This window comes from Pungitius pungitius, chromosome 1 (assembly GCF_949316345.1).
Source record: "Pungitius pungitius chromosome 1, fPunPun2.1, whole genome shotgun sequence".
Taxonomy (NCBI): Eukaryota; Metazoa; Chordata; class Actinopteri; order Perciformes; family Gasterosteidae; genus Pungitius; species Pungitius pungitius.
This window is the reverse complement of record NC_084900.1, coordinates 29,431,406-29,553,301: the sequence shown is the minus strand read 5'-3', so window position 1 is coordinate 29,553,301 and position 121,896 is coordinate 29,431,406. Positions and strand designations below refer to the sequence as shown.

Here is a 121,896-nt window from a genome sequence, read left to right as displayed (position 1 = left end):
CACCCTCGGCCCTTTTTCCTACATTTCCCTTCCCCAATTATCATGTCAGAAGGTTTCCACTACATAACCACAGAGATTCCTCCTCACGGGCAAAAGAAAACAACTGATTTTCTACAGTGATCTGCATATTCTGTTTGGTTCTTTCCATTCTCTTTTCCATCCTTCCATTAAGAGACAATACCCAATTTCTCCCCGTCGTTGCTTGATGAATAATAACAAACAGCTTGATTTATCCAGCCCCTTGTCCGTTTAAAAATTCGGGAAACACATCTGTGCACACAGCAATTGTTCCCATATTATTTGAACCGTGCTTCAAAGCAGAGCAGAGCGTGATGGTTCGTTTCCTGAAAACACCCTTTTATCCAAACATTTGTCCTATTAACTAGATTGATTATACTGGACAATTGCATGGAAGCGGTAAGTGCCGTTCAGGAAGTAAGCAAACAAACAAACTTTCTTTTTCTTAACTCTTGGATGTGATTACAGGTTTGTAAGTGTTGAGTTGTTACTTGAGGTTTTCCATTAAGTACATTGGATTTGATTCATTCTTCTAAATGAATTGGGTATTTCTCTGTCCAAAGTGATGTCTAGCCAAGGTAAATTAATTAAATTAAATTCCATACACCAGCATATCATTTAGGGTCCCACTTAAATTATAGCAACAAGAAGAAGCCTGGTACTCAAATGTAGGAACCAACTCGCTGACACACACACACTGACACGATCAATCAGATCAGGAACTAGATTGACATGTAAACAAACCACAAGAGGCTCTAACTAGGCATGATGAGTAGCTATATGGAGACATGCATGCTGTAGGGAGTGCACACCTTGGGCTTAGAAGCTTATCCGCAGGGAAGACTGGTTTCATGATACACAAATGGCCATTTTGACCCAAAGCACGACACCTTTTAGGTGTTATGAGAGGCTTTTTTTAATGTGTGTGTGTGTGTGTGTGTGTGTGTGTGTGTCAACATCTGGATTGTAATCCATCTTCCGACTCCAGCCCTTGTTAGTTGAAACCTTTGAAGATGAACTCCAACCCAGATTTACTTTGCCTTGATGTTGCTCTTCCCTTTGTCAGAGGATACACCCATAATGTCAATGCTCTTTCCCACATATCTTCAAGTTGGTGTAACACTGTGTCACTCAGTCCATCTTTTGGTGTTTACACAGAAAAGTTCCATGATTCAATGAGATCTTTCTAAACAAATAGCTGCAGCTCAAATGTTCATTTAGACTCCATTGCCAGTCCTCTCATCACACAACCCTGTCCCTGAATGTTAAAAGTAGGTCCTGCGTCAAGACATGCACATAGACATGGCCAGACTGAACTTCTGCAGGAAACCTTGAGCAAAATGTATCTACTGGGCACCGATTGACCTCCTACTTCTTATTCTCTCTGTGCATTGTGTATTTACCGTCCCTTTCGCCTGCATCAATCGAATTCAGAGCACCCTGCTGACTACACACGGCAGCTTGTTTATTTTTGGCTCCGAGCACTAAAAAGCAACAATTATCCCTCTGTTGGAATACTACTTGTTTGTGTTAGTGTGATAAACGTATATTTTAGAATATGCACAATCTGGATCCAGGCACAATATCGAGGATGATGCAAGAAAGTGCCTCAACTGGTGTATGAAAAACAGATTCAACATTGAATATTCCAGACCATCATTCTGATTAGTACGCAATCATACGTAGGATGTCTTTGGCAATTTGGTTAAATATTAGCATGTAAACACGGGACACAACCCCTGCATAAATAGTGCTCTTTTACATCCACAACACGTCAATCTAAGTCTAAGTATGCTATTCCACTTTACCAAACGTAATATATTATTTAAATTAGTTTAGGCTTTGTGATTCTCATAAACTATTTTTTCACCCGCTATGCTAAGCTAAGCTAAGTCTTTACATTCATTTTTAATACAGGATAGTGAAGAGGAAGTATTTTTCCCCAAAATGCACAAAACTATACACAAGGAAGCCCCCCCCCCCACACACAAACACAGCAGGATGTTAATCAAGATTTAGTGGGTGTGTTGTCGGACCCTGTGAAAGGAAATTTTGGGGCGGGGGGCAAAACAGTCTGGACCCTGCCCATTTATCTCAGAGACCCCCAAGGCTATTCACCACATCCGCATCTCCATCTGCATATGGATCACTTCTTATACTCACGCTAATTCAAACATCCATGTACATAGAAACATGCTCCGCACACTGCGTACAGAGCGTTTACATGACACCTCGACGGGCACGATGCTCCTGAACCGTGCACTTGCTTCCACTGTGACGTCACTGGCGTCCTATTTTCTTCACAGTCCAACTGCTTTGAAGTTACGCCGCCCTCTTGCTCTAATTATTTCTCCTCATGGTGTCTGTTTTTCTTTTTGAGGAATGCAGATTATCGTTCCACTGCCTTCCATCCAACCCTTTTACATTTGGATTACAAACAATCCTGTTTTTCCTGTTCCTAACAACATTGTTCACCACAGAGAATGGATGGACAAACAAATGTGTAGCATTGGGAGGGAAATACTAGAAGCCACAAAGAGGAGAGGAAACAGATGAAAATAATGACAGGTTTGAATTCTTGACTGTTACAAATGTGTAAATACGTGTATCCCAGACCCTCGTGCAGGAAAGAACTGTTGGGTTCACGCAAATATTGATACAGGAATATCTTTGTTTGCCGATTGGCTGTGTATGAAGAATATATTCTGCTGCAGGAGGCAGGAAAATGTAGACAGAATTTTCCGGTCTCTGTTCCTAAACTGAAGATATCAAAAGGACATTTTCAACCATTTGCAGGGTTTGTGATTTCCAAAAAATGTTGATAGCTGGTTTGACAGCTGGACTCTTTGAGCAAATAAACAAGGGATCAGAAATAAGCTGAGGAGAAAAAATGTATTCATCTATTCAAATAGTATCAGGGTCGCTGAAGATCCTCCTGATGGCTCATATAATCTGACTGTCCACATGCACACATGTAGCCTCCATACCGTTAGTTCTTAAATAGAAATCTTAAATATGAAATTTACTGGGGTTAGGGTTAGGGTTACGGAGTTGGCCAGAGATTTGGATCATGTTCATCCAGCACTGTTGGTAGTATTCCTTTGTATCAATTCACCATCAATGCTTCCAGCCAGAAGATCAGCTTCCATTAACATTCATCTTGACAGTGAGAGTCGCAGGTCTGCAATTCAGCTTATTTGTATCGTCCAGCTATTAGAATGACGAAGCACACAGAGATAATAGCGGCACTCATCTTTGAAAAATGGCTATCACACTGTGACCACATGGAGATCTTGATATGATATGATGAATTTATTCACCACTACACTTAATGCTTTGAAATTTCATAACGAGATGATGTCATGGACAATCTTTCTTTTGAGTGAACATCAAGTAAACAAGATGATCATTTATAATGTCTGCACTAACAGCGGGCTGTTTGGTACTCATAGCCTTAGGTCTAGTATCTCCTGTGCTCGTTTAGGCCATAAACTTGATCCCAACAACAGTATTGTGTCATCCCACACTAATAAACATGTGTTCCCATTATCAATCTCACCACTCTAGCGAGTTTATAAAATGGAGTTCAGCATAATGCAAAACATTTAATTGGCTAGTAAAACGGCCTTCATTTTTCTCTTGGATGCAGCAGAAGGCCAAACACCTATAAACAGACTTTGTTGTGTAAAATCTGATGATTTCCTCTATAAGGACTTTCCACTGCAACTGCTGATGCTACTCATCTACAATATCATACATGCCTGGTTCATGCAATGGCCGGTTCACCTATCTACATTTTCACTTTGGCTAGCTAGCCCTGCAGATAGTTTGACATGACAGGCTGTTTGAATTATCCATCTTTTCAGATTTCTGCTGCGCCATCAACATAATGGAGCAGCATTGCAAATGTGATTATTTTTACAACGCAATCAACAGCATTGTGTTCACAGTTTTCAGTAGAAATAGGAACTTCTCAAACACCACAATCAAATTAAGTGTCACTTTCATTGCACGATGCTGGAGGCAGAGAAGAGGTACGGGCATTTCAATCTGGAGAGACTGTCACAACGCGGGGTGCGAGGGCAAGGAGGGAGGACTCAGATGCAGAGATGATGAAAAAATAAAAGGACTTTAATAGTCAAAGAACTCAAACTCAAAATGACTCCAACCAAATAGGGGAGGAAGGAGGCAAAAACAAAACAGACAAAAACACAGGGACCTGGACTTGAAAACACAGACTTGACTTACTTGACATGACACGTGAACATTCGACATGTAATGACGCCACACAAGACAAGAGACTCACAGGGCTTAAATACACAAGGGAGGTGCAGGTGATTGGACACAGGTGGAAACGATCAAGCACGGCAGACAATCACAGGGGAAGACAGGACAAGGCAGGAAGTGAAGTCACCCAGGAACACAAGAGACATGAAAACTACAAACTAAAACAGGAAGACAGACCAAACCGTGACAGAGACTTGTTGAAGTTTGAACACTGCTTCATTATACCATGCATGAATATTGATATTTCAATGTGTTTGGGGCTTGGACTCCATCCTGCCGTAGGATAGAACAGGGGCCGGGATGCTGAGCCGAGCTATATCCCCCCCCTTCGGGAGTCCAGACACTGGTGATGGTGGTAGAGAATAAGTTGCTCCAATATCCTGATGTGCCAGGTACTGCTGTAGATTGGAGGTGTCAGGGGTGGTGGCGGGTCGCCTTTGGTGCGCGCTGAAATGACAACTGACAGCAGAGAGAGAGAACAGTCTTTTAACGTTTGCCAGCCCTGATGCAATTGGTTTACGGTAACATCACCCACGTCTGGTTGGCTGGTACTACCTGACCCCGCCCCTAATCAGCTGGCCGTGTGCCCCCATGGAGAGAGGAAGCCTCCCGGGAATGGCAACGCCTGTCCAGTCTTCCTGACTGAATTTTCGCCTAAGCTTCATTTAGTGAAAACTCCCAATAAGGTGCAACCCTATACCTTCAGTAAGATGTCATCTTTTTATCTCAGTAGTCAAATAAAAATACTTTACCCATTTTCATGTGGTATAATTTTACTTGAATGATTCACATAAAGGTGAATTACATATTCCTAATAGTTAGTGAAAAGCAACGGTGACTTATGATTGTAGCAGCTTAAGGGTTTCAATAATAATGTTGGTAATAGGGCCTTTGAAAGGAATACAACTACACTTTATTGCCCAAGTAATGTAGTATATTTTCCAAGTGATGGATACACAGAAGATGAATCCCAAATCCTTTCTCAGCCTCTGTTATTTATGGGTATGCCGACGGTTAATGATTCCCTCAGATGTTTCTCAACATTTCGGTTCAAACATTGTAAGACCAGGTCCTCTTCTGTGCACTTCTTGACCTAAACATGGCCGTCTTACAGGAAGACAAATGGCTGTCGGAGGTTGATGCTAGCAGTGTTTATGACCCCTGACCTGAGTCGAACTTGGACTGAACAGTGTACTAGACTGAATGTCTGTTTTGGGATTTTATTCAGAGTATTCAAGGACTGTATATATATTTTTTTATCTAGCCAATAAGACGAAAAGCTCCTGATTGACCACATATCTGATTCAAACAACTTAACTGAAAAAGACGTAGTTATATGATTGTGCTCACCTCTCATGGTCTTTGCAGAGGACACCCCCTCTCAGGAGAAAACAACGTTCATCTATTTATTTCTCGCACAATACTTTGAGCTGGAAATAAGCCTCCACATGTAGGAGAATGTCAAACCAGAAGCCTCTGAGGAAAAGCTCGTCATGGATTAAGTTATTTTGAGGTCTCAAAAGTCTAGTGCTGCACGGCAGCTGAAGGGACGCCCTACTTGGTGATAGATGATAGTAATGGTGGGTGTTCCTGGATAAAGTTTGAATTTCCATAAACTCTGAGCCAACTATTCATTATCTCTCTGTCACACATTCAACGTGATTTTATCATCCACATAATGAATGCCTTCTCTCTTGGTGACCCCTCTCTCTTCTCTTGCTTGTCAATGGTCATTGCCACTATGTGGATTGTCGGGGTAATTTTGCTGCTTTACCCCTTTGTGACAAAACGTCCTCTAAGACCAGAGGAGCCGGGATAATCACATTAGTGTGACTCTCAGGGAGCTTACGGCCGCGCCTCCTCAGCGGTAGGACAGGACGGTTCAACTGAGGTAGACATCAGATGTGAACCTGGCTGCGCTTCGGAAGACCGCCAGGTTTTCTGACCTCATGGGACACGCCGGTCTCTGCTGGCCCGAGAATCATTGGCTTTGGTATAAACAGGCCCGAGAGTGACTGATGAGTACAGCATGCTGTCTGTGGGTGTGACGCTGCCAGGTGCTACTGAATGGGAATGATATAATACTTGTAAGATGTCAATAAAATGCAGTTTGGCATTTTTGTAGGAAAAAAGTCAGGAGGAAGGTATAATTTACTTGTTGAAATAAATGTGCTTCGATTGGCAAACATTCCCCTGCTTGCTTGGATTCTTGTGTGTGTTCAAAGTGTGTGCAGTTGAGAGTGTGCTTGCGTATGCATGAATTGACAGATTCTCACACACTGTGCACCTATGCATGCCAATTGTTGAGGTTGAGAGTCAGGGTGCTTAGACATTCAAACTAAAAGGCAGCATTTTTGTTGGTCTAACCTTCCCTGCTCTGTTTGCACACTGAGGGCGTGACCGTCCTCTGGCCAGCTGACTCAGCCAATCGGCATTCCTGGAAAGGTGGAAGTGCGCTGGCCTTTGTACTCCAACAACAAAGGAGATGGAAGGCAAGAGATAGCAAGACAAGGCAGAATTCTGAATAAACACGCTTGCACACATATATGTTAAGATACACAGATACACCATGTGCACACAGCGATGTAGCCAGTACTCAGTCACACTGTCCACCTCCCTCTCCCTGGTACCCTTCATAGGTATCTTTAACAGCCTCTCTCCACCCATGGTCCACACTCCACCCTCAGTCCTCTAGTGGACAGGCTGGTTATCCGAGTAGGAGGGGATAGTGTGAGGGAGGGGCAAGTAGGAGCCGACGGAGCTCAGATTCATATCTGCCGGTGGTGCTGCTGGAGGCACAGCACATTGCGAGAGCGCAACGTGCCGCGCAAGGACCTGGGACACGCAGGGCTATCCAACGGATTACTCTGACACACACTTCTGAACCCAGACGGAGGGAGGAGGATACACTCAGGAGCCACACGAAGGACTTAAGCAGTCCTTGCAGCACTTGTTTGTCCCAGGAAGAGCGAACACAAACTACCTGCCTTTGATGAAGACGCATTCATTCAGGAGCCAGCTGACATCACGGCGCGCGGAGGCACGTGGACTGACAGCGATGTGAATGTTTGGGAGGAATTCTGAATGCTTTGTGTGACAGAGCTGCACCACTCAACAGGATCATAAGTGAGTGCTTTCAATTTACTTTGTCGTGATGGTTGGATTTGAATACCAATACTATTGTACCTTAAGTAATATAAATGCAAATCATACAAAAATTCTAATTCTAATTGAAAACACTTTAAAACCCAGAACTGTGCAGGCAATGAAACCTGCTCACATTGTGAGGAAATTCGAAGTTTACTTATCAATCTAGGTCATCTGCATGAGTTTCTTGACAGCCCTGTATTCAGAATTTTATAAATAGTTTTAAAATATTTTCACTCATTTGTCATGCTGTCATCATCAGTATCCTTATTCTGATTAGTCTGAATGGTGCAACATTTGTACTCCTATAATAGCAGTGTTCTGCATTATTCTTGCTCTTAAAAAAAAGAAAGAAATGTTCATCATTCATAAAATTGAATGGTGTGCAGATATGGCATGACATGGCTTGCCGTTTTGGCAAGTGAATAAATTGATTGACAATTCATTAGGGAACATTTACATAAACAATTTGCAAGAAAATAAGCTCGTTCAGCTTATAGATTGATTATATTTATATTTTCTGAGTATAGTCATCTATTTATTTAAAACGATCGAATATCTCATTACGTTGATTTGACAATATAAATGAATCGCTTCAAAGCTTTTAACAAAGCTGTGGAACTCACAATAGCCTGTGTATTTGTCAGTGTGGTAACATACAGTCTGTTTTGGGTGTACTTTATAGTTATATAATATAATATATAATATTTTATGGCCACGCCTAATTGAAAATGCATGTGGCCCCCTAAGTTCTGTCCGTGGATTCCAGAAGGCACGAGGGAATCGCAGGGTTGTTCATGTGATCTGATAGCTCATGTTAAGTTAATGGGCAATAAAGGTGACGGCTCTGAATGCTTTGTTCCCTGAGTCATCGAGACAAGCACAGAACACACCAGGAGAAAAGGACACGTGTGCAAAGGCTTGACGTGCACTGACAACAAGGTGAGCGGCAACAATCTGCTCACCTTGGGGTGCTCTTTGTTTTTCTTATGTGGGTTTGTGGCATTTTTCTGCTTGCATTTGTGTGTTGTGCCCGCATTTTAGGATCCAAGACAATTAAAAGGAGATTTGTGGCCTCGGGCCATCCGTGTGTTTATGGTGCACACAAAGGTGTTTGTAAGGTGCACATTAAAATGATGTGGTAGCCCGTATCTCAGGCGGACACGGATGTGTCTTGGCAGTCCCACTAATGGCAACGAAACAATTTAAAGAAATGGCTCTTTCACGGTTTCTCTCTGAGAGTCCCTGTTGGGAGGAATGTTTTCTTCCCTTGATTGTAACCCCCATCAGAGAAAAATCATCATCGTTATCATCACTGTCAATTTAGTTTGGTCTCCAACTGGGAATCAGTTCATCGGGTAGCCGAATGTAACCCATATCAGCAGGAAACCTTCAAGCCTGTTTTCATTTCTTCTTGGAGCAATACTTTGTTTTTATTTTCTTTGGGTCACTCACAGTGTTCTGGTTAATGATACATAACAAGAACAGTCTTTATTAGTGCTGATAACAGGACTCGTGCCTCCTGCCACACAAGACCGAGATGATGTCAGTCCACCGGCTGGAGAATTTTGGAAATAAACTCATGTCCGATGTTAGTCAATACAAAAGCTCACAGTTGAAATGCGGGCAAGTAATGAGTGCATCAGCATGTGCAATGAGGTGCGCCTCCACATGATTAACATTTAATGAGTTGTTTCTGCAAGACCGCAAAGAAACAAGTGTTTACTGTTATGACTCACATGGGCTGCAGCCAGGAGGGTAGAACCTGAGTGATGCACTCAAAAAAAGAGGAATACATCATAGATACAGAGCTGTGAATTAACAAGTGCAGCAGCAACCAATTGAAATGCATGAGTATTTAGGGGGTATTTGAATCGACTCATCCAGTATATTTGCATGTGAGAGCACCAATGGGGATCTAATCTAATGATATGCAGGTCATAGCTGCCTTATGATGAAGTGCAGCATAGCCCTCCGTGTGGCACCACATGACTCACCTTTGTTGCGTGAGAATCTATTGATTGGTATGTAAATTAACTCTCCTGCCACCCCAATAAAAGCAGAAATGAATGGAGAATATCACACGTTCAGCATTATGTTTCATTTAATTTCCATCCGATAATTAGCAGATTGGACCAGGCTATTTAAATCTGGATTGCTGGTGCTAATGTCAATTCATGACAATTGGAATTGAAATCCAAAGGGAAAACATTTTTTATCCTTATTGACATGAGATGGTGCTTTGGTTTGGACAGGAGAGAAAATTGAGTCGATGGCTTATTGAGAAATGATCTTTATGGAGAAGAAATAGGAAGCAGCGCAGGTTGAAAGGGGAAATTAGCGACATGCTTGTATAAGTTTACACTGGGCTGCTAATGAGGACCGAAAGGTCCTCATTTGTCAGATTGAGTTAAACCTGGTCTAAGGCAACTACTCAGGAGACTGACATGCATGCACAAGACAGGCAAGGAAGGGAAGGATCTGTCTTTGAGTTTGGACTTTTGCACCCAGGGTACATTTATCTACCACTGATGCCACAATCATTTCATGTTAGCAACTGATTAGCTGTAAAACCTGCTTGAGTGCATACAAAAATACGAGGTATGATTTCCCTGCCAAGCAAGAGGTGTGAAGACAAAACTAAAGACATGCAATTGGTGATCGTAGTTTACATCATCACTGCAGTGGATTTTCTTCCCTTATGCTTTACTTGTGAAGCGCTTTGCTTTTGTGTTACTTGTATTTGTGTACCATTTCCGATATCCACTGCCCTCAATCTGTGCTCAACGGCACCATCACGCATCAATAATGCAACAATGACAGATGTAACATCTGGTTTGATTTTAACTGTGGCAGAATATATGTTTCAGGCCTGTCTTTTTTTAATTCCATGTCATGAAGATATTAATGTAAAACAAATAGTAATGATGCTCTTCATTTGCATAACCTTCATTTGTAAAACAAATGTTGCTAAATGCAAACATGCAGTTATTGTCTGTTAGCTTAGGACTTAAACCAGTTAAATCATCACATAAAATTATCTTATATCAAATGAGGTGTATGCTCAGCAACCTCCACACTAGGGTAGTTCTATTATTAGTCCCATGGAAAAAATAGCCAAATGCGTCATTCATTATAACAGACTATTGATTTTCGCAGCCTAAAAATGTGTCTCATGAAAAGATTTGTTACCCAGTTACTTCAGGATGGTTTCTATATCTCGGCATAGCTGGAACATGACGTAGTTCTTCAAAGGGAATGACCAAAACACGTGTTAACAGGGAGAAAAGAGGATCGAGATGCTGAAGGATGCGAACGCTGGGCAGCTATAACGTTTAGTGGCGCTCTTTAATGACCTTTTTGGGTCCTCCCTGAGGCAGTCGTCCTGTGTAGGGTAACGCGGTTGCAGGATGGAGAGGACATTAAAGAGGAAGGTTGAACACTGGCTTCTCTTTGCAGAGGAACGCAAGAGAGGAAACAACACAGTCATTAATCAAAGTAAATGCCTTAAAATAACAAGAGGAAGCTACTGCACAGTACCAACAAGTAAAAGCAATGTCTGCGGCCCAGCAAGGAGAGATGGAATCATTTGGGCTCTACAGCAACTCAATCAGACCGATAGGAAAGCTTCGCCGGGCTTTTGGTTATTAATGAGAGAACAAAGTGGAACCTACTTTCAGAGACAAGGAAAGGAATACATAAACTGCATCCAGCACAGTCCCACATTTAACCTCTCTCTGTACGCTCAGTTAAAGGACACGTAACATCAGAGCCAGAATCATTAGCTTTGCCCGAGCCTCCGGAAGTGGAGCCATTGAGCATCTCGAAGACAATCCGTCTTGACTTCTCGGATGCACGAGCAATGCAAATGAGGCTCGAGCATATAGGAAGAAAATATTTGGTGTCCTTCAGGAGTTCAGAAGCTCATTCATAATCATAACAATACTTGAATAGAGGAGTAGAAGTAAAGATGCTTTGTCTATCTGCCCCACACACGTCCTCATTAAAGGTCACACATTTGCAGGGAGTTTCTCCTACCAGTTATTAATCATTTTATTTTATTTTGAATAATTTCGTTGGGGGTATTACATTAACATTACTATAATAGTGTGGCTGCATATCTATCTCCTCCCTAAGTCATTACACCTTATGCTAAAAGGCTCTTGAAAATGTAATGTATTAAATCGGCAAATATTGGCAACATAATGAGACTTTATAGTTTGTATAAAAGGATTGCAGCAGCACAAAGACTCCTCTCATAAATTGTGCTGTAATTACAGAGAGGGGCACAAGGCTCCTGAGGCCAACACAAAGGAGATTCCTTGATGAAAAAAGGCCTCGTTGTCTGAAGCCATAATCAGAAAGGAAAAAAATAACAAACAGACATTAAGAAAGAAGATTACTTGACCCAAGGACCTTTGGACAGGACCAATATTTCATCAGACTGCTAAAAAGACACTGATCCAACGCAGATTGAAACGCGGATGCACTTTTCCTCTAAATTAGGAGAAATGGCTCGTCTCCGATTCCCTTCCTTCAAACTGTCGCTCTACTTCCATTGTGGATGCTGAGGTCCGGCTGTCCTGGCTTGGCGTCCGTTTCACCTGAACACATTCCTATTTGCAGTGCTTGACAATGTGTTCAGCCGTGTTATCTCTCACACCCAGCAGGGAGTTTGCTATTACTCACAAATTGTCCGTTGGTCCTCAGAGCAGCAGCGAGTGCAACCTTGTAATGCATTGTTAGTCATACTCAATTGCTCAATACCATGAATATAGTTTCCCTGCTATTTGCAAACTTCTCCGAGCCCCTCTTAAAGTGTAACAGTTGTATACTTAACCGCTCCTTGCACATCAGTCAAAAGATGCGTTGTCATACGACACACTCTTTGTCAAGGGACAGGACACAGCTCTCCTTAAAGTACAGTTGTCCACCGTCTCTTTCCACAACTCTATTCTTTTACCTTTTCTGTGCTGCTTTTGTTTTCCCCGCTGCCCACAGCAACTCATTGTTAAATTTTTCCTGCCGGACTTTCTTCTCTTGCCATTTATCTGAGCGAGGCGTCCCACTAGGGCCCAGGACTCTGTTTCTTAAATCGTCCTCTTATTCCGACGCACTTTCTGTTCTTTTGAGACATTTATTTATAAGCAAAGAAAAATAAACGTTAAGCTTATTGAGATCAAGAGAGAGTGTGAGAATTGGAGGAGAAAATAATGACTGGATGTATGAGAGAAAGTAAGAGGGGGGGGGGGGGTGTTGAACAAAAACAGGGGAAAGCTGGAATGTAAGGGGGTAAGCATGGGATGGGAGCGATTATGAGAGCGGAGGTGAAGGAATAAGAGTGGGGGGATGGAGGGGAAAGCTGTCAATCAACCTTGAGAAAATATTAAAAAGAAAATAAACAATTCTGGAGTTGCTTCGAATAGAACTGAAAGCTTTGAGAGATGCAAACACTGAAGACTTATTAAAACACAACAATATTTACATGGCAGCAAGATTGGGACAGCCTCTGGCTACTTTCAGTCAGATTTGATAGAATTGCCTAACAAGCTATTTATAGTCTGAAAATGGAACAGATGGACCAAAATGTGATTAAGAATGCATCTCATGTCATTAGTCAAGTATTTCAAATAAAAGGTCTTTTGGTTTAGGTTCTGAGGGATATGATCAGGAAGGCTTTCTCAGCTGACTAATCCGAGGACAACCGGAGGAAATGTAATAAAAAGCTCAGGCATGTCATTGATATGGTGATTGTTCGGTACTAAGTCACCTTTTTGTGTTTTAATAAAATCTGCGCCTGGTAAAATGTGTGCGTAGACAGTCTTGTGACCGAGCACCAGTTGGGCTCCTGGAGCCCATTTTGAGCAAGATGTTGAAAAAACGAATGCGACAACCGTTTTATTCCTTTTCACACATTTAACACGTCGCCGTCTGTCTTTCAGCGATGGGAAGCATCAGCGTGGACACGGACTGGGATGGGCTAGCCCTCTCCTCCGTGGGCGCCACGGGAACCAACAACTTCTCCTCCTCTTCTCTGTTTGTCTCGGAGCTGAGCTCCCTCAACAGTTCTCACGGCGGCGAATCGATTTTTGGGATCTTCTCTGAGAACGGTTCCACCACCACGCCTTACACCTCGCCCCAACCCAGGGTGAGGGACCTGGGCCTGGCTCGGGCAGAGATCGCAGTTCTCGGGGTGGTGCTGGCTCTCACCACCCTGGGGAATTGCCTTGTGCTGTGGGTGCTGCTCAGGAGGAGGAAGCACAATGCACCGATGCACGTGTTCATGGTCAACCTGTGTGTGGCCGACCTGGTCGTGGCCGTCTTTCAGGTCAGTTCATGGGTTACTTTTAGAACATGACGTGTAAAGTGTGAGATGTGGACCAAAGCGGTAGGCCAAACTGGAGGCAATCGGAAAAGAGGAGATGAATCCTTTGTTCTGGTGGTCCAGACAATGTCAAAGGATCTTCCAAAAATAATCTTTAAAAATACAAAATAAACTAAAGGTCTTCTTTGATGCTACATTACATGGATTGTTTTATGACTCATGCAACTCTAGCGGATTCTAATATCTGTTTTAATTGGTTGATTCCAAACTTCTCTGGATTTACTTCTCTTGGCTAGTTGCTTCTTTAACTAGGATTCATGCTGTAATGTAAAAAAAATAGGATTTATGTACTATTCAAAAAGTAGAAAGCATTAAATGTACATGAAATACAAGCATTTAGCCAAACCAGGGTGCCCCTCATGCACAGTTCACAAACATCACTCAAGTGTCACTAAGCGTGGTTGCAGAGGGTGATGCATTTAATCATTCATGATCTAAGGTGGATGCAACATTTATACAATCGCAAGCAATATGTGATGCGTGGTTTCATTTTACTTGAAGTGCTGGCCCTTAACAACCAGACATCTTGACCACCCGAGAGCGCAAATATTTATTACAACCATTTCCGGAGTACGACCTCTCGATAGATGCTCAGACGTTTCTTCTCTTGATCTGATGCTATCTGCGGGTCCGTTCTTTCATGTGACTTTTGCTTTTACACAGGCAAAAGGAAGGAAGTGGGCCTACTATAAATCAAGTAATTAAGTAAAAGGGAAAGGAAATAATACTAAAAAACTGTGCTCTGGTATATCAAAACAACTTTTCTACAGCACCGAGAGTAAATTACATTTCTTACATACACCCTTCTTTTTGTTAAAAATTCCAATCATGAACACATCTCTTGTTACTATTTTTTAAATTATTTCACTTCATGAAAACAGCTAGATTTTTTTTTTTTTTTTTATGCATAAGGCAGCAAAAAAAGGAAATGTTTTGTCTGTGTAAACATTGATATCAGCTTTAGAGTACACAAGCAATACTTTTGCTACTTGGTTGTTGGCATAAATGTATTACTTGTTATGGTCTTTTCCTGGGATTTGAATAGATAAAACAGTATCATCAGACTGGCCTTCAGACTTTCTTAAGACAACACTAGGAAAAAGCGCCGGTATTCTAAGAGCTGCTATTATAATGGTCCCTTTATCCATCTGTCTTCCCAGGTTCTTCCACAGCTGATTTGGGACATCACAGGGAGGTTTCAGGGGCCCGACATTCTGTGCCGGACCATCAAGTACTTGCAGATTGTGGGCATGTTTGCATCCCCCTACATGATCGTCGCCATGACGGTAGACCGCCACCAGGCCATCTGCTGCCCGTTGCAGGCCTACCGCGGGGGGTCGATGTCCCGCTGGAACACCCCTGTCATGGTGGCCTGGGGCTTGGCGCTTGTCCTCAGCATACCACAGGTAGGGAGCGGGTGGACGCCCGTCCCAACCAAACCTTACACAAACACGACGACACATGGGGAAATAGCGGGGTGTTCACACACTGATCTCCGTAGTAGAACTCAAGATGTCGCTCTATTTTTAGCTTGGCGAGTTCAATGCAGTTCAGGTAAATGGCAGATGAATCTGACGGTGATATCTGCGGGTGTGCTGACCACCGTCCTTCTGTGTGGCCTACCAGGTGTTCATATTCTCTCGCTCAGAAGTGAGCACTGGCGAGTTTGAGTGCTGGGGTCACTTTGCGGAGCCGTGGGGGCTGAAGGCCTACATCACCTGGATGACCGTGGCTGTCTTCGTCATCCCTGCCCTTATCATTACCATCTGTCAGGTAATACATGCCTCTCAATCTCCAGCAAGTCCACCACTAGGGGAACACGTTTGAGAGGAACATTATCCAGTAACAAATACCCGTGTGGCATTAATTACATTTTGTCCTGTCTTCATGCATTTGACAGGCGTTGTTTGGGTGGCCTGTCAGGAACTGTGGGTGGTTGTTATGTAGCATACCAAGGGTGGGTAGGCATTCTGGGCTGCCTCTCATCAGCCCTGCTGCTCTATTTAGGGAAAGATATATCCAGGGTCCTGCTATTTACCCTAATTAACACAGCGCTCGCAGAACCTCTGCTGAGGCGGCTGCTCAGAAAATCTGCCTACTCAGAACCTCCCGCCTAGAAGTGGAATATACCAGGGATCAGTCCAAAAAAGAATCCATGACCTTTTTTTTCGAATTGAGAGGCCTATTAGGACACCGTTACTGAAGTACGATGTAGTTTGTGCAGAAGGAGGTCATTCTGAAAGTTTTGCAGTGTCTAAATCAAGCCTTCATAGAGATAATGCCAAAAGTAAAAAGTGTCAGAGGAGAAACAGTTCGCAGCAACAAACCTCAAACTTAGACTAGCTACAAATATGTACACATACAGTAATACTTGATACTTAAGTTTCTCACAAAATTGTTCCTCTTTGAATTTTCTGCCTGTTAAAGACAAAAATACAAACAAGATAACATCTGAATCTGGCACATGGCAGTCAACACAGTTCTCAGGCCCTTGGGTTTTTAGGTTTATTGTTTGTCTTGTTTCACACTTTTGTCACTCTGCGAATTCTTAAAAATATTTCTTGACTTTTTAGATAAGAATCTTCAGAGAGATTCACAACAACATCTACCTTAAGTCCGAGAGGGCGGTGACGGCTGAGTTAAAGAAGAATGAGTTCTTCTTCCGCTTCCACATCTTCAAGAAGCAGGACGAGCGGACCCGGGAGAGGGAGAAGGAGAGGGGAAGGCGAGCATCCGGAGGGCGAGGTAGGAACGGCAGACGAGCACCGTTCCTAAAGGGTTTGAATAACAACCCTCACAACAACGCTCACAGCAGCCAAGTCGGAGAGTGCTACGACCGTGGATCATCTGCCATCCCGTGTGACAGCTGCCGCGGAGAACATGCGACGACGACAGCGTTGCCTGCACAACAGCAGGCACTGAGCGGCCCAGAGGGCTTGTACGCGCCCTACGAGGCAGACTCCGACTCACCCCGCTGCTCGATAGACTACACCCGCTCCCCCCCTCCAGCCTCTCCGCCCCCGAGCATCACCAAAGCCATGTCCAAGACGGTGAGAATGACCCTGGTCATTGTACTGGTCTACACTATCTGCTGGTCGCCTTTCTTCATCGTCCAGCTTTGGGCGGCGTGGGACCCCAACCCTGCAGGCCAAGGTAAGGCACACGTGTTGTTGGGCAGCGCTTATTAGACGATACCCGCCTGACTTCAAAGAGCAAAGGATCAAAATTGCTACTTTGACCTGTGAATTCTATTCAACCTCAGAAAACATTCACCAACAGAACTAGATTATAACCATTGCCACCTATTAATTAGACTTATCCTCTTTATACTATCTTTTATTATCTTGCATGTCCAAACTTTAGCGCAGCCACAAACCAAAGCCAAACAATTGGCTCCAGTTGAAAGCAACTAACTCTGATGCTGGTGTCCATCTCAGTGAGTCTTCATACCGACTGTATTCAGGACATTTAGCTCCAGCTCAGAGGTCGTTGCAGTGAATCAATACAAGGTCCCTGGATGTCAACCAGAACCCCCTGGTTGACATCCCTGGCTTCTGTACAGTGTGGCGCACCAACATCATCTGTTTTGCTTACTGGACACTTATGATGAAGCCGAGTGGAGACTTAAGGTGTGGTTTGGACGTGTGAGTTGGGATTTTAAGCAAACATATGATGCTGATCATGCAACCTGGTGTATTGTTTTGTTTAGTTTTTTCAATCAAACCGTATGGTTATTTTAACATATTTACGTTTGTTTCATACAAGAGAAAAATGTACTCTTGTTCCTGCACGCGTACCTGCGTGTTTGTGTCCTCAGCCGGAGTGGCCTTCACTATCCTGATGCTGCTGGCCAGTCTGAACTCGTGCACCAATCCGTGGATCTACACCGCTTTCTCCAGCAGCGTGTCCAGAGAGCTGCAGAATCTGCTGCAGTGTCGGTCAAAGTCGGGCCGCCGAGGCTCCCTGCCTGACGACTCCACTGCCACACACACCTCCACCACCAAGGACAGCCTGTACTGACAGAGACTGATGAGGATCGAACACGCAAAGCCACATGTTATGTACTGGTACACATGGGCCGGCTAGAAGGACGGGCCCCAGCACCACCCACAGCGTCGCAGCCTGACAATGCGGCGCGCTGACCTCTACCAGATGTTATCAACAACAAGCGACAGCTGCACCGTCAACAAGCCCTTGATCTGTAATCAACGGTCCTCTCCGCCCAAGCAGAGAGGAATGGTATCATTGAGGATGTCAACACCCTTTTATGAGAGCACGGTAGAGTATACAGTGGATGTCAGGGACAGCATCTGCAAAGCAAAATGGCCTTGAAAGTAAAGCTTTTTTTTTATAACCTCACCTGCAGTTGAGCGGAAACCTCTGCATAAATTCATATGTCCTACTCCGACAGAGCAGAAGGAATGCACAGGGTGGTTGGCTGCATTAACAGCCTTATGGCACGCCTAATGTACAAAGCAGCAGACAGGTCTGTGGGTGTAGAGACAGCAAAGCAGCAGAGGGAGAGAGCTGCATACAGACAGCAAGAGAGAGCGAGACGGAGGACAGACAGGTTACGACATGGACGTTACAGCTGGGGCAGTCCAAAGGCTGAAGTAGGAAATCAAATAATGTGAACAAACTTTGTTATCGATTGAAAGGCGGATACTTGAGGCCGAATTCACATTTGCTCAGGGAGAATCCAGTTGCAAGGAAATGGAGTGATTTGTTGGGTGGAGATTCACCCATTAGGGCGGTGCAGTTGGGTCAAAACGCTACACGAGGAGCAGAAATACTAATGCAGACAAAAACGCACTCGCACGCAAACGATCAAAGTGACAAAGGAAACAATAGAATCTAAAAAGAATGAAAATGAACAATCCATGTTTGTGCAACCAACCTGGAGCCAATTGTGTGAGTGTGCTTGTTACAAAATGTCATGCTGTTCTAAATATATAAAACAAGAACATGATAAGACGCAGGAAGGAAACAAAGACCATACCATGTACATTGATGAACTATGTAAAATATATTTATTGAATATGTAGGGCACATTAGATATCACATTTTGTGTAAGATAAATGTTGAATGTAAATCATCGGTCGTAGTAGAAAACAGTGTGATCTTACACCAAAGACTTTTTTTTAAAGCTTGACTGTAGAATAAATTGAAGTCTTAAAATGAAGCAGACATAAAGTGTAAAGAGAAACCACTGCATGTCAGTTTAACAAAAACGTTACATCAACAGTGAGAATTCTTCCAGTCAAACAAAGTGCCTGTAATGTCAGTAGCCGTTTCTAGAGGGGCCTCCCTCGCTCCGAATGGTGATGTCAGCCATGTTATTCTGAGATGGGCTCATTGGTTACACCAAGAGCCACGTGTTCTTTTATCTTATTTATTGTTGTATATTTGAAAAATACATACAAACAGACATACATGTACAATATATGTTTAAATATACTGTATATATATATATATATATATATTATTAGCTACTTGTATTGCCTTATTTTCATGTACAATTTTATATTACATTTTTGTGTGCAAAGTAATGTATTATGCCCCTCAACTGCATGAAACACTTATAATAGTAATGTTCGTTTTTTTTTAAATAAATTATGGTTGTATAAGCTACTACATGTTTTAATTTGTGTGTGTAAAATAAGATTAGAATTGTCTTTGTCAAACTATTGGTTTGCGATTAGATGTTCCAGGAAATAGGTATTTTAAAATGCTGTTTAATCCTTTTGAGCTGGTTAAGCGCATCTCTTTTTTTTTTTCTTACAACAAGGCGGTGTTTCTATCCTGCTGGACAGTACGAAGCTTTTAAGACCCAGGAGTACTCCCCTGGGTCAACAGAGGGGCTCTTTCTAATTGAACCCTTTTCCTCCTTGCGGCGGAGGCTTTGGTGCTCTGCTCACGCTCTGTGCATTTGTTCCCCAGAAGCAAGCGTTTTGATTCTGCGCCAAAACAACAGGCAGCGGAAACAATCTGCTCTGTGTATAACTTTGTACTGTCAGGACATCAATTAACTTCTCCAAAACACTTGGGCAGTTCATGTATTTTGACCTTTGACCTTTGAAAGTCAGAGGATGATTCTTTCATGAAGAATTGGGCTTATTTCAGATCAATCCATCCTTCCAGATTGAAGATATAGAGGCTATACACACACACACACACACACACACTTAAGTTCTGCATTATTCTGTCAGCACAGCCATTAGTTTAAAAGCCGCTAAATACTAATGCATCATTGCAGAAAATTTTCCATTAACTCAATCTTGTTTCCTGAAGGTAGAAGAACTATGATACCAGCCCCCTCCCTCCTGTCAGAGCATATGATAGAAGGTCCATAGGCTAGGTCAGTGCGTTTTTAATCCTGCAGAGTGTGTGTGTGTGTGTGTGTGTTTATGCTGAATGTCCTGATGCTTATGGTTTCCAAGCTGATGCAAGGATGACGTCTAAACTCAAGGTCACTTCTTCATCACAGTGGGGCCGAGCCCCGCGGCTGTGAGGGTGGGGGGGGTATAAAGGAAATAAATTACTCGTCTGTGTGACTGTCACAAGGGCAGGAAAAAAGCTAAATGTCTCCCTTCAAATCAATTTAGGGTCAGGCAAAGGAGTGCGTCCAGTCGCCCAGAAGAGTGACGGACCAAAGTGGGATTAATCAGACCTGGAGCCAGAAGCCCTGGTACACTGAGCAATGTGTCTGCATTGCTTAACTCACGAGCCAACAGACCTGATGACTGCCGATGCTGCTGAGGAGCTCATTCCAAGACACAGAGAGGCACCGACTAACAAACCAGCTAGTCTGTGCTAACGGAGCAAAAGGAAAAGGACGCAGGCAATTTGTCACTCATTTCAGCAGCAGGGAATTCACTTACATTTAGCCTTTTTCTTTTTCAACCAAATATAGCCACACTTGTTTTTATTAGGAGCAGTTAGAAACCTAATTTTATTTATTTTGAAACGGTTATTCCCCTGAGCTAAGGGAATCAAGGCTTTCATCACTTTCGCCCACCTTGTTTTCATTACTTAAAGGGGGTTGTGTTTACACCTCAAAGACCCTCTATAAACCGGCATGTGGACAGTGCCCGATCAAACCCTCTTCATGCGAGCTTAGTGAACACGCTTTTCTCTGGATTTACGACAATTTGTTGTAACGTGTCGGGTCCTGTTTAAGTCCCTACATTTTAAGGCAAACCGCCAGTTTTGAGCAGAGCATGTCAATTCATTTAAGGAGCTCAATTGCAGTGGTTGACCTGCAGCGTGAAGAGTCAAGATCATGTCTAATATAATAGAGGAGAAGAAAGAGGAAAAGGGCATTTCCCCATATATGGCGGGTTCCTGACTTTCAACTGCATCAACAGGCACAGATTTGATGATTCTCTTAAAGGACTGGAAGAGGGAAATAACTCAAAAGCTTGGAGCCGAGTGAGTGAGTTAATCCACTCTAAGCACAGTCCAAGAAGAAGAAGCCAGTCGTTTCACAAGGCTCACTGTACGATAACAATAACTGTTGTTGTAGGGTAAGAAAGCGGAAACCAGCATAAACAGTCTTTTTTTCAGATTATTGAGCTTGCCATCAGTTTGTTGAATTAGTTCCGAGTGAAGTACAAGCAGTAACAACGCTCGCTGTCGGGGGAGAAAGCGTCGCTGCCAGTGAGGATCGTTGGGGTGACGTCAGGTTCCACGTTGCTGAATCTCACCAAGTCCATCAACATCTGCCTCCAGCTGCTGGTGGTTTAAACACCTCGGTCCAAGCAGCTTTTCTCTGCTTCACAGCACACACAAAACAAACCCAGATCGTGGCTCATGACCAATATTTGTCTTAAAGTAACGTAATAATGAAGATTTTAAGAATAATAAGCACCTGTGCTAGGTTTCACTGGTATATCGAGATAAAAAAAACCTGTGTAATAATACAGAAAAACACTGCCATTGAAAGAATAAATTGCGACTCTATTAGTGCAACATCAACAGGAAGTGAACATCTGCCTTCTTTCACTGTTTGTTTGTCCCCCTCGTCCCACAGCCTAATAGGGGACTCCGTGAGGGAGGGTCCGGAATGGCTCCAGCAAATTTCTCACACAATTACCAAGTCTGTGACGGCTCTATTGTATCCACGCCGGGGCGACGGGAGACAAAAGCGTGCTTGCACCACGGGAAGTGTGCGTTTGTGATGACGAAGCTACAGCGCAGACATGAGAAGGTACTTGTGCACTCTGCACATCAGGTTACCTGTACACAAAGAGTCTCATGGGAGTCAGTGAGTCATTTCAGATGTGCAGCTCTAGTAGTCAAAAAGCAGCACTACATGATCTGAACAGTGTGTCCAAACACTGATTCAGGCCAACTACAGAAATAGACGTACTAAGTTTAAATGTAACAGACCACATCGCGAGCACGATACAACCTAGAAATGTGACCAACGGCTCAAAGTGCATGTTGCATGTACTATTGCATTACATTAGCAACAGCTGATAATGAACCAGTAAAAATGACATGTAATCTGTCCATGAGGTAATAGCTGCCCACTCGCTGGATGACGCCCTGGCTTCATAAAGGCAGCATTTGGCTGCCACGGTGTGTTCAACTAGCAGCACTGCACCCCAGCCAGTCAGAAGGGGAACATCCACCCCTGTGCCTCCTTACCTGATCTAGATCAAACAATAACTGGATCCAGTCAGATTTAGCCTCACATCTACTGCATTGATGTAACATTGCAACTAATGCACACAATTAGAATCATTTTGAGGATGAATTTTGTTCCTATTATAAAATATAATAGGATCTACAGCAGTAAATGAATCCATAAAGGATCCAATTGTTGTGAAACTTTCGGCCTGTAATCTCAGAGGATAGGGAGGCGTTTTCTTCTGTTTAACTTTGCTATTGGCATTACGTAGTGCGTCATGGCGATGTATGTGTTTGAGAGCGGAAGCAGCAGCAGATTCTGTTTTCTCCTAATGTGCCCCAACAGTTAACGTGTTTTATTTGTGTTAACCCCGGTAAGGCATCGCTGAAACATCCAGATATGATCAAATTACCACTGGCAACCAAAAACAAACATTAGAGATGACATATTGCTATGGAACCCAAGAGGATGAATCTGCCAGTCTGACCAAGAGAAAAAAGAACTTATGGAGGTGCGTCAATGGATTATCAATTGAATAAAGAAAAACCAGCCATTTAATTCATTACCTTGAAGAGACGTCACACTAGACCAGTGATTCTCAACTGGTGACCCGTTTTTAATGGGTCGCGGGCCTCTGCATGGGAAAATAAAAATTAGAATTAAAAAAAATCAGAAAAAAATTCCTGTGATTTTATTTTGAATAAATTTGAGAAGTTGAGAATGTTCCTGGATTTGGGTCGCGGCTTGTCATTAAGGGGTGATGGTGGGTCCCGGAGCCAGACCAGCTGAGAACCACTGCACTAGACACTATATGTCACGCGCTTTGAGGTCTTAACTGCTCTTTGTTGGTGTCAATTACATCTTTACAAGTCCCACTCTTGCCAGTGTATCGACAGACGGACAAAGAATAAACTGAATAAGACATAGAAAAAGGTCTCAAGCTGAACGGAAAACAGTACAATATCTGTGTGTGTGGTCCAGGTTTATTGTTTGGTTTTAGAATTAACTCTTTTTTTTTTTTTTTACAAAACGCCATCCATTTTTGACAAGACAAACTTGTGACGAAAGTCATCTGAAAAATTAACAAGACTGATGGTATTCAAACATAGTTCGAATTAAAAAAAAAAAAAAAAAAAGTATAAAAAGACCGCTGCTCTTGCTGCTTTTCCCAAAGCAGATCAAGTGGCAAAATCCTATTGGCTTGCCACCACCACACTGGATGATGGATCGTTGGTGGAGATCCACCAGAATTCAGTCTTTAACAATCCGGTGATTGTGAACCGTTTATGCCTGGATGGTGTTCTTAGCAGTGAAGGCCATGTAGTAGACCAGGATACCCATGAGGGCGGCAACCACCTCAGTAGCCACCCAGGGGCCGTTCCACACACCCTGTGAAGAGATTGGATTTTAAAGCTCACAGGTTCAGACCAAGAGAATTTGACCAAATGTTGACAAATCACAATTTCCAGTTACGCCCGATTCTGGAGGATGAGATGAGCCGCAGGTGAGATTAGGTCTCACATCTCATTGTTCACAACGACAAATAGATGTTTTTTTAAATGTTGCTGCATGTTGCTTATTTGAGCCGTTCAATTATTATAATAATAATTAGGAGAGAAGAGCACTGTAGTTTCCCCAAACATGATTGCTAGGCCCCCCATTTGATAATGGGCCACATCTCTATGTCACGAGAAGAGAATTTGAGTGCAAGAGAACGTTCCTGAAATGTTTTTGTCTATTTTTGCTCCACCTTAGATTAATCAAGATTAGATAAAGCAGCCTTGTTAAAGATGTACCTTTGATAAAAACAAGACTTTGTTTCACTGGTTTGTTATAGAAAACATATACACATTAAATAATTCATACTATAATATACCACATTAATCAGAAAAATATAAACATTCTGCCCCCTCGTGTGGCTAGAAGTCGTTTTGCAGAATGAAATCTAGGGGACCTTGATAAAATCTCCTTCAACCCAACGGTGGGTCCTGAATCCGTCTTTGGGAATCACTGCTGTTGTGGATGCATTTCTTAACCAGCAAGAACATGTTGTATGAAAATATATCAGATTTACAGCTGTAATCGGTCCATTAATGTACAGATTAAGTGTAATCTGTCAATGATGACCCTTTCATATAAATTTAGCACAATTGTTGTAGTGTCTTAAGTTAGTTGAGCTTTGTTTACAACTTATGAAGCAGACAAAAAAGAAAAAAAAACTAACGAGTTAGCAGCAAGTTCAACGTTCATAGTTCTGTTTTGATCTCCAATATATTGTGATGGAAATATCTGTGTGTTTTGATAGTGGTACATTGAGTTTTTAGAGTTGTGTTGCTCTTTAGTATAATAGTACACACAATTTTAATCTCAAAGGCAGTAAGAAACTCACCCTGTGATCAATGTTGACGGAAAAGAGAGGCTCAATGGAATTTACATCTTCATTGTTTCTCTGGGCCTGTAACAAAGGAAGTGTACACATTTCATTTATAATAGACATACTTTACATCCTGAACACAGCAAATGCAGTGGAGCTTACTGGCAGTAAACTATGAGTTTATTAAACTATGCATCAAACACTAACCTTGCGCAGAGCACTGTAGGACTCTTCGTCAAAGAATTTGACCTGATATGTTCCAGAGCTTGCCTGTTTGTGAGGAAGACTCCACGACACCTGAGGGAAGAAAAACACATGTTGACAAAAGCTTCTTAATTAATCTACGTCTTAGTTTGTTCCTTGAGGCTTCCAATGGGATTTTTGAAGTGAAGGGTAAGATGTTCAGGGTGGTCCAATATAAGAATATGGTATCTGAGCCTTAGGTTACCTGCTAAACGCATGGTACCCGTCTGATCAATGTCATGATCTTGTGTAATCTAGTACAAACCAAAATGAACATGAGGTCACTACCATACCTGGTACTTGCCAACGTCCTGGCCTCTGGTCACAGGGAACTGTCTCCCATTTACATCAGCATACAGAGTCACGCTCTGGAGGAGTCAGAAATGACCTTCAGTAATAACGTCAATATCAGCTCACAATGTACGTTACATGGGGGGGGGGGTGGGTGAGTGGGGGAGGGCGAGAGGGGGTGAGTCGGGTACCTGCGCTCCGTTGGCACAGGCGAGGCTGAGCTCCACGATGAAGACCGACTCAGAGGAGATGACGGCGTCAGACGTGGTGTAGGCCGAGGGGGTGATCGCTGGGTCGGTGCACGTCTCTCCTGTCAACACAAAGTGCAGAGGGGGGGGGGGGGGGGTGTTAGCTGAAATCCTGTGACGTTTCGCCAATGAAACATCTCAGCAGAATTAACCTCTCAACGCCAACTAATCCTACATATACGTTCCATCTAATTGAGAAGACACATGGAGATGATTTGGTGATTTGAAAAACCGGCTAACATGACTAGCTAACGCTCGCTAGCATTTAAGGCTAATCCACCACCACAAATGTATTGGGCCGGTCCCCCTCACGGACTCACCGGAGCACGCAGCCACCAGCAGAGCGAGGAAAGCGGCAATACGGATCATCTTGGTGTCTTGAGAGGTTGTCTGGGTACGTTTCGTCTTGTTCCTGAGGTCCAATTGCGGGACTGCACTGAGTCTCTGCCGCTGACTAAAGGGAAGAAGTCCACCTCAGCTTACTGATACGACGCCTCTACGGCTGCGCAGCGGTGACGTGGGCTTTGGAAGCTGCAAAGCAGTCTGGGAAATCACTATGTCGACACGTCATCAGAGTAAAAACATGCGTCCCCTGTCAAACCTCGAAACAGAAGAAAGTATGCTTAAGTTTTCCTGAATTATTATATATATATATATATATATATATATATATATATATATATATATATATATATATATATATATATATATATATATATATATATATATATATATATATATATATGTATATATTACAGCTCGGCGATAAAAAATAAATAATAAAAAAATAGAAATTGAAAACTACATTTACAAATGTTGCACTTCTGCGGTGGAAAATGTCATAGTCCTATTTTTCCATTGAGGTTACATTCAATAAATATTGGAAAGACCTCTACATCATAATGAGAGATGCGTTAGGTTCCGTCAAAAACCGAGGAAAAGACGACCAATATGTTAGCAAGAATTGTTTATTCATAAATATAACCCAAAAAACATTTTCTTTAGACGTTGATCAACGTACGAAACTGCTTTTTGTCTAGTGTGACATATGGCCATTTGCTTTATTTGATAACCCCTTAGTCCAAATCTGTATTATTTTTAAATAAATAAAATACTTGAACAATTCTAATTGTTAATTATGTATAATAAAATACTGTAGCACTGATAGTAAGACATTTGTTGACTAATGACTTAAGTAAGACATTTGTTGACTAATGACTTAACTTTAAGACATTTTTAAATGACAAAGCAGTACAAATATTTTTGGTAAGAGTTTGAATGCAGGTGTGATTAACCATATTAGACTCTCTCACTTTCCCATTTATTTAGGTTTGTGATTTGACTTCATCCATTACCACCAAACGGCTTATGCTAAAATAGCCTCTGCTTATTTTACTTTTAATAAAAATAATCAAGGGTTAGAGTAAAATTATTTTAATAAATCAAAAATATCACTACTGATTAATATTTTGTCTACTCCGTCTTTCTGGTGATTAATTTGACATGTAGGACATAAAGGACAAATCATTCATGGTTTTGCAAGTTACAAATTAAATTTACTAAACTCCTTACAGCTAGAGTATTCACAGTTTGATCGACCAGGAAAGCCCATCTCATGTTCGTAAACACATTTGATTGAAAGTGGTAATCAAATGTAAAAAGACACAGATGCAGACATAAGATCATCTACAACCTAACCACATGCAGCTGTGCACAGACACATTTGTGCATTTCAAGAAATCTACACTTGATTACAGGCAACTGCAGAGTTACACTGTAAGAAACATGAATGTAGAGTTGTGTGTGTGTGTGTGGAGTCACACAGTGGAAATAGGCCCAAACCAATCTCAGGCAGCTCAGAGAAGTGACTATGGATCAATGGTTTTAGTTTTCTAGACATAAATGTGCTGGAAGCGGCTGTCAGAGCACCTCCAGGCAATTTGTTCCAATCACTCTCTTTTCAATTCCCCTACTGCTGCCAGTCTTCTCATTCCAGTGGATCTGCTGCTCCTCTTCACCCGTCCCGCTTCCCCTTCTTCTGGAAAGCCTGGGCAGAGGGAGAGGAGGCGGCGGGGGAGGAGGGATCCTGCTGCGCTTGCAGTGAAAGAAGCTCAATGAAGACAGAGTCCATCTGGCGACAAACCTCCTGTGAGATGTAATGAACAAGGAGATGGAAAAGAATAAACTCTTTGTTCTCGGTGCTTTGTCATGCTCGATCATGTTGGGTATGCATATAAACCACAACATACTGTTGTCATTGAACCTGTGACGATTTGCTGCTTTCTAACAAGACACTTTATAAAAATGGTGTTTGTTATAACAAATCACTTTGTAAATATGATCTAATGCTCTATAGATCAGTTATAGGCTAGTTCTTGATATGTCCCACTTCCCCGTCTGGGAATGGAAAAATCCATTTCATTCATTGCAATTTAGGAGATTACAACATTTCTAAATCTAAACCTATTTTACGAACAATTACCTTTTACAATAAATGTCAAGTAACTACTATAAAATCATGTTTAAACCAGTGACTTTAAATGACAAAACAAGACAGACCTTGTCTACTTTAACGACAATGTCCTCAGAAGATTGAACCCTGTATGGAGAGGAAGAGACCAGAAGACAGAACGTCAATTCCTCACTCAATCACAACGGGTCCGTTGCGATCCCTCCCCTGCTACTCACTCTTTGCGCACGAAGCCTCGCGGCTTGCACTGCGGTCCAAAGGGAATCTGGAGCGTCGGCCGTCCAGCCGCCAACCTGCTCTGGTCAATCGATCCGCTGCTGTTGGCTCGAGGGCGTTCGGTTCTTTTCTGTGTCGACGCCGCAGACGAGCAGGCGCCGCTGTCAGTTGAGGATCCCGTTTCCAACGCTACGGTACATCACATCATGTTATTTCATCCAGAAAGACCATCAAAGCCATAGAGATGATGGGCCATGTAAAACCTACCGTCTTTGCACTCTGCTTCTGCGTCTCCTTCCTCGAGGATCGTCTCACTGTGAAGAATAACATCCTGATGGGAAGATTCCACCAAACATCGTATCAACGTTACGAGGATAAAAAAAAGATATTTTCTCTCACCAGTCGTCCTGTTCCAGTGTCATGCATTTCTCATACACCGGCCCTTGCACCTTGCTCTGGCTGGGGAAGATGCTTTCGTGCTGGACGATGATGCTCTTCACCAGGGCGTTTATCTGAGGCTGTAGAGTGACGACGTCCTCGTCGTGAGCCCCTCTTACCAGGCTGGGCCCGAAGCACACGGCCAGGTTGTAAGGCTGCATCATATTCTCGTCACTGTACTGAGACACACTGAAGGCAGGGAGCAGAGACGCACACATACCATAAGAAAATAAAAAAGTGACAGAAGATTGTAAGTTGAGACGCAACGTGGAAGTTAAAAAAAAAATGTATTTTAGTTTCCCTTTTTCCCCTCAACCCATATTCCAAGTGCATCCTTTTTCTTATATTGTGTGAAAAATACTCACTGGTGAAGGAATGCAAAAAGGTATCTCATGACGACTATGACGGGATCAAGGTAGGAAGAGATGACCATTTTTATCTGAGCTGCTCTCTCTTCCGCGTTCTTAATTTCTAAGAAAACCAGAAGAAAGATAAGCTTGTGGTTTGTGCTTGACACTCACCGGAGGTTTGAACACATGCACCCAGCCACACACACACACACACACTCACGGACATGCTCCAAGAGCAGGCTGGTGCTGTCGATGGGGAAGAGGGGATTCTCCAGACTTCTGAAGTAAAGCTTCAGCACTCCAGCAACGGAGTCCAGTTCATATCTCCGCTGAGCCAGGGGGTCCTCTCCTGCAGGACGACCCCACAGCACACTGCCCCACGTTATTAATGCTCCACGGAGAGAGACATGCTGGTCATGCCCAACACACACAAACATACCTTTCTCAAATGAGTCACGTAGGTGGTTGACCTCCACCTGAGATCCCGGCACTCTAAATATCCCTTCATGGTGGAGACCTGATGATGAGGGATAAGTGCTCAAAAAACATCTTGTAGACGAGTGGACACATTTTACACACACACACCCAAACTTACCGTTAAGGTTGATATAGCAGATACAACTTTCCACAACAATCGGTATCTGTTGTCCTGATGCCTTAATGGAGCAAATTTTGTGAAACTTTCAGTCTAATACTTCACTTGCAACTAATGTGCTAGAAAGAAAAAGGCATTTTGAAAAAGAAAGGCTGACCTGTATGAAGGACAGCATGTCTCCACCAAAAAGTTTGTGGTTGTGCATCAAATTGGCACTTGAGAGATTCTTCTTGAGACGGGTCATCTTTCCATTGTGTCTGCAGAACCAGATGACATAATTGTAAGTTCTGTTATAACAGATGTTCAGTGTTTTTCAAGTATATACATGTATTCTTGGATTAGTTGCAATGACTCTATAGGACCTCTTAAACATGCATAGCTTTCTTTACCTAGGCCGTTGTGCATTTGATGGCTCTGCTAGCAGGAAAAAAAAGAAAAAAAAAAGAGAACCAACCAGTAAGAAATGCTGCAGCTGTAATATTAGGACCTTTTTGGTCAGTCATTGTGAAATGTGAGAAACGCTGGAGTTATACCTTTCTCTAAAGCCACTTTGAGCAAGTCATGTTTCACTTGCAGTTTAGATTCCAGGGAGCTGAGTGTGAGGTGTTCTTTTACTCTCTGTTAAAATAAATCAGTCATTATGCTGTCACCATTTCGTAAAGTTCGTCACCCCAGCAATATAAAATACATGTGGTGGCTGCATCATTAAAACGTCTCAAAGACGGCGAGCTACTCGGTTTTAGAACTTTAAAAACAAACTCACAGCGAGGTAGACTGTTTCTATCTCCTGTGCATTGGCCCTCCGGCGGGGTGCGCTGGGCGCGCTGTCCTGCTGCGATGAGCCACCGGTGATATCCAGGTCATCATCTCCAATACTCTCCAGCAGGGACGACTGGGCCGCCAACATGCCGTTACCAGCCTGTGTGAGAGTAGTAGAAGAGATAACGCGTCAATATTTACATTGGCAATACTGCACACAACTAGACATTCTCATATTCACATTTTCTTTCAATTTTAACACTAGGTGGGGAAAGGGGGGGGGGGGGGGGGAGAAACCACAGGATGTACTATACCTCCTCTGTTTCCGGAGTCACAACATTAAGTCTTGCTTGTATCTGTTTGAATCTGATCTCCAGCTCGCATCGCACCTCACCCTCTGCACACACCTCGGAAACCTGAATGACCCACAAGAGTTTAGCGTCGAACAGCTGGAAAATCCCCTTAACGCGGCCAAACCAAATACAGACCTGGTCTCCATCGTGGGGCTGATAGGGGAAGCGGAGGGGCATGCAGAAGGTGTTATAATGATCCTGCAGCAGCGTGTCCCTGTCGTGGCACTGGTCCAGTCCCGAGACGGTCTCTTGGAGCTGCTGCAGCCCCGTGGTCAGGCTCTCCTGGGTACGCCCCCGACTGGACAGGTAAGCTTGCATCACCCGACTTACAGAGAGGTGGTATCCCACATCTGCACACTTGGAGAAACGATTCAATTCCACCCAACATTAGGTTCACGGTTGTTTAGGGTTGCTTGGCGATCACGATCGAGGTCCTTAAACAGATCACGCACACTCACATCTATGAGAGTAGAGATGTCTTTAAGGTAGTACTTATTCATGGAGGCATTGGCTGCAGCCAAGTTTAGGAGGTAATCGTTTCGGGCCTTGGTGCACTTCAAGTCGATCTCCTGGACTTTACCTTGTCTCTATGGCACACAAACAAATCATCAATAGGGAGATGACAGACTTGTACAGACAGATGTATGCAAACAATACTGCACAAAGTGTTTTTACTTTTTCTATCAACCTCTCCAGCTTCTTAGAAGCACTCTGCTTTTGTTTTTCTTCCTGTTTCTCTGCCTCCTTCAGCTTCCCTTCTGCACTCACGTAGTCCGAGTGGTACTGGAAGTATGTTCGCCAAGCCTGCACACACGCATACAGCGACGATTTCCCTTTTTTTTTTTGCTTAGGGAACACAAAAGGTTTTGGGGGATCGGTTCTCACTTACAGTCTGAAGCTCTGTGGTGACCTTGAGTAGTCCATCTTGCAGTTGACTACAGATGTCTTTACTCTGGTGAAGAGGCAAAATACAGCAAGGAGATGGATCAATGCCAAAGAAAATGCATATGTTTTAGTGGTGGTACTGGTGGTATAGCAGTACCTTCTTGGCAAGGCGCTGTGTGTACTCCAGGCAGTGCGCGAGGGGCTGGATGAGGAAGTTGCTGCAGCGCTCACTCATTGCGCTGCGGTCCTTACTTTCTTGGCGGGTCTGGGAAAGCAGAGCCAGCCACACCTGGGACACAGAGTGACTGCTGGGCTCCTTCCTGAGCAGGGAGGAAAAGTTTGAGGGAAAAAAAAAGAGAAAAAAACAATGCTCCACAACAGCTTCATTGTGTGCCAAGGATTAAAAGGTACCTTTTGATCCTGGACGTGAACCTTTCAGAGAGTTTTTCAAGGGAGCGGGCATACTCGCTTTCAATTTCCCCCCGCCGGCGCAGGTAGTCCGTCAGGTCCTGCAGCTGCTGGCTCTTCTGCTCAAGTTGCACGTCCAAGACCTTCAGCTGGTCTACAAGCTGGCAACGCACCTCTGAGAGGAATGTGAAACGGGCGGGGGGGGGGGGGGGGGGGGGGGGGGAGAGGCGTAAGAACAACAACAACAACAGAAGGCAAAAGATACACGAAGCGCATACGAGAGAATGGGATTCAATCTGATATTCTTGGCGGAAAACTGAATTTAGGCAATTCAGCGGGAATGGGAGCGTTAAAGGGGGGTGTGGATAAGTGATTATTTCACCTTTGATTTGAGTGTCGTAGTCCACCATACCCATCCTCTCCTTTCGCAGTTTCACATGGGAGGTCATTGTTGCTCCCACTGGGTTGAACTCTGGATGAAAAAAAAAAAAGTTAGCAGTATAAAATACTAGCTGCAATGACCCCTTTTCTTAATCCCTGTTGAAGCCATAGCATGAAAGCTATTCTGATGTTCTGCACTGCACAAAGTCTTTTTTAAGAATCAAGGCCTGCCCGGCTGCCTTCCCCAAGCATGCTCCTCTACAAACTGTCGCACTTTAAAGTGCTAAAACACTGCCACCCTAAACAGACTGTGAACTTCCTGCTGCCACTGAAAGAGAGAAGAGCATGTTCATCTTACTGTAACACATCTCTTCAAACGGGTCCCCCGCTGCAAAGCTCATCTGACTGCAGGAAACTAGAAAACCCAATTGGAAAGTGCTGCCTGGTGCACCGGTCACACTGCAGAATTGCACAAGGTGCAAAAATAGCTCTAGCAACATCTCAGCTGCCCTAAAAATAGACTTGAACCACAGTCTGTAGAGATGTTTGTTCTTAAAACAACACAATGGCTTTACTAATGATATGCAAGTTTACTAATGCGGAATCCTAAAGTTGCTTAAAAAAAGGTAAAGAATGGGGGCTGGTTTATACGACAGAACGTATGCCGCAAGCTAAACAATAATCCTTCACTGAAAGACATGCAGTTCAGAAACTTGTCGTCATTTTTGTAATAATATCATATGCCAGAAACTGGATTCATTTAAACACTTGATCATTTAAGGGTTGAGAATAAACCATCTAGCCTGATGACATTTATAATTTATTAGGACGACATTTAATGAATAACAAAAAGGGGAAGATGGTGTTTTTTGCTGAAACATTACTCCTTGCACAGTCATTACACTTTCTTTTCCTACCCGCCTTAACTTCCCCTTTTTTTACGTTTTTTTTGTAGAAGTCAAATGTCACTCATCAGCAGTCTCTTTAGCTGTACTAGATGACTGACCTCATGAAATCAGTTTGTTAAAGCAAACACAAAACTCTTTGACTCATTTTCCCCAGCGTATCACTCTTTTCCATTAGTCCTTTTCATTCTTTCACTGTGCGATCAGCAGTGCATCACCACCTCCTGTCGTCACAAACTGCTGGAATAGTTAATGAAACATATGCTTAACTTGACAGAATCTGGTTCCTCCGTTTCTATTCTCTTGTGTTCCACTCTGGCTTCTCACAAGTTCAAACAGATCAACGGCCCGAGGGCCTTGCCTAATAACACCGCACACTTACTTGGCTTCACAAAAATGTGTTTACCAATACTAAACTAGCAACCAGTCCTGTTCTGCTGAAACGGATCCAGGAATAGAAATCAATAAAAGTTTAATAAAGTTTAATTCATACAAAAGCGTCATACCTGGTGGAGAGGCGTCTTGACGAGTCTCTTTCCCCGGACCAAGACGTCTAAACAACGCCAGTTAACAGCACAGTAAGCGCTCAACTGTTTCACCTCCCCCTCACATTGGACACGGATGGGTGGAGTGGAACTCATCTCTCTCTTTTTTTAATCTCTCTCTCGTTTTCTTTCTCTCTCTCTCTCTCTCTCGCTCGACTTTCGCAACAGTCCTCATTCACATGTTTTACTTTGGGGACTTGTTATGCAAGTGACAATTTAAATTGTGTAAGCGACAACTTTTCAAGTCTCTCTCACGCTGCCCCATGAAGTCGCCAAAGCTGGCTTTTGAGTCCAATCAAACATCAGCTGTTGTCACTTCACGGGGTACCAAGTGAAATCAGCTGCTTTAGTGTTCCGTTGGGGGGAAAAAAAAAAAACCTCTTTAAGACCTCGGAGTATTTTTAGGTCAAGAGTGTATGACTAAAGGTTATGATGAAATATATATGGTGAGCAGGCTAATTGCGGAAACACCTCAGGTCAGTTTAGCAGAAAAGGCTAAAGGATCATGCTCCGATGGCAAAAAAGAAAAACCATTGATTGAACCATAATCATGCAGACTTATTTTGATCAGCAGCAGCATTGTCTCCTCTCTCTCCTTCTGAAAACTATTGACTTCAAGGTGTGATAATGAATTTGTTTTTTGGGGATATACAAAATAAATGAATTGAACGTATAACTATTAACAGTTTTAGACAGATTTGTGCATAATGAAATGTTAACTCAAGAACTTCTCTGTCCCCAGTTTCCTTCCTCTTAACAGTCAGTATGATGTTGGTTCAAAAACAGATGTTGGACAGTACGGAACGGTTTGATCTGCGGAAGTTTATAGAGCTTATCTACTACAGATTGTTTGATTGTACTACGGTTCACTTTAAAGCTTTCGTAAACTCAAGAGCCTTAAAACACCAGTTAGGTTCCCTCAGCGTCCGTTAGCTCAGCTGTAAAGGAGGGTTTGGGTTTAGAAGCCACTAGACTTACACATGGCCTAAGTCTTACTTAGGTCTATTATTATGCAACACAACATTTATCATAATAGCATGCTTTGTTTTCAGAGAAATGCACCAACCCTGGTTAAAACACGTATAGTGCTCCAAGGATATATGCAAGAATTGTTTTAACTAAATGCTACGTAATCTGGGTGAAAGAACGTAACATACAAACGAGTGGTACCAAAAATGTTATTTGAAAGATTTATTTGCAGAAATTTTGCAACAAGATTGAGACAACTTGAAAAGCACAAATTGTTTTAAATTCTCTAAATCTCACAGAACTCTATGCAGCTTTGTGTAATGACAACAATCCGATAAAAACATTGAGATCAGTTATTCATAAACACCCTGATTCAAGTCATTATCCAAGACGTTTTGTTCATCACTGCAGTGGAAAGCAAGCTTCAAGAAAATAAACTGATGTGGGATGTGTTTTGACGCACAGATAGTCTGTAAAGCCAGAAATATTGTCAAATAGGGATAAAAAGAGAAAGCAAGGGATGAATTTAAAATGTCTAGGACTGCAGTGTCATTGTGAATCAGAAGAAGAATCTTTAACATCTGTGCTTTCTGTCGCCTCGCTGACTTCACTCAGCTCTTTGCTCTCTCCTCCGCTGTCTCGCTCGTTCTCTCTCTCCGGGTCGACGGATCCCGACGGGTTCTGGCCTGACGCGGCCTCCTGACCCGACAGACGCACTCCTGGCTTTTTCAGCTTGGGGACCTACAGAGACAAACACATTCACTGTTACAATCTGCTCGCGGTGACCATTCTACAAGAAGCTGGTGAAAGTCCGCTCACTTCATCCGCCATGTGGGCCAGGTCCCTCTTCATGGCGTAGGCATCCTCCCCATCCGCATAGTATTTGGGTTCTATCTCACTAATCCTGAGGAGGAACAACGACATTACATATTGGTTGTAGTCAGAACAGAGATATGTAGCCTGGGCTCAGGAGCGAACACGGTCAAATGTTTGAAATTGTATTAACAAAAATCAATTATTAATTAAGCCCCTCTCCATTAGAATTGTAATTTCTGGCATTGTTGTTTCTTTGATACAATATGATTGAGGAAAGGAAAATCTTTTTCGCACTGTGTACTGCAGAGTTGGTGGTGCTGGCTGCTGCAAAATTAAGATCTATTCAAACAGAAAGCAAAAGGGTGCATTGAGCAAATCACCCTTTTCTTGTCATAACCACGATCACACATTCGCACAGACTGATGAGAAGCCAATATTTATTTACGGATTTATTGGCCAGCTCTACCTACGACCTCAGTATTTTTAACTAATAAAAACAGTAAAAAAAATGTTGTCATGGAAATGTACTTACTGGAACTTGAGCGTGTTTGAGTACAGGTGCAAGGCTGCGCGGTTGCTGGAGGGAGGAGAAACGATTGGAAAAGTTTCTTGAGAACACAGTAACAACACAAGCACGTTTTAGAAACAATGCCCCACACGATAACGTACCCTAAAAGGGCAAATAAAAACCCAAGGGCACAGCGAGCGAAAAGTGTACCTTACCTTTTGCGAACATGAAGTGAGACGTATTTAGCGCTGAAGTTTTCTATCATGGCCCGGCTGGCCTGATCCATCAGCTTCTGAGCCAGACCAAGACGCCTGTGGGAGCGCTTCACAGCCTGGAAGACAGATAGAGGTTCATAGAGGTCCATATTGCACTAGAGTGTGTGTGTGTGTGCGTGTGCGCGCGCTCATTCAGACTCACCAGAGATGTGATGTGTCCATGGGGTACGTCATCAGGGTCCTCCTCCCTACAGGGCAGACAAGTTTTTGGGAACACATGAAAGATCTCATTTGAGTAACCGGTGTGAAATAATAATACTAGATGAATATTTAGTCACATATTTATAGACTCACATCTTTGCCAGCACATATCCGACAATTTTGCCATTTTCGTCCTCTGCAATATATGACAGCTGAATCGATAATAGACAAAATCCGTCGTTAGGGTTGAGATAATATGAGCGGTGATGTTAGCCGAAACCGGGCAAAGGGGAAACTGCACGGTCAATCACCTGAGGCCAGGACAACCCGTGATAGAAATAGTATTTCATCTGGTAATTTTCTGGAAGACACAGCAGGTTGCAGTGCTGCATATTCATAAGGTCCTCCGGCTGAGGAAAAAAAAGTCAGATAAATGCATGACATAATGCTTAGCCGGCGCTATTTGGACAGCTAGCGAGCCGGCTGTAATAACTATGCTAGCTTAGCTAGCGGTTAGTAGAAACAGCATGGCTGTTGAGAGGATTTCAGGATTCTTACCCTTGCGTTTCGTATGTTCATTTTGTTAGTTGGCTTGTTATCTGGACTGTGGAGACAGAAATAAAATAAACTAAGTTATCGCGGATGAGTCAATTCATAATCATATAACTACAAGGGGTTTAAAGAGCTGGTCTCGCTAACTCGCTAGCTAACTTGACTTGCTAGCAAGGGAGGGAGGGGAGCGGAGCAATGGTTGTGCCACAATAAGGTCCTACATTTCCGGTCCCCATTGTGCGCTTGGCCTTCACAGTAAAAGTTGGATAATTTGCGTGAGGCGCAAAAACGTGACGTAAATCACCTTTATTTTGAAAAAATCCCTCAAGTCGATAAGAAGCCGGTTATTATAATATGTATTATAGTGGGGAACTTTAGGTACATTTAAATAAATTACTAACACAGCACGGCCACAGTTTTGTGGTTCCCGACCGCCCCCTAAATCCCTACCTGAACTGTGTGCTGTGCACCATCGGTACAATATAAACTAAGTGTAAACTATTATTGTGTGGAATCTTGTGTTTTTAATTTACATTTTTTTGACATAAAGTAAACCGGCCTTTAGGCCTAAAACAGGATGGAAACGTGAAGGTTCAGGGTTTAAGAGTTGAGATCAATAGGGGTCAATAGGGGTCAAGAGCCAAAAAAAAAAAAAGTATTTTCCTTTATTTAGAAACCGAGTTGTACAAGTCTTAAATCCAGTCACAAGTTGTTGGGGAACAATATTTATCATATTCTAATACGTCTTTTCTAGGTCTCTGAATGCTGATTTTTAATGACAATGAATTAAGATAAATCAGTAAAAACCTGTATGTTTTTAGCAAAGAGGGCCTAATAGTGAATTAATCTGGGATAACTACAAAAACCTGCGTGCCCCTCTGCAGATTTCAGTCTGATTGAAAAAATGCTACTATAAATATACGTTGTGTCTTAACAAATGACATGGAAATGTCCAATGCTATTCACATAGACGTTGATTAAAATACACATAATGCTGCCACATTTAAAATACACTGTACTATTCCAAAATAAACTTTAAAGAAAAAGAAAAGCCTATCACTTTGAAATTCCTTTTCAGGTACTGTGCAACTTTACTTTAAAAAATACACTTTTGTCACATTTCAGTATGGTGAAAAATATCCATTGAGTTTTGCTCCAGGATTTATTTTCTTCTTTTTCCTGTTCCTACATTTTTCATTTCCCGATTAAATGTCAAGTGTGCGTGCAGCTTCATAACAAATAACTTTTGTATTTTTACACATCAACGTGTAGTCTCACTTTACATAACACCTACCCTTATGAATCACCAGATTCACTCGTCTCAACCCTCAAAATGACTTGTACTGCTGTATGAAATGACTAAATTCTATCACTTCACTGAGCTCATGCTCCAGGAACGTGTAGCACCGGCACCCAATCGGCGGTGCAGCATGCAAATCATGCAGGTGTCACCGGGGTGGGACCGAGGAGGAAACCGACAGTTTGCAGGCAGCACCCGGCTTGCTGGGGGTTGTCGTCAACATTTCACAGGAACCATGGCCTGAAGAAAGAGATCCTTGAAGGAAGACAGCTTCGGATTTGTTCAGAGGAACGTGACAACCTAATAATCCCGATCTACGGCGAAGGCGACATCGAGTCGGTTGCGCAGTTTCTCGGAGATGCAAAAGTTGCGCCTGTAAAATGCAAAAGTTTTCTCTGTGAAAAGGAGAGCGAGAGAGAGAGAGAGGAGAGAGAGAGAGGAGAGAGAGAGAGAGAGAGAGAGAGAGAGAGAGAGGAGAGAGAGAGAGGAGAGAGGAGGGGGGAGAGAGACCCTTTTCTCAGATGGAGGAGACGGATCTGAGGCTGGAGTCCAGTTTGTGGGTCGGGAATAAAAGATACCGGGCGGTCCTGACGGGCTGGCACTTCAAGTGGACCGAGGTAGATAAGAAGAATCGCGACAAGACAACAAGTAGGTGACTCTTTAGTCTCAAAGTCCCGTGGTCGTATATTTAAAGACATTTAAGCGCACGCTCGTGGGGAATGGACAGAAAAAAGTACCTTGTTACCTGCCGGAACGGAACCGGCATAACTAGATGATGGCAATCAAAACTTGTGTATGAGTAAAACAATACGTGTGGCCCCGTATAATGTGGAACAGTTACTGGCAGGCTTCGTTAATCCAATAAGTGTCAACAGAAAACGTGAAAGACGAGTTAAACAGCACTAACACGAACACCAGCAGCTGATGGAGGAAAACGCCTTCACACGAGGTCACACATGCTTCTGAGTACAGAAATAGTTGAAATTCACTCTGTGGTCTGTTGATCTCGCACATGACATCCTGCCTTAAATAGCCTCCACACACGCTATGTGGTTGTGGTGTTAACACTAACATTATGGCATGATTTCTATTTTAAAAATGGATGCATTTGGTAACATGTTGTTTTTTGGAAACTGTCACGCAGATATTGTCGCAAAGAAGACTCAGTGATGTGTGACAGGCCCCTCACAAACTGTACCATCCTCATGTTTCTTATTATCAATAGGTGTAAATGAATAAAATCGATAACATCGCAGCTCCTTATAGATGAGTCAGCATAAATATCATCAGAACTCTTCAACTGAATCCGCTTGATGGGGAAACAGTCATGAGAGAGTCTTTGCATTAGAACAGCTGTTTGGGAAGCCTTTACGCCTGCTTTCCAGTGAACACTATATACAGTGCATTGAATTGAAAGAGGTTCAATGCTGTGTGTATCTGTCTCTGTGATAAAGCTGCAGTGCCCGTGGCAGAATTGTTTGGGGTGGAGGAGGGCCGCGTGGAGATCCTGCCCCAGAAGTCCATCGAGGACACGGACAAAGACTTCACAGGTGTGTTCATTCGCGAGTGGACAGTCAGTGGACAGAATACTAGCGTTCCGGTTCAGTCCGATGTATGGCGGATGGAGTGCTCTTACACCATGCGTTTTGTTTCCCCCTCATCTGTCATTGGCCTCCAGTGTTCTACGTGAAGCGTAGCAGCAGTGGGAACTCTTGTGGGTTACTATGGAGACTGGGCCGGACCCAGTTCAGCTGCCTCAGCCGGGAGCTCAGGGACCAGTGGACAAAACACCTAAGAACGGCTCTAAAAACTCACAGTATGGACCTGTTTTTTGTCAAAATGTTCCACTGGCTTTCCACAGTATGTAATATTCCAAATGTACGTCTCAGGTCCGCTGCGGCCAAACCGGCTATTGGTATTCATCAACCCATTTGGAGGGAAGAAGAAAGGAAGAAAGGTCTACCATTCACTGGTGGCCCCTCTGTTTGAGCTGGCTGGTATCAGTTCTCATGTAGTAGGTAAAGGACCACAACTTTGTGTCTCATAGTCGGCCTCAACGTCATTTAAGACGGGATGAATGAAAGGGACTTGTCATAATAACATTTATTTTTTTAAGTCACTGAGCGGGCCAACCAGGCCAGAGACCACCTCCTGAAGAAAGACGTGACAGGCTTCGACGGGTAAGCACCACGGCGTAATCCCTGTGGTACGAGAGCATTGTGACAGCTAAGCCCTCACAACAGAACCCTTGTGTTTGTTTATACCAGTGTGGTGTGTGTGGGCGGGGACGGCATGTTCAGCGAAATACTTCACGGCTTGATTGGCCGGACGCAACAAGAGGCGGGCCTTTGTGAGAACGATCCAGCTGTCACTTTACAGCCTTGTCCGCTCCACATTGGTATCATCCCTGCAGGTAAGGACACTGTTATTAGAGGTGTATGAACAGATGGTCGAGCGCAGGCACACTCATCCCCTTCTATCTGATCTACTGTGTCTAATGTAGGCTCTACAGACTGTGTGTGTTATGCCACAGTTGGAGTCATCGACCCCGTTACTTCCGCTTTGCACATCATTATTGGTGAGGATTTTAATCTGAATATTTCACACTATAAAAAAAACCAAAACAATTTGATCCAGTCCGAGCCCCATACTTAAGCTTGCGTGTCCTTCTTAAATCCCACAAAACTTTGCAGGAGACTCTCAGCCTTTGGACGTCTGTTCGGTGCATCATGCCTCTGCTCTGTTGCGCTACTCCGTGTCTCTGTTGGGTTATGGCTTCTACGGAGACGTCCTGGCCGAGAGTGAAAAATACCGTTGGATGGGACCGCTCCGATACGACTATTCAGGTACCCAAAATGTTATTAGAGCAACAGAAAGGACTGCTTGCTGAGATAGCAGCGTTTATTATCAGCTTAAAGTTACAAATCCATGTGAATCAAACAAACACACACGCACACATTCCCCGTATATGTTCTTCTTCAAAGTGTTGTGTACACAAACTGCATTCTTTGCAAATCCATTTGCTCTCCTTGGTCCAGGCACAATGGTGTACCTGAGCAACAGAAGCTATGCAGGCATCGTAGAGTACCTACCAGCAGACCCGCTGCTCTCCAGCCCAAGAGATAAAACACGCTGCCTCTCAGGGTAAAACAACAACTAAAAATAATGAACACAAAACTAACTCTGATGAAAGTAAAAACAAGAAAATGAAAATGTGTGCACCAGATTAGTGAGGTGAAGGTGTTTCAACAACTAAATCCTTCACACAACCACCATCTAGGAACGTGGGAGTGTTATCTATTTCCATAATGTTATTTGTCATTGTAGTATTTACTTTTTGCATGCTTCTTTCTGTTCACTTTTCATTATGTTATTTTCTGGTATTATGTGACTGTGACTGAGATTTGTGAGGTGAAACAAACTCGATGTCAACAATACCAGCACAACTGTGCTTTTATGTGGCCTCCATCATTTCCCGTTGTTTATCCCTTTTAAGTGACTCCTCCTGGATAGCAGCAGCTAGTAATAAGAACAAGTGAACTTCCAGAAAAAGATTAGATGCCAGTTCTGTTGGTCCTCTCTCATACAAGCTGTGTAACAACAAGAGTGACTTTAACCTCGTAGACCCCAAACCTTTTTAATGAGGAGGAGAGAAAGTGTCGTTATTATTAATTAAGGCACCAGTGAAACGGTTCAAATTTCAAAGGTGTTGGGTGCACCTTTAAGGAGGGTAGAACCCATGACTGGAGGAACTTGATCCAGATGAAAGCTGAGCCTCTGTCTCTTGTTAAGAGTGTGCGGTGCCGGAGTCTTTGCCCGAAGCCGCTGGCTGTCAGCAAGTGGTTTATGATGCTCTTATAAGTAGGTGTCGTGGTTAAATAGGATGTTATCTACCAGAACTTCAAGCAGAACTAAAAGTATTTGTGTCGCGTGTGTTCATGTCTAGCTGCAGTGTGTGTTCCCAAAGCACAGAAAGACTTTTCTCACACTCTTCGGATCCAGGCTCCCTGTGCAGCTCCCAATTCAGACCGTTCAGTAGCGACACAGAAGGTAATCACACACACACACACACACACCTGTATATGTGTATATTTAAGCCCATTTAGCAGAAATATGTACAGTTCCCCAGAACATGCGCTACTCTTTAGGTCTGATGTATGCAAAATATGCAAAAACAGTGACATGGTTCTTTAAGAAATGTAGCGCCACGTCTCTTCTTCTCTGTCTCCCCAGGCGAGTGGGTGCGGGTGGAGGGCCGGTTCAGGTGTGTGTCTCTCACTTGTATGTCCTGCTCGTGTCCCAAGAGTCCTTTGGGCCTCTCTCCCTCCGCTCACCTCGCAGATGGAACCGGGGACCTCATCCTGGTGTGGGACACCCACCCGCTGGGATTCCTCAAGTTCCTCTACAGACACACCTGCACGGAGGACCAGGTACGAGCACTTTCACATGTTAACACAGTTGTGTTGGCGGGTTCAAACACAGCTTGACCCGACTCCCTTCTTCTCTTAGTTCGACCTGCCGTTTGTGGAGGTGCACCGCGTGAAGGCCGTCCGTTTCTCTCTCTCCCCCGACGAAGAGGAGGGAGCCCGTGAAGAGTTTGGCGCGTCGGGCGTTGGGCTGGACGAAGAAGAGAGGAGCTACGTTGAGACCGTGAGCAGGAGCGGATCTCGGCAGCACCTGGCAGAGTGCGGCACAGGGCGAGAAACGGCGGATAAGCAGAAAGCGGCGTCCCCCTTCACGTGTGGCCTGTGCTGCAGTAAAGCTCCTGCCGCGTCCGTGTGGAACTGTGACGGAGAGATACTGACGGCCACAGAGGTCCTCTGCAGGTGCGAGAGTTCATCCATCCATGTGTCGTTTCATGCATATCTCACAGGGTGATGAATTATCCTCTTACAGAATGTCAGGTTCGTCTCAGTCATTTTACAGATGATTCTCTGCAGCACAGTTTTTAACCACGTCTACTTGTCTCAGGGTCCATGGCCAGCTGGTGCGTCTGTACGCCCGGGGTATCGAGGACGGAGCAGCCAGAGGAAAAGAACAGTGTGAAAGGGGTTACACGCTGTACGAATAGTCTCACTTGAAGTTTAGATGACGAGCGAAAGGCAACAATGGACACGTTAGGAAAATGTTAGTTTGTGAATTTACTGAGACAGCGCTGTCTGTCGGGCCGGGGCATTACCAATATCTCAGGTACTTTCATATATTTTCTCATGCAATAATTGATAAGTTGTTAAATGAATGATGTGTGTTTGTTGAACTCTACTTGTTTGTCTTGCTAAATGGAATTATGACATAGTTGTAATGCAGACCTTTCTGGAGTGTAGGCATCATTTTATTTATCTTCACTTGAGCTTCAACAGAATAAAACCATGGGGAATGTTACCAGAAATGAAAGGAAAACAAATGTCAATAAAAAATTGACTTGAATCATTTTGTGCTTTATTGTTGACAAAATGAGTGTATACACTACACTACAATGTAGTAAAAGCAACATAAATAATAGTGCACTAGGAACTATTGTTTTAACTGTTTTTAGTGTCACCTTTACTCACCGTACTGAAAGATCATAACATTCCATGGTATACATAAAAAGTACAGTGCAAATCAAATAACACATAAGGGAACAAATAAAAAAGTCTCCGGAGGAGAAGTTGTATAACAGATGTCTTTACTGCGCTTCCCACGGCCCTCAGAGAACTGGCAGGATGAGCGAACGGTCTATTATTTGTCAAAGCTATGTGTGTTTGCAGTTAGAAGGCCGCCAGCTGGACCAAGTACCTGACAGACAGACATGGCTCACAAAAATAGCATCCGTCTGCTGCAAGCAGTTGAAAAAACACCAATTTAAAAGTAAATCCAATCACAATTCATGCACCAATGTTATGAATTAAATTTAAATTGAGTCCAAAGCACCTACATGAAAATCCTTCTCACCTGAAGCAGGACATTTTAGGTAAACTTTTATGTCATCTGTTGTTACCAACCAGACACCAACAAGACGTCCTGGTATAAATCTTATGTGGTGTTTATGGCTGTAAACACGGGCCTGCTGATAGCAGAGACCAGGTTCATATTCTCAACAATGAAATGTGTAAATATTGATCTTCCTTATGTTTGTTTTTTTAACATCAAATATACGTTATCTATGTTTAAATCATGTTAAAAAGTAGTCATATGGTTAAGTAAGTAAGTTCTAGCAAAAGATTTGATTTTTTAAATGTACAGTAATTGTTATTTCCAAATTAACATTTGTGTGAATGGGGAGAAACAGTCAAAAAGATTACAGCAGTGAAAGATTGCAGTGTCTGTTGTGTGGTGGCGTGTGTTAATTCATGTTGGGTGGGGCTTCACCCACTTGTATGTTCCCTCATAGCGAAATCCCACCCTCTTCATAAGGTCATCTGCTTCGTCCGGACCACGACTATGGATGCACAAAAGAAAGACAGCAGATATGATCAGTGGAAGTGACATTTCTGTATCCTGTATTTATTTCTGTCGCCCAATACAGACATTTTACCTTCCGTATGTATACGGGATTGGTTGCGTCCTCTCCCCCTCTATTTGGTGGAGGAGGGGGGTGAAGATCCTCCAGGCCTCCCGCAGCTCATCACTGGCGACAGAACAAAGAGTACTTCATGTCCAAAACAAAATACCCTAACTAAAATAAAATACCTAGAATAGGTTATTACAGTACATGGAGCAACCCACCTGCGAACAAAGTGCATCTGGTTTCCGCAGAAAACATCTAGTATCAGCCTCTCGTAAGCGTCTGGGAGCTTCACGTTCTAGAAGAAGATGGCATATAAATACCTGCTTGATGTCGAAGGTGTACGGATTAGTTGAATATTATTTTTATGAGGTTATGAAATATGATGATGTTGGACATGTTGTGAATAGAGTGTGTTAGAAGTTGATGATAAATGTGTTATATTATATCCAAAAATGATGTTTCCTTAAAGAATCTATAGGCCCAAGGTGAGTTGTGCATTGTGTTATTGATGAGGTAAAGGTCTGGCTAGGTGAGGCTCCAGGTTCGATCACAAGATGGAACCAGAGAGTAAGGGTAATAAAATTCCTGGGCGTGGATGAACATAAGCGGTGACCAAACTGGGCGGAGCTACTGTTAGCTGTGCAGCCAATTGCATAAGGCTGTAAAAAATAATGGACAACCCCCCAAAAGAAAAGTCTCGGTCTCAGGCAGAATCTTCTTTTGATTTGTCAGATTGAGTGGGGAAAGCCGATTCTCTATTTTGTAGGAGTAGTTATTAAATCCTTTTTGATTTTACACTACTTGATTCTTTGTGGTTGTGTTAGTGGCTGGATGCTTAGGTTCCACCGTACAGTCTGCGGATGGAATATGACGCAAGTGAGAACATATTCTGTCACACATTACACAATAGTATTTTGCATCTCTACACCTCCACCCAAATTTCAATACTAATGTGAGACATAGACATCAGTCAAATGCTATCAAGTAAGACCTTAAAATCCATTTTAAGTTACAGTATATTCTGTACATTAAAGATCAAAATTTGACTATTCAATTCAAGTGAAACCAACTTATATAAAGAATTTGGTGACAATAGAACGACACAAAGAGCTTCACTTAATCAAAGAACATTTTCAGAAGCAAGTAAAACCCTACACACATTAAATATTGAAATTGGGGCTTTGGGTTGGGAGTGTCACCTCGTATCTGCTCCTATAGGTGAGGTCTAGCTCAGTCTCCTCTGGGCTGAAGTAAACTCCGGGCCTTTTGGTCATCATCTTGAGGTAAATGGCTTCGTCCGGCTGCACACGCACCACCAGCTCATTCCTCTGACAGCGGTCCCCAAAGATGTCTCCCGGCACGTCGGTGAACTGCAGACGCACTTCTGCCTTCCGTTCATTCAAAGCTTTGCCGCAGCGGAGAATGAAAGGTACGCCTGGGGGAAGGGTGGTTGAATGGGGTGATGGATGGTGAGGGGTGCAAAAACATGACTGGGGAGGAAAAGAAAAGAAATGTTTTGCCTCACCGTCCCATCTTTCATTCTGGACATAAAGCACAGCCGTGGCAAAGGTCGGCGTGCAGGAGCCTTCTGGAACGGTTGGGTTGTCATGGTAACCCAGCTTGGAGTAGCCTTCGCCCTCAGGGTCCCCCAAATACTGACCGAGCACCACATCTGTCCCAGCAACTGGAGCTACACACTTCAGCACCTTCACCTGCAGCACACACAAAAGACAGGACACGAAGCTCTGATATTTTAGATCAAAAATATGAACAAATGATTCAAATTATTATTTACATTTAATCATTAGTGTTACCTTCTCATCCCTCACATCATCCGGGCTGGTGGAAGCCGGTTTCTCCATGGCGACCAAACAGAGTATCTGGAGGAGATGATTCTGCATGACATCGCTGCGTTAAGAACCAATAGGAAGAATCATGGTAAGTAAAGGATCTAGTGTAACAAAAACATGGTACTTGTAAATCTACCGCCTCTCACCGAATAATACCAAAGTCATCAAAGTATCCTCCACGGCCCTGAGTTCCAAAATGCTCTTTGAAAGTGAGGACCACGCAGGCCACACTGTTCCTGTTCCATATTGGTCCGAAAATACGATTTGCAAACCTGGTCGTGGGAGAATAAAACAGATCTAAAAAAAACAACAACACTCAAAACAAGGGACAGGAGGAACGAAACAACAAGTACGCCAGTATTCTATGACATATTTTGTTTTTTTTTTACCAGGGGAACAGTGCTTGAGAATGTTGGTACAGAGGTTGTTACCTGAGAACCATGAGGTTCTGCACCATCTCCTTGCCCAGGTAGTGGTCTATGCGGTAGATCTGGTCCTCTGTGAACAGGGAGGACAGGTGGGCCGACAGCTCCTCTGAGCTCTGCAGATCTCGTCCAAAGGGCTTCTCAACAATTACCCTGCTCCAGCCTCTGTTTTACATGCACAGCTGATCAGAACACTGCGATCTAACAGCAAGGGAACTACCGCGCTCCCATGACAGACACTGACCTGCGACTCATGCAGTAGGTTCTGATGTTTGTGCTGACATGCTGGTAGACGGTGGCTGGCAGGGCCAGGTAGAAGAGTCTGTTGGCGTCAGCTCCCCCAGGCAGCGACGACAGATGGGCGTCAAGTCGGGCGAAAGAGGTGTCATCGTCATATTTGCCGCTCAGGTAGGAGCTCTTACTGAAAAATGCCGAGAGACATTCGACGTCCTCATCGGCGACCTGAGGGGAAATGTAAAAACAATGTTTGCAGAAAAAAAGCAGCCCAAATAATCAACGATGTTGCGCCAGATAGCCACCACGCACGGTACCTTCATATGAGGAAGACATGCCGCCTTGATGTCCTCCACAGTCAGTTTAGAACGGGCAAAACCAACAACGTATGTGTCATGTGGGAGCAGGCCATTTCTGAACAACCACCTAAGGGAGCGTCAATAGCAGCGATGCATAACATGGTCCAAGGGTCCACGTCCTCGTGGCACAGAGCGACAAGACAACTCGAAAGACGGCTCCCATGCACATGCTGTTTGGGCAGCCATTCACTCACCATAAAGTTGGATAGATCTTCTTTGTAGCAAGATCCCCCTGTGCAAAATATATGAATGAAGAATAAGGTGAAAGAGGTGTAGTTGGGAAATCTAAAATAATCCACTATGAACATCAAGAATTGATGAGGAGGCAGTTAATCTGTTGCAAAGAACTTTGAACACAACATTTTGTTCAGGACAGAGATTTTAGTTAAAATCTAAAGACATCGCCATATAATAGGTGAACAAACAAAGAAGACAGACATCTGGACTTTGGAACTTGTACCGAGCTCTATTTAAAAGTGGTCTAACTAAATGTGTTGGCTCCATAATCATCCTGTTCTTTCTGTTACAAAGAAAAAAGTAGTGGATTAGTGTGGATTAGTTTTCCTGATTACCACACCATTCCAAAGTGAATTGTTCTCTTCGTGTCAACACTGTCACTTTAAAATCTCTTTTCAAACCTTTTTATTAACTGTAAAATCTGAAACCTGAACGTTTCGACAGATCTTTGTTAAAATTGTGATCGAGGCAAATGCCTTTTCGAGGTAAACGGTGGTTCTTCAGGTCGTGCTGTTCAAAGGTTGTACTCACAGAGGCTCCCAGGATGATGAATATGTGCGTGCTGGAATGACTGGCCTGCTCCCCTCCATAGAGATCCCTCCTGAGCTGTCCAAAAACCTCAGAACGAGTCACAGGCTCAGAGCTCATGTTTTGGCCCGTCTGCTCTCAGTCGGTCCGGACTGTGGCAACTCTCACTGCCCTCTGGCTACGTGAGACCCACAGCATGGGGGACACTTCAACGGTCACCTCACCTTGCAGAACGTTATTACCGCCATCTACGGTTGGATAGAGATAATGCCTTAGTGTGTTCATTTCCTCATGCTGTGTAAAGTACTGGATGTATTTGGCTCTCTAGTTCAGCAGCTTGGATCAACGCGATCCAACGTAGGGAATAGAATCAACGTGTCAAATGAGAACAGGTTTGGCAACGTGGAAGAAATCTTGCTTATCAATTTCAAGTCTATTCAGACAAGGCTGAAAACAATTGGCAGGAATGTTTCCTGCTCTTAAACCACTCCTTCAACAAATGTTTCGCAACCGGAGCAGGTCTTTCTCCATGAGAAAATCCTACGGCTTTGTTGCAGAATAATGACCGAGTACTTTGCCTTTAAAAACAATCCTCCACACACAGTACTACAGAATGAGTTGTGAATCAAGGGAAGGGAACCTATATCTAAATATCAATTATTTGATATTTGTATCACCAGTAACCACAGTGAATATTACCAACAATTACCCAGAAAAAAAGAATTGTGTAATATTGTGTAATAAGATTGTGTAAACACCCTGACGTAGAGGCGCATTTCTTGTTTTCTAGATACTTTTGCTGACTGAAGAATTTTTCTATAACAAATGCTCATTTATCTGACAGAACAAATCATTTTTATTTAAAAAAAGACATCTCTTGATTTTCGATGCGTCACATATTCAATGTCACGTTTCAACATTCATTGTCAGACAATAAAAAATTAAACTAAAACATATTAAGTTATTTTACAAAGGGAGTGTTATCATTCCCGGTTCACTCCCATCGCCCCACAGTTCACAGTTAAGTTTCTCAAAATTCCCAGCCACCTTTAGACAGCTATCTGTCCATCATAAATACATCTAAAACAAGTCACGGCCAACCCGAGCGTCTTCAACAGATTCCAACTGTCTTCTCTTTGTCCTCCACATTTCACTAGCCACTCAGAATAGCCCCGTGCTCCACAGCAGCAAGTCCTTCTAGGTGGCTCCTCAGACCACAGTCCGAGGAAGGGGACACGAGGTGCCTGATGTCACCCAATGGGCCGACGGGGAGGTCAGCTGAAGGTCCAGTGCTGGTAGAGGTCGGCGGCATTACATTGGTCCATCTGAGGATGGTCTCCAACCAGCCGCAAACATTTCCCACTAATGGGATTCTTCAGCAGGTTTTCCTGGAGAGTAGCATCATAGAAAAAGGTGAATCACAACAGAAGCTTAAAATGATATTGACATACCAATAAATTACATTTGAACTATTCCTTTAATAAATCTATGTTTAATAAAGAGAAATAAAGAGAAGAGAAGATAAAATACTACCCTCCGTCTGGTAAATATATAGCTACAGCCGAAAGGTGGTTAGCTTATCTTAACTTAAAACAAAAGGTGTGATAAGAAAAGTGTTCCATTAAATATGATCTGTTGTACTCATTTACTTCTTGGCTGGGTGCCTGACTTTATGTTGTCTCTGCTTGTTGCCTGGCAACCTCACGGTGACAACAACAGTGGAGGTTCAACGCTTGCCCCTTTTTTTCCCCAGATTGCATGCTAAGCAGCATCTAGGTGTAACCTTATATTAAGCAGACAGATGTGACAGTGATCTCTTCCCCAATCTCTATTACATACAAAAAAGCTCCACCTCAGAGGTCCCTCACCTCTGTAAAGACCCACTCCTGCAGTGGGGCCAACTTGGTGCCCTTCCCCTTCAGCTCACACACGTGGACCAACACTGGCTCCGGCTGGGTCGTGGCATGAAGACACAGCTGAGTCCCAATATTATGACGCAGCTCCTTATGAGAGGAGTATTCAAAGTACTAGAAGAGACAAACATCCCGTCAGAGAACTGTCCCAGAGAACAAATCGTCAAGTCATTTCCAAATCTTAATTTCACATTTTGTGAGTCATTAGAGGCCGCACCTGGTTGCCTCCCATGTTGTGACACTGGTACATGATCACAGCTTTACCTCCAGTGTTAGCCTCCCCAACGTCCAGGCACGTGTTGGAGCCTGAGTTTTTAATCTGGTGTAAACGCAGACACAAAGAGATCTGTAATATGAACGGTGTTACATTATACGCAAATATAGACAAACGTAAGCGGTGACTTACTGCTCCAGACTTATCTGGGTTTAAGTCGGGAACGAAGGCCTCTGGGTAAACGGTGTTCAAGTACCAGGTGAAGTTCTTGCACTTGAGCCTCTCTCTCAGATTTAGGCGGTCGGATATATCCCCAAAGTTATGCTACACACACACATCGAAAGAGAGACATTAGAAAAGCACACAAAACATCCTCGTCAAGAATATAAAGTTGTGTTGTGGAAGAGGGGCAGATAAAATGTCACTGTATCCAAGTGCTTGTAACATTCTCCACACAGACCTCTCTGGCCATAGCTGCAGCAATATTGTTGCGGCGATAGTAGATCTTCTTGTAGTCGTCCATCCAGACCTCAGCCAGGCGGACTTGGTTGCGAGTGATGACATCTGTGCCCTTGGGGAAGGTGTGGGGGCTTTTGGTGCGGAAGACATGGCCCACCACGGAACAAGGGATGATCTCGAGCTGACCCCCACACTGCCACACCTGTGAATCACATTCGACGCGGCTTGAAATTTCGACTTTGACGAGGGTGCGTGGAATAATGTGCGCAAGTGTAGACAAAGAGACGCACCCTGAACGACATCTCCACATTTTCACCCCCCCAGATCTCCATCTTGTCGTCATATGTTCCAATGTGTTCAAAGTACGTCTTTGAGATGGAGAAAAGACCTCCGGCAAAAGTGGGTGTCCTGAAACATCCCGAGGCACATCACAGCTTTAGACACTCGAGTGGTTCAGGGCGGTTTGAGTGACACACAGACATGATCCTTCATACTTTATAGGGTAGGTCTCATCCTTGCGCAGCTGCCTCGCGTCCTCGGGGATGGCCTCCCAGCCAAAGCCCAGGCTCCAGTCAAAGTTGCCTCGGTTGAAAGCGCGGTTGGAGGCCACGGGCTTGTTGAACTGAAAGGTGTTGAGGTCAATGGTCGTGATCTCTGGACTAACCACGGCAGTAGGTTCCTCAACAATGCGGGCCAACAACGGCTCCAACCAGCCGTGGAAACACTCACCTGGACGGGGGAGGAAGGACAGAGGGCACTTCAGAGCAACTCGTGCATCCTCACTCATACCAGTACAGCTATGCTGGGTAGCAGGGGGCCGACCGGATTGGCACAGAATTTTTTTAAATCTGAGAAATGTTCCTTAGATTTCACTCAAAATCAATTCTAAAATCAACCAGGACTGAAATTTGAAGGAATACCACTTGCAAATGACTGAAAATGATCTAAAATAGATGCTGGATGGTTAAACAAGTTACTATCACAATGATTTGTAGTGAGTGTTGGGAGTCAAATCATAAAATGTAGTCACAGGTACATTTTCATCAGCTCTCTGTGCGTTACCATGTCAAAACACTTTAAGAGAAAGCATTGAAAGTTGTGAAATGTACATTCTATTAAAGAGTGAAAACAAGGGTTGGGGTTAACCCTGCTTTAAAAAAGAAGCCCGTTTTGGCCGATGTCGTTGTGTACGTGTGCGTTTTCTCACAGTGTGCGTCGAGAAAAGTGAGGATTTCGCCTTGAGCAATGCTGGCCCCCAGCAGCCTGGCAGTGATGAGGCCCTTCCTCTCCTGCTGCCTCACAACGCGAACAATCTTCAACTGAACCACAAACTCATCCAGTTTGCTCTTCAGGTGCTCTGGGAAAATTAGAACATCATCAGGTCTTTTTTTCGTCTTTGGTTAAACCGTCAAAATGTAGGATGTGACATTTGTAGCATGAAGTGGAAACGTTGCTGGTGAATCTGGATCACAGTTTCCTTCTATGAGTATTTACTGTGGCGCACATTTCTCAGTTCTAAGGTTTCAGTTTTAATCAATCTGACAACCACAAAGTCAAGCTGTTATGACAGAGCTCCATCTCTGGTAGCAAAAAGGGGAAGTTTAATTATTTAGGAGTAAAATACGTACAGAAGGTAAGGGCACATAACAGACACGTTGGAATGCAAAACATGTGACCAGCCTTGTGCAAAGTAAAACACACCACATTATTTTAATTTATGACGGCCTACCTGCCCTGGCCTAACTCTGACAATTTAATTAATAAATCACTTATAACCTTTCTGAAGAACCATCCCAGTTTACTGTGAGTACGTGTTCCAGTAATTGTTCAGCTTTTAATTATGAAACGTCAGTCCTACACAGGGAGGCCCGTTTTCTTTTCACCATGACTGTTTAGGCACTGGCAGCTTCCTTCTTACTCTTTGAAATAGGTTTACTTAAGCTTTATTAAAACCTCAACTTCCCAGCTATCAACAAGTGAGCTGAGCTTACAAATATGTTCTTCACTTCCTGCCCCGACATGAGCAGAAATATGAACTAATGAAATCACGAACCTATATTTTGCTGCGAGTGAGGCCTTGGTTTTTTTTAGTCATTAGTGTACACATTTTTTCAATTTTTCGTACCTGAAACACTGGCATCGTCCACCAGGATGATCTCTTTGAGCAGCGACGCAGGAGACGTGTACAGGACGCTGTAGACCGTCCTGAGGAGGGTGGACCAAGCCTCGTTGTGGAAGACAATAATGACACTGGTGGTGGGCAGAGGAGGACAGCGGCGAAACGTCCTCTGCACGCATCTGAGCCCGGTGAGCCACGTCAGGGAACACGGAGACAAAGAAGGGTGTGCGAGAGTGAGAGGCAAATCTGACACGAGGCCTCGCAACACATCATTGTTTGAAGACATTCAAGGTCTGGTCAAGTCAAAGCAAACAGCGCTCACTTGAAAGGCTTAATTGCTCAAGGCGTATCTCGTAAAAGGCGTATTATGTAAATAATTTACTGCTCTGTGCATGACCCGGTATATTATCTGGCCTGCGGCGTACATGTCAGCCCATTTCAAACCATCTCAGATTATATTGAGAACACGTTCTTACTCTATCGGCCTCGTGTCGTCCCCGAGGCTCCGGCTGAGCGAGATACGGTCACTGGCAAACTGGTTGAAACAGTGCCTCGTCATTCCTTCCTCCTTCTCCTTCACGTCGTCCGGGGACATGTTGTCTCTCGCGAATGCTTTCCCATCAGCCCCGGGGCTTTCGGGGTCCTGAGGAGGTCTCTCCAGGTGAGGTGTGAGGTCCGACGGAGAATAGAATCCAGGGAGGCATTTGGCATCCAGGGTGGGCTGCTGCTGCCCCCCTGACGGCTCCTGCGGCGCTCCGATCTGGAAGCCAAAGTTGTTGACGGCCTTCCGGACTATGACCATCTTGTCCGCCAGCTCCTTGAACCAGGGGTCAACAGCAACAGAAGACCCGACGTCCCTCTGGAGAACCACCAGCACCACCAGGAAGAACGCCCCCCCAAGGAGCGCCAGCTTCAGGGGGGACATGCGTCGGCGTAGGAACGGACGCATGTTTCACAAACGTGCCGCGCTCACAAGCTGTTAAAAAAGAGAGAAAAAACGATTTCAAGCACGTCATTCGTTCCAGCCAAGCTCGGGAAAAAAACCCCCGCCTTCAAAACCAACTCCTCCGAAACCCTTACCTGCTCTTACTGGACATTCAGGTAGCTAATGCAGACAAACAAGAAGAGCATTCCCTAAGCCGGTTCGTGCGTGTGAGTCCGAGTGAGGCAACACAACGCTCCTCATTGTCTCTTTGGGAAATAGTCCCCACGGAGGGACCAGGGGGGAGGCGGAGAGTGTGAACACGCCACGCCTCCCGGTAAACACCTGATTTCACCTGCCGCAGCCCTCCAGGAGCCAACGTGGCATCCGGCGGGCCACGACACGGCACACATCGGCCGGCCACTCCCTCACCTGTTGGTAACAGGTCAACACCCCCCCGCCCCCACGCCACTAATCCACCTCACCCTTAGTGATCAGCCACCACCTGGAGTTTGCTACGTGGAGCGTGACAGGTCCACGACGTCCACCCAGCTGTGGCACAGGGGCCGGTTTCCTGCTAGGTGAAACAGGATATCCTTGAAATGGACGAGTTCTGCGTGTCAGTAGGCGAGATGTCTGCTCAGTTAGAGATTCTTACTTCATAATTCATTTACTCCATTCTCAAGCCGGCCTCCTTCATAACTGAATCAAGAGGACACTCCTCGTGGGGGGGGGGGGGGGAAACAATCCCTGCCCATTCTGAAGTTGTGTAGTAACCAGTCGACCCACATTTTTAACAACAAAGGAGGAGGGAAGGAAGAACATAGCATTATATTTTTAATCTAAGTAATCTTTAACTCCACCCAGAAAAACTTCAAGCGTCATAATGGCGTGCTTGTCAAATTTGACAAAAATCAAAAAAAAGGAACCACACTTCTCCTCAGCTGAAAGCAACTTGAAACACAAGTAAAACCACGCAACGTGAACTGAAGCAATTCCGCACAACGATGCGAAGTGAAAGAGGAAGAGCATCTTGTGTAAATCGGAAAATGTTCAACACACGTCTCCGCTCTTTTCGGCTGTAGAAGTGAGACACGAGACACTTGGTGAGTGAGTGAATGAGTGAGTGAGGACCTGTCATTCTGCGAGGAGGATTATTTCGACGTAAGTGCGGCTCCTTACCTGAAAGCGGCCGACCTCCTTTCTCCGTGCTGCTCTGCGCGGCCTCCGGGTGTCTTTCCTCTATCGCGGAGTTGGTCGACTGCCTGTCGCCTTCCCCTCTGAACCGAGCAGGTGCCATTAGTTGCGATGATTAGCTGCGTGGAGGCGGGGGGAGTCCCCTGCCGGCCGCCTGCCTCAAACCCCCTTTCACCCGGAAAACACACCACAGGTTCCCGCGAGGGAAATATGAAACCACGTCTACGGGACAGGCAAATATAAAGTGAAATAGTCATATTGATAGTAATATAATATAATAATGGATCGGATCAAATAGCAACAAAATGAGACTTAATACACACATTTTTGGTATTTAAAGAAATATTAGTTGATATTAAAAAGTGTGATCGTGTAGGCTACAGGATGAGGTCCGTAGTTACAATGTAAAAAGGTAAAAGGATAGTGTAGTACAGACATTACAAGTCCCTGTATCCTGAGCCTATTAAAGTAACATTAGTGCTTTTTCATCAGGGATTAGGAGGAATTCATGGTGCTTAATTAATGTTCAGCATAGAGTGCTGTGAGTGAACATTGCCATTACCTCAACAGAAATGTATTATTCATGCGCAGGCAATTTAAGATTCTCTCCTGTACCACCCTCTTGAAACTGTAGACTGATTTATTCAGAAAAGGAGAAGTAGGCTTCTCTCAGGTTACTGTCACAAGGAGAAATCCTGATTGCAGACGGCTGATTGACACAAGACCTCGTTGAGCGCTTTACTTGCACTTCTTCTTCACAGAGCCTCGACAGGAAAAGAGAAATAATAAGAAAAGAAATCTGATGAACACAATCAATGCAAAACAGCAATTTATTATTCATAGTCCAAGGGTGAACTAATCAAGTAAATCATTGCACTGTTTCTTACACTTTTAAAGGAAAACACGCTAAACAGTGTTTAGTTGACCTTTGAATTTAAGGAAAGCAAGGTTTTTTTTGTAGCCTTTGAAGGCAGTGTTCTTTTGGGCTTGGACAGAAATGTGAGATACCAACACAAGGTGTCTAAATGTGTCTAAATGCTCGTCTAAATGTAAAATACCTTCACTTTTCAACAGGTGTCCTAACAATTTGGCCTCCAGTACAATGTAAATGCGATGTATAGTGTTTTCCTTCAGAAGTAGTTTATTGTGGACAAAGATGGTAATCATTACATACATTCAAATGATTATGGTTTCAAAACACTAATTTTAGGGGGTTACAAGCCTCCATGTGCCATTATAACCAGATGGGGTCAAATACTGTTGTGTAAAGTTGTGAATATTGGTCCATGAAGTACGCAGATCTTGTAACTATATAATCTCAATGCAATACTTGAGCAGACAAATAATTCCTGAAAATAGTTTATCCTGTAGCCATCAGGAAACCACTTTATGTTGACACGTTGTAACACAATCCAAAATAAACGTTTCATAGGCTTTTGCTTATTTAAGTTGGAGTGAAATCAGTCAAAATCAGAGACCAGTAGAAGGCGCAGTGCACACGATTCTCTTCAAATTAGCGTTTTGACACGAGAAATCAGGAATAGGACTCTGAGGACACAACTCTGAGGAATAATATAAAACATGCCTTGCAGCAACCGGTTTGGCAAGAAAGCATCGTCATACAGTATCATAAAAACCTCACAGTGAAAAGTTACAGTATGCTCCTAGGTAAAGATCAGCATTTAGCTATGTGTGCTCACCCCCCCTCACCCAACACACACACACACACACACACACACACGCAGACACACGGTACTCACCCACACTTATACAAAACATTTGTTGAATGAATCTCTCTTCAGTACCGGGATACTAATGCAACTGTTCTTCCTTCATTTCATACTTCTTGTTTTTGGCTTTGACCAAAAGCACATTGCAGGGAGCACAAACAGCCTTGAGTGCAGACTCTGGCTAACCACAGGCTAAAAAAAGAAACAAAGAAGACCCTGATAAGAAACACAGAAGTCCAAGCCAAGGTTATTGTGAGTGTTTTCTACCTGCGAAGGTGTGCGTCTGATCTCCTTCATGAATAAGTCTACAACATTAAAAGAAAGTGTTCGTCCCTATCGGTGACAGTGACATTACTGTGGCCTTCAATGCCAAAAGATGAATAATTACTTAGGTTTACTGTACTTTTGAATAGAATCATAAGTGTGTGTTTCATAACTAACATTTGTTCTTTGGTCATTTTCATCATCGGTGTTGTCCTTGCATAATATCTTTTTAAGTCAAGTTTTTTGTATATATATATATATATATACTTTTTTACAAGGTCATAACATAAATCCATCCGCACGAAAATAAATATCGACTACAGATGAAATACTTGTATTATTGCTCATATACACAAGCAAAGTCGCTTCCGTCCTAAGGCAACTGGGCTTTGTGATCTCAGCTTGGGAAAAAGCCTTCGTACATGAACAACGTGTGCGCGTCAGAGTACTTGACAAAACACCGACGTGCCGGGCTCGTCTCTTGTTGTCTCTTCTTCTGTCCCCGGCGTGTTCGCGGCGTGCTTCGGTGCTCCTCAGCTCGAGCTGACCACTCAGTCTCTCTGCAGTCTCCGGCTTGTCAGTGCAGTGGGAGTCGCACTGCAGTTCGGCTTGCCCGACGTTAACTGCCCGCAGGGCCGCTGGTGAGGAAGTAAGTGGTCATCTCCCCCTTCCCCTTCACCTTGACAACACCTCGACAGTCCAGCTGGTACCCGTTGTCGACCAGCACGTGGTATAAATCTGTGGTCACCTAAGGGAGGACGTGGACATTTGACACCCAGAATGTGAGACACTAAACTCTCCCCAAGCGAAACGCTGTCAGTCCCCGTTTCTCATTGAATAATCTGCCTCAGGTGGCTACATTGATAAGATATAGAAAAAGGGGTTTGAAAAATTGATATATTTTGTATAGCAGTACAGAAAAAAGATAATTCTACTTATCTACTACAGCTGAAACGGTGAACTGACTGGAAATCAGTCAACAACAATAATTTAGTGAATAGAGTTATTCATCAAGCACTATAGCAAGAGCAGAATATTGCCTAGTTCCAACTTTGCAAAGGTGGAAAATTGTCTATTTAATATATTTAAAACTCATCTCTGATGTAAAGATTTGCTGCTCTCCTGTGTTAATAACAGATTTGATAATTGCTGGTTAAATATACCCAAAGTGGACATTATATTTGTCTAATATTTCACGGTCTAAGTAATGAATCCATTTTCAAAAAAATAGATGTAATATAAAAGGCCATTTTACTTGCAGTAGCTGATATTTCTCAGCAGATGGCAGCATTGTTTTGAGTGTAATCTTTGCAGAAGCTGAATGTTAAATTTGAACTACAGCGCCATGAATCCATGAATCACGGATAATAAATAACTTACCTAACCTGAATGACAGCACTCATCCGTCTTTAAGAATAGAATAATTCTCTTCTCCAGGAGGACGTTAAAGCCCTATTTCTGTGAGATAACATCACGTCCGGTACTGACAGGGATTCTTGCTCAAGGGCCCTTCTGCAGAGCAGCTGTCTGAACTTAATTTCTTAAACCAAAGTTTATAATAAACTCATTATAGCTGCAGAACTGGACTCATTTATAACAGAATTAACAGAACATTAATATATCCTTTAATAAAATGTCTTTGTCTATTACAGATACTGCAAACAATGCTTTTGAATGTACTAAGAGTGATAAACATCTCTGGGTCAGAGGAAAGATGTCTGCAGACTGGACATTATTTATCCGAGTATGAGTAAAGATAACTGACACACACTTCCACACTGAATGACAAATGATAACCGCATATTGATACATTACATCAGTAATTGGATCAGTATTTTTGCATTGGCTGATTCACTTAGCAATAATTACAAATTTCAAACTGCTGATGCTGAGAGAAGTTCGGGGTCAGTACCTGGATGCAGTCTGGTACTCCTGTGCTGTCCATCCGGCTGGCCACGTTGACTGTGTTCCCCCAGATATCATACTGGGGTTTCCTGGCTCCAATCACACCTGCTACCACCGGGCCCATGTTCAACCCTGGGAGCAAATCACCTGGCCATGTGACCTCATGCTACTTACACCGACAGATTTATCAGATAACGTTTCACGTTTCCTCCCAGGCTTACCTATCTTCATCTGGAAGTTGTTGAAGGAGTGCTCGTTGATGTATTTCATCTGCTCTCTGAGTCTCATGGCGTAGTCGGCCAGAGCCAGGATGTGTGAACGGCCTTTTCTGTCGTAGGTGGAGTCGTTGAGGCCAGAGGCCGCCATGTAGGTCGAGCCGATGGTCTTGATTTTCTCGAGCTGACGAAACTTCTCCTCACTGATGATCTAGAGGCGAGGAACGCAAACTTTTATAGTGGCAGAACAACACAAACCACCACAAATAGGCAATACAGCATTGAACAAAACTGAATATATCCGATAAATGTTTTCTACTTTCTTTGTATTTCTCACACTTTGGCCTCATCTCACCTCGTCAAAATCGGCGATGATCTCATTGAGGAGCCTGAGACACTCCACTCCCTCGTTGTTCGCCTCCAGCTCCACGTAAAACTCCGAAAAGTTGCTGATGGAGGCAAACATGACAGCGACGCATTCACATGACTGGTAGTACAGCTCGTCATTCCGCCGTTCCCGCGCCAGAAAGTGGGCGGCTACGTCCTTGGGCAGGATGTTGTGGAGCAGGCGCCGGTTGTATGCCTGCAGCTCCTCCATCTCCTCCTTCTCCTCCGTGGCCTGGTGATAGATGGGGAGAGATGTGGTTGCTTAGTCTCACTGAGATGTGACTTGATTCATGAAGGAGTCATGTGTTCGCTCTGTTTTTTTTTTTCATGCATAATAGTTTGACTTGTCACAGTAACAAAAGCAGTGTAGTGTAAAACATGAAATGGAGGATGACTGGATTCCTGTGCTTTAGTCTCAGGCTCATGGCATTATGCATGCTGGCTCGGTGTCTTGTTGTCCAGACTTACTGTCTGACCGGTGCTTTTCTGCTATGACCAGTCAAAATGCCTGCTTGAAAAAGGTCTTTTGGTGACATTAAAAGCAGCTCCCGTTTTGTTCCGCACATTCACTTGTTTTTAAGTTTAAGTGTCATCTACCTGTAGCTTCCAGAGGAAGTCCAGGCGTGCGGTGGACTCCACCTGCTGGCCGTGCAAGTAGAGAGCCAGAACAAACACCGTCAAGATAACAGGGGTCATGACCTTTAAGGATACCTTGGTCACGCTCTCTAGGCTGAGAAGAAAAATAGAGGTTGATAAGAGACATGATGGAGTGTCTAATCTTGTAGTAAAATGTGTGCAATCTGACACATACTTAAAACTCACGTCAACTGAAAGCTACTCACCACTGTTCTGCAGTTTCATTGAAACCAGACCTAGAAAAAAAATGACAAAACGCCTGTAATGCATATTAATCACTGAAATCAAGCAGTACAAAATAACAAGAGTGTAACTTACTGCTGTAGGGAATCATTAACAGGTGATAATTGCCTGAGGAAAAAAATTTAGAACATATTCAAAAATAGGAATAGAGCCCAACTGGTTAGTCAGAAAGTAGGTCCTTTAGAATCTAAAAGTTATCGTATAAAAGTAGGCCACGTCCAGACTAAACCACACTATCGTGAGACAAGCCGCAAACCATTCAGTTCGGAAATTGGGAAAGAGTGAGTGCACCGTATGTGTCACCGTATACGCGTGTGTTCCTAGCAGGCGACTCACAGGGTGTTGGCGATGACCAGCAGGTCTGCGTTGTCAAACAAGGCCACCTGAGGCCACTCGACCAGCAGGAGGAAAGTGAATTGGATGAAGAGCATCAGAGCCAGCTTCCCTATGCTGCTGATGTGGAGGAACACGGAGCAGGCCAGCAGGGTCAGCAGTACACTGTAGCTGAAATACTGCAGCAGAGAGCCGACGGCCAGGGAAGAGGAAGCAGGTTAAGGGAAGATTCAAATATTCGCCCAAACACACACACACACACACACACACACACGCGCGCTCCAAATGTTATGGGACTGACCTCGGGGAAATGGCAGGGCATGGCCTGGCTCGAACACACAATCAGAGCATCCTCCGCTGTCCTGGACAGGTTGTGCAGCAGGCAGAACGTTTCCGATGTGTTCAGCTCGTTGGCCACACAGTCTTTGAGATTCACTCTGCTGCAGGTAAACTGGCAGGAAAGGACAACACAGTCCGTCATTTAACTGGCAGCCACGGCAATCAGACAGTGTCCATCACAGAAATATTTGTTATTTCTGGTCATTTGAAATGTTTTGACATAAAACATCAAATGCTTTCAAGTTTCAAAATAGTTTCTGCATACTAATTGCTATTAATCTTTACACACATTTTCTTGGGCATAGCATTTATGTTGGCAAACAGTAACAGTTTTGCTTGTTTATTAAATCAAGCTTACACAAACCCAATGCTAAATGTTGATAAACGTGAGAAATGGTTAAAAATAGACTCATTTCTACCCCTTCTGTCAAAGTGACTAATCATAGCTTTGCCTTTAGGCAAACTAGTCCAATTTTAAAAATGCCCGCTATGGGGCAGAATCTCTTTTGAAAAGTGACTAATGGAGGGACAAACAAATGAGGCAGATTGGTAGCCCCTTCCCTGATGTCATTGTGGGGACAACATGAAACAAGTCACAACTGTTAAATCAAATCAAAATGACTACAGGAAGAGCTAAAGGTCCTTACCATGTTAGCAAAGGAGGAAATGAAGAGGAGGAGGATGGTGAAGACGCCCACCAGTGTGCTGTTTGCACGAGACTGGACTATTTTCTTGGTTATAGTCTGCAAGGCAGCTGGGAAGAGCTTGAATGCAGAAAACCAGGAGAGGAGAGAGTAAATACCATTGGTGATACCGGCTGAAGATATATGATAAAGATCATCATATAGAGGAGACAGCCTTTATTTCTCACTTTGATGCAGGAGTAGATGGCACAGATGAAGAGGATGTTGACGAGGACAATGAAGATGCTGATGTAAAGACCGAGCATGAGTGTTGTTCTGCGGAAGAGAAGAAAACCAGTTCATTAGGTCGTAAAACTCTTATTAAATCCACATAAACTAATCAAGAGCACATTTCCTATCCATAATGAATGAATGGGAAAGGCAACTTATAGAAACAGCTACTTACTTTGGGAAAATAATCAGCTGAATGAAACAAATGCAACAGAAAACAAGGAGAGTGCAGGCCACATATCCCCCAAAACGATCATCAACCTTTTTGGAGTACTGCAAACAGAAATTCATTGAGAAATACGTTTCCTTTTACCTCAATTCAGCTGCTTTTATAGGCAATTTTTGTGAAATTTCAACCAACTCTGATCGAACCTTTTTCTCGAGGTCAGGGGTCTGAAAGGTGAGGAGGAACTTCTTGACATGATCCTTCCTCAGCTGGTCAATGCTGCGCGCGTCTATGGCCCGAGCAAGAAACTCATCCACCTCGTCCTCGGGGTTCAGCGCTTCCTGAGCGCAGCGGCTTTAGGTAGATGGAACAATAGGTCACTGTGTGTGTGTGTTTGTGTCTGTGTGTATGGAGTTGGCTTATGCTGTGACAGGCTGGGTGACTCAGAGCTAATGCGGTATTAGTGCCGGGTTGGATCCGACTGTATAAAACCAACAGAGGGATCTAAAGTTAGAACGCTACAGTGACACTCTGCCAGTCAACCGCTAATAGAAAAATTAGAGCCAAAACACTCACTTGTCTTTGCTGGATGCTTCATCGATGCCCTGAGAAAAACAAAAACACAGAGGGGAAAAAGTGACCACAGTCAGTGCAATAAAGACATAGATTAATATGTAGCCACAGTACAAGTGAAAAATAGACAGAGAAACTGAGACATCTGCACAGCTAATCCCTGAGAGCCAGACTGATGTTTTAATTAATGCTCGGAGGCTTCAAATTACACCCTCTTTGCCCCTAGGGCTCAGAATCTGCGAGAAGAGGGGGGGGTAAGGGAGAAGGAGAGGGGTGGGGGAAGTAACAGAGTAAAGGAAATGAGATTTTAAGTATAAAGAGAGCGAGGATATGCGAGAGAGTGAGAATGAGAAATATCTGCAGCCTCATCAGGTTCAGTAGTTTGTGATGCAATTAAGAACCCCTCTGGTTGTAACAGATCAATACTGCTTCACACATTTCTATTGTCTCCTTTGTTCTTAACAACGTATATAGTTCAGTATACATGTATCACTGTTAGCCACTCAAATTCAGAGTATCAGATGCAAAGCCCAGTTTTTCTGTGATGAAATATGTTTAATAGATAAAGATGGTCGGCCTTCCTACTAACAATAATATTGCTAACATGAAAATGCTCAACCGGTATAATGTTAACCATGTTCACCGTCTTTAGTGTTTTCAGAGATTCATGAGAAAAGGGAGTTTGTATGAAGTATATATTGATGTAAAGTCGTAAAGAGAAAAATACAATGTTAACATGATGATGAGATTATTAGAAAGGATGTTTATGACTTCTGAGAGTGGAAAGACTTAGAGAAAGCCAGATATAGATCAGATTTGAGAGCACGTTCCATGTGCTTATCTAGTGTGTCTGGAGTTTGTCTCACCATCTGCCTGAAGACTTTGGACTCCTTAGTTCTGGAGGATCTGTCAGGCACCCAGCGCGGCATCAATCCCTCTGTAGAATTTGCACGTGCCCGCTGCATCTTGGCCATCAAGGCTTTCTCGTCTTTCTGGAAGTGAAGAAACCCTGCCAGTGTAAAGGCTTTGCCAAACAAGGACTTCTATGCTAAGTGAAAAGTCATTATATTGTTTGTGTCAAATGTGGCACTTGTGTGAAGTTCCAAGGACGTCAAGCAGGTATTCAAGGACGTTTGACTCTCTGTGTGTGTGTGTGTGTGTGTGTGTTCTAACCCTCTTCTGGCTGCAGCCCATAACCAAGAAGGTTTCAATGTTGTTCTCCTTCACATAAGCATTCCTCTCTCCTCCAGATCCTGGCTCCACCTCATAGTCCCCGTTCAGATACTGTAGTGTGGCTTTTGTGATGTGGATCCGCCTACACACACACACACACACACACACACACACACACACACACACACACACACACACACACACACACACACACACACACACACACACACACACAGTGTAAGAAATAAAACAGGCTATGGGAGGACATGTCCGTGCAGTAGCATGTGAAGTAGGAGGGACTTACCCTGCCTTCCCCCCGGCCTCCATTTGGTTGGCAAGCGTCACGTCATTGGACCAGACGTCAAACTGCCACTTGCGTAGGCCCAGCACCCCACAGTGAACGCGCCCGCTGTGGATGCCCACCCGCATGTTCACATTAACACCCGTCACCTCTCTCACCAGGCTGCAGAGTTACACACACACACACACACACACGTGCACAGTATTGTAAAAAGAAATAGTGTCACCTTCGGGTGTTCTCAGCGTCTCTTCTGTTCTCCCATGTGACATAAACAAAGCAGCTTGACCTTCACTGGAGTATTACTACATGGGTGTGTGCATCAGTGTTTGTTTGACTCACGAGATGGCCTCAATCATGTCTACTCCCATCTCCACACAGCAGTGGGCATGGTCGGCACGGGGCTCAGGCAGCCCTGACACACAGTAGTAACAGTCCCCTAGGATTTTAATACGCAGACAGTGGTTCTCCTGTGCAGCAAAGAAACACCCACACAATATTAGACCTTATAATATGCAGCATGCTCATACCTTAAAGCTTTCTATACATCATTCTGATGGCTCATCGATGTCAACTTTGCAGTAAACCTGCAGTAAATACTATCAGCGAAATGCATCAGACTGTACGGTTACTTAAGCTGTGGCTCAAAAGTTCTGCAGAGAGGGCGGCGGCGGCGGGTTGTCGGCGCTCACCGAAGCCAGTTTGTCAAAGCGGGCGAACAGCTCGTTGAGCGTCATGACCAGCTCCTGGGCCGTGCACTGAGACGCCAGGCTGGTGAAGCCCTCGATGTCGGCAAACAGTATGCTGCGAGAGAGGTGGTGGTGGTGGAGGCAGGTGGAGAGGGAGTGGTCACACAAACACACAGAGGGAGGGGAAAGGAAGACAAAGGAGACGGAGAATGAGATCAATGTTGTGTCGAGTTAGTTAGCGGAGTCTAGAGTTTAGTCTACAGCGTCGCTCCCTCCTCTCTGTCCAGCTGCCATGTGAGCAGGGGAGGGTCGACTGGCGGACATTTGTTCAGCTCTGGCGCTCATCCTCTAGGCCAATGTAGGTCACCTCCTCCAGCCCGCCCCTCTGAGAACTCCCCCCCTCCCCCCTCGCCCCCCTGTCTGCATGCTAACTTCTAAGAGTAATAAAAAGGGAGAAATAAAGTTCTGAGTTCCTTGAAGGCAACACTTTGCGCTGTTGGTCTTGTGAGGTCATCAAGTCAGGGAGAAACGTCCTTTAATTACAGCAGTCTTCAGCATACCTAAACCTCCCCCCCTCTACCAAAGCTGGGAACCACAAAAGATCATATTTAAAAAGACAGGTCACACAAATTACACAAACATATTTTCTCACTTGCCGCTAGTGTCATCTATCCAGGCAGTGGATGTTGTTATTGGCTGCCGTTCTTTGTGTGATTCCTCCAAGTTTTTCATTATGAAATAAAGTCTACATGAACAATTTTATACTGTAAAAATAGTTAGAATTACAAACAGTGAATTGTTTCTGAAAGAAAATGTAGCATTTAATTTCCGATATTGTGATTTTTCAATTATGTGAGCACCATGAACAAGTAATCAGATTCAGGTCCATTGTACTGGGCGTTGGCAAAAAGAAGAAAAGACGGGAACGGGCCAAAAGCAAGCCAAAACCTTCAGGATAGTCACATTCTACAAAGAGAAAAGAGTCTTAGTCTGTAGATACGGTTATTTTAAAATGGCATGTGAAGTCACACCCTTAATAAACCTGTTTAACTTAATAATAACATTTAAAAGGCTTACCAACCATAATATATATACTGTAGGATATTAAAATCTGAAAATCTACTTTCTTCTTGAGTTATGTAATCAATAAAGAAATGTGAACGATGTAATGCCAATGTACAACTGTAAACTTGAAACAAACCAAATGATTGACAATGCATAAATAGTATTGTGTTAAATGAAATGTAATTAGCTAATGCATGAATGATAATACTTAATATAACTGCATTGACCAAGGGACATTCAAAACTCTCGTTACATTGAACGCAACATTCAGTGTGATACCTCATCGCACCGTTTTATATATAAAAACTTCAAATACCTGGTCACCTTGAACACACCTGATGACGTCATGTGCCCAGAGGCGTGGACACTGCCTACATCACCAACTCTAACCCAATCACCACAGAAGAACGTTGTAAACCAATAGGATAGCTAGCTCACCTTTTTCAATTGTCTATATACAGTATGTACGTGTTTGTCCCCTTGTTCGGGATTCGTTGGTGGAACCGGTTAACTACGCTGTAGTCAAAGGACTCGCTGTGGCCTGTGGATCGGAGAACCCGTGAATCCTCGATCGAGGTGTTATCTTTTTACCGCCATGCTTATTATTATTATTATTATTAAATTCTTTTGATTTAACTTTTCGATCGTCCGGAGATTCTTCATTTTGAACTTAACAATACCAATCACAAGAAAGCATTAGTGACAGGATTGGAAAGCATCACTGTTGTTGTCTGCTGTTGAAGCTTTTACAAAAATGACCTGTGCATTATTTTGGAAGAAGAAGGTTCTAACCTCTGGATTCATAATGGATTGTTTCATTTGAGTAGCCTCCAACAGGAGATGACTAATCCAACCTCTTTTCACTGTCCCCTACCCCCATCCCCACCACAACATGAACACCAGCTGCTGGGATCATCGCAGGGCTAATAGATGGAGAGTTTCAATCACCTGTTTAGTATTGAGTGATTCCCACTAGGGAGGGGGAATCCAGTGGCATGGGCTGAGACAGGGGGCCAGCAAACATGAGGTCCGCCTCCTGTCATTTGCTATAGAAAGCACAGCAGTGAACCTAAGTCAATGTCGTTACTGCAGCCGGTGCTGCCAGTGTCGATAAACAACAACATGCATAATACATGCTGTCAGGGAAATAGCTGTTGGAGTGACTCTGTAACTGGCACATCAGCAAAGTGAGGTCAAAGCCAGTGGATGTCACAGAGGAGCTCCCGAGTGGGTGTTAAGGCATGTATGTGCATCCTTATTTACCTAACATTGTCGTGTTTCTGGATGTAGATCTTGTGGAACATCATATCTTCCTTCTTGGCATTGATATCAGCCTTCATCTCCATGGCAACGTGCCTTGGCAGAACTGACAGCAGTAGGCGCTCCTGAGAGAGAGCGAGAGAAAGAGAGAAGAAAAAAAGACACAGAGAAATGAAAGAAACAATGAGAAAGCCCATTCATTTTCCTCAGTTTCTGCTGTTAAGAATGCTCCGTGAGTCACCATTGCCTTGTTGGAATCTGCGTGGGAACGTGTGAGTTAAACCGCGAGGAGTGTAGATACTTGTTACACTTTTGAGCATATTGTTAAAAAAAACCAAAAAAAACGGAGACAGAAGAAAATTGGACTGGAAAATGGAGAATCACATTTGTTGCTCTTTTGTTTTTCTGCATGTGTTAAGTGCCCCCCCCTCACTCATTTACTTTCACACACATCTTTGTGTTTGTGTGTACCTGCTGTTGGTTTTCCCTCTGCAGGTGCAGTCTGGCCTGGATATATCCTCTCGTCTCCTGGAAGGCCTGTCTCTGGGACACCTCAGCAGGGTAGTGGGTACAGATCCCGATCATGTTCGTGCACATGAAGATCACCACATTGGCACTGATCTGATAACACACACAACACATGACAGAGGGCTTGAAATGCACGCGGCATGTCACGTCACAGGAAAACAGTGAACTCTGCCCGACCTGGGTGAGGTCAATAAGCAAAGTTGATAACAGTCTCTGTGTCAGAGGATTTACTGCAAGGAGAAGAATGTCTCAAACGACTTAGGTGCCATTAGATGTGATCAGGTTAGAAAAGATGTGGGTGGCCACCAGTTTCTCTGTGAGAGGACATTCAGCTCACATGAAGCTCTGAACGGCAGATAGGAAGCCCAGAGGGTTTGATGCGTTGACATTTGTCAATCCAGTTTCTACTTGAGCAGACAGCTGATATTTTCTTTCTTTGTTTGTGTCCATGTGTTCCATTCAAAGAGGATAAAAACAAGCCGATTTTTCAGCAAGTACAAATATGACTTTTTGAAAGGCATGAAAAGAAACAGGAAGTAGAATGATAGGGACTTTTTGTATTTGAATGCACTTTTGATAACTTTAGAAAAGCTAGAAACAGAAGCAGCCAATAATGTAATGAAAACGAGTTTTGTTGAACAATGAGGGTCTAAAAAGGCAGATGCACAGATTTAGTATAAAGTTTGTGGGGTCATCAACCTTAAAAACCTCCATCTGTGTTGTTGCAGCAGCTTTCTGTGTGTCTGTGTTTATCTGTTAATGATGTGTCCTCGCAAGAGTCCACAGCCAAGACTGGACACCAGGACATCCCCTGCGCACAGAAATACGCAGCAATACACACGCACACGTACACACATGCGCACACACACACACAAACACATCCTCTCCATGTTCAGAAACACACTCCAGCCTGGGAAAGTCACTTGACCCTTGACCAGAGCACTGAGTGCTTCCTCTGAAGATGATATCATCAATAATGAGAAAAAGACATGCAGCAAAGTACACATATACAGGCAGAATTTTAATCAGTCTTAATAATAAACATCATCACTAAACTGGAGGATGAGAAATCATCACTACCAGCACTGAGCCGTAGCTGGTATGTTGCCAAACCAGCCGGTGTTTGTGCGGGTGTCTGGAGTCGTGTTCACGAGAAAGACAGAGGAGAGATGGAGAACTTCAGATACCACGATGATTATCAGTTTGCATGCGCTGCATATTTCCGTGCATGTGTCATTGGCCTTCCAAAACGAGCACGAGCTACTGACTGAGCATCGCTACGTTGACTCAAACAAAGATGCACAGAAACAAGACTTTTAGATTAACGGAAGGCTTGGCGCTGAGGTTCCCGGGGTGAGGTTTACACTGTATACACGAGAACTCACCCTCTGTTGTCACAACAGCACACAGACTAACTATCTAACAACGTGCTCCTGAAACACAACACCGCTTCCACAGGACAACGGCAGGCAAATTCCACTGTCTATTTGAAGAGTGAGTCGCTGGTAGCTTCCTATAAGACACACACACACACACACACACACACACACACACACACAGTCAAACTAGATCAGAAGCACAACTGTAAGCAAACATCCCCACACTGAGGGTTTGCAGGTGCAGGTGCAAAAGCAAAAGCTTTTGATGTATTGCGTGAAATACCAATCCCAGGTGTAGCTGAAGCAGGCTGGGAGTAATAACATTATTCGAGAACTAACAACAGAGCATCCAAAGAATATACTCCCTTTTTATTGCTGAGGGATACAAGCTGCACCAGGTTTTTGGGGAGAAACCAAGAAGCACTTTTTTTCTGACCTCCTTCATGCAGGATGACAGAGAATTGTTGATTCCGAACGTCAGTCAACTTCAACAAAGATTCAGATCAAAGCTGTGAAGAGGCGTGAGACAGCGCATCAGGCCGCAGATCCTCTATATGACACGCTGAGCAATTGGTCTTCAAGTGCAGCATTGAATTTGTGCCGCACCGCCACTCGATGATTAGACATTGAAAGGCCGGAGCTTCCTGATAAGGAGTGCATGGTCATTTTATAACTCACCAACGGCGACCTGACACTCCAGTCTTGAAGGGCCCTGATCGTATTAACCCTCTGAACAGAGTGAGCCGGATAACTTGGTTAAATGGCCGGTCTGAGATACAGGGCCACCAGCAGTTCCCAGGACCACGCTTCATAGCCTTGCACTCAATTTACACTCAGACAATTCAGCTTCCCATGTGTTCCAATCCCACTAAAGGCATTCCTTTTGGAGAAAAAATAGTACCGTGTGCTCGAACGCAGCTTTGGAGGTCCAACATTCAGGATTTTATGTCTTATTGTTGAATATTAAAAAAATAGTGCTGCAACAGCATGAATACGTTTATTAACAAACGTGATGCCAATGCACGGGCAGCATCTTTTGCTCATACCTCGCAAACCCCCCAAAATATCATCAGGTGCGAGCATGACTAAACCTGAACATTGAATGACTATCCACATCTCAAATAGCTCAATATAGCAGCCTGATAGCTTGGAATAAATTAAAGCGGTGTGTGGAAACATGATGAATGTGGTGGAAATTTGTATGCTTTTGTTAGTGCCGAGTTATGCTTAGTCACCACACGGTCTGGAGATTTGAGTTGGAAGCATTCACAGAGGCTTTTGAATAAATATTGTGTGTGTGTGTGTGTGTGTGTGTGTGCAACTCTTTGATCCTGAAGCTTGTTGTGTCTGTTGCTACACTCATATCACCCAGGCCTGCAAATCCGACACAGTCCAAAGTCAGCTCTGACACTTCCCTCTCCAAACAGAAACGTGTTGGAAAGGGAGAAGTAGAAGCTTCTCTTCATTAGCACACCACTACCGTCCTTATAACCACTAAGCTGGACTTAAACATTTCCTCCATTGATGTCCCCTGACCGTTCGTCCTCCAGACTTTTGGCTCTGAGAGACTCGAAGGCTCGCTCTACATCTACTTTAAGCAGGAACCTCTTGGCGGTGAAGTTAAAAGGAGTCCAAACATTGGCTTATAAGGTGCGGCTCCCGGCAAGGTGCTTTATAAAGAAAGCAGATGGATAACACGTTAAAAAACAAATGAAGGAATGGGATGGAAACGATTTTTCCTTGGCAAACACACAGAAAATCCATTCCGTCTTCATTAATATCCCCCTGGACAATTGCCTCAAGCGCAGGCACGCTGGAATGTACATGTATACAAGTCAGGTTTTCACGCCAAGGTCCATTCATCCAGAGGCAAAACATATGGTACAACTGTCTTGTCTCCCTCTATTGGGGATGTATCCATGACTTATCCGGCTTGCGGCATTGTGGTAAGTGTTTCTTTTAGTTTTAAGTTTCACCGAAAGCTGAAGTCATAACCGCAGATACAACAAACTGTCACTTGAGCTAAAACTTTGTCCACGTAATGAATGTTTGGATTTGTAAAGGCCTGCAACGGAGAGACCAGGTTCAGATATCCCACCAACCCTTAGCTCCACTAAAGCTGGAGTTTAAACTTTAAAAGGCCACAGGGCTACGTCCCATGAGTCAAACGAATGGCTCTGGGGACCCGGACTGCTGTTGACATGGGGGCTGCTCTCCATCACAAGGCCTTTGATAGGCATCTGGAGCTTTTAAAATGTCCTGCAGAGATGAACAGCCCAGTCACACACTGCTGATCCGAGCCCGAAAAAATAACATGTGGAAGCAGAAAGGTAAAAATAGACAATACTATGAGACTTTGTTCCACTACTCCGGATCTAATCACGGGTTACTGTAATATGTAATAACTGACATGAGAAAGAAGCCATTCCTTATAAAGATAAATGTTGCACACGGGAAGGGGGGAGCTTGTCTTTGCCTTTTTGGTTTGCTGCCATCTGGAATAAGAGGTTTTTGTGTTGTGTCATGGCTCGGGCCAAACCAAAATTGGTCTCAGGCGACCAGTGAGGCCACAGAGTAATCTTTCTAAAGCGCTGAAGGATATTCTGTAAAGCTAAATTAAGCTGAACCCAGGCCGCATATTTGTAAAAAAAAAATGCATCTCCAAATTAATACATGCACATAAATGTTGTCCAAACATGAGGAAGTAAACCTCCCAGCAATCCTGGAGTTACAAACTGCAACCAACAACTAAAACCCCGTCACATTTGTTTTATTTGAACAACAAATTTTCCCTTTTTTTTTTAACCGAAAGAGATTTATTCTTCCAGTTCAATATCCTGACCTTCAATATCCTCTCGGCCGGCTTGAGTTAAACCCATCCAACCAGGACAATATGCATCTGGCTGGGCATGAATTCTTCCACTTTTCCCTGGACGCGGTATCTGAGCCCGTAGAGGCTGAAGACGGCCTTTAAAAAAAAAGATCTAACAGTACAGAGGACTTGGAGAGTAGTAGCATTAGGACCAGTAAACGCTATCGACCAACACGTATCAGCACTGTTGTTTTGGGGCGTTTTAGAGACAGACTCTGCACCCGGGTCTGTTTGTCAGAAGTTTGGTCTGCTCAGTGGTCCGGGGTCACTTTGCCTGGACGGACCGAGGACGGAGGGAGGAGTGGTCACAAAACGCTCCTCCCAGCTGTGGCCTCACTAACCCCTCACTTCCTGCCAACTCACACCCTCACAGACACAGCTGCACTTACAGCACCACTGCTGCGTGAACACAATATTTGGTTAATTAGCATAACAAATCAACCAGACCCATTCGCTCCTCTGCTGACTGCTCTTACTTATTTAAACTGTGTGAGTGAGTCCGGACCTCGAAGTGCTTAACGTGCATGAATTTCCATTTCAGATGCGATTGCCTCCATCTTCTTCAAAGTACAACGCACAACCGAGGCCAATGACAATGAAGAGGAGATAACTCCAAAAAGGGAAAGTGGCAGCTGGTGAAGCTACATGTAAAGCTACATTAAATAGGATAGTGCGTGTGTGTGTGTGTGTGTGTGGGGGGGGAGGGAGGGTAGTTTCAGTTGTGAAGTTGTATAAGCCTCTGCGCTAACGTTCACTACAATGTGCTAACCACCGTCCGTCCATGTTGTAACTTTTCAACCATGCACAACATTGACTTTGGACCCCGAGGGGCACACAGATCAATACAGGGACCAGATCAGCAGGTTGTCGTTAGAACACTTTGGTCAAATGTTCAAACTCAACTTCTGAGCTGCCCGGTCGAGGATGAGCAACACATCCGCCTGCCGGGCCGTCTTCAGGAGAAGTCACATGTGACATGTTTGTGAAGCCTGAAACAGAAGCAGCCGTCCGTAGAAATAAAAGCAAAGGGTGGTGAGGTTTTAACGCATGGCTTTCAAAACGACTCGCTAAACTGCTACTGTTTATGTCTCGGTGTTCTGGCCTTTCATGTGTATCCATCCCACAACGACAGAGACACGAGATTCAGGCAGAATGTGAAGCAGCTATTGCTCTTCTTTACAACATGGACACTGCTTCTGATATCCCATCCCCAAAAAAAGAAAACGGTAGGGGCTTTTTTGCTTGAGGAGGGAGCGTGAGGCGTCAGGACGCGGAGACGAGGGGCTTTCTCAGCTTTCGTCACACTTCATTGGAAGGGATCCCGTGGTAGAGATAACTTCCTTTGAATTAACCAGTAGTGTGAGGAATTACATCCTGAGACCCTCGTTAATAAATCTGATGTCATTCACGGAAAATGTGAGTGAGAAATGTTGAGACATCAAACACTGAACTGTCCACATTGACCGTCTAATGAGCTGGTCAGGTGAATGTCAAAGGGGCTGAGGGAGGTAAAGGAGCGTCCATAATGTCCTTGACAATAGAGGCAGGTGTTGTTCACAGTGGTGTCCATTTCATAGCAGTTAAACGGACTGTTCGCTCATTGTGAATTTGTTTGTTAATGGTTTTAACTGTGTAACCGCAACCCGGGGGAGCCAGTCGGCATGTGTGACGCATGGTGACCTTTCCAAAAAAGAGCGTTTCACCTTCCTCTCCTCGGCGCTGCGATACGGTGCCCTAAACCCAACCCGGATCTAGAGTAAAACTGCCCTTAAAAGCCAACGGGCCTGCATGCCACACAGATGAACACCGCTAATGGATGCCTAATATATATATATATATCTCTCTTGGCCGTCGGCCATGTAAGTTTAGCCTTAAATCCCTGTGTTTACTTTTGAAGAGAGCCAAGTTGTTAGTAAACCGTGAGCTGTTATTGGAAGCCTGCACTTCCTCATCCCAGACTCGCACAGCTATTTTTAGGCCGGCTTTTATTTTCCCTATCTGTGGCTGTCTTTTAAGAGCAACGTTTAGCTTATCGCTAGTATTCTCTCTCTCTCTCTCTCTCTCACACACAGGGGGTGGGAGTACAGGTGGGGGTGGGGGTGGGTGTCTATTATATGAGCCGGTGCATTGTTTGGCATCAACAGCACCTGATGATGAGTTCTCGCCGTTTGTCAGCAGCCAAGTGAGCTCGTCTGATCCACGCAGCTCGCGCACACACACTCACGGATCACACACTCCACTTCTCCTGGGCTCCGTGTAAACAGGACACCGGATTCACTGAATATAGATCGGGCTGGGCATCAAACTTCAATGCCTTTATTTGTCCATTGGGTCAAGTATTGATTAGCTTCAACGATATGAAATGCTTCAGTCTTAGGATGGCATACAGACTTCCCTGATAGGGTGTATTGGATCACGTATTATTGCTGATGCTTAAGAGATCAACCAAAGGATTGAGTTTTTTTCCTCAGGTTTTCAGTGAAAAAACGGGGAAATAAGTCACTGTAAACTCTGACACAGTTAACAAAAAGTAGGAACTACACTCACCGGCCACTTTATTAGGTACACCTGTCCAACTGCTCTTTAACACTTAATTTCTAAGCAGCCAATCACATGGCGGCAACTCAGTGCATTTAGGCATGTAGACATTGTAAAGACAATCTCCTGCAGTACAAACCGAGCATCAGTATGGGGAAGAAAGGTGATTTGAGTGACTTTGAACGTGGCATGATTGTTGGTGCCAGAAGGGCTGGTCTGAGTATTTCAGAAACTGCTAATCTACTGGGATTTTCACGCACAACCATCTCTAGGGTTTACAGAGAATGGTCCGAAAAAGAAAAAACATCCAGTGAACGGCAGTTCTGTGGGCGGAAATGCCTTGTTGATGCCAGAGGTCAGAGGAGAATGGCCAGACTGGTTCGAGCTGATAGAAGGGCAACAGTGACTCAAATAACCACCCGTTACAACCAAGGTGGGCATAAGAGCATCTCTGAACGCACAGTACGTCCAACTTTGAGGCAGATGGGCTACAGCAGCAGAAGACCACACCGGGTGCCACTCCTTTCAGCTAAGAACAGGAAACTGAGGCTACAATTTGCACAAGCTCATCGAAATTGGACAATAGAAGATTGGAAAAACGTTGCCTGGTCTGATGAGTCTCGATTTCTGCTGCGACATTCGGATGGTAGGGTCAGAATTTGGCGTCTACAACATGAAAGCATGGATCCATCCTGCCTTGTATCAACGGTTCAGGCTGGTGGTGGTGGTGTCATGGTGCTGGGAATATTTTCTTGGCACTCTTTGGGCCCCTTGGTACCAATTGAGCATCGTTGCAACGCCACAGCCTACCTGAGTATTGTTGCTGACCATGTCCATCCCTTTATGACCACAATGTACCCAACTTCTGATGGCTACTTTCAGCAGGATAATGCGCCATGTCATTAAGCTGGAATCATCTCAGACTGGTTTCTTGAACATGACAATGAGTTTGCTGTACTCAAATGGCCTCCACAATCACCAGATCTCAATCCAATAGAGCATCTTTGGGATGTGGTGGAACGGGAGATTCGCATCATGGATGTGCAGCCGACAAATCTGCGGCAACTGTGTGATGCCATCATGTCAATATGGACCAAACTCCCTGAGGAATGCTTCCAGCACCTTGTTGAATCTATGCCACAAAGAATTGAGGCAGTTCTGAAGGCAAAAGGGGGTCCAACCCGTTACTAGCATGGGGTACCTAATAAAGTGGCCGGTGAGTGTATATTTAGACTGATAATAATGTATATAGAAGACCCATTTTCTTCTTAAATACCAGTTGGAAAACAGAAGATCAACTTTACAAAAAGACCATAATAAATAATTGCATAAAGGGTGAAGGTTAGCTTTAAGGTTTTTCTAAGGTGACACTGTTGTTCTGGTCTCAATGCATTAGGCATGCTTGGGTAATGCCTTTGACATTTCATTGATTGGTATCTTTTTCACCAATGTTAAGCAGAGGGATCAGTAGGTTTCCACTGCTCCCACATTTGTTGACCTCATAACAATCGGCCAGAGGAACTAGTTTTTCCTCCGGTGCCACATCAGCACTCAAAAACAATAGTAAATACGTTAAGCACCTTCAAGACGTTACTCTCTTCTTGACCTGCCTGTTGATAGCTTACAATCACAAGTGGACATTGAGGATTTTGGTTATCCAAATATATTCTGCTGTATGCAAAACTAAAAGGTTGGTTGTATATTCTTCACAAGGAAAACACAATTCCCCAACGAAAGATGGATGAACAGCTGTTAGCTTAACATGGGAATAATGTCCTAATAATGTCCTGTCATAGGAGCAAACCTTTGCTTCCCACAAGAGAGAATGACCAAATAAAAACATGAGGGACATGTGGTCGTATCTACCAAAGCCCAAAGGGATCTGTTTCTGCTCTCTTGATAGCCACCACGATGAGAATGCATCAAAAAAAGTTGGGATACTTAAAATCTGAGGGTTGTTCACTAAGAACAAAACATGCCTTTTCTAAAGGCTGCAAACAAAACCTCATTGAGCTACTGCGACACGAAGCGCTGGCTCGGCGTGGTGCCTCCATGCGGCGGAGCGGAGATTGGACGTGATGAGGCTGCCCACAGAACAGAAATGTTTGAAAACCAAACACGACAACAAACATTGACGTCGGCGATAGAACAATATGAATTCGGGGGCCTTTTGTGATGGAAAGGTTGCTGCTTGTCAACCAACTGTCAAAAGGTAGAAGGCAAAGCAGCTTCCACATTGTCCACCGTGGCAGAGGACAGCCGCACACGTCTTCAACCACTTACAGGGATGCGGCGCGTGAAATTCCCAAAGGGGCCGAGGACAAGACGGGAAAATAACAAATTCACCCTTTTGTGTTTTACAAGGGGAAAAAAGTCATTATGTTACAGTTTAGATACCATGTATCTCAAGTACAGAACAAATGTACTTTTTTTTATGTCATTAAAAACAAGACTTATAGAAATGTTATATATTAAACTCCTAAACAATGATATACTACATATAACTATACAGAGGCTAAAGATGTTGTGCTGTTACGTCTTTATTGTGATTAAATGCACGTGCATTAGGTCATTTCGATGAACTTTGGCATGTCATACAGTAAGAGCAATTATTAATACACCCCCTTTATGAGATGAATATGTTAATTCTTTGGCTGCAAAGTCCCAGTCGAATAAAAAAAAATGTAATGTAATCAAATTTTCTTGCACAATGTTTCAAGTCCTAATGGTCAGGACTCGGATGCAGCCCTAGTTATTCTGGTCATTTGCCACCTGTATAATTAAATTAACCCTGTTCCTGAAGGATAGCAGCCGCACTTCAAGTGAACAGCAGTGGTGTAACTTTCTTCTTCTCGAGTGCACTAATACATTAGTCTCTCTATAGTTGTCAGGCCCTTCACGGCACAGCGGAGAACCATGGAGATCTATGGAAACAATCCCCATGAGTAGAGCAAGATCAATCTGAGCACGAGCTGAGAAATGAAAGGCTACTCCCTCTGAGAGGGGTTTTGTGAGAAATAGAATTATGACAGAGCAGAAGAGAGGGCGGAAAGAGCTCCTTCGCGGCCGGATAATTCAGCCCACTGCATTTGTCACCACTGTAACCTTCCCTCCGCTTCATCGAGGAGGTCCCTCACAAAGACTCCTTTTGTCCCTGCCATCATCGGCCTGCCATCTTCTCAGCGCTGCTCCTGCACGAACGCAGGGAAAATACAAATAAGGGAAAAGCAAGTCTGGGACACACAGAAAGGGCTGCAGGATGATGAGGTCCCAGAAGAAGATACCAGCTTTCCCAGAACAGAGACTGTGGCCATGTGACAACAGTTTGTGTGAGCTGACGTGTTTGATACAGCGGGTGTGACAGATTGAATGGAGTTCTTTCAGCAAGAAGCTTGAAGTGAGATTCAGAGCCGCTCTAATCTTACGAGTGAGCACAACGAAATCGGGCCGAAATTCATCAAGCATTTTAATTTATCTTTATATGTGACAGATGATACGGCTGCTAAAAAGCATTTAACCACTGCATGCAAACCTGATGACCTTTCCTCAATCTCTATTGAAAGCTTACGTGCCCGAGAGAGAGAGAGAGAAAACAACCCATGTCACATCATTGATTTTGTTTCGGAGAGCTGTGTCGGGGGTTCCAAGCCCCTGGGCAGAGCAGCAGTCCATCATTGGAAGACCAATGCAACCAATCAGGGCCGGAGTACATAGAGGCAACAGACCAATGTGCCTGTAGTCGCCCTGTCTAGTCTGCGCTATGGGTACTTAACACACAAGCTCACTGGAGCAGTAAAGTTATGTCAATATTGCCTTATTCAGAGTGGCTCCACATTCATCTGGTTGCCCAATAGCAATGGTTGGTCGAGAAAACCAATCACACGTCTCTCCAGCATTACAAAGTTCAACTGAGCGGAGTTTGTTTGAGGCGTTGTCTTCAAACATCTCCGCCTAAAATTGGAAAATGAATCCACCCACATGATATTTACGTTCATTGCATGTTTCTTGAATTCTTGAAACTACATTTTAAAAGGTGTTGATTAGTTGATAATTCAACATCAGATGGACAGAAAAATGATCAATAACTATTGCAAACAGTTGCGTGCCAATGGAAAATAACAAATGTTCCCTGGGTCTACTTTATAAATCAATGAGGGTGACTCCCTTTCTCTGATCTATATTAGCACTGCCTGTAATGGCTGATTGCAGCTTTTCCTGAGAAACGTTTATTCAAACAACTTCCCACTTGACCCTGCGCTTAGGAGGATCACATGGTAACATCCCATAGTAACATCCCATAGCGAGGCTAGTGTAAGCTCGTCATGTGGGCGCAAAGGAAAACTCAGAAACATTGGTGGAGAGCACGCTGTCCCCACTGCAACCCGGTTTAATATGGGAACCCTGTCCATAAACTTCCCAACGTGAACAAAGACTACTAATAAAATAAATCATGGGGCTAACATGACATCACGCTCAATACTGCACTTCCTATGCATGCATCCGACAAGTGCAAGGTCTTTTGGGTGAAGATGCATGGAGGGACGCATGCGTAAAAAAAATACCCGTTACAATCATACAGCGTTCACCTGCAAACACACACAGGGACTCTTTCTACTTGTGTTGGATTGCAATTTGACGATGTTGGTCAAAACAAGCAACTGAATACTTATAATATGCATTATTTTACTCCTTTCTAAAAGATTATGGAATCCTCACAGAATTGTAAATAAAGGCGACACATGAATTGTGTATACACAATAATGGTTGGTTGTAGTCTAACAAAGGTGATTCATTGCCTTAATTGTAAGTTTATGTACCCCAAAAACACCAAACATTATAAAAAAGTTTAAGGGGATCTGTTAGCACACCATAAAAAAAAACAGAAGAAATAATTCCAATGTGTTTGGAACTGAATAATGAATGGCTGCTTGGGTGTTTATGTATGTATTCTTTCCACAGCCTCCACTACGAAGAAGTAATCATCATGTTTTCCATCAAATTCATTGCACAATCCGAGCATCCCACCCCACCCTGTTTCATTTTACTACAATAGCCTCCTTGTTTTAGGAAATTGTGGCCTGAATGGCACCATGCTACATTACCATGATATTCCTTCACAATGCAGCTGAACGGGCTCATTCAACCCAGATGACCTTCCACAATCCCCAACAGAGTTGCCAATGGCTGCCCTACAGCTCAAAACATAGGCTCATTAAAAATCTCATCTGAAAAACTGACGAGATCCACAGCATCTACTTTTAGTACGGCACCTTTGACACGGAGAAGTGGTTGAGGAGTCTGTACAGTGTTTGTCCTATATCGATGGGAAGAGAAAGTAGGGCGTTTCCACTCATGAATACAGTAACAACATTGTGCTCTATTGTATGGTGATAATAGTGGGCCCTGATTCGCAGCACGACTCTGGAACATGTGGCTTGTTTTCTCATGAATACAAATGTCCTCCTTCATTCTCAGAGACGGCTGTCTATTCAGCAGCGACCACGAGACACGAGTCATGATTGACATTTTCGGAACACTTTAAGCTTTAAACTATTGGCGGATTTATTCACATTTGCTCTGGTGTCTCTCAAAAGGTAAATTGACAAACGCACAAATGTACAGACATTCTGCCGTTGGCAGCTGTTATTGTTCGTCCCGAGCATGCCAGTCATGAAGAGACCTCATTGTGGAATGAAACAAAATCCGCTCCTCGTTTTTCATAAAACATGCATTGTGTTCAGCCAAAACTGAAACGATTTCTTTAAAGACACTGACTTTGGATGATTCACGTTTGACTGGATTAACTCAGATTGCTCATGCGTCGTTTTAACTTTGAGTGAATTTTGGCATGTATTCATTTTTTTTCTTGCACAACTTAGACAACCATTATGCACAGAAGGGACAATTACAGCAGATTCAACTGAACATGCAATTAGGAGTATTTTACTGAGACCGACTTGAAAAATGTATACCATCATTTGTATAATAGGTATGACTAAAATAGCATTTGGCTTAGTTTACTTGACTTCTCAAGGAACGAGAATAAGCAGATTTTTTAATTAATAAGATTGTGAAACGTGTTTAGTGTACAAAAAACGTTGTCTTCATATGGTATTCAAACTAAATACTTCCACAACTGAATTTCTCCAAAAATGTCAAATACTACGCGATTATGTTCGTTAACATAAAACGTAACACCACAATTTCCAAGAGCCCAAACTGACATTTTTCTTGCCTATACCTGTAGAATGTTCTCTTGAAACGTCCCTCAAAAAATAGATAAAATCTGTTGCAAACACAAGTGACTCTCCCTCCATGGTGTTTTTAGACCCGGTCTGTTGCCGTGTGGTATTTCCTGCCGTCACTTACCTGTTTGAAAATGAACTTGTACTCTTGGTTGAGCTGCCAGGCGGTCACCAGGTGTATGGTGGACAGCACAGCTCCACTAACCACAGCCGCTCTCATCCGGACCGGCAGCAGCGTGTAGATAATGTAGACGAAGAAGACCGTCCACCAGATGCCTTCTGTGGCACTGCGGGGGTACACCATCAGCACCCCGAAAACCTGCACTACCATTAGCACCCCAATCACCAGGTAGCTGACAATCCACATGTAGTCCTGGTGGAAGCCGTTGCGGTTACACACCACCATCATGGCCAGGAAGAGAGCCATGGCCACAGAGAGTACGGAGACGTAGGCCACGTCGGGGGGCCTGTGGATGCAGTGGAAGGCGAGCATGACCGCGCACACCAGCACCAGCACCCCCATCAGCATGGTCAGCGAGCTCTGGTTGAGCCGGAAGAAGTAGCGCTGGTACAGGCGCTCCAGCTTGCCCGACTGAAATTTCTTGGACTGGAAAACCCACATAACCCGCATCCAGCAGTCCGCTGCGGACATGGCCTTGCAGCCGCCCTCCGCCAGTTCCCCTACTTCCTCCTCCTTCGTGCCCTTCAGCTCCACGTCCTCGAAGCCCACGTCCACAGCCTTTGGACCCAGGGCCCCGCCACCCATCCTTTTCCCATAGTGGTCCTCCTGCCAGGCACAGCGCAGGCCGAAGTTCCCCCCACTAGTGCCCGCTCCGCAACGGTAGTGCTGGGGGGACGCATTAGGGAGCTCCAGGTCCTCCGGGTCCCTCAGGCAGCTCATGTAGTGGGGGTTGCACAACGACGAGCTGTTCCTTCTCTTCTTGCCGTTGCGCTCTCCCCACGCCGTCTTTCGTTCATCCACCGTGCCCACAAAGAGGCCCCTGGCCCACGACATCCTGAACAAAACAGAAGAGGAAATACACCGAAAAATATATAATGACAGACAATGCTAAATTTGGGGCATTTCATTTGCATGCAAAATGTAATACGTTTAACAGATAATGGCATAGAGCATGGAGAAGGCTCTCACCTGTGTGGGCTTTTTTGTGTGTAGCAACGCTGCACTAGCCACTAGTTTATCCCAGCGAGCACACACCATGAGCTCAGACCGACCGGAGGCATCAGAGGTGTGTCTGCGGATGAGCCGTCCTTCTTTGTAGAAACAGTGAGTGCGGGTCGGCTCTATAGACCATCAGGTGCCTCTATAGACCCCCTGTTTTCCTGGAGAAACACAAACAACCCACGTGATGTTGTTGCGCTCACACCCCCTGAGGGTTAACATGGGTAAACATTACTCGTTTAGCTTCTCATATGGATGTCTTTGTGTGTACTTTGGGATAAAGCTTGGAAAGACCTCACCACCCACCACCACCAACACCACCGGGCTGGAATACTATTTAGATGGACATTTTAGATACTAGATGATGAAAACACAATCTCATCCAGTTACTGCGTCATGCAACAGGTGCAACTGGTTGTTTTCCATCAAACCAAACAGTTAAACACAGTCCAATTTCAACAAACCCGCCACTGATTCCTGGATTTTATAATGTGTTACACCGGGCGGGGGGCTTTTAGATGGAGACTCATTTTGCTTGATAATAGTCGGCTATGCTCTATCATTGCAATCTGTCCGTAACATCTTGAGTGGGCAGAGAATGAGTGTGCTCTATTCAACAACAAAGGCCTACTGAGTGGGCACCATCAGAGATCAAGAGCTATCCAGTCCAGATTAAATTGCCCATGCCTCACCCATTAGCTTTGATGACTCACCATTGCTGTGTTCTGGCAGCACATGTCAAGGACACTGCTAACCTCTAAACTTAATAAGCAAATCTCTGCCAGGCAGACAACAGTGGGAAGAGCGCACGCGGACTGCAGACATGGCGGCATTTGACAATCAACAGCAGCTGGTAATATGAGTTGATCAACCACCACAAATACAAAAAAATTGAAAGGTTTGAGTGTGTCTGCGTTCTGTCTTAATTCCATATTTCTATTAAAGATTACAAATGTTTTCTCTTTTGAAACACGTAGCATTGATGAATCAATACCCCCTGGGTAATAATCTAGTCATAAACAACCACCCACCGCTACACCCGCACTACAATCAGCATGACATTAGAATCGAGAGCATCCCATTAGCATATGAGCCAGCCTTGTATGATGCAAATAAAGTGTCCGGTTCACCTCCCACTCCGAGCGGGCAGGCTTCCTCCAGCAGCAACCTTAATCCTCGGCTCACCTCCGATGCATTCCCCGGCAGCCCGGGCAGCGGCATGCGGATCTTATGTAATACACTCTCTCTGGGCTACATGCATGCATCTGCCATTGAACATGAACACAATCTGTGCCACATACGGATCGACTCGATTCAGCCGGTTCTGCGAGCATCGCAGAGCAAGATGGTGATGCTCGACCGCGAGGGAAGACAAACGGCAGCTCCCCGCGTTCGCCGCGGCACGCCGAGCAGCTCGCCCACGTCCACGCAACGAAACATGTGTATATATATATATATATATATATATTGTTGACCAGTTACACGTGTGTAGGCCCACCGTGTTGGGATGCAGGCAGTCGGCCGGAGCGCATTACGTAACAGGACGCCTTAACGCTACACATGGGGACCAGTGTACTGCTGGACACGCTCGCAGGAGGACACAACCACGGACACGCAACTTATCGGGGGCATAAACATTCCGTCGGGGAAGTTGGATCTTGACAGTGTATCGCGGGGGTTGGGGTGGGGGAGGTGGGTGGCGCCCCCGGTTCACGGGACCGGTGTACAGTGATAACGGGGGGGGGGGGGGGGGGGTCGTCTATACGTACCGGGCCTGCCTCCCTCAATGTAAACGTGTACGTCAACCACGGGTCAATGGGCGAGAAGAAATCCGCCAGAACTCAAAAAATACAATGTATCAAATAGCGGATTTGCCTCGAAATGTCTAGAGTTTGAAATAAAAGAGCAGAAAAAGAAGAGTGTCGTGGAATGTCCTGCACACGGCCAAAGGCACAGCAGTGTTCGGTCCTACAGAGTCGCTCCGGCTCATGGACGCGGCCGCAATCGTCACAGCAAAACACTGTAGTACAAGTCAGCTGTTGCCCCCCCACCCCCGCTCTCCCCTCTCGTCCCCCCTCTCGTCCCCCCCCCCCTCCTGCTGAATCCTGTTACTGCGTTTCAGTTGAGCCGCAACAAATACGGTACCTCCGTGCAGAGAGGTGGCACCAACCGAGCCGCGGGGAGAAGGGTACGGGAGGCGGGGTAGCGTACGTACCGTTTGGACATAACGCCGCAGTGGAGCTCCAGTTTTCTCCCACACGCACACCCCCCCCCCCCTCCCCCGCGCGCGGGCGCTCTCCACGCAGCTTCGGATGCGGGTCCGTCGGTGTGCAAGAGGAGGGTCGGTTCAGGGGGAAGCGAGGGGGAACTACCGAACAGACCTTCGCCCTTCTCAGCCAGAGCTACAGTACATTCTCAACGCTTCGACCTCCCCGATTCCCTCCCTCTCTCTCCCTCTCTCTCCCTCTCCCTCTCTCTCTCTCTCCCTCTCCCTCTCTCTCTCTCTCCCTCTCTCACTCAGAGGTGGCGTGAGAGTGCCTCCTCCTGCGCGAGGTTAGATTCACGCATTGGCTTTGTATATTTGTTCTTATTTTTTTCTCACTTTCAAATGAGCAAACAGTGTCACCCATTAATACACTTAACGCAAATTAAAAAAACGTACTTTTAATTTTTATCTTTAAGCTCGAGCAGTGCTTTCAAACTGCACATGCATGCAGCATTATAGCACCATCTAGTGGAGAGAGTTCGTAATCACTGCAAAGTCAAACTGAAACTAATCAATGGTTAGATAGGGTAGTTACAACAATAAAACAATAAAGCGGTTAAATAGACACTCTCCCATTTGATGGCTACAACCACCTAGCAATCACATGATCAAGTGTAATCTATAAACCAGTTAGGCAACACTAGTGTTGACACAGAACCAAATGTTGACTTTCCCCCTTTATAAATACACACCCTGGAGGATCCGTGTGCGGTTATGTTTTGTATGTTTTTTCATTTATTCAAAAACACAGAAACAATCTGTAAAGTTTGGGTTTTAAGACGGAAATGCAAAACCGTTTTAATTTTTTTGTTGTATAAATCTAAAAACAAAAATCCGAAAGAATCAAACTTAATATTAATCAGAATAATTATCCAATTTTTTCATTCGAAGAGCAAAGTAAGAATACTTCACAATAATGTTCAAGGCAATAGAATGATACAATTCTTGTTTATAGTCATGCAAGCAAACCAACACAAGAAGACAAATAATGAATGTTAAAAAGTAGCAACCTACGTGCAGTTTTATACTGTATATGTATCAATGTTTACAGCAGTGATCCAGTTGCAATAGAGTTTGGAATATAGTTTAATCAAAGCTACTTGTGTGTGCACAGCAGAGGTGTTGCTGTTAGCACCAACATATTGTGCAGCTAGGCAGATAAGAGACTGCATTAATGGATGCTGTGCAGAAGTGTTTAGCACTTTTCAGTAGATGGCACTATAGATTAATTCAAACCATAGAGGTAGTCCATTTTTAGTCCCTCACCGTGGTCATTTTTGATTATCTAAATTACAGATATTTAATGCTGATTAATTCCTCTGAATAATCAGTTGTATGTATATGAGCAATTTAAGAACCAAACAATTCAGAAGCAAAAACAAGATTAATTGGTTCTCTTTCCTTCTTTGCCGTGTCTTCTGACCTCTCAGATGTATCTCTGGAGATGTAGGCAAATGCAGACTGTGACATTTTTTCCACCTTAAAAATAAGGAACCTTAAATCATCACTGATTGTTTTTAATTTTAGTTTCACCCCAAAGGCAGCTTCTCCAATACTCAGAGGGCCTAAAGAATTAGAATAATTTTACTTAAAGGAGAAAACCTTTGTTAAACCTTCAAAGTGAAGGTGTTGGTGCCAACTCCCACTTTGGCACCGACACCTTTCACAGTGAAAAGAACCAGCGAGCCGCAGAAAGGGACATTTATCTGCAGTGCCAAGATTTGAGTGTACCGCTGGACAATGTGGACAACAACAAATGCTTAAATGATGTAAGAAGACATTGATAGATGTTTTTAAAATGTATCTTCTATTATTCCATTGTAGTGTTCTCAGTTGTGAAACAGAACATTTCCCCATAGTGCTGTTTAATTATCACATATTTCTCAATTCATTGTCTGTGGAGCAATTCCACATTTTATCCATAGGACAAATTTGAGTTTTAGCACTCTAGCATTTGGATTTTGTTAAGAGCACGATTGTTGTACATTTGTTGACCAATATCTTTAGGACCGCCATAGACCTAAAAGTTATGAATTCTTTAAGAGCGAAACTCTTTGTGGATGTCCTTAATTGCCTTAACAGGTTTTCTGGTTAAATACATAATGTTATAAGGTAACACAGCACGCATGTTCTGAAAGAAAACCTTTCAAAATAATATCATAATCCTGAACATTATGCGTGTAACACTTATCTTAGCAGTTCCACAATAAAAGTCACAACGGGAAAAATAGAGGAATAAATCAAATATAAAAACCAATAATGGTGAATAAATGGAAGTTTAACATTTTCCTATCAAAGACAAGATTTGGGTGAATGGATAATAGACATTCAAGAACTAACAAGGGGTGCACTGTGTCTCCAAACTCTGCGGTCACCTTGACCTTGCCATCTTGTGAGGAAGTAAACATGCCAATGTAAAGAAAGCCAAATATTAAAGATGGAAATCTAGATGCTGACCTCTGCAACATGTGTACAAAATGCTTGTACATGATATCACTCATCTAATAACTTGGAATTGTAATCACAGATTGTTTCCAAATGTAATAATTCTCTCGTCATACTGCGATCCCTCGTTGCTGGTGAGTAGAAAACAGAGGATTTATATGAAGAACAGTGAAGATATGGACGAGATAGAGAGAACAATACTTTATTATCTATACATATATATACATATATATATATATTCCGTAACGAACAAAAATTGCTGAAGGTTGACAAATTGTGGCCTACACCTGTGAGATAATCCGTCATCCAGGACCCCTTTGGGGCGTCCATCTGCACCTCCGTATTCCTGTTTCCCTCCCAGAGAGTTTGGATGCGTTGAAGGTGGTTGAAAAGTCAAAGCAGAGTCATCCCGTTGGGAAAAGGTCCCCTTGAGGAGCCTCATTCGCTTCATGGTGTGTCTGCAGGTCGAGTCATTCCCTCTGCACACGATTCATCCCTCGTGTAATAAAAGTCTCTGAATGTTGGAGCCGGTTTTTCACTTCAAATTAAACCTCTCCTCTTGAAAAACAGCAGCCAATCCCTTTTACTGAGGTATGGGTCACTTCCTTTTGGAATGATTTTGAACAATGAAGTACTACCAACAAAAATCGAATAAGTTAGAAAGTGGATTCAAGCGAATTTAGATTTTGCATCAAACAAAACCAAATCAGAGAGCGTGGACTTATGGTGTATCTCACTCTGTAAATGAGGAACTGCTCCGTGATCACATCGTCAACTCGTCAGATATTACACAATGTGCATATGTGTGTGTGTGTGTGTGTGCGGTGACACTATCACTTACCTCCTCCCTGCTCTACGAGTGCGCCCTTCAAACAGGGATCAAGTCTGTGTTGGATCAAGTGCTGCATGTTCCTGCATGTCTGAACCCATCAAGTACTGTACCAACTCATGAAAGGACTTGGCAAGAGCCAGGTGTCATCTACCTCTACTGAAAAATCAAAACGCAGCATCCCTTGTACCTTAAAATAGCCCCTCATCCATAATGCACCAGCTGTAGCTCTGCCCACAGAAGCGCTTCTCATGGGACAAACTGACAGACATCTGCACTCAATGCAATGGTGCAGCTCCTGGAGCTGTTCTCTCTCTACCCTTCCTCGCTCAGCGCAATGCACTGTGGAGTTTAACTTTCAAACCTTCATCCGTTCATGTTTTATTCACATGTACTGCTCATGCAGAAGCCAAATGACTCTCTCTCTCTCTCTCTCCTCCTTTTGCTTTCCCCGCCTAACTATTTGCTGCATCCCTTCCTATGAATTATGAATCCCAGCTTTGCAGGGAATTTTCATTGCAGCCACATTCATGGTTTTATGTTGAGTTTAAGATGCATGTTGTTGATCTGCACTCAATCTTATGCACAACTTTTCTTCCCTTGAAATGTTTAGTTGGTTGGGAAAGTTTTAATAAAAAAAACGTGTACGTGAACATCTGCATCCGTACACATCCATGGTACATTCGGTACACTGAGCAGGTGTCAGAGAACCGCCAGCCATGACGTCTACCAAACCCACTCGGTGAACACAGGGCTACACTGGGGACACATTTGCATGTGAGAAAGAGAAAACTTACACATATCCACCACCAGACTTTCTCCAGTTTCTAAACTTTTGGCTTTAGACAAGTTGAAATCCTCAGTGGTCTGAAATAACAATGTGTTAGGACTGCTGGATCTGAACACGTGTCTTAGCTGTACAGTATGTACTGGTGGTCTAGGCTTGATATGTTCCAATCAAAGGAAATCTTAATATAACCATAAACAGTCACAATATTTCATTCAACAGAGAGCTTCCAGCTCCAACATGACATTGACTCTGTGCACAAAGCTTTTCCATAAATCGATTGTTCCCTGTCTTTGACTGACATGCGCAGACATCTTTTGGGATTTGAAATTATTGCGGGCCATAACCTTCACCTACCATCAGTGAATGACCTCATGAATGTACAGGTAGCATAGTGGGTGGAAATGCAAATCTCTGCAGCCAAGTTCCAAAATCATGTCGACGCCTCCCATGAATGGTTGAGGCGCCCGTGGAATTGTCGGGGACTTTGGAAATAGATCAATATTATAAATCATATCATAATTGGGTTGTAAAATTCAGGCGTCCACATACATTTTGAGCTTCTGGATCTGACAGTGTGTCAGGATTTTGCATCACCAAAGCATTGAGAAGAGATTAAGAGTCGAGCCCACCCAGCACAACAAGACCTCGTAATCTTGTTTGCCACAGTGACAGTCGCGTCGTGACGGGGGTCCCGAATAGACTCAAGATGCGGCTGTGATACAGAGTCCCATCGGACAAAAACGAGGTGGAGATGAAGGTAAGAGAGGGGAGCAGCATTGAGGGTGGGAAGGATGATATGCAGAGCAGAGACAGCCTCACTGACGTAGCAAAGGGTTGTGCACGGAGAGTGGTGGAGAATAAGAGAGGTGGGGGGTGGGGGGGGGGGTTTAGAGAAAGGGAGAGGGATAGACTGCTCACAAGCCCGCTACAGTACACTTCAGTGTTGCCCAAGAGAGAGAGAGAGCACACCATGACCGACTAGCAGAGGGGACGGAGAAGACGGGGAGTGGGCTCTCCAACCTCCAACCGAGTGAGTACAGCGCCATCTCTTCTGCATCTCATCTCTGCTGCAAACGGCATAGATGGCCGCGATAAACCGCCTTTTGTGAGGAATACCTGATCCGATGATTTAAAAAAAAGGCACAGGTTTGCCTTTCAACTGCTACGGGAATTTTGATTCAAAGTTTGAGGAATGTGAGTTTGTGTATATGCGGCTGTCAAAGTGAGGCCCGGCTACCCTTTCATTCACATTTGGAGCATTTTGAACATATTTGATGTAGGTCCAAAGCCGTCATTGTCAGCAATCACATTTCTGTGGAAATTCCGACGTGCACTAAAGCAGAAAATGGCATTTATTGCAGTTGTGTGACAGAGGAGCCGTTGTGGGATGCTGTGGGCATACTTGCAGGCGTTCATGCTTTCTCCATTGGGGGGGGGGGGAGTGCATTTGGGACCGCTAGGTTTCCTGTGTGGGGTCAATTAAATACTGCATGAGACAGAGCACTAAAAGCCTATCCCGTGAGGAGTGGAGTGCTTTCCGTTTGTGTGTGTGCATGCGTGCATATGTGTGTGTGTGGTAGGGGGGGGGGGGGGGGGGGGGGGTGGGGCGGTGCATCAGTGTGCGATTCCTTGATTAAATTTGATGAGCCAGCAATGTTTAGAGGGCCAACGATTCCAGTTGAGCTTCTGTTTGAGCCTTTCTATTATGTTTAATTTATTTTAAGATGTAAGGATGTAGACTCTCTCTCATTTATTCATAGCTAAAAAAAACAAAAGTCACTAAAGACCTTTAAGATTTGAAACTTGAAAAGAAAACGCACTGTTTTTGTAAAGCTGGAATGGGTGAACATTACATATTGATAACCCAGCGAGCTCAGCCCACAAGCCAAGACGCACCAATTAGGCCCGTGTGAAACTTAAATCAGGTCAGCATCGAACAAGCATCTGATTTAATAAGGGATGCATTATGTGCTGCACTGTGGGTACACAACTTTATGTGGGTTAGCTCCAGCCTCTCTGTACTTTGAAGCAGTTTGGTGAAGTTGGGTTGAGGGATCCCCGGGGGGGGGGGGGGGGGGGGGGGGGGCTAAGTATGCACCGTGTAGCGAGCGAGGCCAAGCCGAACAGTGGGGATGATTCCTGGCTGGAGTCCTCTTCCTTCCTACTATGCGCCGCCTCCTCCGGCGTCCTTACATCAGTAACTTGTCAAACCTCCGTGCTGTGCGCCGTCACTGGGAGGACGCGGCGTGTTAGGTGAGAAATCAGTTCTTTGTTGAAATGCTTTGGATGTGTTTATTTATATGCTGCCAAGGGCCCATTACAGTCATGGTAGAAAGTAGGTAACATTAGAACAGGAGGAGGGTGGAGCTGCTTTCGGGACAGGATGGAGCATCAATCTGGGTGGCTCTCCTATTGATCCGCTCCGCCCTACTCTGGTTGCACTTGCTCCGGATGATCCACCTACCCCTGTAATGCTGCCTCAGCTCGCACTTCACACGGGCCGGGTGACTGCAGAGCTTCTGCGCTGAAATGTGCCGATTTGTTGAGGAACCCTTGAACACTGTCCTCTCCGAGGTGCCTTTTCACAAGCCATTATGTTCCCGCTTGGTGCAGAGCGTGGTGGCAAATTGTGCATTTGTTAAACAAAAATGATATGAGCACCAAAACTCGTCTTTTATGTCAGTACTTGTTTGTTAAAAAAAAGAGGCCATTTCTTCAAGATCAGCAACAAAACCATGTTCGACACATTTCCCTGGATAGTGAAGGCCTGTATATACTAAAGGGCTGAGAAAAGAAATATTATGAAGTACACCTGCATCCCGTTACCAGGAGGATTGGACAGCACTAGATGTAATATCCTGTTAGTGAGAGCATGCTGCAGACAGAGCGGAGACAGACCTCAGTGGCCCTCTGTCCTCTGTACAGCATCTTAGTTCACATTCAGATGGGCGTCATGGCATCAGTGAATATAGCTGAGCCCGTCTCAAATCTGCTTTGCTCCTTCTTGAGGGAATCCATCAAAACTCAGTGAACTTTGACAATCCTGCACTATGTTCTCCCCAATGCCAATCCCCGTCTGTGATGTGAGGAGGGGAAAGAAAGGAGAGCTAAATTTAGACCCACTGTAGAGCAAAAATAAATAAATAAGATTGTTTTGTTCATCTCACGTCCCATTGTTCTAACAAAGTGGCTGCCTTCCTCCATCTGTATTTTTCTTCTTTGTACCTCTGTTTAACACACGCTCTTTCTCCTTGTCTTTGTCATCTTTGCGTTTCTATCGCGCTGTTTGAAAAGCGGATACTCAATGGCTGCTTTATGCACATCTCTAACGATGAAAAATAGTTGTCCTATCTTCTCAGCTGCACAGACGTGTGTGTGTGTGTGTGTGTGTGAGTGCATGTGTTTTTATGCTTGCTTCATTTCATTTCTAAAAAACCCACGTAGAAAAATAGCTCAGAGACATTTCTTTGCTGAAAGCCCTGGTGGAGTGCACTTAATTCTTGAGCAGCCAAAGTTGAATGAGGGTGAGACAGCGCAGGCTGCCAGCATAATGGATGCTAAAGTAGGGTCCTCAGTGCCTGAAGCAGGCAGAGAGGAGAGAAGACGTGCCGGACCTGACTCGCCCGGGAACGACAACTGTTGTCTCCTCCAACAGAGACCTCCTTGCTGGCTGATTGAGACATGTGATGGACCCTAGATGGCTGCTTGCTGACTCACCGCTGCATTTCTGTTCTGTCGGCTCATGCATCACCTTCCTGTTAGGAGGATGGTGCAGGGCAGGCAGGCAGGCAGGCAGACAGACATCCATGTCCTCTCCTCCTTCTGTCTCCGGGGTCCTTGGCTAACATCACACCCTTTTTGGTTAGCAGTCACTTATAAAGCAAAGACATGGCAGTGGAAAGAGAATTGCAGACTCAGTTGTCTTTAGAGGTTCTATCTGGGCCAGTGAAAAGAATAAACACCGGACCAGCCTGGCTGATTTTATGTCACGTTTTCAGGCTCTGTTAAAGCAGAACATAAGAGGAGGAGGAGAGGACGGAAAAAGGAGAGGAGAGGAGAGGGGAGGGGAGGGGAGGGGAGGAAAGAAAAAGCTGATTTTCTTGCATGGATGCTGGCTCAAAGCTGAAGAAACCCATTGAACTGTACACACCCGTGCTGCAGTCAGTGCATCAATTTTGTATAGGAAATGGCTGTTGAGGCATCGCAGCAACGTCAGCTGTGAAACACTTAGGCTGAGCGCGCCTCCCTCTCTCCCCTCTCCATCCTGTAACCACGGGGCTGAGGGGAGGAGGGTTCTGCTTTTTCTGTGCAATGGGGGAGAAGAGAGCGCTGGCAGCAGAATCATGTCTGCCTCCGACTCCAGCGCTAAAGGACTCATCTGTAACAAGGTAACGCTGCTGATGCTCCCCTCTTCGTTTAATCACTTACTGCATGCCAACTCAGTCTCTTCATTCATGAGTCCCCCGTCTGTCTCCTCCGAGACATCCTGTTTCTGTTTTCCTCTTCCCCTCCGGTCTCACTCTTGTCTCGGCAGAAGTCTATTCCTGTTCACTCACTTGGCCAGCATCTCCCTACTTCTCTCTCCTCCTCCCCTTTCCCTTCTTCTCTGGACATATGGTACAGCAACACACAGCGCTTGTCTTTTTGTTTCTACTCAATAGGCTACTTTACAGCTTTACATTGAACTTGTTCCTCCCTGGGAAGCCCATGTGTTGAATGTTATGGATTTTTTTTTCTTATCTCCTGTCTTGTTATGAAGTCATCCTACTACTCCTTCCCGTCCAGCACAGGTTTGCAGGGATAAACTGTGTGTGGAACCACAAATAACAATTTATTTTTTGAAAAAAAAGTAAATCCATTCAATACTCAATTCATATCCATCCTATTTTTTATGTTGTTGATGAGGAGGATCTGTTTAGTTTCAGTCCCAGTTTGGTTCTATTGGTTAAATTCTCACAGTTTTTTCTTTTTTAGAAAACATAAATATAACTTCATAAGTAGCTCTCTCACTGACATGGCATGTGTCAGCTTTTTCTAACGAGTAGACATTCTCCCCACGTTACGCATGTACACTGTGGTTCAGTGCAGAGCAGGTTCCTCCTCCAATCAGAGGATCGGCAGTTCGATCCCGGCTCTGCCTTCTTTGGGCAAGACACGTAACCCCAAACTGCTCCTGTAGCTGGAAGTGGAATGAATGTTAGTTACGGTGGGCAGGTGGCACTTGGTGTGCACTGTCCTGTCAGGTGAATGATGACATGTAGTGTTAAAGCGCTCTGAGTGGTGGGAGGACTAACAGGGAGCGACGTAATGTCATCCATAGATATACAGTACAGTATTTGTCCATCAATGGCTACACTGCTGTCAGAGTGAAGGCTGTGATAGCTTTGTAAAGACTGAAAAAAAAGGAGCAAAAAAAAGACACAAAGACATTTTCACTATTGAGGCTTGTTATGTATTTTCAATTGGGATGCAATGTTACAGTAATGTTACTGTGATGCTGTAACAAAGGATTTGGGGTCTGGACGTTAACAAGACAAAGAGATATTGGCTCCTGTGCTTTTAAGTTAAAGGGCTTTTAGTTTTCTCTTATTGGTCTTTTGGTTATCTAACCAGGAATGTACATTTTGGTCCATCAAATTAAAAATCAAAGTGCGCAACATTGAAGCAGCGCGTTCAGAAAACAGAAGGTGAAGACAGCATATATATTTTGCGCTAAAGAGACTTTCTGCCCTTCAGAATATCAGTCCATCCATCTGCAGAGTTCCATGCGCTTTAATTAGGTTTCGTTTCATCCCCTGGCAGCCGTTAGTATTTGAATGAAATCCACAAACTCTGCGTTGGATTCAGCCGAAACAATTTTGTGGCGTGGGATAAAACAAAGGAGGGATGCAAGTGGTGGGCAGGAGTGAAGAGACAGGTAGGGAGAAAAGGTAACAGGAGGATGACGTTGTGGAGCTATTTTTATCTCCTGTGGGTGCTCCTGTCTGCTATGCGAGTAGGCTTCCAGCTCCGCATCCAGCGGGGACTGACGGAGTGAGAGGACAAATGTAGGATTTGTTGAGGCAATCTTTGTCAGAGTTTTATCAGCAGGGAAGTCTGTGTGTTTATTCAAGAGGTAAGCAGGAGTTTGTGTTATTTTCCATGGCGCTGATCCATAGAGAAGAGACATGTTTGTGTTGTTGTGTTCGGGTGATTGATTTTATTTTTTTCGTTATTTTTTAGTTAAGAGTTGTGCTACGTGCCAATAAACCTTCGATACCCAATAGTGTGAAATAGTGTGTGTATTAAAAGAGCCTTAATTAGAATCCTTTTATTTTGCCTCGTGGTTCAACGTTAGCCCGGCCCATTGGCTTACTCTAACAATCCAACACACCATTTGTCGAAAGACAACAAAAACGCCACAGCAAACCCTGAGGAAATATGGAGTTCATGAGAAAGTTCTGTTAATTCAATTCAACTTCATTTAAATCTGCTGATTTCTGTACAAGGACACACATTTTGACACAACTGATTCATTTTGTGACACAACTCGTACATCATTTATTGATACAGACCTGGATTAGAGAAGAAAAAGGAAAGTATTATACTGTGTTATCAGTAATCTTGTTAGAGTCACTTATTTCTACACCCTGCTCAGTGGGTAAACAGACCACAAGTACTGTGCTGCTGGTTGTTGTAGTACTTTGGAAAGCAGCCAGCTGGTGAGACCACATTACATGTCATTCAGCTGATGCTTTTATCCAAAGCGACTTACATTGCATTATAACCCGTTGGCCTGGTGAGCGATTAGGGGTTGGGTGTCTTGCTCAGGGACACCTCGACATGACACATTGGGCTGCCGGGTATTTCAACCGCCAACTTTTGGGCTCCCAGCGCACCACGCTACTCTGTGCTGTACCATTGCCCCCGCATGGCCTCAGAAAAGGACAGGCAGGTTCGGAGACACATGGGAGACACAAAGCTCCATCAGAGCTACATGTATATTTGCTCTATTGTGAGGGATTCTGAGCAAGTAGCGGCAGCTGCTGCGAGCGATTAGTAACGGCGTTGTGGTGGATTTATCTCCCCTCTGCCTGGACAAGCAACAGTTATCTCTCTCTTCTCCCATCTTCCTTTCTTTCAGGGTTCAGCCGATTCCTATAGTCGACCCTCGGATTCCGACCTGTCCCTGGAGGAGGACCAGGAGGCGTCTCGGCGTGAAGCCGAGCGCCAGGCTCAGCTACAGCTAGAGAGAGCCAAGGTGAGAAATGTCAGAGCTCGTCTTTAAATTCACCTTCAGCTCCTGAGGAGCCGTTTTTAAGCAGCCGAGTCATGTAAAGAATCAGAGGATACATAAATAGATTCACGTATTCATAAGAGTCAACCCTCTCGAGACCATTTTGTGATTTAGAGCGATATAAATAAAATAGTTTTTTCATGTCCAGCAATATAGGATTGAAAGCAATGATACTATTGCCAAATGTAATGTGTATATTTGTCTGTTAACAGTCCAAACCGGTAGCATTTGCAGTAAAAACCAATGTGAGCTACTGTGGGGCCCTTGATGAAGATTGTCCAGTCCAAGGTGCTGCTATTAACTTTGAAACAAAAGACTTCCTGCACATAAAAGAGGTGAGAGGCCGTTAATGGTGTGTTACATGCAAGAGTTTTATTAGTTGTAAACGGTTGTAAACGGTGTATTTTACTCTCATGCAGAAATACAACAATGATTGGTGGATTGGTCGGCTGGTGAAGGAAGGGGCAGACATCACTTTTATCCCGAGCCCAGTCAAACTGGAAGCCATGAGGATTAAACAGGAGCAGAAAGCAGCAGCAAGGTCAGAGGTCACACACCTCCGATCGATCTCCGGCCAAATCCCATTGTGCGCTGGCACCCCGAGGCCTCCAACCCTGCACCCTCAGAGACGCCACTGACGTCACAACTAAATGGTCGGGTTTCAGAGGCTGCAGGGGCTTGAAATGAGATAAATTTGAAGGATACAAGCCTTTGCTGCGTCATACCAGTTTACCATGGCAACATCACAGACTAATTTTACAATTGTGGGTATTTATTTGACATTTTTTTATTGATTTGAACATCCTCAAGGCTCTTTCCTTAGGACACATGATGGAGGTCATTCTCAAATAATCTATTTCTTTGTTTTGCCAAAACAGCTTCATCAAATTTATGAAAAGTTTTTTAACACAGTCCTCTGATTTCATGTTTTTCTAGGCACCATCTTTGTCTCTGTGTAAATATGCCAGCTCACACTCCCATGTACCATTCTCTTGTTTGACCTTCTTGTTAGTTTCCCTCATTGCTATAAATTGTGAGCGTCTAGAATTGTGAGTCCATCCCTAAGCCCTCCAGAACTATGCAGAAACGCGTATCACAATCCAAGAGTTCTGAATCAAAGATATTGGGATTGGTCCACTGTTATCACTCCTCTACTTGGCTCTGTATCCGTCTTCCTGTCTCTCGGTGTTTGCCCTGATTCCACCAGCTCATTTTTTAGACGTAACTACTGTGTTGTTCTATTTGGGAAGTTGTTCTTTCTAAATTGCCTCCTGAGGGGATTCTCGCATAATGAAGCTTTGCATTATGTTGCTCCACAGGAAAGGAGGTAACGCTTCGTCTGGAGGCTGGAGATCCACCCCGCCATCTGCAGGTAAGTGGGACTGCAGGAGACTACTGCTGTGTCACATGGTCGGATTTGCACACGAGGTTACTCCCGGGATAAAAGGTTCACTTTTAGAAGAAACGTGTGTCTTTGACTTTGGAAACCAAGTGTGTTAGTGTCCCTCCAAAATGTACACTACAAATTAAGAAAGGATACTTCTTTGAAGGGCCACAAATCTAACCCTTTCTTCGGTCCAGCATGCAATGCATGTTTGTTAATATACTCTTAGTAAGAGTGAAATATTTTCTCCTAAAATATTTTTTTGCCATAAAATAGCTTTTATCCTCCTTGCCTAATCTTTGTTTTGTGTATTCTGAAAGCCAAACAGAAGCCGAAACAGGTATGTTTCCCATTGGGCCTCTGCCTTATTAATTTTTCAAGAACACCCTCATTTACACTGCTACACTTGATGCATTGTATGGCTCTGCACATGCAGAGCAGCCACTAGCTGCTAGTGAGTTAAATGCATTGGTTATCTCACCAAGTTAATGTCAGCGCGTTGTATATAAACCCTGTGTGTGCTTGTGGCATGTGCAGACGGAACTTGTTCCTCCTTATGATGTGGTCCCTTCGATGCGGCCGGTGGTGTTGGTGGGGCCTTCGCTGAAAGGATATGAGGTGAAACAACCTTTAAATCTACTTTTCCGTTTGGTTCTGATTATTGTTTGGATTTAATTACATTGGGTTTGTTGAAAATGGAGCAGCTGCTTTGGAGCCGTTGCTGTTTTTCAGCCACAGTGTGTCTCTTTTCATGCTACTGTTCATAGTGTCTCAACTGAGCACCAAACATCTGGAGCTTATAATGTCCAGAATATGGGTATTTTCTTACTGTAGACCACTTTGTGTGATAACCTTTTCTCAGTATGCTTGTGTTTTAGCCTGGCTCAAGGGATGGCTATGTAGGTCAGTCAGCCCTCTAATTTGATTCAGATTGAAACATCTGAGATTGATGAAATGCCATGAAATGTTTTACAGACATCCATGATGACATTTTGTACGGACCTGATCCATAACTTATTTTCTTGTGCCACCATTAGATTGGCGTTTATTGCAGGTGAAGTGAAAAGCTATACATTAAAATTGCGTTGAATTTGGTACACGCTGTTCACTCAAGGGCCAACACCCAGTCCGGATTTGAATGTGTCCAGCACTTTGGTTCATGATAAGATGGGTATTTACCGTTATTTAAATCCACCCATTTAAATAGACTTTGATTACTTTTAACATCAGACAAATATGTGACACAGATCAGTTTTTTATTTGGTATTTTCTTCCTGCGCATGTAATTGTTTGTTCGACTTGAATCTGAACCGTGCATTCTGGTCCAGTGTGGACTCGTCTGGTTTGATCTGAAAGGAATCACTCTCACCCCCATTATCCCGTTAACACTGATACTAAACACCGCAGTAACATCCTGATGAAATTACAGCTCACACAACAAGGAATCTCAGGACAGCCAGCGTAGCCTTTCTCGTCAGCTACTGTCTGTGATTGTCTCCTAAACACAAGTGAGATGAGATGAATGAAAACACCTCGCTGTTGAACTCAATCAATCTTACAATATGTCAATTTGGAACCAACCCGCGGACGAATATGCTGAAATGTGAGGCGTGTGATTGAACGCGATGTCTCTGTGCTTCAACATTTGAGCTCGGGCCTCGCTCTCTCTCCTCTATAACTGCGCCGGCTGTGTGCCAAGCCACACGTGTGTGTGTGTGTGTGTGTGACATATTTATGCATCGCTCTGGTGATGTGCTTTGGGGAAGCTCCAGTGGTAAACGCCAGGCTGCCTCTCTCCTCTGACATTCTCTCTTTCTCAGCTTTTCCCCTCTTGTGCATACAGTATCTACGGTTGCTCACCATTGTTCCCTCCCTCTCTCTTTTTTTCTCCCCACACCCCCCGCCGTTGCTGTGGCTACATTTCTCTGTCACATTATGGACACTCCTGTACACTTCATTTCTCATCGTGAAGGCCATCCATTTTTCAGGAGAGTTTGAAAATAGACTGCTGCACTTCACTTCCTCCGAGAAGCACACTCTCTTCCTCTCCACGTCATCCTTAGATGGAAAACAATAACCCGTGAAATGTAATATCCCCCCCCCCCCTCAAAAACATGCAAGGCACTGTGAATATGCTAATTGTGTTCATTTCAAATGGTAAAATGGGACGTCATTCTCTGGGAGTGAGTGTATTGGGTATGTTGTAGTGACATTTAGCTTCGTGTGAGCTGAAACCGCTCACACCTCCCGTCACTTACAACGTGAGTCACCAACACCGTTAAGCTTGACTTCATAGCTAGCTAAGAGCCTTTACTGTAACAAACTCATGTAACCGGACCTTACAGATGAGAAGAAATGTGATGTAAGGCGTTAGCGAGACGTGGAATGTGGTCCCATGGAGGTGGACCATGAAGTCTAGTTTTTAATCCGCTCAGTCTACGGTTATGTCTCAAACACTTCTGGTACGTCCATGTGTCAAAAATGAGATATCATCCAGATGTTCCCGAAAGCAGCCTTGTGGCGTCAAACACTGCACTCCTCATCCTGTTCAGTGTAACTCAAACATCCAGGTGAAGTAACAACAAGAAACACGCATCTTTGAGGAGGACTTGTTTTCTCGGTGATCCTTTCCATCAGTGGGGACATTCTTCCATTTCCCTCATGAGGAATGTCATTGTGACTGCATATCAACCGTATCACCTTTTTGGCCAGCTGTTCAATCTTTTGTAAAAAAAAATCAAAAGATTGATATCACAAATATTAGTTCTGCCGCACGCAAAAAAAATCAAAATAACACTTGTCACTCATGTTAACGATTCTTATCCTCAGATAAAAATTTGACCCGTGATTACACATCTGTAAGTAAGTAAGTATCACTATGTCAGCAGGGCAAATCCAAAGTGAATGAAGTATTAATGTTGGGCTAAATGTGTGTCCATTGGTATGTATTTAATAATACCAGTCCCATTTCACTTCTCTCCCCTCTTCCTCATGTGTCTCGTAGGTAACAGACATGATGCAGAAAGCCTTGTTTGACTTCCTAAAGCACAGATTTGATGGCAGGTGGGTACGTCAGTCCGTGTTACTCTTCCACAGCTGCAGCCCGGTGTACAGTTACACCGTTTCAAGGTCGATAGGACACATGGTGATGAGGATTTATTTTTGGAAGAGTGTACAAGTTCATCTCATCTTCTGTAATGGAACCGTTGTGGACGTGATGTGATTAGACGCTTCTTCTCTAGGATCTCCATTACGCGGGTGACTGCTGATCTATCACTGGCGAAGCGCTCGGTGCTGAACAAGAAGGCCATAATGGAGAGATCCAACACACGCTCCAGTTTGGGTGAGTGGGAGAAAAGCAGTCTCTGATCTTTTGTTGCTAAATAAAGATTAACGCCGGCTAAGAATAGATGCGTCCTCTCTCTTTGAAGATACGTTGGTACTTAAGAAAGGGACCTCGTACAACGCCGTGTCTTTCTTTTGCTTGTTTGTTGACAGCGGAGGTCCAGAGTGAGATAGAGAGGATCTTTGAGTTGGCCAAGTCCCTCCAGCTGGTTGTCCTGGATGCGGACACCATCAACCACCCGGCACAGCTCCTCAAAACCTCTCTGGCTCCCATCGTTGTCTACGTCAAAGTCTCCTCGCCTAAAGTAGAGCACCCCTTCAACTATATAGACATTTCTCTATACAGTGCCTCTGTGGCTGTTGAATATTACCAATATTGAAAATGGCCCGAAACAGGAGAAAAAAGTTGCTTGATAGAAAAATGAATCAACACTTCCTTTAACTGATCATTTTTTACATTCAATTTATCATTTAGCTAAATTATTTAAGATTTTCATTTCAGCAACTCAAAACATTTGCTTGTTCCAGCATCTCCAATGTAAATATTTGCTGCTTTTCTTTGTACTATGTCTGTAAACTGAATGCATTTGGGATGAATACATTTGGTCAGACTATACAAGATATTTCAAAGGTACCTTGCATCTCACATCTTGTATTCTTTGCATTGTCTCTCTTTGACGACACAGCTAAAACAAGCCTGAAATTTTCTCCACATTAAGCGTATATTGAAAGAGGAAAAAAAAGACGTGATGCAAAGGCGTCGTACAACCAAATAAAAGAAGAAAATTGAGAAATTAAATTAGAGCCATGCGTTTGACAATCTTCACTTCTTGAATTTGTATTTTTTTTTACTGTTTTTACGGTTTTTATTTCTTTCCCATTTCACAGGTCCTTCAGAGGCTGATCAAATCTCGAGGGAAGTCCCAAAGCAAACACCTGAACGTCCAGATGATGGCAGGGGATAAGCTAGCACAGTGTCCACCTGTATGTCACTCTGCCTCTAGAAACATACAAAGTTAAATAGAGTTAAAGTGCTCAGAAAAGGATATTTGCAAAAAAGTTTTGACATTCATGCAGTGGTGTAATTCTGTTCTCACCGCCCATATTCATGTATTTGGCTCTTTAGGAGATGTTTGACGTCATCCTGGATGAGAATCAGCTGGAGGATGCATGTGAACATCTGGCAGAGTACCTGGACATTTACTGGCGAGCTACTCATCTCCCCTGTTCTGCCCCTGTTAACCCCTTACTGGACCAAAGTGTGATCACCCCACCCTCAGCTAACTCCAGCCAACAAGTGAGACAGACACAACTGCTGCTGCTTTTATTCATATTTTGGCCTGAATTATTGATCACAACCTTTTTGGTTTTTTCATTAGTTTTCTGAGACTCAAGAGTTGATCGAATGATCACTACCACGGACAAAGGTGAGATAGAATAATGTTTGTCTTCTTTACTCTATTGAGCTTTTACTATTTCTGGTGTTTCTGGTGCTTCCTGTCTGGAAATGTCCCCTCTGGTCCACTGCAGGAAGCCCCGCGCTGTCCTCCGGAAGACTAGAAGGTCAAAGAGCACAGGGAGCAGGGCGCCACCAGGGGGCAGCAGCAGCCCTCATCTCTCCTAAGCCAGCCAGCACCTTCTGTGGCCCCACCCGGGGCGACGAAGACAACACGAGCAGAGCACCTCCACTGAGAGCAAGAGGCTGGTGAGCTGGAGGAAGAGGAGACACAAAACAGGGAGAGGAGGAGGAGGAAGATTCAAGAGAGGAACCCACACCTCTCACTGCTGCCCCCTCGGGAAGAGCCCCGTGCTCCCACCACCATGCGACAACTCAGGGCCGCTTTCTACAGCTACACTTCTACTGGTAACGAAAAACCAGTGCAGTCCTGCACGCCTCGTCCCCCTCCCCCTCCCTCCCACCCTGACCTCGTTCCCGACCCCGTGCTTTAACACTGGAAGTCCCATTTCTCACCCTGCAGAGCCGAGCTAGCCCATGTGTGATCAGACACCCCCCCACCCTAGAAGTGGCAGTCGCAGACACACATGGGCTAATTCAGCTGTCGTTGTGGAAAAATTCCTGCGAAGAGAGAAAAGAGTACTGTAGCATAGCAACACTATCAGTATTATTGAAAATACAAACATGAGTAGCTTCCCCAGGGTTTCCTCTCTGAAAACCTGGTTTCCCCTTTTGGCCAAAGAGGGACGGACCCCGAGTCTGTTTGTCCTCCGTCTCTACAGCTGTCTGTCGGCTGTCATTCCAGTTTAAACCAAATGTTTCCTCAAAGGCACAATCCTTTCCAGCGGAATCGACATGCAAGGAAAATGAAAACTTGATTTCTTTCCTTGTTTATCCAGTAGCCTTTTTAAAGTGTTGTTTATTCGCAAATATGTTTTACAGCAACTATCTATACAACGATGTATGATTCATATCTTGGCTCTCGTTATAACGGTTCACTTATCTGTATGCAACAGTGATGCAAAGTTCATGCATGACAAGCACATACTTGCACATCAAAAGACTATATGCATATTTTGTCACAGCTGTGAATGTATAAATGCTGGAAGGATCATTTACAATAACTGTGGTTTGTTTGCAGATATTTAGCGGCGAATGTGATTCAAAATTTACCCCTAACTGTGGTTGTCATGAAATATCAGTTAAATATTAACCACAAAGAAATTAGTTTAAGTTATTTTTTCTGAAACAATTTGAAAAACCTTGACACATAATTGAAGCACAAGCAAATGTATTTTTTATGTGTAGGTTACTCCAAAAAAAGGACAGATTGGTTGCTCCAGTCTCAGGGCACAAACTGGCTTTGATGACGGCTGACTGTCCTTTTTTTGCAGAAACTCTACCCTTATTACCAGTTGTACATAATTCTCTAAACCAATATTTGCCATTGCCTGTTTAATATATTTTACTTCTTCACAATGACTATGATAAATTGTACGAAATGAATCAACCACATCATGTCTTGTTCTTAAAGTTTCCAAGCGGACTGCAAAACATACAAAACACTTAAATCAGTGTATTTTCTGTAGGATGTCCAAAGGCAATATATTTAAAGATGAATAATACATTGAATACAACTTACTCGGCCATTCAGTAGTGTATTGAAAAAGCACTATTTTGCATTTACAGCTAAAATAAGCATGTGAATAACAGCCCTTTCCAATAGGTAGAGGGAGTGGGACCTCTAGTGGAATAGTCAAGTTCGTACTTGTATCAAATTCTTATTTCTAGAAAAGAAAGAAACTGCTACATAAATTAATAATATGTACAACTTCTAGTCATAAGACAAGTCAAATAAATGTATTTGCTGCAGATCCTAAAAGCTTAATCCAATCTTTGCAAAGTCAACAACGGCCTCTTTTGTTCATATAATCAATGTAATCACATTATTTATAACACAGCACTCACACTACATCTCAATAACTCACTGAGATTCTCGACGACGATGCAACCTCTTTTACCTTCTAAAACTCTAGAATTCAGCTTGCATAGCGCTTATGTAAATACTGTAATGTATGTGCATGACGTATTGTATTCCTGTTTTATCAGAAGGGCTTTTTAGGACCATCCTCACATGAGCCTCTCGACTTAGACTTAGGCTTAATTGTATATACTGTATATTCAATAGGCAGATATCATCATCAAATTGCATAGAAACCACACATTGCTTACAGGAACTAGAAGGATTTTAATCACAGTACACAATTGTATACTTAACACTTCAGAAAGCATGTTATTCATCTCTTTTTACAATTACACATACGCTTTTATGTTTGCTTCCACCGACACCCACATTCATTTGTGAGGACCAGGTTTGAGGTACATAACTTTCACTTGATGAAACACAGAGAGCACAACAGCTTCTTTTACTAAAAAAACAAACAGATTTTAGCTTCCTCTATTTACTTAATTTGTATTGAAATCCATACAAAAGTTGAATTATTCTTTCGGCGTCTAAAGCACAATTTTTTACAATTATAATTTCCTATCGCGCTTCTCTCGCCCAAATTCTGTATGCAATACAAAGTCCACCATTGAGGAGACACTAGCTGAGACTATCAAGATATCTCCTCGATTTTGATGGGGTAGAACTGCACTACTATCATTTATATGTCTGCTTTACGATGCAATAAATGCACTTAACGTCAAACTGTACCCACCTCCAAAATTGAACAACTTGTCGATGAAGATGTCAACGTTTCATCTGGTCTCTGCCGAGCTGACCCGAAAACAAAAGTAACACAACAGTGTCTGATGATGGCGTGTACGGAGTGCAACTTTTACCTGTAGCACATTTGAAAGAGGAGGTGATTAAAACACAACATTTAAGTAACATTTGTGTCTGTTATTTATTTCCATCTGGTGACTCACGATCACCAGCAGAGGGCAGGAGCGGCATGAGTGGCGTGCTGTGGTCAGTCCGATGTTCACAAGAACAACAGCACCGGCTCTCTTTAAGACCACTGTGTGAAGGGTGAAGCAAACTCGGTTTACAACGAAGAAAATATGTGTCTCTTTAAATTAATATCAGTCTTTAATGCCTCCATTATTTATATATACTCTCTATATATGTATACTAGTTCATGCCTTTAATTCAAATAAAAATAGATGGCAATGATTCAGCATGCAATCATATCTTAGACATACACATGCCTCCAGTTTTATTGCAACATTTTAGAGATGTCCCCCTTCCGGTTTCAAAACGGCATTGCCCTCATGCACAAAGCAGATCAATAATGGAAACGGTTTTAATGGGCCGGCCCGCACAAAGCCCCCTCCAGAACCTTTTGGATGAACTGGAATTCCAACTGTTTTTCAGCTACAGCATCCCCCTCCCTTGTGTTTTTGTTGCTAAATGTAAGCAAATGACCTGCAGTCAGGTTTCAATGTGTGTGATGTGTGTGGGGTGTCCGCATCGTTCTAGCGTTGGTGAAGCTAGACTGGGATGTTGTGTTAGCGTCGCACAACTTTATCAAATTTACATTGCAGGCGACAGGTCGGAGATAAGCCTCTTTGAATCGATCCAAACGTGCTACTTTAATCTGTACAAGTTATTCAGTACTGCACCCATGTGCCACTAATTCAGATTGGGCTTGTGCTGTATTCCCTACAGAAACCCATGTTATCACCAGCTCTGTTTGAACGTGATCATCTTTCCACCATCGTCTGCTGGTGATCTCACGGCTTGTCCTTTGGAAGCCTGACATCTCTTTCTTCTCTGGTTGATCTCACACGAGTTGTTCTGAATTGCCGCTACGTGTCTAATACAAATCCTGGATAACATCACCATCTGGTTATGGGTTTGTGGAAGGCAAATAAGGTAGCGTCCCACTTTGCATTTCTAACTGTCTCAGAATCTCGGAAGAAAAACGAATCAGCTTTAGTCTCATTTCCTTAGAGTTGCGTAAAAAACTATTGTCATTCTCTTGTGATGATCTCAATTACCATCACTGTTGCGCCAAAAAAGTGGCAATGTGATGGTTGAAGGCGTCAATGCGTCATCCCGCCAGAAGTCAGCCCCCCCATTGTCCTTCTCAGTATCAGCCATATTGGAAGGTGTCACTTTATGCCTGATGATTATTCACAGCCACCTGTCTCTCTCTCTCTGTCTCGGTCTCTGAGGAGGTTCCACAGGCTTCCCTGCATGCAGTTATTTTAGGAGGGTTAGAGAGAGTTCATCGTCTTCAATGTGTCTTCTCCACTGTTTTTATATCTGTGTGTTGAGGTTTTTGTTCATACCGATCAGCAGCGTAGAACATATTTGTGAGCCTCGGCCATATGAAGGGTCAGTCCGCAACTCTCTTTACGTCACATTATCTATTTACTGAGTGAAGCTTGAGTTTTCAGGAAAAAAAACATCATACTCACAAGACAAATGAGGAAAGACCATTGAAAAATCTGTGACTTAGAATGACAAAAGGTGAATGCATTCACATGCACTGACATTGACTTCATCTACAAAAAGTAGTTATTTGCTGCTCTTAACGTCATATACGCTGCTTCTTTAACTGGCTACTCCCGTTACACACAAAATTAAACCATTTTGAAACAATTTTAGCAAAAAAGCTGCTTTTTCTACAAATCCCCATTCTCTTTGGACAATTCTTTCAGCAGCGGCACCACAACACGGCTGAGTTTGCTAATTAAACATTAAAATCGTATCGCATGATATGCATTATCATCTCACAGCGATCACTTCAAATATTTGGGTGGGAGAAAGCGCGCTTGGTAAGATTTCTGTTGATGGAAATGAAAGACGAACAGCAATAGAAAACGCGTTTCATCACTGCATGACAGACACAACCTGTGAGAGTTATGCAACAACACATATCGGGCTGTAGAACACAGACAGATCCCAGCATGGGAGGTGAATCATTCGGGCTGTTTGTGAACACAGGCAAATTGGTTTGTCTCACTTGGGCAAAATGACTCTGATTGGCATCAGTAAGTCAATTAGCTAGTAGGCGGCCAGACACTGGGGAGGGAAGCTAATTTACTTTTATCTTTTAATTGTCATTGTCCAAACAATGACGTCCTCCTTCCATACAGTAATAACCCTCAGGGTGTGAAAGTCATTGTCTGGGTGTCCTGCCCTAGGCGGTGGGAGGGGGGGGGGTGTGATCCGCACAAGTCCTCTGGCTTGATCTGGGGGAGGGGCAGGGGGCCTCACACCATCCCAATGCCAGTCAACGCGGGGTTCTGTTATAGTGAGCACACTTCACGCTGTCGTTTGATCAGCCAATTTACTGAAACCAATCGTGGGGATTTTAAGAGGAAATGAACCACTTCAAACATCCTTGTCAAGAGATTTGCTACACGTTTTCCTATTTATTATAACAACTTTCATCATAACAACGCACAACTTGCTAAATCAGAGACAGGCAATTTCAGAAAAAACGTGGAAGAATTGTTTGTGAAAAAGATACAGAGTTCCAACTAATTAGTCAACTGCAGATCAGTCTATCAGTCCCATTGTTATGCTATTGATCGAGCCAGTCAATGATCTAATCAATCCTTTTGTAGCAGCATGTGACATCACCACCAGGTGACGAAACAGAAGTCTGCCGCCAGGGTAACTGACCGCCGCCGGCTTCTGTGTTTCATCCGCCCTAAACCACTCACATGTAACATGTAACATGTAACATGTAACTCCTCCTGCAATGTAACACTGTTTTTGGCACATCATATTTTTAGAAACCCATTTGTTTGTAACGCAGCTGCTCCTGTCACCATTCCCTTTGCTTTCTGGGTAAAGGGATGAGATCCCCTGTGGAATAGCGAGCTCCTATTGGCTGACGCCCGTCCGTATAAAGACCCAACGTGGTAAATGAAATCAGATCAACTGTGAGCATCCTTCCGAGAAGCAACCCGGGACGCTCCATCCCACTGGCAGGATTTCTGTGTTGAATTGATTCTCGACTTTCAACATTTTCTGCAACAACCACTGGTCCGTCACTGACACCATGAAGGAAAGGAGAAACAACCAGCCGCTGGTGGTGAGGTGCAAACTGGTGCTCGTGGGAGACGTACAATGCGGAAAAACGGCGATGTTGCAAGTCCTGGCGAAGGATTGTTATCCAGAGGTGAGCTGCTCCACTGTGGCTCCCGTTCGGGGAAATAGAATCAAGCGTTTGCACATTGATTTTTTTTTTCTGCAGTTGTTTTGATAATAAGAGCCCCGAGTTACCTCGTGAGGATTCAATGTGGCAGAGAGAGAGAAACGGTGCGCACGTTGCAGCGTGTTCATGCGCATTCTCATAGCACGTTGTTATTGATGTGCATTTACCGTAATACCGTAAGGAGCATCAGCTGTTTTAGCAGATAATCATAAATGGAATTGTATTCTTTACAGATGAATGATTATTTCATGTTCTACTGGTGCGTGCAATAGTCTGGAAACGAAACATTTCAGCCACAGTGCTTAATGCGATTAATGTAAAAATGTATTTGAATTGATTCATGTTTTTAACTAGATTCAGTTATCTTGAGCTGACAGACAATACGTCTCCCCACTAATGGCACCATGCTGTTTGTTGCTCTCCAGACCTACGTGCCCACGGTGTTTGAGAACTACACCGCCTGCCTGGAGCTGGAGGAGCAGCGAGTTGAACTCAGTCTGTGGGACACCTCAGGTACCTGATCACATTCTCTATTTCTTCCTGGCTTATCGTGGCCTGCCGTTCAGAGGGAGGGAGGGGGGGGGGGGGGATGTCAGACAGTGTATATGTAATGTCTGGCTCAGCTGCGTCTTATAATACCTCCATGATATTCTTTTTTTGGTGGCCGAACATGTCATTGTTAATAGCCCTGTTCATCTTCAGATAAAGAAGCCAGTATGATCGTGGTGTTTGATCACATGCTAATGGCCGGGCCACTTGTTGAGCTGCAGTCTCATCCATCTTTTCATTTGTAAATGCCAGATGATTAAATGTTAAATGTCCTTGCATATCACCTGATGCTTTTTGCACACGGCAAGATAAGGGTTTGAAAAACCCACTGGCGCATGTCTGCGCCTACTTTGTGTCACTGTAAACTCGGCACAGAGACGGGGATTATTCCGCTTCGCTGGTTGCTGCAGCTGACTTTGTGCATCATATGTTCATTTACACTAAGCGTGAAAAAGAGGGTCACTGTGTCAGTGTGGAGCTGCCCGGGGATCTGCCATTCGGTGTGTTGACCTGGATTCTGTAGTCGCGGGTCTGCAGCACCTGTTTGATTCCCTTCACGCTCGCTGCACAGCGATGTGCCTTTCAGCCCATCTATCCCTCTCCATCTAGTGCCAGATGTATTGAGTGCGTCACATTTGCTGAGCAAGTTGGATTGTGTATTTTTGTACATTCGGGAGTCTGTGAGCTCCAAATCTTTTACGTAACGGACCCACATATGCGGTATCCACTGTGTTTTCACTCATATCCCCCCGCCCCCCTCTCCCTCTCCCTTCACCATTATCCCAAAGCGTCAGGGGAAAAGTGAGTGTAATTCCCTCCCCAGACTAAATCCTGGTTTTTAATCCCAGACTGTGGACCTTTGGTCTGACCAGCAGGAATGTGATGATGTGCACACAGAAAGAGCTCCTGTTGCTGGAGCAGACGGACACGGGGCAGCTCAGAAACTCTGGTGACCTGCATTTGCCTCCATATGCTGCTGCGGGGGGTCACCCACCAGAACAGCATGATGCAGGGGATTAAGACTCTGAATAGGTCCACTGGGCCACCCCTTCTCACTGACCCAATGAGTTTGACATGGTCTCTCTTTCTTTTCTTCTCCATTCTTTCACTTATTTGCGCAGCTTTTCTGTTGCAGTTTGCTCTTTCTTCCCGCCCATCATTGGCTGTTCGATCCTTTTTTCCCTTTAGCCTCCCTGTTAGTCATGCACATTCTAATATTGCATCGGCTAGTTTGTGTCTGAAGTGCATTACAGGGAAACAATGAACACATTATGAAGTCGACCAACCGTACAGACAGTTGTCAAATAACGTATTAAATTGCCCGCCAGGCATCACATAAAGTAATTCATGGCGATGTGAATATTTTGATTTGCATCACGCTTTAGATTTGATTTAAGGACAGAATATTCACTCTCTTGTTCCAGTAAGGTGAAAACCAAAATCGCCCCTCCTCTATATCATTTATTATAGATGACTGTCATGTATCTGGTGTCAGGCCGCAGGTAGTGGACGACACCCCCGGGGGCTATTTGTTGGCCACAGCGTACAGCTTCTTCTTCATGGTGTAATTTGGTCTAATTGTGTGGAGCTGTGCTGTCTCTGCCTCACCAAGCTGAGAGGGTGTTCTCATTATTGTGACTCCCCTTCATCGATCGGACTGACCTCATCACTACCTACACATGGCGGGCAGCTCCTTCTCCCAGCCCGGCAATGGATTTACAGGCTAAAATCAATCCACCAGTTTTAATCAGCCTGGTCCGATTGTACATGGGGGGGCAGACAAAGAGGAGAAGGCTCATGGATAGTGAATAATGAAACTTGTTGTGATTTCGAATGGGAATATATTTCAGGTTGAATGGTTTGCTGATAAGGATTTTGCATTTCAGAAGACATAGACTTGAATCATTTACTGTATGATTAATGACTGAGACTGATTGGTAATGAACTCAATATCCATTTAAGCAGATGAAACCATCTGTATGATTGTAAAGGAGAGGCATTGTTAATATGCAATAATCATGTTAATGGATTACCATGATATATGTCTACTAACAATTTAATGTTAGAATGGAAATTTGAAAAGACGGATAGTATTTATGGCGTAATGGCTTGCTATTAGTCATTTAGAGTCTATTTTAAGTTTCACACCGTTTTATTGCCATTTTTCCATTGTGAGATTAAATGATTAAACAATGCATCAAATCACTTAATTGACTCACTTAATAGCAGTTTGTTATTCATTGGAATGAAGGTGGAGCTCTAGGCTGATCACACTGATTCTTACTGGGACAAACATTTACCCCTGAGGCTCCGATTGTTGCTTCATGAAAGATAGCGAGCAGAATAGTCTTCAAATGTAATTTGTGTCGTAGCTTTACATTTTTCAAACCATCTACTGTTTGAGCCAACTTCAAAATCCAGAATGGGATGAGCTTTGACAGTGTCAAGTTACAAAGTGAAGCTTGTTACCAGCTCGACGTGGCGATGCTTGGGAACAAAGGGCCATCCTGCCTCTCCCTGCAGGGGTCCTCAGCAGTGATTCTGACTTGCTTTGGCATGTGAAACCAGGGAACAACTGTCTGACGCAATGTGGTGTGTTTTCGGGCCCGTCTGTGAAGTCCATAGTTATCAGCTGCGGCAGCGGCTCAGCTCCCCACTCGGGTGAGTGTGGGTGGAAGGGCAGGGCTACTCTCATCTCCAAATCTGTGAGTCATCCCATCGCCGGATCATTACTCTGTCTGACCCCTGCATTGTCACTCTACAGGAGCGCGCTAGTGTTGAAGATATGGCTATGTTTCCCAGTCGATTCAGCACACATCTCCGCCTCACTCATGCACATGCAGAAAAAGCAGACCCTCCCCTCCCCCTTCCTGAACGCTCAAACACAAGGCCCGGCGTTTACGTCTCTGCTCTGGCCCAATTTGCTTCCCCACACTTTGCTCTGGGCACCGCACCATTTGAGACGGATGCAGTTGAGCTCGGCAGCGGGAGTTTGGTTAATGCTCTTTTCTTCTCCTTTCATTCCCCGGTTAGTCAGCCCCACTCCCGTGTTTCATGCCTCAGAAGCCCTCCATCTGTTGTCATGGCGTGCGGTATTGCAGCATTTGTAGCAGACTCTATATGTGGAGGGAAGGAAGAGAGGGAGAGCGACAGGGACTGGTGCTCTGTGATATCAGACTGCAGGGGGTGAAGGATTAATGGCGTAGGAGGGCTTGATCTACCTCAGTAGGCTGCACTCCTGCTTTTTCTCAATACAATAGAAACAACTCTTTTTTTTCCAGGATTACACACTGGGTCCTGGAGTGCCTGGAAAGGGCCTTTCAGGCGGCTGCTCTATCCAATAAGCATGCTGAGGAACTAAATATACCAATGTTTTTTCGAATAATATTAACTCCGTTTCTTCTTATTTCATTCCTTCGGAGAAAGAATGTCCATTGAATCCTGTATCCTTTATACAAAATTGGATTTCTTTGAAGAAAAAAAACCCCCCTAGACATTCCCTCGATCTCCCCCCCACCCTCTTGACAGGGTAACCAATTTGTCAGCTTTAATTTCAGTGGCTCTTCGACCCTCTGTTCAGCTCTCCATCGATTTCGGCATTTAGATCAGTGGCCATTTTAATGCAGAATCACACCAGGATCTTGGCTGTGGGATAACCTCCTGAGGGTAATTGATAGGATTTATAGCGCTGTGCCTCTGATGCTCCCATGAGACACAGAGAGTCCCCACAAAAACACACACACACACACACACACATTCATCCCGGTGCTGCTAATCGTTCTGATTTTAATATGTGTCGATTTTCACAGTCAGCAAAGGCAAAGTTGAGCGTGTCCCAAAGTGTAAACGGTGTTGGGGCAATGATGTAATTTGCATTCTCAGGGTGTGGCGTCTGTAAAAATCCAGCCGCAGTAAATCATTTAGTTTAATCCCACTGTTCCGGTTAATTTGCTATTTAACACTAAATCATTTTGTTCTATCCAAATGCTTAAAAACAGAGTTTTAATACAACAAGTCCCTTTGTTCCACTGCTGCAATGTTTACTTTCTTCACAACATTGAGCCCTAAAGGAATCTCATGGCAGCTTATCATTATTCCACTCACAGCACCTGGCAGCTGGCAAATTCAGTTTTACCCTTTGATAATGTGGAAAATCATTAAGTATTCATGAACCTGAACCTGTATGCACACATCCATGTTGTGTGTGCCTGTTCATATGTTTCCTTCTCATGCATTGTTTTCTTTGCTGTAAATCAATTAGGATGGTTGTGTAATATTAACAGCCGAGTAATTACACAGACTACCGTTGTTATCTTGAGGCTACAAGAGCAGCGCTGAATCCCTTTTGGGATTCACACCGAGCCCAAAGTAAACGCATTAATCCCATCGAGCTGCTTCTCTCCCGTTTCATCTGATCAAAGACGTCTGGCGTCTGCCAAATTTTAAATATTGAGTTTGTGTCATTAGGTCTCGTCTTGTAAGTCTTTGTCTGTGTCCCCCAACTCTGTCGCCGGGCAGAGGAATGTCCCCAACAGGAGGTTGGGTGGGCAGTTTGCGGTGTAGAGTGATTGATTGGCAGTTAAAGCAAGCCTTTATGTAGAGGTGGGAGGAATGCCTGATGTAGATGGTGGATTCCAAGGCTGTTGCTGTGGTAACAGAGGGGCTGAAGGTATTGCGCGGCGAGGATTTTCTTTCGGTGGGGGGGGGGAGGTTGGTTTACTTAAGGATTCTGAGCATGAGTGGGAGCGTCTGCCTGCCCCGAGCCCACCGTTCCCCTTGCGTAATCTACTGCAAGAGAAGATCAATGAGGATTTAGTGCTGGATTGTCGTCTTCTCTCACTCTGATATGCCAGCAGAGGGTAGAGGAGCACAGGGGAGAGCCGTTTTAGGGACAGCGACGTGAGGCTCGGCCCGGGACATCTCATTCAACCTCTTTGCACCGACCAAACGCCTTTTGCTACAGCGATACAATTCCGGAAACAATATCCAGTTAAAGGAAAATAGTCTTGTTCACTAATTCAGTTTTAATATTTTACAAAGCAAATATAGTCCAGATCTGTGTGCCTCTTAAATTAAAATATGCCTTTTAATGTGGCACCAGAAATGATTGAGCCTCAAGTTGTTAAAATATCACAATGGCCTCTTGTATTTAAACACACAATAATAAGTTAGAAATAAACAAAGTGTAGGTGTGTGATAACATCCAACCATGAAAGTCACCCTTTGGCAAGATTTCAAAATGGCTCCAGTGCAAGACTCCTCTGAAACGTTGGTTTCACATATCAGTAACATCCAGCAATACATTCATTCTGCGTCAAAGGTGCTGCACCCAAGCTGTTGATTCAAAATTTTTCTGGTAATTTATCCACATGTTTGATTTATATTTTTCCCGCCAGGTTCTCCGTACTATGATAACGTACGGCCCCTGTGCTACAGTGACTCGGATGCCGTCTTGCTGTGTTTCGACATGAGCCGTCCTGACACCGTGGACAGCAGTTTGAAGAAGGTAATGGCTCCAGTACTTTAAGCTTCAAAGAAATGTTCAATGTTTCAGCAGAATAAGCCTCACGACAGGGAATCATTTACTGCACACTGTGGCAAAATGGCTCCACTGAACTGAGTGTCCCTTTCTGTCCACAGTGGAAAACTGAGATCCTTGACTTCTGTCCGAGCACACGGATCCTGCTCATTGGCTGTAAGACCGACCTGCGCACAGATGTGTGCACGCTGATGGAGCTGTCCAATCAGAAACAGACTCCCATTACCTATGAGCAGGTGAGACCAAACATGTGTATGAAAATAGTAGTAATAGTTGCTGAACTTTTCATTTTCATTACCTCGTACCCATGGATTATATATTATTTTTGGTAATATAACTTATTTAAAACGTTGTGTTTTGTCTTTTAATGATGACAAAGGGCTTTCAGGGCATTTCTCCCTGAAGTCCACATGACACGGTGACCCCGGTGCAAATAGAAAACAATGAATATGTTTTAAAGGGCAGTATGAGAAACCCCCTTCATCAATTACCACAATCATTGCAGGGATCTGCTATGGCCAAGCAGCTGGGTGCGGAAGTCTACCTGGAGTGCTCGGCGTTCACCTCGGAGAAAAGCATCCACAGCGTGTTCCGCACCGCAGCGATGGCCTGCATCAACAAGCTGCAGGCCCTCCCCAAGCCCAGCCCCACCCGCCGCCTCTCCAAAAGACTCCTCCACCTGCCCAGCAAGTCGGATTTGCTCTCCTCCACCTTCAAGAAGGAGAAGTCCAAGAGCTGCTCGGTCATGTGAGTGAAGACCTGCTGGGTTACGGTCCTCACATGCAGCCCCCAGCCCCTGCCTCTTTGGTCTCGGGGAAGGGGGGGTGGGCACGATGGTTTTATCAGGGTTTCCTGCTGAATCCTTCCCTCACCCCCCCAGACACCAAACACCCCTCAGAAGAAGTGGACACCTTGCTGTCCACTTGCTCCTGAACCTTTTAGCGCACATCCATCCGTTTTTCCCACTATTGTTTCTCTTGCTTTCGGAGAAACAGTATCAGTCAACAATTTTTCATCAAGCTATAATTGTTTTCACCTGTAAACAATATGCAACTACAACGGTGTTACATCTGTATGATTTGAATATCCCCAGGCACATATTGCTTTTGTCCAAATTGGAAATGTGCAACGTGTGACGTTTAATCTTGTGATGTAAATGCCTCTCAGACAATTCAATGGATATTTTTCTAAGTACCAAAATAAATCTCGCATGAAGCCGTCAGGAATTAGCAGCATCCTGTACATCCCTCTCAGTAAGGTGTGTGTGTGAGAGGAGTGAAATAGCGTGTTGCCGGTTGTCCCCGTTGAGGACTGTGAAAGCTCAGAGAGGTGAAGGGAGTTGTGGGGGCAAAGCACAAGGAGAGCTGTTCCACAGTGAGCCGCCCCGCGGGTGTCGTCTCTCTGAGGGGACGAGAGCAGGGGGGAGCGCCGTGAGCGCAGGCCGCTGTGCGGACCGCAGTCTAGAGACCATTTCAACCTGCATGGATTGTTGATGCATGGTTGTGCAGCTCTGGCTAGCGCCGCTACGCAGGCTTTTAGTGCTGAAGAGGCTCTGTGTATACAACACGACTGCAGAAACGGGGGGCAGCGCATTCGCAAAAAAAGTGTTCAGTCGAGCTTTGGGTGTTTCTGCTGCGTAGTGTCTCTGCTGTCACAGCTGAAGTTTATTTTGAAATTCTGTTTGGATAATAGGACAGAAACAATGATGAGAAAAGGAGCTTTTATGTCAAAATGATGAAGTTGCGTGATATTAATTAAGCTGTGGCAGGTTAACGTGTTATGAGGCATTTTTAAAAGCATGATGATAACACTAACACAGTCAGGCTGACTGCGAATGGGAAAACATCTGGTGTGACGTTTCAAATATTTTCCCAAAAAGATTTGTAGCATTGCAACAGTTTTTCAACGATTGACAAATGTATGCAGTTTTGAAAAAGGCCTTTCATATCCCAGAAGTCAATGAGATTTTTCACCACTGTACTACGTCTGTGGATTTCTCTCGTTTGCAACAATCCGATGTAGCACTCCCAACCTGACTCTACTCCAAGATGACTAGCTTTGTGTGGTAAACTCTAGTTAATCCATTGACCTTAGATACGCAGCACTTACTGTAGGTTACAATGACTACTAAGCAAAAATTGTGCCCTTTTTAGTGTTTACAGCTTCATGGTTATGTGTGTGCAGCATTGATCTCTTTGCTTCTAACCATAAAGCGCTACAGATTTAAGTCTGTGATTCAAGATAATCCGTTTGGCAATAAATATGCAGCTTTGTAGTTACTTTCATTCCATTGTGCTCCGTGGACATCCATGTTATAGACTAAAACCCTCTCTGCTGTAAAAAGAGGCTGCAGCTCTCTGTCAGTCACTCACAGAGATGTTAGAATAGGCTATCAATTTTACCAAATAATAATAAAAAAGCATTGAAGGAGCAGGACTTAAACTTGAGTGAGTTAACAATATATACTTCTAAAATGATAAATCTATACATCATCTTGGGCTCAAAGGGCTAGTTTGTGAAGGTGAAAAAGAGATAATGGGAGGTAAACAAGTAATCAAAATGCACAGGCTGGCCCTGTCCAAAGAAAGCTATTTTTCCATTCTTTTTTCATTTGGTTATTGTGTCTTTTGTTTTAAATTGGGGGTATTTAAAGACATGATGTGAGTGTTGTTTGTGGAAATATCTCTCAGAGATGGTTGTTGCATTTTCATGGGGCTGTGGACTGTCCCCTGTAGGAGGAGGAACATAAAGGGGTGATTTGCACAAAGGCTTCCAGTTCATGTTCAAACTCCAAATTCCTTAGCATTGCCTAGCAACAATTCAGCATAGACTGGCTAATAGGTTGGTCGTGTGGACAGAGAGGGTTGACATCCCCACGTCCATTATTGCAGCGTCCGTTATGCATTTAATGCCAGGCTTGTTAAAAAAAAAAAAAAAAAAAAACATTTCTTGATATTTTTCCTTGGGTTAGGGAGTTGATGCCGGGCCTTCTGAAGATGGTTAAGGTGGGCGGTAATATGCAGCCTTTGTGTTTTAGTCAGTGTGTGGTACAATGGTGCAGTCAAACTCCTAAGCATGTCCTATTAAAGTTGTATGATTGTACATATTGTCTGTTGTTTTATAATTATTGTAAGACATCTTCAAGAATGTCAAATTAAAATTGTTGTTGATGTGAAAATTTAATTGGTAGCAATTTTTTGCCTTTTTTATTGACATGTACATTTGTTTCAAATCTATTTTGGAAATTTGACTTTTTTTTCCTTTTTTTGATTTTTTGTTGCTGTGTTAAATAAAGCTTGCCTTGTACGGCTCCCTCAAAATTGTGTTTCACTGCCATTTAAAATGTAAATTGATGACAAATTCGGACAGAAATGTCACTCACTCACTGATGATATTCTTTATGGTAATATATTAGATTCACAGTGTTGTCCAAAATGATCTGAATAAGAATTTAAGTAGTTAATCAAGATTCCTCATAAACCCGCCAGCTGTTAGTATAATTAACTCTTTGTGTACATCCACTGTTAAGTTCAGAGTTAAGTGAACCCAGAAAACAGCATGCAGACTCTAAACACTGATAAAAAGGTTTACTACAAACCTTGTTTTTCTGAACAGAGATAATGACAAACATCCATGGGGGAGGGTAAGTGTTCCTAGGATGATCCGCTGCCTGATCAGACGTGAACGGGGGCTCAGATCAACGCACAGAGCAGGCAGACAGGGGATTGGAAATCCTGAACACCTGACAGGCAGGCAGAGATCTGACAATGAAACGGATCATGAAGTCCCCCACCCATGAAGACTCCCACTAGAACTGCTTTGGTCCAAGGCTTTGACTGTGGTAGATGTAACAATCTGATATACAGTCGGGATGAGACTCGGTCAGGAAAAGATCACCACACGGACCAGCAGGGAGACCGCAAGGGACAAGAGGGCAGGGAAACACGCAATGATACTCACTTCACAGTATTGCCTCTAATATTTTATATTTCATAAAATGTTGAGTTACAGCATTTTTCCTTTGACAGTTGAGATGCCTCTAATGGTAATCTACCATTGACATTCATACAGTTCTTTCTCCTTCCAGTGTTTTAACATTAATATGAGATACTGAAATAATACTTCTAAAATAATACTAGGATGTTGATTAATAGGCTTCAAACATATTTTGGAAAATGTTGCACATCTGGCTTAAGCCTTGTTGGATACTTCAGAATGTGTTGAAAGCAAAAGTGTACACAATTATCCTGTAGTGTATTACTTCAATAATCCCTGTAGAAAGGGATCTATCAATGCTAATAATTCTTTAACAGGGTCTATGGCACCGCAGGCATGCAGAGCATGTGCCATTAAGGATGTGGCCAAGTTAGGTCAAGATGAATATATGATTCCTTAATCTCTAAACTCAGATCATAGTAGATCATCAGGGAGTTATTATCCCAGACTGAGAAGAAAAATATGTCAGCCAAAGGTGTACCTGGGAAAATGATTATCAGCATAATAAGCATAAGACGGTCTAGATATACACTACTTAGAAAGTACAATACATCCTTTGATCAATGGAACAACAAAAACAGGGTGATAATGATGACTTAAAGTAATACAAACTATGGTGATGATGATGATTTCGATCATGATAATAAGAGTAGTGATATTCATTATATATATCTATATTGAAGCTGAAAAGCACACTACATTACAAAGTAATGAACATTCTCACAGAAAGCTGGATCGATGGATGCAGTACATGATATAGATAGATAGATGGATAGATAGATGGATGGATGGATAGGATTCTATTTACACGTTGTTGGAGATAATCACAGCTTCGCCATGTTTAAAGATGCACATGGCTGCTGCTCTCATCTGTCTTCAAACCCATCACATCTGGCCGCTGCCAGCTGCCGAGGTGTCTAACACTGGCCTGGTGCCACAGAATGTGGCAGAGGTGCCAGCATGGGTGCCAAGACGCTGCCTCGTCTTCCGCATCAACATTATCATGCAGTTGGAGTCGTGTTTTTATCTACCTGATGAATAGAAGGCCGTTATTAACTCTACCTTTATCTCTATTTTAGTCTCATCCAACTCCCGAGCGCAGTAACGGTTTTTTTACCTGCTAAACGCTCCAACATGTTTGTGGTTTGGCACGTCGAGTACTGCTGTCACAACAGTAAAGGTAAACATTCAAACATTAAAACATTGAGCTGAAACACTGATTTGCTGAGCCGATGCTAATTATTCTTCGGAAGAAAGTAGTAGACAACGGGCGCTTGAACGCAGATATCCTTTTTACAACTACACATCAATTATTTCAATTGACATCGCAAGAATGCATCTGCCAGCAAGGGCTTATTGCAAGGACCCGAGGTAAAGGCTGACATTGTTCACACTGTGTGTGGTGTGAGGACATGTAAATGGGCCACATACGCTGCCAGTCGTGGTAAATTAGGCCAACATCTGGACAGGCACAGTGAGTTCAATTGCCCACTCAGCTGTGGCTTGTACCTCCAGGACTCAGTTAAAGAGAAGTGGCATCATGGCACAGTCCAGTGAGCTTTGAGTTCAACTCTGCCATTTTGTTAAGGCTTTGCCATACACAGCCACCTTAGAAGGGTTCTTTGTCTCCTTTTCTAACAGTGGGTGATTTTGTCTGCGGATTACTGGACAAAAGCAGGAGAGAGGGCATTTTACCCACACAAAGCCAGTCTAATGGGCGGGAAAACACAGTGGATTCATTCTGATTCACGCACATGTTTGACTCAGAATATGAATTCATAACGGTGGTAATAACATTATCTCTCTAGTGACATTTAAATTAACCAACTTGAATCTATATCGATGACAGACATATCACCTACAGGCATGCTCATACTCGTTTTAGCTGTACTGACTCTATTCTAGTCGAAAAATATGCACGACCAAAACACGATTCAGGATTCAGACGCGACAGCGTTGCACGGTGAGTCAGAGTGTTCAAGCTGGACTGGACAGATTTTCTGCGGGTCTGGTCGGTGGTGCACAAAGGGTGATCTGAGGCAGCACTGAGTGGACAGCCCTCAGTGCTGCTGTGCACTATTTACAGCATGTTCGACCCAAAAAGCCCTCCTCCAGAAGTCGCTTTTCTGCTTCTTGTGTGCGGGCGGACTCAACTCCTCCATGTTGTCATATTAAGAAAAAAAGAGAACTATCTGTGCAGGTGTGTGCTATTCGTTGGTTACTGAGGAGGTGTGATAAGATGTTATGTCCTGTAGTGTGTGCTTTCTCTCTCTCTCTCCCCCCCTCTCTCTCTCGCTCGCTCTCTCCCAATGAGACACACACACACCAAATTCTGCCGCAGTGCAGGGCAGGAGTATCCAAATCCATCTATTTCCAATTCAGCCTGTTTGCTGTACAAATAGGTGGAATAACAGGATTTAAAAGGACATGATCACACACCATCCCTTTTATCCTCACCATCGCTATGGAAGATTATTTTTTTTTGTTCTTGTTGGTAACAAAATACTCACCCTACAAATACACTGTCTGCATAATCATTTTTAACACACAGCCCTCCACCCGAAAAATGATTTCTTTTGTTTCAGGCTCATTGAGGACTTAACATTGCGTTGCAGCTCTCCCACCTCTCTGTGTGACCCTTGACCGTAAACTCCCTCCCGTGGTTATATTTACGGCTGCCCTAGAGCTCTCTCTTGACCTTGTGTTTCCTTGGCAGCACCACCAATGAACTCAGTCAAATGTGAGCAATTGTTTAATGTTCCCTGTGGCCACATTGGATAAGCATAACGCGTGCTGCTGAAACTGGATGCAGTCTATCAAAGGAATTTGGAAATCGCTCTGTTGTTTTTAGGACACATCTTTGTGCGTTAACCATGCCAGAAACATGTCGGTGGTGATGCAAATTGAGCAGATGTGGGCTGTATGAGTTTTCATCGGTTAATTCTAGTCCTTATATGCCGTTTGTGAATGTGAGCATCGCTCCTGGTTCAGTACATGTGCTTCCTTACTTATTTTTGCCAGATGAGCACAGTTCCTTAATCTTGTTTACAGGAAATGGCAGATATTTGTTGGTGGAAAATAAAAATATCTCCATTTTCATTTTGTTTCATATGTTATCCGTGGCTGGACATAAAGTTTTAGTGATTTATCTACTGTATGTAATCTACTTATGTTTAAATTTTGAGTAGTAGATAAATATGCTGAAGTGATACATCGAATACCAATATCTAGTTCTATATACTTATTCACCATTTTTTGATTGTTGATATCTCATATCAATTATTTAAGAGCATGTTTGTTTCTTGGATTGTGTTAGAGACTCTACTGTGCATCCTTTATACAGAGGATGTTCCCCATAGTGAGTGCACCGATTCAAAATTTACATCATAAACATAATCACAGTGGACAAACACACACACACACACACACACACACACAGACACACACACACACACACACACACACACAC

The 121,896-nt window shown here is 43.9% G+C and overlaps 10 protein-coding genes across 14 annotated transcripts; 4 read left to right on the top strand and 6 right to left on the bottom strand.

Moving 5' to 3' along the window:
• Nucleotides 1-7,012: 7,012 nt before the first annotated feature.
• On the top strand, nucleotides 7,013-20,232 carry LOC119223236 (vasopressin V2 receptor-like). 2 transcript variants are annotated; one of them, XM_037480419.2, is made up of 7 exons: nucleotides 7,013-7,431; nucleotides 8,321-8,394; nucleotides 13,395-13,780; nucleotides 14,998-15,243; nucleotides 15,464-15,610; nucleotides 16,411-16,990; nucleotides 17,655-20,232. In XM_037480419.2, the coding sequence occupies exons 3-7, from the start codon at nucleotides 13,397-13,399 to the stop codon at nucleotides 17,855-17,857; spliced, it is 1,560 nt and encodes a 519-aa protein (XP_037336316.2). In that variant the 5' UTR covers nucleotides 7,013-7,431; nucleotides 8,321-8,394; nucleotides 13,395-13,396; the 3' UTR covers nucleotides 17,858-20,232. The 2 variants fall into 2 exon arrangements, with proteins under 2 accessions (XP_037336316.2, XP_037336315.2); XM_037480418.2 differs by lacking the exon at nucleotides 8,321-8,394 and having other exon boundaries at nucleotides 17,655-20,231.
• A 3,221-nt stretch (nucleotides 20,233-23,453) lies between these two features.
• On the bottom strand, nucleotides 23,454-26,144 carry ssr4 (signal sequence receptor, delta). The gene is made up of 6 exons (XM_037479724.2): nucleotides 25,949-26,144; nucleotides 25,572-25,690; nucleotides 25,383-25,457; nucleotides 25,054-25,143; nucleotides 24,862-24,927; nucleotides 23,454-23,861 (listed from the first exon to the last, which is right to left on the bottom strand). The coding sequence occupies exons 1-6, from the start codon at nucleotides 25,995-25,997 to the stop codon at nucleotides 23,757-23,759; spliced, it is 504 nt and encodes a 167-aa protein (XP_037335621.2). The 5' UTR covers nucleotides 25,998-26,144; the 3' UTR covers nucleotides 23,454-23,756.
• Nucleotides 26,145-26,582: 438 nt separating this feature from the next.
• Nucleotides 26,583-34,158, bottom strand: LOC119222814 (rho GTPase-activating protein 4-like). 4 transcript variants are annotated; one of them, XM_037479720.2, is made up of 22 exons: nucleotides 33,895-34,158; nucleotides 32,485-32,574; nucleotides 32,106-32,277; nucleotides 31,852-32,014; nucleotides 31,699-31,761; nucleotides 31,485-31,613; nucleotides 31,268-31,396; nucleotides 30,945-31,166; nucleotides 30,771-30,872; nucleotides 30,461-30,616; nucleotides 30,231-30,315; nucleotides 30,087-30,114; nucleotides 29,855-29,954; nucleotides 29,698-29,758; nucleotides 29,542-29,619; nucleotides 29,323-29,451; nucleotides 29,118-29,223; nucleotides 28,714-28,941; nucleotides 28,582-28,628; nucleotides 28,317-28,503; nucleotides 28,188-28,227; nucleotides 26,583-27,774 (listed from the first exon to the last, which is right to left on the bottom strand). In XM_037479720.2, the coding sequence occupies exons 2-22, from the start codon at nucleotides 32,549-32,551 to the stop codon at nucleotides 27,643-27,645; spliced, it is 2,424 nt and encodes an 807-aa protein (XP_037335617.2). In that variant the 5' UTR covers nucleotides 32,552-32,574; nucleotides 33,895-34,158; the 3' UTR covers nucleotides 26,583-27,642. The 4 variants fall into 4 exon arrangements, with proteins under 4 accessions (XP_037335617.2, XP_062420459.1, XP_062420463.1 ...); XM_062564475.1 differs by lacking the exon at nucleotides 33,895-34,158 and adding an exon at nucleotides 32,842-32,902; XM_062564479.1 differs by lacking the exon at nucleotides 33,895-34,158 and adding an exon at nucleotides 32,842-32,901 and having other exon boundaries at nucleotides 30,087-30,111.
• A 951-nt stretch (nucleotides 34,159-35,109) lies between these two features.
• naa10 (N-alpha-acetyltransferase 10, NatA catalytic subuni) lies at nucleotides 35,110-37,414 on the bottom strand. The gene is made up of 8 exons (XM_037480810.2): nucleotides 37,201-37,414; nucleotides 36,954-37,052; nucleotides 36,796-36,854; nucleotides 36,644-36,689; nucleotides 36,442-36,557; nucleotides 36,251-36,295; nucleotides 35,722-35,806; nucleotides 35,110-35,643 (listed from the first exon to the last, which is right to left on the bottom strand). Exons 1-8 carry the CDS (start codon nucleotides 37,219-37,221, stop codon nucleotides 35,452-35,454), a joined length of 663 nt encoding a protein of 220 aa, XP_037336707.2. The 5' UTR covers nucleotides 37,222-37,414; the 3' UTR covers nucleotides 35,110-35,451.
• Nucleotides 37,415-38,680: 1,266 nt separating this feature from the next.
• zgc:158263 (ceramide kinase family protein) lies at nucleotides 38,681-43,921 on the top strand. Its single transcript, XM_037480584.2, has 13 exons — nucleotides 38,681-39,142; nucleotides 39,949-40,044; nucleotides 40,173-40,310; nucleotides 40,384-40,512; nucleotides 40,611-40,674; nucleotides 40,762-40,907; nucleotides 40,998-41,072; nucleotides 41,188-41,340; nucleotides 41,533-41,638; nucleotides 42,441-42,544; nucleotides 42,728-42,924; nucleotides 43,004-43,320; nucleotides 43,466-43,921. Exons 1-13 carry the CDS (start codon nucleotides 39,016-39,018, stop codon nucleotides 43,563-43,565), a joined length of 1,752 nt encoding a protein of 583 aa, XP_037336481.2. The 5' UTR covers nucleotides 38,681-39,015; the 3' UTR covers nucleotides 43,566-43,921.
• Nucleotides 43,922-44,056: 135 nt separating this feature from the next.
• LOC119223332 (glucose-6-phosphate 1-dehydrogenase-like) lies at nucleotides 44,057-48,750 on the bottom strand. The gene is made up of 12 exons (XM_062564468.1): nucleotides 48,621-48,750; nucleotides 48,047-48,084; nucleotides 47,811-47,919; nucleotides 47,504-47,721; nucleotides 47,266-47,424; nucleotides 46,981-47,106; nucleotides 46,799-46,892; nucleotides 46,510-46,696; nucleotides 46,184-46,419; nucleotides 45,203-45,279; nucleotides 45,012-45,104; nucleotides 44,057-44,915 (listed from the first exon to the last, which is right to left on the bottom strand). The coding sequence occupies exons 1-12, from the start codon at nucleotides 48,735-48,737 to the stop codon at nucleotides 44,825-44,827; spliced, it is 1,545 nt and encodes a 514-aa protein (XP_062420452.1). The 5' UTR covers nucleotides 48,738-48,750; the 3' UTR covers nucleotides 44,057-44,824.
• A 687-nt stretch (nucleotides 48,751-49,437) lies between these two features.
• Nucleotides 49,438-54,666, bottom strand: galnt6 (UDP-N-acetyl-alpha-D-galactosamine:polypeptide N-acetylgalactosaminyltransferase 6 (GalNAc-T6)). Its single transcript, XM_037481047.2, has 11 exons — nucleotides 54,403-54,666; nucleotides 53,799-54,298; nucleotides 53,329-53,501; nucleotides 52,411-52,560; nucleotides 51,698-51,932; nucleotides 51,494-51,611; nucleotides 51,205-51,405; nucleotides 50,937-51,068; nucleotides 50,748-50,849; nucleotides 50,486-50,644; nucleotides 49,438-50,005 (listed from the first exon to the last, which is right to left on the bottom strand). The coding sequence occupies exons 2-11, from the start codon at nucleotides 54,269-54,271 to the stop codon at nucleotides 49,892-49,894; spliced, it is 1,857 nt and encodes a 618-aa protein (XP_037336944.2). The 5' UTR covers nucleotides 54,272-54,298; nucleotides 54,403-54,666; the 3' UTR covers nucleotides 49,438-49,891.
• Nucleotides 54,667-56,335: 1,669 nt separating this feature from the next.
• LOC119222278 (adenylate cyclase type 6-like) lies at nucleotides 56,336-84,831 on the bottom strand. The gene is made up of 24 exons (XM_037478781.2): nucleotides 84,589-84,831; nucleotides 82,344-82,534; nucleotides 81,318-82,209; nucleotides 68,103-68,252; nucleotides 67,635-67,756; nucleotides 65,310-65,421; nucleotides 64,960-65,087; nucleotides 64,624-64,782; nucleotides 64,320-64,461; nucleotides 64,013-64,138; nucleotides 63,150-63,178; nucleotides 62,780-62,927; nucleotides 62,583-62,680; nucleotides 62,365-62,452; nucleotides 62,141-62,257; nucleotides 61,456-61,605; nucleotides 61,158-61,333; nucleotides 60,897-60,929; nucleotides 60,785-60,814; nucleotides 60,540-60,672; nucleotides 59,911-60,174; nucleotides 59,562-59,766; nucleotides 59,348-59,472; nucleotides 56,336-58,183 (listed from the first exon to the last, which is right to left on the bottom strand). Exons 3-24 carry the CDS (start codon nucleotides 82,206-82,208, stop codon nucleotides 58,055-58,057), a joined length of 3,555 nt encoding a protein of 1,184 aa, XP_037334678.2. The 5' UTR covers nucleotide 82,209; nucleotides 82,344-82,534; nucleotides 84,589-84,831; the 3' UTR covers nucleotides 56,336-58,054.
• Nucleotides 84,832-92,306: 7,475 nt separating this feature from the next.
• cacnb3b (calcium channel, voltage-dependent, beta 3b) lies at nucleotides 92,307-103,670 on the top strand. Its single transcript, XM_037478768.2, has 14 exons — nucleotides 92,307-93,091; nucleotides 95,827-95,943; nucleotides 96,192-96,314; nucleotides 96,399-96,520; nucleotides 97,299-97,351; nucleotides 97,684-97,703; nucleotides 97,901-97,981; nucleotides 100,368-100,426; nucleotides 100,606-100,706; nucleotides 100,862-101,013; nucleotides 101,597-101,692; nucleotides 101,835-102,005; nucleotides 102,088-102,135; nucleotides 102,239-103,670. Exons 1-13 carry the CDS (start codon nucleotides 93,047-93,049, stop codon nucleotides 102,115-102,117), a joined length of 1,170 nt encoding a protein of 389 aa, XP_037334665.2. The 5' UTR covers nucleotides 92,307-93,046; the 3' UTR covers nucleotides 102,118-102,135; nucleotides 102,239-103,670.
• A 4,379-nt stretch (nucleotides 103,671-108,049) lies between these two features.
• rnd1b (Rho family GTPase 1b) lies at nucleotides 108,050-117,733 on the top strand. Its single transcript, XM_037478769.2, has 5 exons — nucleotides 108,050-108,307; nucleotides 108,769-108,856; nucleotides 114,289-114,398; nucleotides 114,533-114,667; nucleotides 114,937-117,733. The coding sequence occupies exons 1-5, from the start codon at nucleotides 108,188-108,190 to the stop codon at nucleotides 115,180-115,182; spliced, it is 699 nt and encodes a 232-aa protein (XP_037334666.2). The 5' UTR covers nucleotides 108,050-108,187; the 3' UTR covers nucleotides 115,183-117,733.
• The last annotated feature ends 4,163 nt before the right edge of the window (nucleotides 117,734-121,896 follow it).

Coding starts and splice junctions, on each gene's coding strand:
- LOC119223236 (XM_037480419.2), top strand. CDS start 13,397: ATGGGAAGCATCAGCGTGGACACGGACTGGGATGGGCTAGCCCTCTCC. Junction 15,611..16,410: donor TTATCATTACCATCTGTCAG/GTAATACATGCC, acceptor TTGACTTTTTAG/ATAAGAATCTTCAGAGAGAT. Junction 16,991..17,654: donor CCCCAACCCTGCAGGCCAAG/GTAAGGCACACG, acceptor TTGTGTCCTCAG/CCGGAGTGGCCTTCACTATC.
- ssr4 (XM_037479724.2), bottom strand. CDS start 25,997: ATGATCCGTATTGCCGCTTTCCTCGCTCTGCTGGTGGCTGCGTGCTCC. Junction 25,691..25,948: donor GCTGGTGGCTGCGTGCTCCG/GTGAGTCCGTGA, acceptor TTGTGTTGACAG/GAGAGACGTGCACCGACCCA. Junction 25,144..25,382: donor AGGACGTTGGCAAGTACCAG/GTATGGTAGTGA, acceptor TTCTTCCCTCAG/GTGTCGTGGAGTCTTCCTCA.
- LOC119222814 (XM_062564475.1), bottom strand. CDS start 32,884: ATGAGCTTTGCAGCGGGGGACCCGTTTGAAGAGATGTGTTACA. Junction 32,575..32,841: donor GTTTGAAGAGATGTGTTACA/GTAAGATGAACA, acceptor TTTTTCATCCAG/AGTTCAACCCAGTGGGAGCA. Junction 28,228..28,316: donor CGAGGCTTCGTGCGCAAAGA/GTGAGTAGCAGG, acceptor CTCTCCATACAG/GGTTCAATCTTCTGAGGACA.
- naa10 (XM_037480810.2), bottom strand. CDS start 37,221: ATGAACATACGAAACGCAAGG. Junction 36,690..36,795: donor GGATATGTGCTGGCAAAGAT/GTGAGTCTATAA, acceptor TCTGCCCTGTAG/GGAGGAGGACCCTGATGACG. Junction 35,807..36,250: donor TCAAACACGCTCAAGTTCCA/GTAAGTACATTT, acceptor GTTCCTCCTCAG/GATTAGTGAGATAGAACCCA.
- zgc:158263 (XM_037480584.2), top strand. CDS start 39,016: ATGGAGGAGACGGATCTGAGGCTGGAGTCCAGTTTGTGGGTCGGGAAT. Junction 40,675..40,761: donor GACGTGACAGGCTTCGACGG/GTAAGCACCACG, acceptor TGTTTATACCAG/TGTGGTGTGTGTGGGCGGGG. Junction 41,639..42,440: donor AAAACACGCTGCCTCTCAGG/GTAAAACAACAA, acceptor GTTCATGTCTAG/CTGCAGTGTGTGTTCCCAAA.
- LOC119223332 (XM_062564468.1), bottom strand. CDS start 48,737: ATGAGCTCTGAGCCTGTGACTCGTTCTGAGGTTTTTGGACAGCTCAGG. Junction 48,085..48,620: donor TCATCATCCTGGGAGCCTCT/GTGAGTACAACC, acceptor TATTTTGCACAG/GGGGATCTTGCTACAAAGAA. Junction 47,107..47,265: donor CAGAACCTCATGGTTCTCAG/GTAACAACCTCT, acceptor TCCCACGACCAG/GTTTGCAAATCGTATTTTCG.
- galnt6 (XM_037481047.2), bottom strand. CDS start 54,271: ATGCGTCCGTTCCTACGCCGACGCATGTCCCCCCTGAAGCTGGCGCTC. Junction 51,406..51,493: donor ATGTGGAGATGTCGTTCAGG/GTGCGTCTCTTT, acceptor TGTGATTCACAG/GTGTGGCAGTGTGGGGGTCA. Junction 50,006..50,485: donor AGGAGTGGGTCTTTACAGAG/GTGAGGGACCTC, acceptor GCTACTCTCCAG/GAAAACCTGCTGAAGAATCC.
- LOC119222278 (XM_037478781.2), bottom strand. CDS start 82,208: ATGTCGTGGGCCAGGGGCCTCTTTGTGGGCACGGTGGATGAACGAAAG. Junction 60,930..61,157: donor CTGGTCATCGCCAACACCCT/GTGAGTCGCCTG, acceptor TTTTTTCCTCAG/GCAATTATCACCTGTTAATG. Junction 60,673..60,784: donor AATGAAACTGCAGAACAGTG/GTGAGTAGCTTT, acceptor TTTTCTTCTCAG/CCTAGAGAGCGTGACCAAGG.
- cacnb3b (XM_037478768.2), top strand. CDS start 93,047: ATGTCTGCCTCCGACTCCAGCGCTAAAGGACTCATCTGTAACAAG. Junction 97,982..100,367: donor CTTCGCTGAAAGGATATGAG/GTGAAACAACCT, acceptor TGTGTCTCGTAG/GTAACAGACATGATGCAGAA. Junction 101,693..101,834: donor AGCTAGCACAGTGTCCACCT/GTATGTCACTCT, acceptor TTGGCTCTTTAG/GAGATGTTTGACGTCATCCT.
- rnd1b (XM_037478769.2), top strand. CDS start 108,188: ATGAAGGAAAGGAGAAACAACCAGCCGCTGGTGGTGAGGTGCAAACTG. Junction 108,308..108,768: donor CGAAGGATTGTTATCCAGAG/GTGAGCTGCTCC, acceptor GTTGCTCTCCAG/ACCTACGTGCCCACGGTGTT. Junction 108,857..114,288: donor CAGTCTGTGGGACACCTCAG/GTACCTGATCAC, acceptor TTTTCCCGCCAG/GTTCTCCGTACTATGATAAC.